Source organism: Carassius auratus, chromosome 20 (genome assembly GCF_003368295.1).
Source record: "Carassius auratus strain Wakin chromosome 20, ASM336829v1, whole genome shotgun sequence".
NCBI lineage: Eukaryota > Metazoa > Chordata > Actinopteri > Cypriniformes > Cyprinidae > Carassius > Carassius auratus.
In genome coordinates this window covers 19956640-20067167 of record NC_039262.1, presented here as the reverse complement: position 1 = coordinate 20067167, position 110528 = coordinate 19956640, and the positions used below count along the sequence as shown (strand labels likewise).

At 37.4% G+C, this 110528-nt stretch overlaps 5 protein-coding genes across 11 annotated transcripts; 4 read left to right on the top strand and 1 right to left on the bottom strand.

The window, feature by feature from the left end:
- Window positions 1–1038: 1038 nt before the first annotated feature.
- Window positions 1039–4662, bottom strand: LOC113121136 (transmembrane emp24 domain-containing protein 5). Its single transcript, XM_026291386.1, has 4 exons — window positions 4377–4662; window positions 3422–3519; window positions 3131–3311; window positions 1039–1876 (listed from the first exon to the last, which is right to left on the bottom strand). Exons 1-4 carry the CDS (start codon window positions 4554–4556, stop codon window positions 1658–1660), a joined length of 678 nt encoding a protein of 225 aa, XP_026147171.1. The 5' UTR covers window positions 4557–4662; the 3' UTR covers window positions 1039–1657.
- A 1119-nt stretch (window positions 4663–5781) lies between these two features.
- Window positions 5782–53870, top strand: LOC113121135 (SUN domain-containing ossification factor-like). 4 transcript variants are annotated; one of them, XM_026291383.1, is made up of 24 exons: window positions 5782–6055; window positions 27738–27846; window positions 28695–28820; window positions 29942–30333; window positions 30846–30956; window positions 31266–31434; window positions 33337–33442; window positions 34477–34604; window positions 34699–34766; window positions 35715–35822; window positions 37753–37858; window positions 39220–39240; window positions 39515–39570; window positions 41536–41627; window positions 41787–41852; window positions 42431–42514; window positions 43761–43845; window positions 45339–46571; window positions 46652–46739; window positions 47774–47878; window positions 47965–48113; window positions 48506–48597; window positions 49946–49998; window positions 51419–53870. In XM_026291383.1, the coding sequence occupies exons 1-24, from the start codon at window positions 6003–6005 to the stop codon at window positions 51911–51913; spliced, it is 4095 nt and encodes a 1364-aa protein (XP_026147168.1). In that variant the 5' UTR covers window positions 5782–6002; the 3' UTR covers window positions 51914–53870. The 4 variants fall into 4 exon arrangements, with proteins under 4 accessions (XP_026147168.1, XP_026147167.1, XP_026147170.1 ...); XM_026291382.1 differs by having other exon boundaries at window positions 5783–6055; window positions 49943–49998; XM_026291385.1 differs by lacking the exon at window positions 30846–30956 and having other exon boundaries at window positions 5783–6055; window positions 49943–49998.
- Window positions 53871–56366: 2496 nt separating this feature from the next.
- On the top strand, window positions 56367–65281 carry LOC113121134 (secernin-2). 3 transcript variants are annotated; one of them, XM_026291380.1, is made up of 8 exons: window positions 56367–56473; window positions 57788–57950; window positions 58104–58285; window positions 58370–58569; window positions 60715–60930; window positions 63264–63429; window positions 63502–63670; window positions 64027–64179. In XM_026291380.1, exons 2-8 carry the CDS (start codon window positions 57789–57791, stop codon window positions 64177–64179), a joined length of 1248 nt encoding a protein of 415 aa, XP_026147165.1. In that variant the 5' UTR covers window positions 56367–56473; window position 57788. The 3 variants fall into 3 exon arrangements, with proteins under 3 accessions (XP_026147165.1, XP_026147166.1, XP_026147164.1); XM_026291381.1 differs by lacking the exon at window positions 56367–56473 and adding an exon at window positions 64279–65281 and having other exon boundaries at window positions 57789–57950; window positions 64027–64185; XM_026291379.1 differs by lacking the exon at window positions 56367–56473 and adding an exon at window positions 64279–65281 and having other exon boundaries at window positions 57789–57950; window positions 64027–64189.
- Window positions 65282–69549: 4268 nt separating this feature from the next.
- On the top strand, window positions 69550–81571 carry LOC113121132 (histone H2A deubiquitinase MYSM1-like). Its single transcript, XM_026291375.1, has 20 exons — window positions 69550–69692; window positions 70392–70464; window positions 71350–71420; window positions 71546–71611; window positions 72085–72157; window positions 72238–72336; window positions 73408–73849; window positions 73924–74134; window positions 74617–74747; window positions 74841–74944; window positions 75073–75150; window positions 75353–75438; window positions 75543–75600; window positions 78534–78584; window positions 78674–78748; window positions 78863–79051; window positions 79130–79262; window positions 79347–79452; window positions 80598–80655; window positions 80867–81571. Exons 1-20 carry the CDS (start codon window positions 69631–69633, stop codon window positions 81164–81166), a joined length of 2466 nt encoding a protein of 821 aa, XP_026147160.1. The 5' UTR covers window positions 69550–69630; the 3' UTR covers window positions 81167–81571.
- A 151-nt stretch (window positions 81572–81722) lies between these two features.
- On the top strand, window positions 81723–94579 carry LOC113121133 (metalloendopeptidase OMA1, mitochondrial-like). Of its 2 annotated transcripts, XM_026291376.1 has the most exons (9): window positions 81723–82754; window positions 82842–82916; window positions 83231–83316; window positions 83590–83763; window positions 84823–84930; window positions 86598–86726; window positions 88025–88099; window positions 89477–89626; window positions 93489–94579. In XM_026291376.1, the coding sequence occupies exons 2-9, from the start codon at window positions 82853–82855 to the stop codon at window positions 93750–93752; spliced, it is 1050 nt and encodes a 349-aa protein (XP_026147161.1). In that variant the 5' UTR covers window positions 81723–82754; window positions 82842–82852; the 3' UTR covers window positions 93753–94579. The 2 variants fall into 2 exon arrangements, with proteins under 2 accessions (XP_026147161.1, XP_026147162.1); XM_026291377.1 differs by lacking the exon at window positions 81723–82754 and having other exon boundaries at window positions 82804–82916; window positions 83088–83316.
- Window positions 94580–110528: the final 15949 nt, after the last annotated feature.

Sequence of the window (110528 nt, the reverse complement as noted above, 5' to 3'; positions counted from 1 at the left end):
GCAACCTCCAAAAACTGTGTGGGGGATACAAGTTAAAAGATTAAACACTTCGTCTTGAGACATTGAAAGAGACATATACCTTAACTGAAAGGTAGACGAGTTGAAAACTGCAGCTGGCAGTGCTAAAAATCTCCAGAAGGTGGCGACATGAGATTAGAAATTCACAAAATTCACTTCAAGTTTTCATTGGGCAATTAAAAAAACACATTTCAGAAAATCAAAGAAATCCGCGTGCATTCATAAATCTCAAGCACAAAAGAGAGCGATTTGATCAAAAAGAGCAGTGAACTTCGTTTATTAGCAGCAGGACCAGAGACTCTCTGTGGAAGATGGCTGGTGTAGGAACAACACAGAAATAGCTCAAGCATCACTAGATCTGAGAGCAACTGCACACTGCAACAACACGACTGCCATTAAAATACTGCACTTTAAATCACGCACATTCAGCAGGGAAGAGGAACCCGGCCTCTGAATGAGTTCTGATGCACTCTGAAGCCCAGGCCACTGTCATTGATGGATGAGGGATTGAGCTGCTGCTGTTATTACTAGTGCTGCTAAATCCTCCAGAGATTTACAGAGCTGGGAGTCATATCCAGCCTCAGCATAGCTCATGTGTGAATACAAGGTTAGGGTCTTTTAAAAAATAATCTTTTGAAAGTCTGATTCAAAGCAAATATCAAATTCTCTTTGCATTCATCTTGATTTCATACCATTTTTCTGCAAAAAAAAAAACAAAACAAAACAAAAAAAACTTGATGTGTAATCAAGAAAAAACAATGAGTTTTCTTTAAACCCTGAATACATGAGTGTAAGTTATGCTTTAAAATGTGTTTTTAAAGGTGAAATGTTTTTATTGTTTTTTTAAACAAATATCATGAATTATTATTAATATCATTAAATTTTTAAGGACTCAGAACACATGAGATTTTACAATCTAAGCTACAGTTGATATAGCAGTTATAACAACTGACATTATATCAGGCCAGTCAACATTTCGACTTCAAGCCCCTCCCCCACCAAGAAGTGAATTTAAAATAATTTTAGTTATGAATTGCATTTTTTATGCATTTTGAAATAAATAGACCCAGACAAAAAATGTAAATTACAATTAAAAATTGTTAAGAAAAGGGACACAGCATCAATGTATTGGGTGCGTCTCTACATAAAATTATCAGTAACAGATGGGTAAAGCAAACAGAAAATGGGCGTAGGTGTGGTTAACATATGAATAAACACTCAATATTTTAATCAGACAAGATTCGGCTCATAAACGCTTTACAATAGCGCCATTTCAAAATTCTTTGCTGGTTTGTTACAAAAATACGAAAGGTGCCACATATCAGTGTATTCTTATCAGTCCCTGGAAAAATTCAGTAACTAAACATCACACAAAACACAAAACTAGTCTAATAATCTAGATTTAACACGGGTTAGATCGGTCACACAGCAGCAGCTTAGAGATCAACTTCCAGCTCTCATTTTATCGGCTTAGTCAAGTAGAAAATGATTGTCTTGAGACATGAAAAGGTGTGGAGGAGGAGAGACTCCAGCTATTATCAGTCCAAGGACACTTAATGGGAGTAAACGGAGGAGTTAAGGACAGACAGACAGAGGGGTGTGTGTGTTTGTGTTTTTCAGTCAGTAGCAGTAGAGGCAGCTATGTACGTGTCTTTTTCTTGTCATCAAAGAGGCTGCGCAGCAAGTACACCTGGACCCCGGATACAATCACCATGACAATAAGGTTGGTACATGACCACAGGTTGACCCGCTCATAGTTGCTATCTTGCAGGTTGCGGTCGCGGGCTTCGAAGGCTTTCAGCAAAGTCTGGATCTGAAGACTCTTTCCCAGTCGAGACTTCACGCTGTTGATGGTGTCCTTTAAAGAAACACACACTCACGAATGTGAATATTTGCACCAACACTGAATTTTTATTTAGAAAGTAGGCTAATATGCTCACCAACGTTGCATTTATGAAAATACAGTAAAGAGTTTACATTTTCGATGTACACAAAAGGCCTATTTCTCTCAAATATTGTTCACAAATCTGTCTAAATCTGTGTTAGTGAGCACTTCTCCTTTGCCGAGATAATCCATCCTCCTCACAGGTGTTGCATATCAAGATGCTGATTAGACAGCATGATTATTGCACAGGTGTGCCTTAGGCGCTATATAGGACCCTAAACATATGAGCTGTTCCCACAGTTCCTTTATGTTAGTTCAGAGAGTGTTTGTGTGTTTTGGAGGATAAAAGAAGAAAAATTGTGTTTTCAATCAGTTTTCTCAACAAATAAACCTCAAATAACTTTGTGTCTTCAGGATTAAAAGGAAAAATAACCAACGGCCGAGACAAAACGTCTCACACAAACTTCTACGAAATCGATAATATCTCCACTCTGAAACAATGGCAGGTAAACAAAGTCAGCTCAGAACTTTGACCCAACAGGAACACACAAGTTCCTGCACAGATGTGATTATAATTGGAAAACTTCCCTTTGCTTCCTGAAATAACTTTTTAACGTCAAATCAGTTTATAAACACTTCTTTCAAGAAAAACAGTCAAGTACTTGGCTAGCGGTCCCCGGCCCTTTACTATCAGCCCATTTCACAGCTTCTAATTTATATTCCCTGGGGGACTTAAAAAATAGGTATATAATATGTTTATCCAAAATCAGCCCATTTCACAGAAACTCAGGGTCACATTCACACCTCCTGTAGTTGGCATGCCTTGTCAGGTTATCTATAATGCTTTGGTTCAAACAAAGGTCTTCTTAACCTATTGTAAAAATGTTATCATTTAAAATAACAGGTTCCTTTTTTAATATATTTTAAAATGTAGTTTAGTCCTGTGGCATATTTCAGCAGCCATTACTCCAGATTATTTCTTGCTATTATCAGTGTTGAAAACAGCTGTGCTGCCTGATATTGTTGTGGAAACTATGATTAATATCTGTTTCAGTATTTTTTGATGCACAGAAAGTATGCAGTAGAACAGCTTTTTTCCTTTTGTTTTTACATGATAAATGTCTTTACTGTCACTTTTGATTAAAACTATGAATAATTTATTTCTTTCGTTTAGTCAAACAAACAAACAAAAAAAATAACGCTGACTGAGACAGGTGTTCTTCATACCATGATATCCTCCAGCTTCATGTCCAGAAGGTCTGCTCCCTGTACGTACGCTTTCCAGTCTTCCAATTCCTCGCCGTCCCCCATATTGTCCAGAATCAACTCAAAGAAAATGACCTTCTCAGAAACTGCACTGAATGTATTATCAAAACAGAACATGTAGTCTCCCTCTTCTGTTTCCACTCTGAAGTAGAAAAAGTCACATAATAAAAATGAAGAAAGGTCAAGCACAGACAATCAGGAAGTTACTGGCTCAGTGTATATGATCAAACTGTGATTGTGGGTAAAACATACGTATGAACCCCATCAGACTTTCTGTGGTCAGTGGCTATAATGTGACCGCTGGGCGACTGTAAGTAGAAGTCCACATCTAGACTCGCTCCATCCAGAACCTGCACACAGACACAGATTTATATGAATGATGAATCAATAGAAGGATCTGCTGATTCTGTCCTCACAGCATGAAGCTCTGAGCTTACTGTGGGCATCAATCACAGTCCTCTTGGTACTTCTCCTTCTCCCAGAATGACCTTTAGCTCCACTGTGTCACTTCTTCAACTTCAGGAGTGTGTCACAACTTCAAGTTTAATTTTCATAATCCAGCATAGTGTATTGCATAAGATCATGCATGAAAAATAATTATTGCAGTTTGTTTTGCAACCAGCTAATCAGCAAAAAATGGGGCCAAATATGAAGAAAAACCTTTTTACAAAAATGAATACAAGAATATTAATATAACAATTAAATGTTTTATGTTGATTTTAAGTTGTTTTAACTTAATGTGTAATGTATAAAATCTAATTTTATATGATCTATTTTCAACTTTTAACATAACACGTATGTAGGGAGTATCCAACAAAATGATGAAGTTATAACAATTAAATGTTTTATCTATATTTATCTACATTGTTCATTGCTGTTTTGCTTTGTAGAAAAATAGTAGTCACTCACTTTCACTTCAAACGTTAACATTAAAAAATAACTTTTCATTCATGTTTTAATTTATTTTGCTTACTTTAAACATTAACAAATGCATTTCACACGATTTATACAACTTTGAATTAAAGTTAAAACTCAATGTAGAATTTATTTTTATTTTTATTTCATATTATCTATTTTCAACTTTTAATTGATTCTACAACACGTATGTATGCAGTATCCAACTAAATGAAGTTATATCGTCTTGCAGTGTATCCAGTATGACCAGCACACAGGCTGGATCAGAGGGAGATCTCCAGATGTGTGTCACCTGGTACTCGATCTCCAGCGAAGCGTCTTTCTTCATGGTCTGGAAGAAGCACTCTCTGCGTCCGGCGGGGAGACTGAAGGTAAAGTCACCGTCCAGAGACTGAGAGAACGCGCTGATCACACACACACACAGCGACAGACACGCCACACACACTCTCAGCACCTCCATACTCCACCGCATCTCCCTAGACTTACACAACTTTAGAAACAACCGATGAAAGTTCTTCTGAAAACTTCAGGAGCTGCTCGGGACAGCTCAGCAAACGAGTTGGAAAATGCTATGACTTGAGGACCCCGCCTCACAAACCTAGAAATTGTTACCAATCGTTTTTTAATCTGCCAGCACAGGTACATCCTATATTTATAAGAAATTAATAAATTATATAAAATGTAGGGAACACGTGTTTTACGAGAATGCATTCAATATTTAAATGCATGTACAACGTACACTGGCATTTAACGCGACGTCCTGAACTGCTGCATTGTGGGAAATGTAGTCTTCTATGCAGTATGTATTTCTGCAATGTATTGAATGAACTATATAGTTCAGTAGCGATGAGAAATCCAGAATCATTTCCGCGAATCGTTTATTTCCCAAGAACGGTTCATTTAAAAGAATTGGTTCATTTCTCATTTTTATTCAGAGAATAGTAATTTTCCTTATGCATAATGATGATACAATAATTTATATTCCCTGGGGGACTTAAAAAAATAGGTATATAATATGTTCATCCAATTAATTCAAAAGATTCGACTCGACAAATGATTCGCTTACAAACATGATTCGTTTTTACTGCATCACAGAAGTTGACCAACTGATCAAGTGTATCGGTTCAGCTTTAACTGAGGAATGTTTGAACCAAAAATAAATAAATAAAAAGCCAAGATGATGTGACAAAATATATATTTGTTGATTAGTGTTATTACATAGAGAAAGATAATATATACGCGCGCGCGCACACACACACACACACACACACATATAATTATAGTAGTGCCAGAAGCATTGCGTCTGAAACTTTCTATGGGTGGCGCACAATATACTAATACACGTTTTCCTCAAAACCTAAAATGAAGTTATTAAAAACAAAGCATACATTTTTTATAAAAAAGAGTTAGGCTTGTAATTTCACTGTTAAACTGATATTGAAGCGTTTATAAAGTCTCATGTAGATGACTGCCATGTGTTAAACCCCACAAGAAATAAACACGAAAGTAATTAAATATAACAAAGCAGCTCTGTTATTCTCTCAAATGAATGTTCTAGCAATAGTTCAAATCTTATCTTTGAGGTGACGCGTCTGATGACAAAACTTCCAACTCATCTAGACCTTGAGGAGTGGGCGGGGTTAAAGTAATACTCGATTCCTATTGGCTGAAATCGCTGAAGCTGTAAGCGCTGAGCAGCCGAAGCAACAGCAGCAGAAGCAGAAGGGAAGCAGTCCGGCTGCCAGCGCTCCTCAGCGGGGGGTTAAGAGAGAAACTAGTTCGTCCAGGACTACCAAACACACCCCCTTACCCTCATACAGTTGTAAACAATTAGCATTATTAGCTAGTCTTGGCCTCTGTCGTCAGTATTAGAGGTGAATAGATAAAAAGCGAGGATGTTGGTCCCCGCGGGAAGATAATGAAGAAGCTGCGCGTGTTGTTGCTGTGCGCCGTTTTAGCTCTCCTGTGCTGGTGAGTCAACATATTTTATTTGCTGAAATGCTATTATAACGTCTCTACATGTCAAGTTGTTACATAAATCACTGACACTTTGACAACAACATAATTTACCACTGTGTTTGTAATGATAGCGTCATGCTAGATGCTAACGTTAGTTCAGTAGCCTCAAGAGGTGGGATGTATTTTTTAAGCTTCCTGTCTAAAGACCTCATATAATATGAGCCAAATACTTTTTATATCATTTATTATTGTGGAATTACTTGCATATTGTAAAGAAATGTGCTGACAGCCTGTTGAAAGGAGTACTGAACCACCAGCTGTCCAGTATGAATGTAAATTGTGGATAGATGGCACACAATGTACAGAAAACAGGGTCCACCATGTATTGTTAGGCTTCCCTATTATGTATGTGAGCATTTAACAATTGTAATAGTATTTTATGCTTGTTTTTTATTTTTTTTAAGGCTTTGTTGAACTTTGTCATCAGCTTATATAGTTTAATTTAGTGGCAGCACTTTTTATGTCCATTGTCATGAATTATGGTCAGTTTTTTGTTTTTCAAGCTTAGTATTTAGGTAAAGCCTCATAGTAACTCGTTCAGACTTTGAACCTCTTGGATTATATGTATTTAAAAGTAACGGGCTGCTGTCCAGTTTGCTGAACTGCTCGAGTCTAAATCTTTTGCCCTGATCTCGATAGCAAACTCTGGTACTTTGGAAATGTTTAATGCATTTGAATATGTGCATATCAGTGATAAACTGTGCTGGCTCTGATGTGGCATCCACCGTGGACAGGTGGTGGATCAGGGTTGGTCATATTTTGACTAAGCACACAGGGTGCTGATGCAGGTCACAGTACCTGGTGTGATACACAAGTACACAATTACCCCCTGTGCCTGCTGCCGGACATCCTATCAGATTGATGATTTTAATAACGGGTTCGGCTTCTGCACAACAGTTGATATGCTAGAAATCTGAGACAGAAAGATGATGTTCGCTTTTGGTTTTAGCATTGTTACCTTCTAAGTAAAGGTAAATAGAAAAAAAAATGTGAGGATGTCTTTATACCTAATGGCTGAGGAAAAAAAAAAGACATGGTGAGTTGCATAAGAATTGCATCACATATGCACAAATGCACAGCTTGTAAATACCTGTTGTTTTTATTTGGCACACTTTGTAAGCTTTTATTACTTCATTATTTTTTTCATGTTTGCATGGCTTTCAGAAAAGGGCAACCTGGTAAGAATCTAAAATGCATGTAAAAAAAAAAAAAAAACCCACGTAAACATTTTATTTACATAATTTTGCAAGTTTTACTAAAAAAGTAAGCATTACACATCAGAACAGCAAGGGTTTCACAACATAATATGAAAAGTAAAATAGCTTAAATTACATGAAAGTTCATGTAGTTTTCTTTAGAATAACATGGACAGATGGAGCGTGCACAGGACCAGAGATTTTTGGGCAGAATTATTTTGTTAGAGCTTTACTTGCGCATACAAATTTGATCATTCCTGAGAAAGACCGATATCTTAATTTTTTACATTTACGGTTCTTACATGGAAGTGTGTAAGCAAACAAGCTGTTTTATTTAATGCCTTGAATGCAGAATATTGTAGACAAGCCATATTAGTCCAAAATCAACGCTCACTCGCTGATTATGTTGTCGCTTATTTCAGCATCTTCCGACGAAATGTCAGACTTCACCAATCATTTTAATGTTAATTTTCTTTATGACTTATTTAAATTATGAAACGGCTGCATGAACTGAAAACTGATTAGGTAAACTGTAAAACTCAGCACTAAATAATTGTTACAACATGCAGTGCTGCGGTTCTTGCGAGAATGGGTTCTGTCTTCAGGGTACATTGGAACCGGTTGGATGAGGAACAAGCCAAGTCATTTGACTTCAAATCACATATGATAGAAGCAAACACTTGATATGCATGGATCAGTGATTTCCCATTCTACATACACTCTTTCTAAAATGTTACTAGCATCAATCAATAAAGCTAGCAGACACGATACCATGAAAGACCAACAAACAAAGCACAGGGGCTGACACACCAGCTGCTTTCCTAATTCAATCCTTCTTATCTAATACTCGATTATATAACGCCATTGCTTACTGCTCAGTCCTCAGACTGACAGTATTATCCTGCTAAATCATTATCAGCCTCATACTGCTATATGTGCCACGCAGATCCAGCAGCAACAATGAGACACAGTTATTAAAGGTATAGGCTAAACAATAACATAAGCTTCAATATTATTAGGAATGGCATTCATCAAAAATTAACAATGATATAATCACACATTATGTGATTCTGGCTGCTAAAAATGACTATAATAAAGATTACCTTTAGGCAAACATTATGATGACGAAGGTAAAAGTCAAAATAGAAGAAATTATCATGCAAATAAATATTCAGTTTTGATGAAAACAAATAGCGTGGAACAGGGATGACGTCTTTTTGCTGGCCAAAACCAAGAAATGAGGTAGTGTTTTAGGCATTGTCCTGCAGTCAGTGGGTTTTTTTTTTTTTTTTTTTTAACAGAAATGCTTGAAATAAGGTCTGTAGTCAACACAACCTCGAGATAATTTAATGTTTTATTCAGAGATGCGAACAGGTAAGGGTGAAAAAGGTGAGAACATTCGGATCAGGCGCAATATTATTATCTTATGTCCAAAAACCGTTATTTCTCTCTCTCTCACACACACACACGCACACACACACACACAAATAAATTAACATCTTGTTGCAACATTTTACAGAAATCCAGATTGAATATATTTGGTCAAAATCGCATGTTATTAAAGATTAAGTGCTATGTATGCAGGCTATTTAAGACAATATTGGCTGATTAGATGGCAGTGTTGACCTAACATGCAAATCGTTTGTCCTCTCTCTTCACCTTTCCCACATCTCAGATCTCCAATACGTACAGTATTACCCTTTTTAGGGATAGTTTTGAAGTAAAGGGTGAAGAAAATACTATACAAAACTTACCGAAACAACAGTTCTTTATTTAACATTTGGCTTTTTTTCAAAAAAATTTTGGTCACAGAGCATTGTTTTTTTCTTCAAATATCCCAAAAGCCAATGGAAAAACATTTTGTTTTTGTTGTTGAGGGGAGCAGTCGATGCTAACTTAGCCTTTAAAAACATGTCATCACTGCAGCGCTCTATTACAGTCAACACTTGCGAGTTGAAATGTCAGCCCACACTTACATGCTGAGAAGAGTGAACACAAAGGTTCCCTACAGAGAAGAGGTCAACATGCAATATGCTGACGTTTCTATGTTTTAAACAGCAGTTGAATCATCGGTTCACTAATCAATGACTGAAAGTCAGAAAGCTAGTACAAGGTTACAATGGAAGAGCTTTTATGTCTTTACCCACCTTAGGTCTTGGGAATGGGCAGTTTAGAGTGGGACATGCTTAGCAGGTCAGTTTTTTTGTTGTTGTTGTCACGACTAATAATGAACAAACCAATTAGTACAGCTTATAATTCTGAAAAAGAAAAAACTCTCAAGAGAAGTTGAGGTTTTTAAATTCATCCCCATTTAAATCATTGCAGCTCACATGGACATATTTGGTTTTTGCAATGCAGTGTGTTGAGCATTTAAAGACTTCACAAAGTTAAACTTTTTTTTATATAAGCATTCGTAATAGTTCTGTGAAAGGTAACAGTTGTTTATGTCTCACAAAGAATTCGAGGCCTGTTCGTTTAGTTGCTGGAGGCATGCAGGAAGATGTCACAGCAACATCAGCCTATGCAACATTCTCAGCTATTATAAGTACAGATGAAGGAAATAGACAGGAGGAGGAATAAGGAAGAGAAAAAAATAAGCAGCACAGGAGAAGAGCCTCTGGTTGTGGGTCTGATTTGTGTGCCAAAGCAGCTCCATGTCCTGTCCATAACTGCAGGCTGTGCGTTTCTCTCACTATTTTAACTTAATTCCCTCTAAACTCTTTCTGATGGTTTTAGTTTTATTAATTTTTTTACCCATTGAAAACAATCACTCTTGTGGCAACATAAAGATAGAAGCAGACTAAAGAGAGCAGGACAGGAGAAACACATGTGGAGTGCTCTCGCTAGTCTCCTTTCTGAATTCAAAGTTCTGCACCACTTTGTTCCATTAAAAAAAAAAAAAACACTCTGGAAATGTATTCAACCCAACTGTCTTCTATGGACAAATGCTACACGCTTTCCTAAAAAAGCTGATATATCAAACAAAATAATAATTTCTCACATGACTCAATCCTGCATTTCTAAAACTAGATTAAAAAAACTGAATATCCTTATAAAAGTCCTAAAAGTCACCATGTGCTCAAGGTTAGTTATTCACATAAAACATGTCCAAACCATGTCTATATAATGGCTTTCTAAACCTTTCTTTTACACCTTTCGTCACTCTAAGGCTGCCTTTAGCCTACACTTGGGAGTAACATGCAACCTGTATCAAGATGTTGTCCAAATACACATTGAAAAGACAAGTGTAAATGCGCTTCAGAAAGGAATGTTATCCGAACAGCGTGTCCTGGTCCAGAGATAGTCGAGGACAATATGTGATCGGATCTTGGTGCAATATAAATGCAGTCCAGTCATTGTGTCTGCATTCGCTGGTTGATGTGACATAAAACCCCACCCCCTCTCTCCCGAACTGTCCCGAGGCTGTGGAGCGCTAGTGAGACTCGTAGACTTAGATTTTTGATTTGTAAAATGTCCTGTGACTGAAAATACTTTTCAAAAGAAAACCGACCACACACTGTACAGTATTGTTCCTCTATGCCCCACTTTCTGAAACGCTTCGATTTTTACAAGGCTCATCGGTCTGAAAAGCAAGGTGTGCTCTGATTAGCCAGCTATCCAGTGCTTTGTTTTTGGGCGAATACTTCAAGTGTGTGACGGAAATGTTACGCCCCTTAACATACTGTGATGTTGTGTCCCGTTGCGATGAGACAAAACCAATAAAACCTATTACAAACAAGGCATTTGTTGCATCCAGTGGGGACATAATTACTGATTATAATGACTTATACTGTCTTTTTACACGTTGTGTTTTGATCCTGACACAAAAACATAAAACCATGTCTGCATTTATGGTCAAAGAAACGACAAACAACCAGCATTACTCTACACTGCTGAAAACTCAAGTTTGAATCATCATATTTAAATTCTTTAAATATGATTACGTACTTCGTACTTACAGTCTGTGAGTCAGAAGAGCAAAGCGACTGTCCTTGGCAAAGTTGGAATTGCCCCATTTTATAGAAGGCACCTTTGTGCACAGCCGGTGTAGGATCCGGAAACAGTTCTCCGTAAAATGCATTGCACACATCTGAATATTTAGGTTGAATTGTTGAACTCTCCACAGAGAAAGGAAAACTTGAAATTGCATCATATGATCCCTTTAATATAGACCCAGATTACAGATATTAACCAGCCGTACATATGCATGTCTGTGTTGTTGAGCCTTACAGCTCAAGCTATAATACTGCTTTTCTTAATCTTTCACTACATATGATGAAATGCACTTTAAAATAAAATATCAATGTTAGGGTTGTGTGATGTCTACCAAATTGGCATCGGAAGATGTCTACAGTGAAACATCACGATGGACGATCACATTGGGGGGCTGGGTTAGGGGTGCACCTCGGTTAAGACTATAGAATACCTTAAAGTGACTTTGGCCTGAGGCGTGAAACAAATAATGCGTTCTATGGAGCAACTAAAAGGTTAGCCGCTTGCTAGCGGTAGCCTGTTGCATTACAGTACATGAAAGTTCACTGACCACATACACAGGGAAATGTCTGATAGGACGATGGCAAAGGATTTGCAGATCCTGAGTAGCAATGACAAACATCTAATCTTGTCAAATGTGTTGTAACTACAGCTGCTCCATAGTATTAAGTCCTAATGATCTTGATTAGCAAAAGTGAAAGAAAAATGAGAGCGCACAATCAAATGCGGTTTCAATAGCGGTTCTCTGATGCTCGTAATTTAAAAACAGCAGCCTATACTTACCTAACGATATAACTGCAAGGAAAAGTATTTAATTTTTTATTTTTTTTAATCCTCATCTCGTAGGCTATTTCTTCCTATTTAGGTTTCCGTAGTACACTTGGAAGGCATCGTCTATTGGCCCAACCTTAATCCATTGTATAAAATTTAATTTTAACAATGATTATAAGGCCTAGGCCCAGAGTATGTGATTTTTGCATATGCGTGGTTACAGTTTTTTGTAAATTTAGAATACATTTCAGTATGAAAGTTATAAGTAAATCATGATTTGTTTGTGAATAAATTGCATTTGTTTGCAGATTTCCTGTACGAAAATCTGTGCATATACACATTTTAAGTGGCTCAAAACACCATAATATGGTCTTGTAGGTGGTTGTCCAGTTATAAGTGGCTACTAGGGTGTTCTGTGTGGTTGCTAGGTGGGTAATGGGGTGTTCTGGGTGGTTATTAGATGATTGCTCATTGGCCAAAAGTGTCCAGCCCAAAGTCTCTGTGATTATTCTGATCCCATATGTCCCTTCCATTCTTCAGTTTAAGTCTATACACTACTATAAGGTTTTTTGGGAGCTCTCAGTTGAGTTTGCTCAGTGAGGGACCTCATTTCCTCATGCACAGACAATCGAGCAGTCATGCTTTCAGTCAGGTGTGTGTTTATATGCATATGCAAGTTAAAAAGCCAATTGTGCCGTCTCTGCACAAGTCCATGTCTATCCCATGGGAGTTGTAATAGTGGTCTTGTCTTTAGGCCCTAGTTGTCATATAAGCCTAACTGTTTTTAGCATGTGGATGGGTAAGAAATAACTGTGTGCTGACCGCCTGACTCAGGTGGAGAAAGGATGACTCTGAACATACCTCAGGCTGATAGGATGGGGGTTGGTGGGTGCGTGAGATATGCAAGGACAAAGGTCCCGTCCTGTGTCAAAGTTTATTTTTTTTTTTTTTTTTATTTTTTTAGGAAAAATAGAGGTTTTTCTTTTGGACACGGATTTCTTATCTTCATTCAAGGAGGCACCTCTTTGTTTTGCTCATCTGGTATTTTCACTGGAACATTTTCTGGTTCCTCAGAATTTCTCAGTCCTAGAATTTCAAGAGAAAATCGCCAATCCCTGAGCACCAGCATCCTGAGCAACTTTTCTTGAGCACCAGCATCCTGTTTGTGTTGTGCCATAGGTTCTGCTTGATTAATGATGAAGGAACCATTCATAATGAATTGTGAAAGCATATTATGTTGATTCAGTAAATCGCTAATTTAAACTAGGGCTGAATGATTAATTGCATTTGCGATATCGCGATATGGAAAAGTGCATTTCACGTGACAAACGAGAGTAAAGATGAGTGTTCCTGTGGCTCAGTGGTAGATCATTGCGTTAGTAGCGCAAAAGGTCGTGGGTTCAATTCCCAGGGAACACACAAACTTTAGAAAAAAATCCGTAGATTTCTAACAAGCTACGCAATTTTGCGTTTATTATCGAAGGTGATTTATCTGTAATAATGAATGCGATATTACGTAGTTTGTCAATACTCTACAGCTCTGTCTATTAAATGCCGCTCCATTTGAAAGCAGGTGATGGCAATTTAGCTGTAATCACAGAACCAGATTTACTGACTAGATGCACATGATTATATTGTATCACCAAGCCCTACCTGACTGCACTGTTAGTTGCTTTGAATAAAAACATCTGCCAACTGCACTAATTTAAACAAATGTGTGATTGACTAGAATTGAAGATCGATCCATGGATGACATCAAAGTACTGCGAGAGAAAGCATGAGTGTGAACGTACTTCAAAATGGCACGTAGCTGTGTTATGGTGCATTTCGTTACTGACGATTTCAACCTTAAAATAATATATATAAAATAAGGCAATATATATTCTTATTTATTTAAAGTCTTTATAAAGCAGTGGTTCTCAAAGTGTGGGGCATACGAGTATTGGAGGGGGCTTTTGGGCCATCAGCAGAAAAAGAAAATAAATAAAACCCTGAACAACCTAGACGTAACTTGGGAGATGGATCGGTGTTTGAAAAGGAAGAGAAAAGCCATAGATGATGTCGCACAGACACAGGCAAGATGCTGGTCATTCAAAAGATAAATGCAAAAAATATGACGAGGCATATCTTGCTCTCGGCTTCTCTCATTTTTTCTATTCCGGACTCTACTGTACTCTACAGTACCGTACACTGGACCCGACAAAACGATTGTTGTATAGGGTAGTGGGTACTTGACTGGTAGTGGGTCACGACTCGTTGGTTGGGGGACCCTTTCTCTAAGGCATTTTACATTACACAAGTATTCAGAGCAAAAAGTTATTTTCTGAACTTTGCATTTTTATTAGTAGTAGTAGTAGAATTACACTAAATATTATTATTATTATTATTATTATTATTATTATTATATAACAGATTGCTACGTTATGTTATATTTCAAGTTCAGCATTGAGCTAAACATAATGTGACAGAACTTTAATTTGCTTTCAGTTTCAGCAATGCTGAATGAGGTTTTATTAATATATTTACTTAACATTCCTAAGTAAAACAGCCCTGTTTGCTGTTGTAAACATGCCATTTTCTCCATGATGTCACGTACACTTATTTTCCATTTACTGATTCTCACTTCCTTGTCTTGTTGGTGCTCATGGCCAACTATGAGTTGTGTGTTCTTTAATGTTCTTAATGCCTTAATGTTTTGAATATTTTTGTAGCTATCTTTTTTTAGCATTTTCCTGATAAATAACACATTTTTTTATTGTAACACAGCTGGCAAAGAAGACACTGTGCATTGTGTAAAATGTGTGTAATTTCATTCAGATTTTACTGATTCATTGATGAAAAATGTCAGGAAAAACACTCTAAATTAGAATAAAACAAAGCAGTCCTGTATCAAATGAATTAATTTGCTTTAGATCTTTGGCTCAAGAGGCGGAGAAGGAAAATTGGGTTATATTTAATTAAACTGTGTTTTCATGGACGTGGACAAACACATTTAGCTGGCACTCAAGACTGGATCTCTTTTATTCTGCCTTCACTCATTTGGTTTTCTTTTCCAGAGCCAGATAGGTCTATTATTGTATCTTCTCTCTCAGTCTTTGTATCTCTCTTTTCTGTCTCTCCGCCTGTGTAAGCAGTTAGATTAGATCCTGTCAAGCGCAGGGAATGTCTGAACTCATCGCTTGGGAAACAAGCGGATGAGTGGACCGAGCCAGACAGAGGCTGTCCCCAAAACATCCCTGGAACCATGTCAACTTTAATACCAATGTTTCCTTCTCTTCTGTAAATAAAAACCCAGCACCTGCTCTGTAATCAAATCATAGGAAGAGAGAACAAAACAGGGTATTTTTGGTAAGCAGAAGCAATGAAACAAAAGTTTGTTTAGTTTTCCAGATTTGACAGAGCTTTGTGGGATACTCTAGTGTTTTGGTGCATGAAGAGTGATTTTTGCAGTCCTCTGTTGGAGACAAAACAGCAACATATTATATGTAATATATAAATGGCACATTAGCCATGGTCTGTGGGTCTGGACAATGGATTTTTTGGATCTACAATTTTACACCTTTTTATTATATATGCACCATAAGTTAGGTATAAAAAAGTGCAATATTTTGGACTCAGTGGACTGAGCTTCTATCGGTCATAGCCTTGTATACTGGTTTTGACCAGTCTAGCTACTTCTAGGTTTATGATGGTTGTGGTAGTCTTCCTATAGCCCATCCCCCATTCATTTAAGCAAAGGGCACATTGTTTGTTTCTATCCTACACATACAGGATTTTCCACACCCTCCTCAGATTGTCTATAGTTTATTTTGTACTAATCGTAAAGAAAGCAGAAAAACCAGCCCATGACGAGTTGCAGGCTTTAAACACGTTTACATTTTTTACACCCTCTACAATTCAGTAAGCAAATAGGCATCAACATTATGAATTATTGAGACCTGCTGAAAGGTTGTTAAATGTGTGTGGCTAGCGTTATAAGTCCATTAAAGAATACATGCACAGAGGACCAGTGGTTGTTCAGTCTTGAAATGTTTTAGTATCTGTATATTGGTTTGCCAAGCTCTAGCCAGTAGTAGACAACATTTAAAGTTGTCTCACATCCTCTTTCATTAACTCAAACTCTTTTCCTCTGACTGATGGTCTTCTTGCAGATAAACTGTATTCCAAATTCCGACACTCCCTAAAGCCCTTGATCCTGCTTTTAGCTTTCTGTTTTCTTTCCTAATAGTTGTTCCTAAATCCTGCAGCAAATACTTAATTCTCTTTGGATTCTTTCCAAGTAATTATTTTAATAAATTGACTCCCTTAGAGAGTTGTAACATTCATATTTTCAATAAAATTGTTAGTCGGTTAATTAAGTTGTATTTGATTTAATTAAATTAAATTGCATTTGTTTACACTGTAAACATTTAGGCCTTATACTCCGCCCTCAGTAGGCTGCTCATAGTGTGCAGAATATGTTCAGTGAGTTTCTGTCAAAACCTGGCGTCATTTAACCAGGATTTAGTTTAGTTTACAAACAAATGACTGGTTTAACCCTTTGAGTGGTACAGTCCCACATAAGGGTTTCTTATTTCCCGTGCCCATGGGATTACAGTCTCACATGTGAGATTTTAAACGTTTGGTGACGTCACATAATGGCCAAATTCAAACTGTGCTTTTGTGATTTTAGCTGGCACATACATACACACAAGTACTAGTAAAACAATACATTTTAGAGTTTGAAAAAAATATGCGCGTCTATAGAAGCAACAATAACAATCCATTCAAATTTAATTTGCCAATGGGTTTCATTTATATAAGATACATGGTGTACGTAACTATAAAATTCACTCTATTTTTCACCCACTACTTGTAAATTCAACTGACAGGACTCTCTGAACTGAAACTTTTCCGTTTTTGAATACACCGTTGTTGTGTAAATGTAGCCTAAACTAGGTGCATCCTCAGGGACCATCAATTTTCTCCTTGCTTACTGGCTCTTTGTGAAAGCATATAAAAATTCTACAAAACTGTATATATCTACATGTAATAAACAATAGTAAGTGTGACGACGTATGTTAAAGTCAGTTAATTTTTAAATGCACTAAAACCTGCTTTTCTGACAAACCTGAACTTTTCTGTTTCTGTTAAGTGTCCCATTTGGGACAGGGCCATATTGCCTGATCACAACGTCACATTTCTATGGTCTGTATTCCTATAGTGAGTCTAATGTCAACATGTTGAGCTGTGGTGTTGATTTTCCTCTTGCCAAGTTATGAAACGTAGATCAGATCCTGTGTGCTGATCAAGGATGTGGCAGGACAAAAATAGATATTTGATATTTGGGAGAAAGAAGGACAATGGTTAAATGACACTGCTGAGATATTGTATTCTGTTTAATGTCAAAGTGCATTGTGAATTTGTTTGCTAATTTTTTTGTAGTATGTTTCTAACAAAAGATGATTGTTGAATGTTTTTTTAAGAAGCAAATAAGGGACAGAATAACTTCAACATGAACATGAAAAGGCATGATGGTCAGGTGTCTTTGTCATCGGCTCTAGACTCATTCTTCCAACTGGTCGGTCCCACTTCCTCAGTTGGTTTTACGAGCACATAATGTGGTTATTTCTTTGGTTTTTTTTTTTTTTAGTTTAGTTTTTTTTTTTTTTTTTTTTTTTTGGCACGCTGATTGACTTTTAAAGTAGTTTATTGTTATGTGGTAACAAAAGTGTTCAACATTCAGTCCGTTCTTTTTCATCAGTGTTATTTATTATAAAATTTTTGTGAATGGGACTTCCTCTTTTGCTGTGTTAATAAGCTGAGCTTCTTGCCCTTTCACTTGAATTCACAATCTTGGTCTCACGTTTTACAAGAAAAGATAGTTGCCTGTTTTGCTTCTAATACACCTTTCACTTTTTAAGACTAAAACCAAAGATGGATTCATTGTTATTCTTAATTAAAAAGGACATCAACAATAAAACAGTAGGCTGTAATGAGAAAGCTTACATAAAGTTTATTAACAAAAATGTAGAAAACGAGGCATGGCGTACACCACATGCTGTATTTATTATATACCAACTAATTAATTGCAGAATGTTTAGGAAACACTGAGGAATCAAATAAATAATTAAAAAAAATATATATAAAAAAGGCCTCCATAGTGTAACGTGAGCTGAAAAGCAAAGTTAACAAGCTTTTTAAAACAAAAGTAAAACTAATCTGGTTGTCGGTGACAGGACTTGCACAATAATACCGACATGTTCACCTTCTCTGGTTTATGAAGTGGTCTTTTATTTTACATTAGTGTGAAAACCAAATCATCCGTCTGATATAATTTTCCTCCAATATTAGCATAATTTTTGCCAAACGCCGCGTGTACCTTCGTGCTCGTGGTGATTATAAACCAGGCTCTACACCTGAAGTGATCGGTGATATCTGACTCCTACTACAATGTGCCGCATCCCTGCAACACTCACTGAATGGAGCATGCAGACCATGCTTTCGCATAAATGCAACCATGTAAATTTTTTACTCGCACATTCTCAAAAAAAAAAAAAAAAAAACCCCGCAAATTCAGCCATTTTGGTTGCAGTCTAGAGCCATGGTTATTGTCATGCCATTGGTGTTGGGCTTATCCTGAAGCTTATTTGGAGATGGGATATAGATACTGTGCTCTTGTGTTGTCACACCATATTTCTGGCATCAACTAAGGGTTCATCTTATTGGAAAAAATTTAACATGAAAACCTGTATGCTTTGCAACAAAGCACAGAAACCCTGGCCAATCTCAAAAGAACATAGTTCACTGATTCTGCTGTGCTGACTCGGCTGCCCTGAGCATTGCTTGTTAAGGACGTCAGGCATTTCATTAGCATCAGTGGCTTTAACATTCTGAGGTGAGCTACCAAAATCATCTGTAACAAACTCATCACTTCAGTGTATTTTTGAGTTGGACTAATCAGGTGCTTTGATTTGTAAAGCAGACCTCATTTGATGCAGATCTCCTTGTTGTGAATTGTTCATACCATGTGAGTGGAAGACGCGATGCTGCAGTGACTGTACATGCATGATGAGATTCAGTGTTTTTATCTGGGCCTGAATAAGCCTTTGCTTTGTTACGTGTCTCCTGAAACGGTCAGGTTGCGTTAGCTGCATGAATGCATAAAACGTATTATTCACTCTGCCTTCTAGTAACTTCAGCCTATATTTCACTTACTGTGCTTCTCTGTTTAATCTGATTATTACAGGCATTTAATTTTTTTTTTTTTTTTTAAATACACTAACTCAATTCTCATTTCTACCCAATAAAATATTCTATAGCTTGGCATAACTGGAAAAATGAATATGCATATTCAAACGTACAAAATTCCCATGCAGTTGTAAGGTATTACGTTTTATTAACTTTTTAATATTAACTTTTCAGGCCAGCCTTCTTCCTAGAAATAAAGCAGTCTTGATTCTTTGTTGATTTAGCTTAATGTAATAATTGTTTTTATAATATCTGTGCAATCTCTAGTCCTCATCTGTTAGCCTGTTCAACTAGAATACATGAACCCTCTTACACTGATTCCCGCACATACATCAAACAGCATGTCAGTCATTTCAGTGAAGTTTATCATCACCTCAGACTTGAGCCTCCGATGCCTCTGGGACTGTGATTGTGTCACAGTGCCTGTATATTGATAGCCTATATTGATGACTTCATTACATTCAGCTTCATTCTATTCTCGAGAAATTGAGTGAGAATGGGAAAGATTATGTTATGATGCATGGGTATAAAATAAATCCTCAGACTTTTAAAGACTTCATTTCCAGCCCTGTCAGCTCAAGAGAGCTCAGGCGTCTTCTGCTCTAGCATTTGCTCTGTGGCAACATGTTTTCGTCTCGCCACAGCATTGGCTTACTTTGTGGGAGAGCTCTGGCTGCGTGCCCCACAAGCCTGTTCTTCTGTTCCTCCCCCAGCCACGTCGCTCTGTGCACATCTGAATCGGTTGAATCTCTAAATTCCCTCACCTCTGTTCATTTATTTTTTATCATTTCACCATTTACTGTCATCCAGACCATCCCTCCCTTGTTTACAAGAGACTGTGTGTGTACTGCTAAAAAAAATCTGAAATATCTGTGGCTGTGATTTAGCATCACGGTGTTGAGATTGATTATTGAGATTATTAGTCTCTTTGCATTCTGGGCTTGGAGTATGTGCCTGTGTATTTTATGTGGCAGGGCACACTGCAAAAATTAGCATTTGTACTGACATTTAGTGTCCAGTCACCCTGTTTTCACTCCGTGAACCAGATGCTGTTTAGACTTTTTTATTTTTTTCCTTTTAATGTGCCAGATGCCCCGTTCCTGTGCCACATAGGCAAGTCAAAGTCCACTTAACAAATGCAAAACAAACAGATATGGATTAATCTTCCTCATCAAGCATTTGTGCATTCAAAATGCAGTCATTTGTTGTATAACATTTGAACTATAAAATTGCATGAAAAATAACCTTTGAAACTCACCTGCTGATGTGATCGATTTATTACCGTTGACCTCATCCGGTCATGCCATCATTAAAAATATTCTTGTTTGCCATAACCTGACCGACCCTGTCAATTTAGGACCGTATATTTTCAAATATTTTTTATTTTTTTGCTTTTAGTCCGACCGACTTGCCGGTTGTAAATTTGCGTTAAGACCGACCAATTTTTTTTTACTCTTCAAACAACTAATACAAAAGCAATAAAATAATATTAATTATATTTTAGTAAATATTGTAATTATATAAATTGCCTAGGCCTACACACAAATGAAGGCTACGTTCTTTAAAAAAAAAACGCAGTGACATCATCTATGTTTACACGGATGTCACACTGTGGCCTGTGCGTTCACGTCGTCTCCTCTCATTCACTGTCAGAGTTAACAGTTCGCGCTGGGTAATGATGGTTGCGGCTGCAGTAAACAAAATGTTTGCCAACACTGTTCAAAGTCATACGGGTTCGGGCACCATAATACATAAAAAAAAAAAATGCATTAAAACAGCTTGACATCGCTTTAACTTGGCACTAAGTTCTGGAAAAACTGTGCCCAGATCTTCTCCCATCCCTTCTCCTGTCTAGTCTAAAACCGTGACCATGTCGACTGTCACTTTATGTTCGAAAATCGATTTGAACAACCTTCTCTCGGAGCGCGTCCAGGTTTTTTTTTTTTTTTTTTTTTGGAACACTCGTCACACAGCAACTGCAGCTTTTACAGACATTTAATTCTAATCACAGAACCGGCTTTACTAAAGAGACACGCATGACGATCGCATTATATATATATAGATGTAATAGATTGGTTTTATGTGGGATTTTGCAGGAGGGAGCAGGACCAGATAAGATGTATTTCTGCATGAGCAGGCGGACGCAGGACAGAATTTTGTGGGAGCGGGACTGAAAAATTTGTACCGCGCAGGTCTCTAATTTCTGTGCTAGTCATCTATTGGGTATCAGGACATGTAAAGAACTTTTTGTGTGTGTGTGTGTGTGCACGCATCCCTGATCTGTTTTCATTTAAAAAATGTTGTCAATTGTAATGTAATTGTCAAGATATTCAAATGGGTGATAAATTAGTTTGCTGGTTTGTGAGGATTATTCAAAATTTTACTTTAAAACACTTGGATTCTACTTCTCCTTTATCAACCAATATTCACTTATTTAACCAGACCAAAATCACAAGATGTGTCATGAGACTTTCTCTTGCTGCCTAATTTTAGATGCATTCAAACGAGTTTAGCCTGGAGGCACAATGTTAGAAAGCCCTTTTCAGACAGTAGCCACAGTTTACAGCAGCGTCCATTTACAGCCACTCCCTCGCGGAGAACTGTGACAAACACCCGACAGCACACAGGAAGTTTTTCCATTTCAAAACTCACTTAATGAGTCTGCCTTTGTTCATGTAGGATCATGTAGATCACTTTAACTATTTCATCACTTCATGTGTCATTGTGATTTCAGGGTTCCGTACAGAGGCGACACACCTCTAAATAGCCAAAAGATATTTTCCACTATCACTTTTATGACTTTTTTCACCACAGATGTTGCATTGTCAGCTCTCTGCTGTTTACTTTAGAGTGCAAAAATTGTGCTACCAGAAAAGATTGCTCGTGCCTTTGCCAGAAGGCATTGCAGTGCATTGATGTTACTTATGATACTTTTATTTTTATATTCCTGATATCAAGAAAAATGCCTATATTCAACAGTCTGGATTCAAGCATCAATTTAGAGCAATATATTTAGGACAATAGATTTCTGTTCAAACCTTTCCTAATGAGAACTTGTGAATGAGACAAATACTTTTTCCTTACTTAGTTTTATAACCATGTTAGACGAATTTACAAAAACTTTTTTATCTTGGATAAATAGTGGCTGTATAAACACTTCCATCAACCATAAAAAGCAACCACAGTATTTGCATGAGCATTCATGAGTAATTATTTATGTGCACTTTGCACAGGTGCGCTCAGTTTCTCTTGTATTTACACCAGTCAGTTTTGACTATGCCATGAATTCGCTTTCGTTCTCTCTTTAATGAATGATGGTGCTAAAAATACATTAAAAGTGTGCTTTAGCTCTTTTAATGGCATTCCCTGGTAGTGATGATGTGAAGTTTAATGGCATTGTTGTTTAGGATTGTTGTACAGTTGTGGCTCCTGGTCTGTTCTAGCATGCAGAATAGGGCTAAAGCTAACAGGAAATGTTTAGGGGATTTTGCTGGGTGCCTGGCTTTTCTAAACCTACTCATCCAAACAGGCTGAGAGAATAAGCACCGCCACAAAACTAAGCGATCTGTCGCATCAAATGGAGCACCAGCTAATTGATTGCCATTATTTATTGTCTAGTGTCCAGTCACCCATTTTCTGTCCTGGTGCATACTTTGTCATGAACTGCCTTGCTATTTCCCTCACTTGTCTGTACAAATGTACCGATGAGATGGTCCACAATAACTGCTGGTTTGTGATATATCGATTGTTTGCATTGCATCTCAGACTGAGTGTTTCTCCCATGATTTTCTTATTTGTCGTCTTACGTGAATGGTATGTGAGGTGATTGAGACATTACCCAACAGATCAACCTTCACTTGCAAGTCTGCGACCATGAACTGGTTCAGATAAACATGATTGCTACTGAAACCATCAGCTTAATAAATACACTGATGGTAACCCACTGGGGCTGTTTATGTAAATATGTAGCTGCACTGAGACCAGCTGATTCCTATTTGTGATTAACACTTCAAGAGTTCCAGTTTCAGCTGACTTTCTGAGAAGGGTGTGAAACTGATCTTCTGGTTCATTGAAAGAAAAATGTGTTTTTACATGAACTAGTTTGGAATCTTTTCCCATATCTTGTCCTAAGGGTGATATTTGTTTGATCTAATGGAAAATAAAGCAAGAAGTCAGTCAACGAAATTGCTGATTTGTGAGTGACTCTTCTGTAAGGACAAAAACTAGCCTGATTAAAAAAAAAAAAAGTGTGCGATATTTTTAAAATAGGGATGCACAGATAGGATTTTTTTTTTTTTAAACAAGCGACTATTGGCTGACTCTGATACCAAAACCAATGTTGGTCAATTACATAAAGCAGGGCTTAAAAATGAAAAAAAATAAATAAAATAACGTTAAAATATATTTAGTTTACTCTGTTCACAGATGCAGGTGTGTGATGTGACCTTAAGTGAATTTGTGTTCTACACTATCTTGCTATTTTTGCTTCATTCATTTTGTACAGATTTTGTTTTGTTTTAGCAAGTTTTTTTTATTATTTTATATATTAAGTATTTTATATATTAAGTATTTTGCCCAGAGAAAAACACTGGATTCTGCAACAGACATGAAACTCATTGTCACCATGCAGCTAATTAATAAACCAAAACCCTTAAAAAAAACCTAGTTTAAATATGGTAAGATTATTGTATTTGTTAAAATGTTTTTTTTTTTTTTTGAAGGCTGCATTTTTTTATCAATTCAATTATTTCAGTGATGCAATGCTATCAGCTTTTCAGTATCATTACTGCAGTGTTCATTGTCACATGATCCTCAAGGAATCATTCTAATATGCTGACTTGCTGCTCAAATGTTATTTATTATTATTATTAATGTCAAAACCATTATAAATTTTCAGGAGTTTTTGATGAATAGAACCGTGTCTTAGTTCTTAGTGTCTGCTCGATCGCTGCTGCTGTGCTTCCCTGTAAGTGCTCTCATAAATAAGAGCTAAGTGTGAGATGATATTCTCCCACTGAGTTCCCTTAAGCTTCCTGTCCAAGGACAGAGCAACAGTAGCTCTGATATGCTTGTGGGCCACATGGCCTCCTGTGTTGCGCTGCTTCCCAACAATGGAAATATCTAAATTAGAACATTTATTTCCCCCTTAGTTATGTAACATCAGAAAACAAAAATATTTTAAACTGGAGAGAGCATGCCTAGACGTTTGAGCTGCTGCTTTTTTTATTTAATGACTCTTCTCTTTTTGTGAAGAGAATATAAACCTCATATTTTTCTCTTTGTACTTGAAGTGTTTGACTTGTTTTCTTGTCATGACATGTCTGATGGTTTTTGCTGTGGTGTAAAAAGATGTTTGGCTTCAAGGACAGGATTCAAAATAGGCATCATGAAGTATATGCATCTTCTCCACGCAGGCCTACAAATGAGTGTTGTGTGATATGGAGGAATCTAAGTTTTTAATGTTAGTAGGTTTTGATCTCAGACATCTGTCTGCGGTGTTATTTTTTACATGATTCCACTCTGATGAATCACTCCTGACCTACATTTGAGTTTTTTTTTTTTTTTTTTTTTTTACAACTTCCTGTTCCATCTCTCTTCTTATTCTCATTCAGTGCTGCTTTTTACATGATTTTTCAACAAAAGAGCAATAATATGCAGGTGCTATGTTAATATATTATTATAGTGTTATATTTTAATTTCACAATGAAACATGCAGTATTTTGTCCAAGCAATAATAAAAGGACACATTTCATTTATAATTTGTCTTAAACCTCATTTTGTAAAAACAAAAAACAAAAAAACAAAACAAACTGTGAATCTAATCGAATCCTGAAATCAAAGTCGTGAATTGAATTGTGTGTTGAGTGAATCATTACATCCCTACCTAGTTACAAGGTGTGATAATGAGAAGAGTCCAATCAGAGGAATCACTTGCCAGTGGTTAATGTCTGATGTAGAATGAAGGTTTGACTGTACAAGCCGAGGTGCTGACAGTGTGCTAACATGAGCTTGCATGTGTACAGGTTCTCCTGACTCCTAAATCTAGTCAAGGTGACGCTCTCAAGTTACTCTGCTACCATCTGAAATGAGAGTGAGACCGAGAGTGTGTATGATGACAAGCCCCAGCTGTTGTTCATTCTCAAAGTCATCTGACAGCTTTCTTTGGAGATCAAATGCATAGTACAAGATCGGTGCCATGATTTTACCTTCCACGTGGATCTTTGTTGGTGGTTAAATTAAACTGGTAGAATAAGGAGGAGATGACTATATGAGCGTGTTTACATGCAGTTCTTAAGCCGATTATGCATAATAAGCTGAAAATGCAATTGGTCATGTAAATGTGGTGACCCGTTTTCTTTTATCGGCGTGGTGTCATAAACAGCTTAAGCATAAACCGGTTGCAACAGGTTTTTTGCCTCTTTCTCCGATTTCGCACAGCATGTAAACGCAATAACACACTTTCTGTCAGCTTATTGAAGTGCGCATGTGTGATGCTTGACAGGAACGCATGGTTAGTGCAGATTTAAGCACATCTAGACCGAGCAAACATCTTGCAGTAAAGAAAGAAGGAAATATATCACAAAAACAGACTTTTTCACGACTCAGAAAATTGTAAAAATGTGTTCTCCCCTCGTGCAGCAGAAGTGGTTTAGTGCTGCATTTATAACTGCATGAAAGGATTCTATACGAGCTGTGAGTTTCCCGACATGTTGCAAGCTTAATTTAACATCACAACTGTCAAATTTATGGAATACTCAGTCAGATATGCAAATTATTATATTTTGACGTCACTACAGGGAAATAAGCTGATTTATGAAGTCATGTTAAAGCAGCTTACTTGCATTGTCAAGTTAACTGATGTGCATGAAAACGGGGAAATCTGGTTCTCTTAAACTGATATTTCTGAGTTATCAGCTTAATGGTGTGCTTGTAAACGTCCTCTGATTAATTTATCAGTTTGATGTATAGTGTCATAATTTCCAAAAATGGCATGTTTTCGGTGCTGAATGGACAGTGTGAGCATTGCAAGGTGGCATAAACTAGGGTAAATGCAGCTGAAAGATAAACACAGAATAGAATAGTAGGGCCCTGTAAAATACATTTTTTGTCAAATTCTGTTTCCCCCAATTACTGTATTAATTTTTCTGGTTTCTGTGTTTTATGATTTATTAAAACAAATTATCAGCAAACTGTGGCAATCAAACAAATTCATAAAACATCAATAATTTCCAAATCAAACAAATTCAATAAAACAAGTTTTGAGGTTAACAGTCTCCTATAAATTAAAGCATGTAAAAATCTTGATTTGTGTGATATTCCTTTTTTATTAAGTTGTACTACTGTTATTTTTATTACTTTAAAAAGAATGCATTTAACTGTGCAAGTGTTATATATTTGTCAATTTCTAGAGGTTGTTTCGGCAGTTTGGAATTTGACCAAATTCTGTGACATTTCGTGCTATACAGGAAGTGTTGTTTTCTCCTCATCACAGAAATCACAGGCCTTTTTTGTGTGTCTCTACGATTGTGTTTTGCCACGTAAAATCTGTGTAATGATTAACTGTCAGTTTCATTCATAGTGGATTTCTCAGCCTAGTGAAGAGTATGGAGATAGTGCAAATGCAGTCATTGTAGTAGAACTAAACTTGAATTAAATTCTTGAGCACATGCTCTGATTCATTGAGCCTTGTTGCTTGTGTAGAGCATGCAAGTTCGAATCCTGCTGATAATTAAAAAAAAAATTAATCAAAGTTGCTATTACAAATTTTGAGAATGATGTGTTTATAAAAGTATAAAGCATAAAAGGCCTGAGTTGTTGACTCCCAGCACACTAAAAGCTTATCATTGAAATCAACGTTATAGAATTACAATGGTATATCCTGGTTCAGAATCTGCAATCATGACACCTCTTCTTCCAATTAATTAATTGTTCGGACCCTAAACCAATCAAATTACCAAAATAGTCTGGAAATCTGTGGCTTTTTTCACATCACTAATCCGAACATACGTTTCTCACCCCTGTTGACCTGACTGAAGTCATAACAGGTATGAAATCTTTGCCAATGAGACCCTATTTCTCAACTAAGCTTGTACAGCATTACACTGTGTTAGTCTGTAAAACAGTGAGAATGATGGGAACATGCCGTTATGTTTGAGTGAAACCATTTCCACGAGAGCTCTGATGTAATTAGCTTTAGTCAGAATAACTTTCACCATGCTGGAGGATTTACTGTTAACAGTACACAACAGAAAAAAGGACATAATCATCTCAGCCGTGCACATCTTATCTGCTTTAGTGGAGCATGTATGTGAGAACAGTGTCATCATGAGCTCTTACCACATTGAGAGAGCGTGTTAAGAGAGTTTTTATATCACATGCTATATTTGGTACATGTAGCTCATTTCCATGTTCAGGAATCTTACGTTTGTCTCTGTGTGTTACAGGCACTCTGGTCATCATGTTTATTGCTCAGAAGAGTTCGCCTCTGGCCCAGGACTCCCTGCACAGGATGACAGCTGTTACACAGCGCAGGAACCAGGGGCTGACGACAAGGTAACGAAAAATAATGACTCCACGCTAAATGCCTCAATGACTTGCTAGCAGTTGAACTCTTCTCCTATTAGGTCGTTGAGTGTTTGTGCTTTACACCAGTGAAATCTAACTCTGAATTGTGAAATGAGAATCATATACATTTGACCTTTAGAGAAGAGAGATTCTTTGGCTGTTGTGTGGGTTTGAGTAGCCCTTGAAGTTGTGCAATAGTTCCTCATTCAAAGTGCAGCACGCTAATCTATAAAGGGACTTAAAGACAGTGGCCCCAACAAAAGACCCTCCTTCTCTTGTGTAACCTATAGATTTAAGGCTGTGTGGTTCTTCTGGTTGTCTAATATTTCGAAGTGGCTGACTGATTAATCCCTGTTTGTTAGCTTGTGCTAGCATGCTTTATGTAAAGTTACAGAAGCATACGAATTTTCAGCAAAAGTGTGAATCTGTAAACTTACCCTTTTTTGCATTTCAGCACATTTTTTCCCCTCGGGCAGTCACAAAAGTGTTTCCTCTTTGCTCCTGCCAAACTTGAATGATAGCTGTTTGCCCTTGAAAAACGTCTCTTCTACCCTCGTAGAAACGCAGCCAGTTCTGTCAGCTTATCTGTTGTTAAAAGAGTCTCTCATCAATCATGTCATTCCAAACCACTCTGAGGAGCACAAAAAGATTTTCTGCACAATGATCACATTGCTCTCAATGAAACCGCAAAAGTACATGTGACCAGAGCCGTTCAAGTTCCAAAAAGAACAAAACAAATGGCACAAAATTGTTTGTCAGAAACTGACCATGCAACCCTTTCTTGCTAATTTATTTAGATGTTTTACTCATAAGTAACATTGTTTTTTCTCTTTTAGGTTGAAGAGGAAAGGGCGACACACACTCAGTCATTGTACGACGTGGGTCTGGAGACAGAGAGAGCTGCACTGAAGGAAACATCATTGCACACACAAGACGCCCTGCACGAAGAGAAGCACAAACAGGTTCCAGTGCAATCTAACCATCATATCGGTTTTCTTTTATTACATATCTCAACTTCAGATGCAACCCACACATTTGACATCTTACATTTATTTCAGTTGACTTTGACTATACTCTTTGCATAAAAGCAATAAACCTTTGTTTCATTATGAACAACATCATGGAGTAATCAGTGGCCACCTGATTTTGGTTCCAGAAGTATTCTTTCTGTAGAAATATTTAAAATATGCATGTGTATACAAATATTAAAGTAGATTGAGAACTTGGGGAGACGGACTCATTCTCAGTTCTTCAAGTGGGCACTGACAAGCTCTGTTGGTGCAATTTTCTTGACACAATTCTCTGATTGGAGATTTTATTTATTTATTTATTTTTTTGCATAATCATGGGTATTAAAATTTTTCACCATGATCTCTGTTAAACATGATTATTTAAAGTGAAAATTCATCCAAAAATAAAAGAAACTATCATCAATTACCTTCATTCAGATTCTGAAGAAAAAATTATAAAAAAAAATATAAATATATATTTGTTTTATAAAATACAAGAGCTTTCTGACCCTGCATAGACAACAACGTAACTAAAAAATTTTAAGGACCAAAAACATGCAAGGACACTGTTAAAATAGTGTTATAATGTTAACAATGTCTTTACTATGTTTCTGGGCCTTGAAGATGTAGTTGTGGTGCTGTCTATGCAGGGACAGAAAGCTCTCGGATTTCATCAAAAATATCTTTATTTATCTTTATTATCATTTTTGTTCTAAAGATTAACGAAGGTCTTACAAGTTTGCAACAAAATGAGGGTGACTAATTAATGAAAGATTTGTAATTTTTGGGTGAACTGTCTCTTTAAAAAAATAATTTGAAATAATGCAGACTAATAGCCTTAACAAAAGCATATACTGTCCATTAACAACCTTGTAGCTCACATTGGGTCTGTCTTTAACTGTTTTCAGTTAAAAATCAACTTCCTTATGGAGAGAAAGAATAAGATTTACTGCCAGAATCAGACTCTATTGTTGTGATCTTCCAGCTTATGTCTGCAACCAAATCATAGTCGAGCTCTTGTTTCTTCTGTTGCTTCATTGTGAATCTCTTTATCTGTCTTTCTGTTATTGTAGACTGAGAATTTGGAAGAAGTGTTTGATGAGCCACAGATTCAGCTTGAGTCTGCTCCCCCTGAGCTAGAACAACAACAACAACAACAACAACAACAGCAGGAGCAGCAGCAACCAGAACCCCAGAGCACCCAACAATCAGACCAACAACAGTCGACTCAAGTACCAATACTTACAGAGCCTCAATCAGCACCGCCACTCTCCCAGCCCCAGCCAGAACCTGAAACTCCACAGGCCACTGCCACAGAGGACCAGGCTGCCCACGCCTCCGCTGCTCCAACCCCCCCACAGACTGTCCCGCACGGAGAAGACCCGTCTGCACCTCCTGCTGAACTCCAGAAGAGCCCAGAGTCAGCCTCACCTACCTCAGTCACCTCCTCCGAGAGCTCCTCCAGGTGAGTACAAGCACAGCCGTTTGGGAGAGAAGAGGGTGGGAAATTTAAAGGTTTGTCATTTCATTTTGTTTAATTTTTTCATTCAATTTGATTTTCATTTCTGTGATCCATTTCTGCATCCACACGTTTATAAACTGAATCAGTAAAGCATACAATCGTCACTTCATGGACTTCATATGGCACCTACTTTGGACGTTTTTCAACTGCATCACAGTGGATCTCACCTTCTTTAGTAATCCGCTATGACTTGTTTTCACCGGACTTGACACCGGAGCGTTTTCGAATCTTCCATTTCGACAAGGATGCAAAAAATTCAATATCACTTTACGATTTAAAATGTAGTATACCAGTACTTTGAGAACCTCTAGAATCCTGGACAAATGTTCAGTCCATACGTGATCCAGATTACTTTCTCTCTTATCCTTTCTATCCCACTCTATTAGTACTCCTCTCCCATTCCTCTCCATTTTCCTTTCTCTTGGTGTAAACCCCATTTGATTTCTTTCCTTCAGTGGACTAGACGTTCCGCGTCCTGATGCCCCTGTAAAGAACTCTAGTGCCAGTCAGTGTGAGGTGGGCCCTGTGCCCCCCTTCAGCCAGTCCCTTGACACCAAGCTCACCAGGTGAGTAAAGAGCAACAGGTAAACCGCAGGTTACATGGTAATTACGGTAACTCCAGCACTCGTGTTGCATCAGGTGACTCGGTAACCAATGGTCAAGCAAGTAACGGAGCTGCTTCAGTCACATCAGGCCACGTCTTCTCTTGCTCTGTTTTTCATTTCTCATTTCATCATTTCATTTTTGGCAGTTTGGTTTACCACTTAATTTTTTCCCCAATGCCATGATGCACAGTGTTTATCGCTTTTTCTGCTTGTCATTTGAATGACTTTGTATATGACTTTGACACTGCTGTGTTTTCTTGCTCTTAATAGTGTTGTGGAGGAACATGCGGAGAATCAAGCAGAGAACCAGTCTGACACATTGGGAGAAGAGAGTACAGAGACCAGTGTTGACCCGACGGCCTCTCTGCTCCCGAGTGAGCTGGACCTCACAGAGCTGGGGCAGACAGCCAGCATCCCTCCACCTACAAAAAGCCAGCAGGTACACACACATTATTTGTCAGACTAATCTAACATGGCTAATTAATTCTAACAGTGAGGGAGAAAGCAAATACACACAAGAGGCATTGCATTACGTAAACCCCATTAAACATGGTAAAATCACTTTAATACAAATGACTAATGGCATTATGCTTTTAAAAAATGGAGTCAAATGTTCAATAAACTGTTAACTGTAATAATAAAAAATATATATAAAATAAAATAGAATTTTCTGTTTCAGGTGTATATAGAACACTATATGTGCTGAAAAATACTATGAAGTGTTCAAATATAAATTAAAGAGTTTAAAAGGTAAATAAAACCCAGTAATATTACAGTAATTTAATATCATTTTTTATAAGTGTAGTTTATTCTTGTGATTGCATACTATTATGTATCAGTTTGAGGGCTTGCATTTTACTTTCTTATTTGGTAGCACTGGTGAAGATAGGAGCACCAACAAAAATGTATGATCACCAACTGAATATTAAGGAGCATCACAACTGCCAATTGAGCGGAAGGTCTGGGAACATCCTGATGAACATCCTGATGAAAAATTTAAATATAAGTACATTAACAAGATGTTAATTTGCTATATTACAGGCTGTATCTGTATCTGTATCTATAGTCATCTAAAATTAGACACAACCACAGCATTTTACTCATGATCCAAACAAAGATGCTGCATACATGAGCAGTTTCGGATGTAAATTGGATTTGACTGAATTTTATGCTACATATCAGCACGAAACAAAAATAGCAGTCAGGCTGAATGTAAATTCACTCGCTGACAGCAGGTGACGCCTATGGAAAAGCATTGTAGCATTTTCTTGGTTACCGCTGTAAACAAAGCAGCGCTGCACTGCTTTGCTTTCTTATTTTATATATGCAATATACAGAGACAAGAAGAGTAGAAAATATCATTTAAACTTCTCAAGACTTCAATTTCAAGCCCTGAAATATTGTATAGTTTTGTTTTTCCTAAGCGTACACCAACAAAAAGAGCATGATGACAATAACCGCTACATTTTCCTACTCCGTAGTTTTCCTTCCTTACCTTTTCCCCTGTTATTTACAGCGTGAAAGGGTTTGTATTCGATTACCAGTGAGGCTCTCCACACCCTGCTGTTAGAGATCTGCAGAGCTAACACATCCCCTCCTCTCTCGTAATGCTGCCCTGACACATACACCCTAAATGGAGAAGATGCAAATGGAAGAGAAAGCATAAGAGTGGAGGAGAGGAAGAAGAGCGAGTTAGCCTGAGAGAGTACATCAGCATGTTTGTTTTCCACAGGACAGCCTTGTAAATGTTTAATCAACCAAGTGCTCACTCAGCACTGCTATTTAGGCATTGACACACTCCCAGAGAGGAGTGGAGATGAGGGAGACAAGAAAAAGGGAAAGGGATGAAGAGATAGAGGGAAAGACTGCCCTTTTGTGTAAAATGTATAATGTCAAAGTCTATAAGTCTCCTATTTGATCAAAAATGCAGTTAAAAATGTTAATGTTTATTATATTAATGATAAAATGCATTCCTTTGATGCAGGATCATTCTAATATGTGACTCAAGAAATTGAAACCGGTGCTGTTCAATATTTTGTGGAATTCTTGATGGATTTATTTTTTGACGGATTCAAACAGTTCATAATTGTATAATAATATTATTATTATTATTATATATTATACATATAATATTTGATGTTTTATTTACAGTTATGTTGATTCTGGACCAATACCAGGTTCACGTTTGCTGTAACTACTCAGGATAATGCTGCTAAAATAGAAAACACAGAATTTACAAAATGGCATTGTACAGTTTAAAAACCAAGGAAGGTTGGGTTGTGGTTTGTTCACTGTAATAAAAAAAATGTGAAAGGTTCTTTTTTTGTTTGTTTTTTTTCAGGCGGTGGACCATGAGGGAGCAGCAGACCCTCCTGTACCCAGTAAAGAGGACATCCCCACTTTTGATGAGTGGAAGAAGAAAGTGATGGAAGTAGAGGAGAAGAAAAGTAAGAGATGGCTTTGGGTCATGTGCGCAGACTCACAGAGCTGCGTGTTCATCAGTGAATCATCACATACCAGGCTGCCTCTGTGCTGCTTCTGCATCCGTACACACTCACACACACTTCTGCTTGATTTCACAGAGCTCTCCCTTTCTTTTGATGTCTTTCTATCATGAATTTCTGTTTCCCTCCTTTGCATGTTCTTGCTTATAATGATAGTTTTTTTTTTTTTGCTTGCTCACATTTGTCGGTTCAGTGGCGAGCACAGTGACTGTTGCGTAATCCAGTATACACACAAGTAAGCTGCTGTAATGGATTGCTTCAGTACACTGCAACAAAAGCTCATGCTCATTTGCTCATCATGCTCAAGCTAAACAATTAAACTCTTGCTTTAGTGCATCAGGGTTTCACATCTCTGGGTGTGTTTGTGTGCACATTCAAATCACAATGTCAACGAATTAAAAACCACTGGCTAACAGTATGTTATCGACCCTTGTGATCATTAATTAGCGGGTGCAGTACACAATAAAACTAGAGAGCTCTTAAAGAGCAACTCTTCAACTACATAGTGTTTGGGTTCAAGTGAGGATTATGCTTCACAGTATCACACAACTGAAATTTGATCAGTTTCTTTAATATTTTGGGTCAGGATTGGTGCTTTTCATAGCCCAGGCTGCTTGTCCTAGAATGTTCTCGAAAAACAAATTTGTTAAATCAAATAGAGAAAACTAAATTATTGTCTGCAGCTGCTGCAAAGACATGATGAAGTTGCATTTTCAGGTTGTTTTTGTCATCAGCACAGTGTTAATGAATAGCTTTTTTTTTTCCCCTAAAGGTTTTCACGTAAGGTCATGACAGATAGTGAATGCTTGCATGCTATTTGCATACATGAAGATAAGTCGTTCTTTTGTTTTTATTGCTGTAATTGACAGGTCAACATACCAGCCTGCACTCTGTATGACACTCATACTCACATACTAGGCTAAAGAGTAAAACATTTTGACTGGAGAGCTGTATGTAACCTGTTATGTTGGTTTCAGGTCAGTCTCTGCACACTTCATCAAACGGCAGCCCTCATCCAGTCAAAAAGGTCCAGAAGAATTTCAAGAATAACTACGCTTCTGTCGAATGTGGGGCCAAAATCCTCTCGGCCAACAATGAGGCCAAGGTACATATGGGGCAGATAGAAAGATGGAAGGAATTTCACCAGGGGCATAAATGGGACAATCATTTGTGTGCTTGCCTGTGTGTTTTGTTTTCAGAGCACATCTGCCATCCTGATGGAGAACATGGATCTGTATATGCTGAACCCCTGCAGTACCAAAATCTGGTGAGTCACTGCAGATAAAGAGAAAAAAACAGACTGCAGCAGCTGCTTAGAGACAATGAAGAAATGCTTTTTACACTCGCTGTTCTCTTATTTGTGTAAATGATAGCTGACTTATTAAAAAAGATACAAGTACTATTAGTACGTTGAGATGTCTTGATGTGTGGTGCTAAGCTCATCTATTTTTAAACAGCATTTGAATTATTTTATAATTATTTAGCCTCTTAATAATTGTCTCTGATGTTAGCCCACTGGTTATTTATGATTTTATTGTCTCCCCAATTTGACATTTGTTATCTTGCATCAGTAACAAGCCTCCATAAGCTATCATTATGTTATTTTAGAGAAGATTGTTAAAATTTTAAACTGTTTTCATAATGTATGTGTTGATATATATGATAAATGAAAAAAAAAAAAAAAAATGGGGAAACTAGATCAAGTAAAATAAACCCTGGGTATGATTTGAGATTGATTTTGATTTGTGCTTATGTGAAAGGACCGAGAAATCAGATTTTGATGAATAATTGTGTTTTTTGAGATAATAATCTTGATTATAACTATAATTGAGCAATACTAATTACATGTAATATAAATATTATTGCACTGGAAGACCATCTAAAATGAACAAGTGTAGGCAAAACAAGTGGTTTCAAAACCTTAAAAAAGAAATAGTGACGAGACATGGCATAATAAATAAATATATATATATATATATATATATATATATATATATATATATATATATATATATATATATATATATATATATATATATATATAAAATACAATCTAATAATAATATAAATAAATTAAATTGCACGTTGATTTCTCGCTTTGCCGTTTGTTTCAGTATTAGTAGTTTTTGTTTCAGCAAATGTTACTTGATGTTAAATGAATTTCCCCTTTGGTTCTTCTGTCTTTCCTCTATCTCTATCAAATCTTCAAATACAGGTTTGTTATTGAGCTCTGTGAGCCAATCCAGGTGAAGCAGCTGGATATTGCAAACTTTGAGTTGTTCTCCTCTACACCCAAAGATTTCCTTGTGTCTATAAGTGACAGGTAACATCTCTCACATAGACGTACACTGTGTTCCCACTCCTAACCAGGCACAATGCCATATGAGTTTTTGTCTCGACCAACCACAGCACATTTCACAGACTGCAGTCAAATCTCATTTGTCCAAAATCCTGTGTCACATTAAACACTGAATATGTTGTGGTTGGTTTTGATTGTGTCATTCCAAATTTTTTTGGTGTGAACAGACAAATTGCATGTCTTTAAAATCGTACTGGTTGGGAGACTGCGTTATACAGTATTGTTCAAAATAATAGCAGTACAATGTGACTAACCAGAATAATCAAGGTTTTTTGTATATTTTTTTATTGCTACGTGGCAAACAAGTTACCAGTAGGTTCAGTAGATTCTCAGAAAACAAATGAGACCCAGCATTCATGATATGCACGCTCTTAAGGCTGTGCAATTGGGCAATTAGTTGAATTAGTTGAAAGGGGTGTGTTCAAAAAAATAGCAGTGTGGCATTCAATCACTGAGGTCATCAATTTTGTGAAGAAACAGGTGTGAATCAGGTGGCCCCTATTTAAGGATGAAGCCAACACTTGTTGAACATGCATTTGAAAGCTGAGGAAAATGGGTCGTTCAAGACATTGTTCAGAAGAACAGCGTACTTTGATTAAAAAGTTGATTAGAGAGGGGAAAACCTATAAAGAGGTGCAAAAAATGATAGGCTGTTCAGCTAAAATGATCTCCAATGCCTTAAAATGGAGAGCAAAACCAGAGAGACGTGGAAGAAAACGGAAGACAACCATCAAAATGGATAGAAGAATAACCAGAATGGCAAAGGCTCAGCCAATGATCACCTCCAGGATGATCAAAGACAGTCTGGAGTTACCTGTAAGTACTGTGACAGTTAGAAGACGTCTGTGTGAAGCTAATCTATTTTCAAGAATCCCCCGCAAAGTCCCTCTGTTAAAAAAAAGGCATGTGCAGAAGAGGTTACAATTTGCCAAAGAACACATCAACTGGCCTAAAGAGAAATGGAGGAACATTTTGTGGACTGATGAGAGTAAAATTGTTCTTTTTGGGTCCAAGGGCCACAGGCAGTTTGTGAGACGACCCCCAAACTCTGAATTCAAGCCACAGTACACAGTGAAGACAGTGAAGCATGGAGGTGCAAGCATCATGATATGGGCATGTTTCTCCTACTATGGTGTTGGGCCTATTTATCGCATACCAGGGATCATGGATCAGTTTGCATATGTTAAAATACTTGAAGAGGTCATGTTGCCCTATGCTGAAGAGGACATGCCCTTGAAATGGTTGTTTCAACAAGACAATGACCCAAAACACACTAGTAAACGGGCAAAGTCTTGGTTCCAAACCAACAAAATTAATGTTATGGAGTGGCCAGCCCAATCTCCAGACCTTAATCCAATTAAGAACTTGTGGGGTGATATCAAAAATGCTGTTTCTGAAGCAAAACCAAGAAATGTGAATGAATTGTGGAATGTTGTTAAAGAATCATGGAGTGGAATAACAGCTGAGAGGTGCCACAAGTTGGTTGACTCCATGCCACACAGATGTCAAGCAGTTTTAAAAAACTGTGGTCATACAACTAAATATTAGTTTAGTGATTCACAGGATTGCTAAATCCCAGAAAAAAAAAATGTTTGTACAAAATAGTTTTGAGTTTGTACAGTCAAAGGTAGACACTGCTATTTTTTTGAACACACCCCTTTCAACTAATTGCCCAATTGCACAGCCTTAAGAGCGTGGATATCATGAATGCTGGGTCTTGTTTGTTTTCTGACAATCTACTGAACCTACTGGTAACTTGTTTGCCACGTAGCAATAAAAAATATACTAAAAACCTTGATTATTCTGGTTAGTCACATTGTACTGCTATTATTTTGAACAATACTGTATAAACACCAACTTAAAATTTTCTTTAAAATTTGTTTCTCAAATTCAGGTATCCGACCAATAAGTGGATCAAGCTGGGCACCTTTCACGCCCGTGATGAACGAACAGTACAGAGCTTTCCTCTGGACGAGCAACTTTATGCCAAATATGTAAAGGTAAAAGGGGTGCCAGTCGCTACAGTTTAATAAAATGAATTGTTCTTTCCAAAGCTACGTGATAGTGAAATTTCCTTGAGAGTGGAGATTCTAGAAGGGCGTGTTTCGTTATCGTACAACTTAGTTGCAAAGCTGTGCACAGTACAGTGTGATGTTTTTTCATAATGTCCCACTAAGAAAAGCAAGTTTTGTGATAGTAGATAGTAGCTAGTAGATACCATGCTTTTAGTTTGCAAGAGCAGAATATATAATCTTTGTGAATTTAGAATTTCCTTAGAACATCGAAAAAAAAAAAAAAAAAAAAAATATATATATATATATATATATATATATATATATATATATATATATATATATATATATATATATATATATATATATATATAAAAGAAATATGGAAAAAGGATTGTTTGTGGGGCAGAATGCATCACAGTATTAAGTATAAATAGTATCAAAGTATTAAACACAAGAGCATGATGTCAGTGATATGTGCTCTGACATAAGTGTGTGTATCTATAAACTGTAATGTCTGAAACATGAGCAACTTAAAAGGGATCACACATGATGTTTCTGTCACCTATGATCTAAATAACATGGGATTATATTTACAAAGTGTGTTTTTAAGGTTTTTAAGGTTTTTGAATAAGAGGCTGAGAAAGGGGGACAGTCAGGACATATGAGGAAAGCCATGTCCTTCCTTCAGGCCTGAGAGTCTCATGACTGTATATATGTGTACGATGCTAAAAAAACACTCATAACCTTCTATTGATTTGCATATAAAGTTGATGTATCTATATATATATCAGTGTATTAAGAGATGAGTGCTTGGGTAGAAACACATTGAATAGAATTCACATTCACTTTAACATTTGCTAAGACATTTTTATTTTAACAAACAGCTAAATAAATTAGCATTTCCGGTGAAACAGTTAAGTACAGTGTGTGCTTTACATTTGATCAGATTTGTCCTCTTCACTCATTCTGATTTGTAAGTTGATTATATAATTACCTGTAGCATATGTCAGGAGGTGCCATTGATCTAATGGAGGATTCCCACAATACTTTGCCATTACTGAGCCGCCATAAACCTGTTCTGTCATGCTCTGCTTGACTTTTGTGATGTTTATTATGTCAGTGTTTTTGTTTACTTGTTTTCCCCTGCTGTATTTCCAACTTTGTGCTCCTGCTCACAGCCTTTGCCTCAGCTGGCTTCCTCCTGCATTTATACTTCTGCTCAAATCATGAAAACAGAGCAGACAAGAACCGTTCGAAATGCTCGACTTGCTACAGCAGTAATCAAGTCTTTTATACTGACTTTCCTCTCTGTTTTTCTTTGTTTCTGCTTTCTCCTCCTGCATCAGATGTTCATCAAATACATAAAGGTTAGCGCTCTTCTCTCTTAGATCTTGTCAGTGCTGCTTTGGGTTGCAGGCTCACATACTTTAAAACAGTGACATACATGTTTTCTCACACTCACACTGGAAACGTCACGCTTTACAAATACATCAGCACTTCATTCTTGTTAAGTTTTGTTTGACATTATTGGGACAATGTTTAAGCGGACATTATTATATTTTGTAAGAAGGTAAAATAAGCATTGGTTTTGTTGTAAGACCATGTTTGAGTGTGACCTTTTTTTTTTTTTTTTTTTTTTAGGTTGAGCTGCTCTCCCACTTTGGCTCTGAACACTTCTGTCCACTCAGCCTGATCAGGTGTGTTTGATTAATGTTACTGGAATAGAATTGGGACAATTCCAATACTGTGTGTAACATGACTGAAACCTATGTGAATTCCCAGATGCACATAAGCTTGATGTTTTTTCATTCAAAGTGCGGTGAAGGTATGTGTTGCATACTCCGTATGACCACAAAGAGCTCTGTAATGTGTATTAGAACAAAAGTGTCGTCTTCTGTTGTCAATATTCATATTGCTCACTAGCTGAAGAACACTTGGTGTGTCTGTGTAATAGCACAGATATTTAAATTATATGTTAATACTCAGTTGAGTTTTTACAGTATGTACAAGTACACTACAGTTCCAAAAGTGAGAAGACAATACATTTATTTTGAGTTTTTGAATGATTTTGAAGTCACTGTTAGCTTTTATACTCTTTGCATTGATTTGATCAAAAATACAGTAATACTGTGAAATATGTTTTGGAATTTTAAATTCTTATTTAAATCTATTATTGATATGGTAAAGCTGGTCTTTATCAACAGTCATTACTCCAGTCTTCAGTGTCACATGATCCTTCAGAAATCATTCTAATCTGCAGATTTGCTGCTTAAGAAACATTGATAATGGTTTGCTGCTTAATAGTTCTGTGTAAACCATGATACATTTATATTTTTTGATGCATTTAAAGTTTAAAGAACCGTATTTATTTTTACAGTTGAAATATGTTATATTTTTACTAACAGTTTTCATCATTGTGCCTTTGCTAAATAAAAGTATTTTCTCTCTTTCAACAAAAAGTTGGAATGACCACAAACATTTGAATGGTAGTATGTTATGTACAATAGGTGTTTGCATACTTGCATGAAGTATGTTTCTGGTCTAATGCATGCCATTAAAGGAATGTTTTTGGTATGCATCATGAAATGAAGTATTTTTTCCTTCATAAAAAAAAAAAAAAATAATATATATATATATATATATATATACACAAAAAATGGTTATACAGAAAGATGCAAAAAAATAATGTCATGAGCTTTCAGAAACCAATGCATACTGCACAGCAGCATAATGCAGTAATGATAAAAACAGGTCACTTCTGATTTAACAATTGTGTACTTGCATTGCCCTTTTCACTGACTGTGAGAAAGGACACATGATTTTATAAAAGTTTCAAAAGGCAAGTTCTTGAATTGAGTTGATCTCTATCCTGCCTCAGGCTCATCTCAGGTCCGTTTGCATTGGCAGGAGATTTAATCTTGGTTGGAGGCCCATAAAGAGGCTGTTCTGGCTACACTCTATGAGAGACATATTGTCCCACTGTAAGGAAATTACTGTACTGTACTATACTGTGAGAGGCAAGCAAAACACTACAGCCAGATACAGAGATGAAAAATAAAAATAAAAGTCCTTTCCACACTTGTCCAAACATTTTGTTAGCTTTTTAGTTCTGATCTTAACAGATCCAAATTGAGAACCACAAGTAGTTACTTTCTGGTCATTGTGCAATTTTACAAGCCACATGAAACAAATTGTATTATAAGGCATCATGTGGCAACCCTTGTGAATGCGTACTAATCTGCCGAGTGACATTTATTCCGAAATCCTACTTCCCTCTGATCTCTAAAACTGCTCATTTTACTGGATGTCTGTTTCCTCCTCTGTACGTGGCCCCTTGAGGATTGAACGGGGGCTATAAAACATGTTTTAAAAGACCCCCACTAACCTGGGCAAAGGGCAGAGTGATTATATTTGTTTGGTAGAAGTCCGAGATAAGTTATGCTGTTGATCAAAGTGGGCTTTGTTAATATTTCTTATTCTTAAGCCTTAAAGTCTCTTATCTTTCCAAGGGCTGTTTGTTCTTCACGTTAATACAGGAACATGGTGTTATTTTTAGCAACAGGCTCTCCCATGCTGTTTTTAATCCTTATCCTCTTTCTAACTCTTTTACTTGCAAGTATCTAATGTTTTGTGTTGCTCATGTGTATCTTTGTGTGTACCAGGGTGTTTGGCACCAGTATGGTGGAGGAGTATGATGAGATCGCTGACTCTCAGTACACATCAGAGAGAGCCGAGTACCTGGATGAAGACTATGGTGAGATCATCTCTCTAAATGATTGCTCACAGAGAGCTTAAATAGTACAGTATTAATAGATAGATAGATATACTGTATGGCAGAATTAAATCATTTAATTTAGACACAAGCCTGTATTTGTTGTGTATGTCCATTTGGCTAATGCTGTCTTTTTAACAGATTACCCACCCGGCTACCTGCCATCAGAGGACAAGACGTCGAAGAATCTGCTGGGCTCTGCTACAAGTATGTGCTGTTCCTCCATATTCTGCTTTTGCTTTTGATTTCATGCATATATATGTGTGTGTGTGTGTGTGTGTGTGTGTGTACCTTAAAATGATATTGTTATGCATAAAGGTAATTGTTTAATGCAGTTAAACATCACCAAAGCTCAATAAGTGGAATATAATACTTTTTTTTTTAATGCAGATTTGCAACACATTAACTATGGAGAATTTATGCGGTTAATAATAAACAGTCCTTGAACAAATGCACTTCTGTTGGCAGTAATGCCAATTAATGTCAGAAAACATACAGAATTTAATGATGATCAGACGAAATTGGTAGAACGAACCAAATTACATTTTCCAAAGATTAAAGTGTTCTACTAGTTTTACCTCGCAACATGTATATAGACAGATTGGCTTTAATAATTCAAATGTTCATCATTTTTGGCCAATGATCATTATATTTTAAGAGCATTGTGTTTGGCTTGGTGAATTGTAGAAAACAAATCAGCCTGTGTGTTGGCACTGTGTGACATTTACCCCTGTTCCATGCATATAAATGTTACATTTTTAGTGTTTTCCTCTGGATTCTTTTAGACGCCATCCTGAACATGGTAAACAACATCGCAGCAAATGTGCTAGGAGGGAAACCAGAACTAGAGGACGGAGCTGAAATGGAAGGTACGGACCTGATCTCTGCCTCGAGCTTGGATATTAAAACCACCCAGTCCTGAGTCTGTACTCTGAGTCTCTGCTTGGCAGCTGTTTGTGACTAGTGAGGGCTTTCACCATGCCAACAGTGCTGGAACTGTGAGGCCTGGCAGTGAAAGCACGTCTTTGATGGGTTCTGTAGCTGCGCTTGCCAGCATCGAACTCTCCCAGGGTGTGTGTGTGTGTGTGTGTGTGTCTCCCAGAAAGGGCTGCTACAAAATGCTGTTCAAACAGGCATTTGGCTTTCCTAAAAGCAGCAGTGAATTTTAAAAACACCCTGCTTCTCTGTATCATGACCATAGACAGTATAAACTAGGAGGCTAAAAGAAAGAAGTTTAACAAGATATTTTTGCTGTGGCCCTTGAGAGATTGCTTTCGAGTGGATGGCTGAAAGTTTAAATTAAGTTTGGAAAAGGAAAGCACGCTATGGGCCATTTTGTTTCTTGATAAAAATGGTGATTGATCGCTAATATATTACCAAAATACACACTACAGTTTATTGATATAAAATAACACAAAATTGAATCACCTGATCAAATTTTTACCAACAAAATGAATGAACGATTCCCACTGAGTGAACATACTGGCAGTGTTAGTATTTTCAGACTAACATCCTCCTGTACATTTTGACAATTTAGAAGTCATTTTTTTTAGCCAGTGAAAATGATATTTTAATAGCTTTTAGAAGGTTGTTCAATTGAAAAATGCACAGTTGGTCTTTATAATCTGACACCTGCCTTTTAGAAAACTAGATGGGTGACAATGAAGTCCCATATTTAACATTCTTGAAAAGTGTCCTCCTAATCTTTTGGATGTTTTCTACTGCACTCATGGCTTATAGTTTTACAAACTCACATAATAGAGAGTAACTCTAGATAATGTAATCTTCACTGTCACAGAGACTGACTCAGTATGTGACAAGAATTCAGAAAATGCCATTGTGGCACAATGACTGACATTCCAAAGCTTTTTTTATGTCCTTGTTGTTCTGGATAAATTGAAACCATTTCTAGCATTATATAATTAAGGCTCTCGAGATCATCACCTGTTGCTACTTAAGGGCACTTTTGTGTTTTTTGTGTTTAATCTTGGATGCTTTTCTCTGAACAATAGCCCTCTTTGTGTTGTGGAAAGGCAGTATGGAAACCAATGTTCATTCATATTCTCTTTTTCCTTTTCTCACTGTCAAATTTGCTTTTTTTCTCATCTTACTCAGGAAATGTTTCCTCTGGGACAGAAAACGTCACCCAGACATTAGCAGAAACCACACTCACTCCAGAACCTACTGAACAGCCCTCTACGTGAGTCTCATTCGTACACACACACCCAAAATGCCTTCTCAATACTGATCCCCAAGCTAGTAAGCGTATTCCAGCACAGACTGGTTTGAACTGTTTGCTCACATATCAAATCAACCACCGAATCCTTTCTCTAATACAGTAGGAGCTTCTAAAACTTTAATTAACTTTAATTAACTCTGAGCAAAACCAGGCTCAGAGTCAGACTCAATCTGCTGAATTATGCAGTGTGCATTTAAACATGCTAAGAATAATCCTGTTGGTAGCTAAAATCTTGTTCAAATTAGCCAAAAATATTTAGTTCAGTGAGTAGTATTTAGTTCTCTCATTTAATGAACCTCACACCCTTTCAGCAAATTCACCTTTTTTTTTTCTTTTTTTTACAAACACATTCTTGATTGAACTTTTTTTTATTAATATTAATTGCAAAATCTTGCCCTACTTGGCATTGTTTAAGAGAGAAATAGCTTTGATTTGTGAACAGATGGTTCTTTTCACTAAAATCAGTTGGTCTGCTTTATAAAATTACTTTTAACAATTCAGTATTTTATTATTATTCTGTTATCACTGAATGTTTTCATGCATATATTCTTCTAAAAGATTTATCATTTTTTTTAGGTTTATTTAGGTTTATTTTTAGTTATGTTTCAGTAATTTTATTTGGTTTATCACTGTCATTCATTTTTAATGTCTTTTGAAATATTTCTGTATAGCTGTAATTTATTTTACGTTAGTTTTAGTTTTTGCAATTTTAGTGCTCCAAATTGAATTTTTAGTTGTCAAGCCAGCTTTTGTAATACAGTGATGGCCAAAATTATCAGAAGACTAGTATTTTCACCAGCTGGAAAATGGTTTTAAGTCAGTTATTTCTAATGTTTACTGTAGTGTGTCAGTAGGAAATATCAGTTCACATTCCCAAACATTAATTTTGCCATTAATTGTAATAATCCGGTGAGATTTTTGTTTGCACAAGGAGTCTGAGAGCAGCCAGTGCTTTACACAGAGATCTGATCTTACCATTATCCAGTCTGTCTGGAATAACATGAAGAAACAGAACAAAACGGAGACTAAATCCAGAAGAACTGTGACAACGTCTCCAAGACACTTCAAGAAACCTACCCGCAAAGCTACCTGAAAAACAAATGTACAAGTGCACCTAGGACAAAAGCTGCTTTAAATGCAAAGGATGGTCACACCAAATATTGATTTTATTTAGTTAACTGATATAAACAATCTTTTATCAAAACTCTCTTGAAGCTTCTTGGAGACGTTTCCACAGTTCATAAAATTACAGAATTTTTCATCTTTGGATGAAATGTATCTTTAAAAAATTAACATACAAGGAATTGAGCTGTGACTGGCATTTCAGTTCTGCAGTAACCTGAGGAGCTCACATCCTGAGTGGTCCTGCTCATAACTAACAAACGTTGTGCAACCTTGGTTTAAAATGAAATGAGAGATTTGAGTACTAACGTTGTTGGTCTTCATATCTCCAGGCTGGATGTCCTTGAGCTGGATCCCACTCTAGTGAAGGAGGACTTAGATGTTCCTGTTCCTGAGGCTCCTTCAGAACCTCCACCTGAGGAGAGCCGTATCGTCATCCTCATCGAGGAGGAAGAAGAGGCCACCCAGCCAACGGTGACCCTGCTGGAGGAGGAGCAAGAGGAGGAGAAAAGTACAGAGGAGTTGTGGGAGCAGGAGAGCGCCACATACTGCGGCCACCTCTCCACTTTGTCCTGTTTGGGCTCTTTGCACGAACACTTCTACGGCTACTGTTCAGCAGCATTAGCACTAGAGCGCCAGCGTAGAGACCGGCGCCACATGGCACAGCACACACACACTGACACAGACACTCAAACCACCCCTCAGCAGTCCCTCCCTGACACCACCCCAACCCAAGAGCCCCCTGTTCCCTCTGAGAAACTTCCAGAAACAGAGCAACCCTCTCAGGCACAAGCCGAGAGGATTTCCCCTACTGAAACGGTGGCTTCTCTCCCTCAGTCCTCCAGTGAGGAAACTGCAGTCCCAGAGCAGGAACCCCCACCTGAGACAATTCTTTTAGAGCCCAGTCGTACCTCCACCCTTCCCCCACACAGCTTCTCCCACACCCCCACCCAAAACATCCCAGAGTCCCTGCCCACGGGAGAGCCAGTGGACCAGCATCCGCAGTACCTGGTGGACATCCCAGAAACCAGTACGCCTGTCAGCAGCACCAACAGCCTCCTCTCTCCCAGTGCTGCCTCCTCTCCGCTCTCCTCCACCACCACCACTGAACCCCACAGCCCAGAGACAGACCCTCCCAAACTGGAGCTCCCCATCGCCACCAAAGAGCAGACGGTTCAGCCGTTGCCCACCCACACTCGCCCCGCTGATATCCCACCTCCTACTGAACTTCCGGTCCCGCTTCCAGAGGCCTCAGATATCGGCAGGACTGCAGGGGTTGAAGATCCTCACCACAGTGCTGTGGCCACCCAACCAGAGCTTTCTGAAGCCCCTCTGTCTCAACAAGAGGAGACTGTTGACGACATTCTGCTCCCACACCGCACCGCCGGAGAGTTTTACGCAGAGCAGCAACATTCGGCGGAAATGGGCCAAGGGAATGGAAACGGGAATCAGGTGCACGGATCCAACCAGAAGGAATCAGTGTTCATGAGATTGAATAACAGGATTAAAGCGCTAGAAATGAACATGTCCCTCAGCAGCAGATACCTGGAGGAGCTCAGCCAGAGGTAAAAACACACAGATACACAAACCGAAAATGATCATAGTGGGGCATGTTGTTTGACTGACCCCTTCTGCTGTCTCTCAGGTATCGTAAACAGATGGAGGAGATGCAGCGGGCTTTCAACAAGACCATCATCAAACTGCAGAACACCTCCAGAATCGCAGAAGAGCAGGTCATTATCAGTCACACAGAACATTAGGAATTTGAGCTGGGCTTTTTTAATAAACTTTGATACTGCAACATGCTTGGACCCCAAAATGTGTTTGGACACGACATTTGAAAAGTGTGACTACAGTGGCACTTTATTAAATAAATGATCATATTTCAATAGGAAAATACACTACCATTCAATATGTTGGGGTCAGTTAGGGTTATCTTATATCTTATGCTCACCAAGGCTCAAAAATACAGTCACACACACACACACACACACACACACACACATATACTTTCTTCTGTATTTAACTGCATTTTTGACTAAACTGAATTCCTGTAATATTAAAGCTGATTTTTCAGCATTCATTGTGCCTGTCTTCACTGTCACATGATCTTTGAGAAATCATTCAAATTAAGCTAATTTGCTAAAGGAACATTTATTATTACAATTATTAGTGGTATAATTTACACATCCCAAATCATACACATCCCAAACATTTGAACAGCAGTGTCAACACTGAAGTGAAAACAAGTCACACTTTTTTTCAAACAATAGTTTGGCTGGTCCTGCGACTTATAGTCAGGTGCAACTTATTTATCAAAGTTAATTTGACATGAACCAAGAGAAATGAGCTAAGACAAATGAACCAAGAGACAACATTACCGTCTCCAGCCGCGAGAGGGCGCTCTAATGCTGCTGAGTGCTCCTGTAGTCTACACTGAAGACATAGAGTGCCCTCTCGTGGATGTAGATGGTAATGTTTTCTCTTGGTTCTAAATAAATGTGACTTATAGTCCAGTGCGACTTATGTTTTTTTCCTCATCATGACGTATTTTTGGACTGATGCGACTTATACTCGGGTGCGACTTATAGTCCGAAAAATACGGTACTTGTTTTTTTTTCTTCTCATTTTCTGTTCTTTTCCTATTCTTTTAACTTCAAAATAAAATGTTCTTGGACAAATGTTCAAGTTCTGGCCAAGAAAACGGACAACTTTGGGTGCAACTGTAGCATGTATGATAACGGTTTCCAACTGTGTGTGTATTTAGGACCATAAACAGACCGAGTCTATACAGATGTTACAGAGCCAGCTGGAGAATGCCACCAGGATCCTGCTGAACCTGTCTGACACTGTTGCTCAGCTACAGCGAGAGGTTGGCATTTCTCACCTCATTCCTAACCCATCTAATGTTTGGCCCACCCAATAATCTATATTCATAAGGTTCACTGTGTGTTGTAGGTGTCTGACAGTCAGAGTTACCTGGTGCTGTCTCTGATCCTGTGTCTGATGCTGGGTCTGCTGCTCTGTATGCAGTGCTGCAGGAGCTTGCCCAGTCACAACACCAGCTCAAGCATTCCCATGAGCAACCACTACCCCAGCCCTAAGAGGTATAACACAGACACCAAATGTGCAGAATTCATAACGCAATACATGAACACAATGGCTTCTCAGGATTGCAGCAAGGAGTTCTCTAGAGGCCCTGCAGTCAGTCAGTCAAACAGCTTGAAAGAGTTGACTCAAACTAAAAAAAGCATGGGCTTAAGACTGATTGATGAGTGTTTTGATGAGCGGAGCTATCTTGCTGAGCAAGCACAGGAGTTGGAAGTTAACCTTTTGTGACAATAATGTAACTGCATACACTACCTTTTAAAAATTGTTCATTTATGTTACACAATTTGGTATTTTGAGATTTTTCATCAATCAGGCATCAGGACGTTCACATCTTTATTAGGAAACTTGAGTAGAATATATTTAGGATTAATATCTCTCTCATTCTCAGGTGTTTTTCCTCATATGATGATATGAGTCTGAAACGGAGAGTTTCTTGTCCTCTCGTTCGTTCAAAGTCATTTCAACTGCCCACGTCAGAGGGTAAGAGTGACCTTTGACACCGAAGAGAGTTATGATGCCAGAGCGCTCTCTCTCTCTCTCTCTCTCTCTCTCTCTCTCTCTCTCTCTCTCTCTCGCGCTCTCTTTCTCTCTCTCTCTCTTTTTCTCTAACTCCTCCCCTTCTCTGATGTAATTCACATTGTTTTACTCTGCTCTGGTTCTTCACATCCTGTGTCTTTTTTCAGCCAGACTCAAATCCACCATATTCCTTTCTCACAGCATGAAAACCCAAGATACTGCCCACTAACGTCACACCTTCTTACGTTGTGTGCTTTCATTTTGGCTGCTGCTCTCAGAAGAATTAGTCATTTAGTGTTAAATAGCACACGGATCACATTACAGCTTGATCTAGTTTTGGGTCCAGCTGTCACTAGTTCCTAAGTGTCTGGCGATAATTCAGTATCAGCGTGACCTTTACTGGAGCACAGTGTGATTTTGTAATTGAATGTCAACAGTGTCTTAAATGATCAGATATGGGATGTATTAACCAAAAAACGATTTCTTTTACAAGCCAAAAACTAAATTAAAACTCGTTAATTGAGTGTAATTTTCTTTTCTTTTTTTTAAATCAGTGTATTGATTCTCAAAGTAAAGGAATGACTTGTTATATTGACAATCATATTTAGATATATTTAAAAGTATAATAAAATTGATATGTAATACAGTAAGTACTATAATATTTATAATATTTTCAGTCATTTTATTTGTAAGTGATGCGTGCAGTAATTATATGAAAATCTGAAATCAAATGACAACTCTAATATGTAAGAACAATTCAGAAAAACGAATATGAAAAACTGAGCTGTCTTCACTACTTTAAATGCCATATCCTCCCTGTGCTTGTTCCATTTTTTCCAATCACATTTTGCTGCAGCATTGTGTGTGTGTGTGTGTGTGTGTGGAGTGTGTTCATAAGGCATAAGGTTGGATATTTTTAGCACATGATGCTTTTGGCTGGCACATGTTGGACATTTGCAAGTAGTAGCAGTGGAAAAAGTGGTACATTTAATGAATTACTAAGTATTGCATATACAGATATGCAAAACAAACTTGACTTTCAAATGCATGCAAATGACAGCATTATGCTAACAACTGATGCTGCAGCCATGGTTACCACATGCAGACTTTGTTGACAATGAAACGAGAGTGAAATAGGACTCCACAAGGCAGATTACAATTGAATAAGTTGCATCCATGAAGAACAGCAGAAAACCTTTACTTTAACGTGTGTGTGTGTAACCTGTGCTACTACTTGCAAGTGCTTTCATGCTTGTGTTATCGTTTGCCATACCATTCCGTTAACCTGCCCCCTCTCTCCCCTCTTTAGTAGGTCCTGATGACTTGTACATTGTAGAACCTCTAAGGTTTTCTCCAGAGAAAAAGGTATGGAGTTTGTTTGGGCCGCTGTGTGTTCATGACAGTAGTGGGACTGAGGCGGGCTTTCAAAACCACTCACTGCTGGTTTAGCAGCTCTTAGTTTTTTCCAGTTTTCAGTTAGATTATCAATCTGCAAGAACTGTATTAATTACATAAAAACTTAAACAGAAATGCTTCAGTAAACATGAAGAGCAGTGAGTGTTTTGGAACGCAGCTCTTTCCAGTTAGTCTGTCTGACCGGACGTGAAGTTAACCGTTTCTCTGCTGACTGAGGATTCAGATTCCATTGAACATAAATCTATACTCAACAAAACTCCCAAACATTTTTAATATCACATTGATATTATGTTATCATAATTTATCCTACAATTTTAGCTCTTTTTTTTCATCCAGTCACTAATTGCATTGATTCAATTTCCATCTACCTTAAATACAAAACAGTCACTGTTCGTTTCTAGTTTAATCTGTTAATGATGAAAAGGTAGTCAGTCTGTAACAGTCACATTTAATAAGTCATTTAACTCATTCAAAGCCACACATGACACTGATTTGGGTCATTTTGACCAGTTTATTTAGAAGAACCACTTCATAAGATTCTTTCAAGGTTTAGCTTGTTTCCCAAAGAATAACTTTGTTTTCAAAACTTTATGCTGGGATCTAATAGTAAAGGCCTGTTCAGACCAATACTGATAAATTTGGTATGATTTTTACATGTAGTTTGTCTGTTCATACCAATGCAAAAAAAAAAGCGGAAGACTGCTGAATAAAAATGCTAATTCACTCTCTGTCATTAACTGATGCTCATAAAAAAGCAGAAATACCCCGGTACACAACTTTGCTACAGTCAAACAGTATTTACATGTTTTTAAACAGCCATTCAGATTCTCTTCAGTGTTAATCCAGCAACACCAAATACGAGAGGACAGAGACAGAAGCTGGTTTGAGATTCTTCCTCTGCCATTCAACTGTCAGTGTTATTTTAATATCGTCTCTATATTATTATAGTTTTTGAGTTTTTATATTTTTCTGTTTTCACCTTAATTTTTAATTTAAAAAGTAATTATTGTTTTTTTTTTAAGTTGACAATGTCCTGTGATGGAGGATTGATTAGAACACATTGTAACTGAACAGATGCATTACCAGATGTTCATTCAAATGCTCCAAACATTTATGTTGGTGTGAACAGGCCTCAACTTTCTCTGCCCTCACGTGGATCTTCACATGATCATAGTGATTGTATTGTTGTGTCATCACTCGTTTTCTGTTTCTCTATTCTTAGTGTCTGATTAAGTGTTTGCCGCTATATATACATATATATATGTTTATACTCACTCAGCACAAAGACGGTTACTGTGGCTTTAGGTGTTTAAATAACTCTCAGAATGCATCATTTAGACATGAAGTCATTCCTCCCTGTGTCTTTCAGAAGAAACGCTGCAAGACAAAAGGAGTGGAGACGCTCCAGGCCTCCATCCCCTCAGTGACGGGTGTTAATGGTGAGCTCAGATGCAACGGTGAAACATCATCATCTTCTCTTCTATTCCTGCCGTCAACGTGCAACGGCTACGCATCCACCTGCTCATCCAGGGACTGTGTGTCAGAGGGCAGCTCCGAGAGCTCTGCTTCAACACTGTCTGAGGAGTCCTTCAGCAGCGCCCCCTCCATGAACGGACACGACCCCACCCTGTGCAACAGCGAGCCACCGCCGCCGCCGACCCTCTCTCCGGCCAAGAGCAAGATAGAGAAGAGGTCTCTGAAACGCCGCAAGTCCAAGAACGCTGAGCAGCAGGAGGCCCGGCGCGTGGGGGAGATCCTGTCACTTCCTGTGACCGTCATGCCCACGCTGGAGGAGCTCATGAAGGGAAAGGCGGAGCTGGGCGTGGCCACATTCGGAAGGACAGCTGTAACGGGACGAGTTTGAGTTTTCACGCCACCTTTTTTTCTTTTTCTCATTCCAACATTGCGAAGTTTCATTATGAGCGCTGATCCTGACGCCGTCTTCACTACATCCTGGTTCTCTGAACTTTGGTTATGTGCCTTTTTTTTTTTTTTCATTCAGGATCATTTTCATTATTCCCTTTAATTTTTTTTATACTTCTGGGCAAGTTCTAACTGACAAACATGAACAAGTATTGACTTGGTTTGATGTTGCAGAGGTGACCAGGAGTTTAGGCTGATTTACAGGTGGCAGACTTACAACATTCAGCGTGTTTCTTTACACTAACATGACCCTCAGGTCTCCAGTTGCTCTTTCACAGTCTCTTTAAGGCTAACTCACTCTTTTTTCCCTTCCTGGTTGGATATGGTATTCTTGTACATGTGAGAGTTTGTGTGACATCATGCCAGTCGTTGTCTGTGGTTGGTTTGTGGGACCAGTGATGTCACACAGCAAAGGGCTTCAATCCAGTGAACAGAGCGGAATGAAAAACAGATCCAGTCCATGTTATTTCTGTCATTTTGTCTTTTAGAGCCAAATTAAGGTGTGTTTTTTTTTTTTTTTTTTTTTTTTTTCTTCTCTACCATTCGAATCACAATCTAATTTGACCAATGAGTCCAGGCTGGGCCTGAACATTCTCTCTCACACACACACACACCCACACACACTCATATATCAACATGTTCATATTGTGCATCTCAAGCATGTTTACAGCTCATTTTCTTCATTCTTCAGTGGATCCTTGATAAAAAAAGAAAAATAAAAAATAAAAGACATTTTTACATGCTTTATATATAAACACACGGGGAGTTTGTAGGGGACATTCTGTTATTTTAGTGGTAATTATTTATGTATTTATTTATTTAAATGTGATCCGGGCTCTATGAGATCAAGGTCATGTGATATATGAGATACAGTGCCCCCCCCCCCATATAAGAGATTTAATACAGATACACACAAATGGTACGGAACACATCTTCCTGTTCTCTAAAGTTGAATTCAAGAAAGCTGGATTCTGCTTTTGACTTGTTAAACTTTATTTTGCATTCGTATCAATTGTTATTGCTCATAACGTGATCATAGAGATGTTGTACATCTGATTGGCTCAGCTTCTGGCTGGGATTTACTCTGGATCTGTTCGGACTAACTTTGGGTAACTGGATTCGATGTAAATCATGAAAACGTCTGGTCTGTCCTGTCCGTCACGTTCATGTGAAGTTTGTGTGTGTTTGTGTGTATCCCGCATCTTCTCTTCACACACTTCATGTCCATCTTAACACACTTTCTGTGTGTGTGTGTGTTCGCTTCTTTCTTAGTTGTTTTTAATGCATCCAAGAGACCATTTGACATCCCAGTGGAGTTTCTCTGTGTCAGATCTGTGTGTTGTGTAAGACTGTAAGTGTTTTCTTTCACGCAGATGATCCCTTCATTAACCTTTAATCAGACTCTGGGGTTTAGAGAATGTGAATTCACATCACGATTTCAATAAAAGGGAAAGATTGGGATTGGCGTGCGATGGACCATCTCTGTGATTTCCATGCTACATGTTTCACTTTAAAATGTTTCACTACCTTTCTCCTTTTTGAATGGGAACTGATATATGCTTGTGGAGTTTGTCGATGTATGTTGATGATTCTTTCCAGTACACCAGTGAGTAGAGACCGCTGAGTGTGTGTCTCCTGTGCACTTTGGAGAGCTCCACATGCCTTTGTTTTCTACACCACACCTTGTACAAGTGCTTTTTGGCCCCAGGCGTTCCCTGGTACAGCGCCCTCTCGGGACGTATGCCTGATTTATTTAAACGTCCGCTACGTGAAATCTCATCATCTGTGAGGACGAACTGCACAGTATTTGATTATATTTTGTTTTTCCAATTGTAACTACAGCAGTGTAGTGCCATTAGAAACTGTGAATTTATAAATAAAACACTTTGTTGTCTTTATTCAGTGTTTTATTACTTTCACACTATAATACAAGCATTACAGCCCATGAAAGCAGCTGAAAGCATGCATTAAGAGCTGGGGATGAAAACTCTTTGAATTTGAAAATCGGGGTCAATTTTACTTATTTTGTCTTCTGGGAAACATGTAACTATTTTCTGTAGCTTCTGAAAGGCAGTAATAAATGTGACACTGGAGCACAAAACCAGTTTTATGTCACTGGGGGTATATTTGTAGCAATAGCCACAAAAAAAAAAAACATTGTATGGGTCAAAATTATTGATTTTTCTTTTATGCCCAAAATACTTAGGATATTACGTAAAGATCATGTTCTATGAAGATATTTTGTAAATTTCCTACTGTAAATATATTAAAACTTTTTTATTAGTAATATGCATTGCTAAGAACTCCATTTGGATACCTTTAAAGGTGATTTTTCTCAATATTTAGATTTTTTGCACCCTCAGATTCAAACATTGTCCGATCCTAACAAACCATATATCTTTCAGATAATCTATAAACCTCAATTTCGAAAAATCGACCCCAATGACTGGTTTTGTGGTCCAGGGTCACAAATGGAAATTTATGATATTTAAGCAAAACAAGAAAAAAAAAAGTATTCTGTTCAAAAGTTTTACATTAATGGGTTACATGTATTAAAACCAAGTATAAATCTAACCAGTTTAATGTTTTTAAGCATTTTACATTTATTCCAAAATAATAACAAAAACATATAAAAACATGTATTCATAGTTTTGTGGATTACTACAGGTGATGGTCATATATTTGAATATCATTAAAAAGTTGATTTATTTAAATAATTCAAAAACCAACCACAGACAATGACTGGCAAAAGTGAAAAGTGAATATTATATTCATTCATTACACACAGACTGATTTATTTCAAATCTTTATTTCTTTTAATTTTGATGATTATAACTGACAACTAAGGAAAATCCCCAATTCAATATCTCAGAAAATTAGAATATTGTGAAAAGGTTCAGTATTGAAGACACCTGGTGTCACACTCTGATCAGCTAATTAACTCAAAACACCTGAAAAGGCCTTTGAATGGTCTCTCAGTTTAGTTCTGTAGGCTACACAATCATGGGGAAGACTACTGACTTGAGAGTTGTCCAAAAGACGACCATTGACACCTTGCACAAGGAGGGCAAGGCACAAAATGTCATTGCAAAAGAGGCTGGCTGTTCTCAGAGCTCTGTGTCCAAGCACATTGATAGAGAGGCAAAGGGAAAAGGAAAAGATGTAGTAGAAAAAAGTGTACAAGCAATAGGGATAACCACACCCTGGAGTGGATTGTGAAACAAAACCAATTCAAAAATGCGGGGGATATCACAAAGAGTGGACTGCAGCTGGAGTCAGTGCTTCAAGAACCACTACACACAGACGTATGCAAGACATGGGTTTCAGCTGTTGCATTCCTTTTGTCAAGCCACTCTTGAACAACAGACAGCATCAGAAGCATCTCACTTCAAAAAGGAATGGACTGCTGTTGAGTTGTCCAAAGTTATGTTCTCTGATGTAAGTAAATCTTGCATTTCCTTTGGAAATCAGGGTCCCAGAGTCTGGAGGAAGAGAGGAGAGGTCAGGTGTAAAGTTTCCACAGTGATGGTTTGGGATGCCATGTCATCTGCTGGTGTTGGTCCACTTTGTTTTCTGAGGTCTGCAGTATACCAGGAAGTTTTAGAGCACTTCATGCTTCCTGCTGCTGACCAACTTTATGGAGATGCAGATTTCATTTTCCAACAGGACTTGGCACCTGCACACCATGCCAAAGCTACCAGTACCTGGTTTAATGACCACGGTAACTGGCCAGCAAAATCGCCTGACCTTAACCCTATGGGTTATTGTGAAGAGTAAGATGCGATATGCAGAAGAGCTGAAGGCCACTATCAGAGCAACCTGGGCTCTCATAACACCTGAGCAGTGCCACAGACTGATCGACTCAATGAGTCCATGCCACGCCGCACTGCTGCAGTAATTCAGACAAAAGGAGCCCAAACTAAGTATTGAGTGCTGTAAATGCTCATACTTTTCATGTTCATACTTTTCAGTTGGGCAAGATATCTAAAAATCCTTTTGTATTGGCCTTAAGTTATATTCAAATATTCTGAGTTACTGAATTTGGGGTTTCCTTAGCTGTCAGTTATAATCATCAAAATTAAAAGAAATAAACATTTGAAATATATCAGTCTGTGTGTAATTAATTTATATAAGTTTAACTTTTTGAATGGAATTCGTGAAATAAACCTTTCGATGATAATCTAATTATATGACCAGCACCTTATGTCCTTATAGAGTCCTCTTCAAAATACTGTCAAAACACTTTGCTGTAGTAATATTTCTGGTTAATGTGTAAACAATATCAGTTCAGTGGAGTCTAGCAATTTTATTTTGAAGTTTGTCCAGTAGCAGGTTGATCATTCGCATCCTTGTTCTCTTCCCTGCCTCACACAGATCAAGTTTACAAAGACAGGAGTCGCTGTGTTCAGAGGACTTTTATTTTGAAGTGTGTGCCGCAGCAGGTTCATCAGTCTCAGCTCTGCCTCTCTCATGCTCACTGACCGATCTGGAGCTTATTAAGGTAACAATAACTTCATCAAATACACTCGAACATGCGCTAGAAGGTTAGAGTACCACCATTTAAAGCCAAATTAAGCATGCACGTGGATGTCACGCGTTAATTTTGATGCATGAGTTTTATTGCATGTCTAATCTATATTGATGATCCGTTATCAGACACACAGGCCATCAATAGACCATCAGATCTTAAAATCATCTGTTCTAAAACACTGCATTCAGATCTTAAAAGCAGCTTTTGGTTGGGTTGCGCATCTGAAGATCGGTGAAATGGAGGTCAGGCGATAAGAGACTTAACACTACAGTAACGTTAATCCCGGACACTCCTGTCACAAACCTGCACGAGACGCTTACGGGGCTATAGTTCTAGTAATATTTGCTTTTATGTGTTGCATTTAAATAAACGCGTATTACCATTATATCTGTTGTTATTGTAATGAAGCAGTTTGACGCCAGAAACGAACAAAATGTTTCAAAGTTTTTTTTATTTATTATTATTTTTTTAATACGCAGTCATCATTATTGGAGAAACCACTGAAGATGACCCTTGACCACAAGTCTGCAGACTCAACCAATCAATCAATCAATCAATCAATTCCTTTCATTCTAAATAAAATGCACATTTTTAAGTAAATTCTGTTAGTGCTCCTGCAACATTTTCTTATGTATTATTCTTGAATATTTAAATGATATGGTTTAATTATTTGAAATATTCATATTTAGAATTTGGATTTTTGGCGGTGTTTAAATTCCAAAATTAAAATGAATCGAGGCTTTGAATTAAACAACATTTGTGACCCTGGAACGCAAAAAAAAGAGATGTATACATCACCTGAAAGCTCAATAAATAAGCTTTCCGTTGATGGAATAATATGACAACATTTGGCCGAGATACAATTATTTGAAAATCTATAATCTGAGAGAGCGAAAACAATAAAATTACGGAGAAAATTGTGTTTAAAGATGTCCAAATTAAGTCCCTAGCAATGCATATAACTAATCAAAAAATTAAGTTTTGATAGGTTCACATTAGGAAATCAACAAAATATCTTAATGAAACTTGATCTTATGTTCCATTGATCCTAATGATTTTTGTCATAAAAGAAAAATAAATCAATAAGTTTGACCCATATTGTAGTCTATTGCCACAAATATACCGCATCTACTTAAGACTGTTTTTTTTGGTCCAAGATCACAAGCCAACACATGTCATATTTTCAGTCCTTTTTCCATGCTATTCCTTCCATTGCGCATAGGTATGTTATTGTCATTTGAATATGATCCACCGCATTGATCCTTATGCATTGATTTGATATAGGATGGCTGAACCGCCTCTGTCATGTGACTGTTTTGTATCTCTGCCTCCGGGTTCAAAAGAGGATTATGTGATATTTGGTAAGAACTCTGACCGGCCGAGAGATGAGGTGCAGGAGGTGGTGTTTTACCCTGCATCCTCACACGCTCCCGGATCTATGGTGGAGGTGAACTGACCTTTTCATTATGTTTCATCAAATGCATAATATTATATACTTTCTATTAAAAAATACGAATTTTTAAATAGAAAGTATATAATCAAAATCTGCCGTTGTGGCCAAACCATAGATGATTTACCGGTGATTCTCTTTTCCATGTAGTGCACATATATTTCCATTCCTCAAGCGGAGCACACTCATGCGGTGGTGCTGAGCAGACCCGCTTGGCTCTGGGGGGCTGAGATGGGGGCTAATGAACATGGGGTGTGTATTGGGAATGAGGCCGTCTGGACCAAGGAGCCTGTGGATCCAGAAGAAGCACTGCTGGGAATGGACCTGGTTCGGTGAGCTTGAAACAAGCAAACCTCTTAATCTTCCTGCTTTCTAGAATTGAAATTGATCAGCTGATGTGTGTTGTGTGTGTTGAGGCTGGGTCTGGAGCGCGGGGACAGCGCACGGGCCGCTCTGAATGTGATCACAGGTCTGCTGGAGCAGCACGGTCAGGGTGGAGCCTGCAGGGAGACCCCCGAACCCTTCAGCTACCATAATACCTTCTTACTCGTGGACCGACAGGAAGCCTGGGTCCTAGAGACTGCTGGGAAACTCTGGGCTGCACAGAAAGTCACAGGTGAGGAAAGATGATTCATGGGCAGTGGTGAATGCGTTTTTTTGTGTGTGTTTCACTCAGGATCTGTCTGAAAAGATCCAAAACGAAGGACATTTATGTTTTATCCTGGTAAACACTTAAAAGTTAATATTACAACAAAAGTTAATAAGTGAATATGGTAAATGATAAATTTGGACTCTTAAAGAAGACACCTAAAAGATTATTGCTCAAGTGGAGGAACAAAAAAGGAAAAATAAAAAATAATAGAAGTTTAAGTTTATTATTGTGGAAAATACACACACAAAAAAAAGTTTTTTAAAATGTTATATAAAATATATTTTACAAAACTTGTTTTTTGTTCACAAAGCAAGTGCCGAAACCTTTTCCAAGTTTCTAAGTCTTGTACTTTGTTTGATAAAGTACATTTAACTTAAAAATTATCATATATAAGATAATTTGAGAAACATCTTATTCTTTTTTTTCATACAATGAAAGTCATTGTTAACCAAAAGAGCTTTGTTACCATCCAATCTTCTAAATGAATCATTGGTTCTAGGGCTGGGACAAACGATTATTTTTTAAACGATTATTCTAGCGATTATTTTTCCGATGCATCGATTAATCTAACGATTAATTTTTCCAGACCGATTCGATTTCGATTATCTCCCCATTAATTGACTACTAATAATTTATACATGTTGATTTACATATCTGAATGAAAAAAAACACAAATTCCTTAACATTGCAATATATGTTTATTGCTCTTAAAATTACAAAATAAAAGACTGACTAAGAATGCATTAGTTTGCACTTGTATAGAGATAGCATTCAATAAAACTTTGAAGCCTTGAAAACACATAGCTTACTGAAACAAGCTTACTGAACACATAGGGCCTAGCTTACTGAAAAAAGTTCTTATTTCAGATGAAAATAACAACAACTTGATGTCTAGCATTCAATAAAAAAGGTCACCCAAAATACTTGTTTGGAGCAATAGAATAAAAAAATAAAAAAAAAAAATAAAAAATTAACAGTGGGAGCCAGCAGCCTGTCATGGAGAAAAAAAATAAAAAATCTCCGAATGCTCCACGTGAAACTTTGGTGTCTCGCCCTTTTACTATCGTGTTTGATGATTTTGATTAATATGCACAAGGGAGAGAGAGAGCAAGAAGTGCTCATGTTGTTTGAAGACTGTGAGTGCGCGCGCAGCCGGGGCTCTCTCTCGTACGCGCCCTGATCACTCACCGATCAAATAAGGCTTTGACAGCCGCCAAAAAATCAATGCAGAAAAACCCCTGGATTGGTTATATAATATTGGACAGAATGTTGATACGGCCATCGCGTATATTCAGCACACATAAGGTAAACATTTTGCAAACGTTTTTTAGAGAAATAAAAATAGGTCGACGAATCGTTGCGCATATTTTGCGTCTACGTATTTTTTGCGTCAACGTCATCGATGACCTCGACGCGTTGTCCCAGCCCTAATTGGTTCACCAGATGTTCAAAAAACGGTTTCATTCAGAATCTAAACAACAATGGGTTGCTCTGAGATGCACAACAGTTCTGCTGTAGCTTTGAAGGTCATATGTTCTATCATGCATAATTGTGCAATACATAATATTGTGTTTCGAATATAACACAATATCAACTTCTTATTTTCTAAACTGCTGTATAAAATCACATTGAAACTTGTGATATTCGGGACAAAATCGACACTTGTGTAATACTCCTCTCCCAGTTCGTGTGACATAGCTTATCGTATTATCATATTTGTCAACAATCAACTATATGAAGTATAAGATGATGTATGGGGGCGGGGCCAGTGCGTTAAAATATTTTAATCATGATCGTTTTTTAATAACTAATCAATTAACAGTTAATTAGTAAACTGACAGCCCAAATAGATGTAATAAAAATTTTAAAACAAAGTGAAGTTAAAACAAAATGTGTAATATTAGAATCTAAATGCATAATTATTTATATGAATGTACTAATATATTTGCTTAGTAATGTTACTTTGTTTTAAAATCAGAAATATTTGTAATTATATATCTACGAACAATAGCTGTATCAGGGTAACACATCTAATGTATTGATATAAGAGTCTTGTATCTAAAAAAAATCCATCTTTAAAAATAAAGCGTAGGTTATTTCTCTATTCAGAGGGAGTCAAGAACATCTCTAACCAGCTGACGATAGGCACAGAGATCTGTGTGGAGCACGCGGAGCTGCGCGCTGTGGCTCAGGCTCAGGGCTGGTGGAGCGGAGAGGGGGACTTCAGCTTCTCTGCTGTCTTCAGCCCGGACGACCCCCCCGCCAGGATGGAGATGGCCAAGAAGCGCTACATGGGCGGCACAGCCCTGCTCCAGCAGCACAACGGTACGTTTGCTTTTAGTCTCAGCCTCAGACGTCTCGCCTGTGGACCGTTGGTTGAACATCTGATGCATATGCCAATAGCATATTGTTAAATTGGGTCAGGGTATAACTGGCAAACTGGGACAGCCATTCAAGTCATTCTAATGGAGGAATAGAGTTACCTTTTTATATGTCCCTCATACATTTAGTTAGTTAGCTAGATATTTCAACAAAGACTGACTTAAACTATGCCAACTCTCACGCATTCACCGTGAGACACAGGTACGCTCTCATGCCACACATCCATTTTCTCACGCACAGAAAAATCGCGAAGCAAAGAGGACACGGAGACCGACAGACTAGACAGAGCGGGTTACTTAAGATATAAAAAAAATCTCAGCTCTCTCTGTTAATGAAGGTTATTATTATTATTTTTTTAATTTGTATGAAATAAATTTAACCCAATATAAAATTTTGTGGGTTGGCGAGGGAGGGGGTGGGTTGAATTTGCTGTACCTGCACCCCTTCTTAAAAAAAGTGATGTTTATATTATTGTTGTTGTTGTTTATATTGTTGTTTATATTGTTATTGTGCATTTAATTTATAAGGCCTACACTTGAATAACAACTGAATGTGTTTTAAGTGTCCCAGTTTTCCAGTAAAGGTGTCCGAGTTTGACAGTAGCGCCTTGAAAAATGTGGTTTGGGGTCATTGTGTGTTTGTGGAAGAGTCATCCATCCTGTGTTTAATGTTTCTTTCTTTTTTATTGTCTATAGTATAGCAGACTTCCTACGCTATTTAGAATAGTATCATATGAGCGGCTAAGACATTTGGATCATAATAAAAAAGTATGCAGAATATAAATTATCAGAAAGTGTCCCACTTTACCAGTATTCACCCTGTGTGAAATATTTAAGGTTCGCGGCATAGAATCTCTAAAATGCGTTCGAGAGTTTTACACTGTTAGTCTGTTAATGGGGCGACATTTCCACATCCCGAAACATGACGATGAACGAAACAAACTGTGATTGTTTGTTTTACGTGTCGCTCAAATGGGCTCATGGGCGGGCCTTCCAGTCCTTCAGTCGTCAGTCTGGAGGTCTGGCTACGCGAGACTAGTTTGCTTTACTCTGCCATCATGACTGAGGAGTAGGGTTGTGTTTACAACAGGGAACTTCATGGTATTTTCAGGTTTCTGAAATGTGTTTTTCAAGAATTCTGGTTGCAGTAAGATGCAGAGTTATATTCTTACTCTTGCTATCCAGAGTGTTGTTATTTTGAAGAGTGGATTTATTCAAATATGTTGAATACTGCCATCTGCTGTTTAGACACTACATGTAGATTTATTGCTTTTTTTATTATTAGTAAAAGTAGGTCAACTAAAACGTTTTTATCATGACTTTTTTTTATTATGACATTATGATTTAACGGTACTTAAAATATTTAGTCATTTTAAATTTCTAATAATTTACTGTAATAATACTACTACTAATAATAATACTACTGTGTTTTGAATGTGTATGTAGTGCTTGTATCGAATCATGTAATTATTTGAGATAACGACTTTGTTTTTCCTGTAGCCCAAAATATTACTACTTATTAAAATCTTGTGTTATAGATTTTTTTTTTGGGGGGGGGATTATAATATATTTCTATTATAATATTCTAATGCATTATAATTATTACAGTATGTGACTTTATACCTTATATATTATTGTAGAGTACAATTATTAAAATTTATTTTTGTGTTATTATTAAAATTAATATAGGGTTGTTTTTCTTTTGGGGTATTCAATGCATGACTTTTTTGCCATTATTTTTTTTATTAAATCCATAATTGCAAAATTACAGATGTTACTCTGACTTGCCAGTTTTAGTTTTCAAAATTTCTAAATCTTTCTGAATATTGGTGAATCGTGAAAGAAAACGTGTCATGATTTCCACAGAGACTGTTTTCAGCATTTATAATACTTATAAATGTTTCTTGAGCAGCAGATCAGCATATCATAATGATTAGAAAGATCATGTGACACTGAAGACTGGATGAATGGTGCTGAAAAGTCAGCTTTGTCATCAAAGGAATAAAATAAATTGTAATATATTACTGTGATCAAATAAATGCAGCCTTGATAAGCACAAGGGACGTGTGTCAAAAACGTAATCTTCCTGACTCCAAACTTTTCAAATGGTCATCTAAGCTATTTGCAATATAGCAGACCTTATATGCCAGTTTATACCTGAAATTATGACATTTGATCATATGTTGTTGTAATGTCTGAAGAAAGTAGTCTATGTAAAATTAACTGTGTCATATGTACCTTCCAACACTTTTTTTTTTTTTTTTTTCCTCTCCACAGGCTCGGTGACGGCTGAGGTGATGATGAGCATCCTGAGGGACAAGGCCAGCGGGATCTGTATGGATTCGGAGGGCTTCTGTACTACAGGCAGCATGGTGTCCATCCTCCCGCGCAACCCAGACATGCCCTGCGTTCACTTCTTCACTGCCACACCTGACCCCTCCAGGTGCGACCCTGAAAGATCAGCTCAGACCTACATTGCCAGAGCACTCGTCACACTTTGATCCTTCTCTTTCAGGTCTGTATTCAAGCCTTTTATCTTCTCGGAGAGCGTGAGGTCCGTCAGCATGGTGATGTCCCCTCAGTACGGCCCAGACGATCCTGTTAGGACACAGCCTCGATTCCAGCACCAGGTGGACCGGAAACACGAGCTGTACAAAGCCCACGAGACGGCACTGACCAGTCCTGTGAGTCTGAGAAAACGGAGAACAAAGGCTTTTTATTGATAAAATGCTTTTTGGTTTGTTTACATATGTTTTGAACATTAATTATAAAGCCTATTGTATCACACTGGATACACGAATTTCTAAAGCCTCTAAATGATTACATTTTATTTGTACATCATGGGCGTAGGTTTGGTCTTAGCTTTGGTGGGGACATGGGGACACCTTTGGCTATATTGCCTTGCTGTAAGCCATATTTTTGCTAAAAAGGGCGAACAAGTGGACATTCTTTTGTAATTATCAAATATTATGCCACTGCAGCCCTCACTGAGATTGACTGACACTAAATCTGCAATATTCCCTGTGTGTGTGTGTGTCAGGATGCTGGAGTCTCTCTACAGGAGACCATGAGATACCTGGAGTCTCAGTGTCTTGAGGAGATCGAGGCCATGCTGAGGGGGGAGATACAGGGCCAGGAACTCGGGGATCTGTTCTTCGACTGCGTGGATGCCGAGATCAAATTCTACCAGTGAAACAGAGTAGGTAAAACAGAGAAATGTCAGCGTATCTCACACATCTGGCCTGTGACTTCCACTGTCTGACATTTCCTGTAACTTGTGGCTGTTTTGCAGTTGTGGTTGTGAATGTCACTAGTGCTTGCTGATCTGCCTGGAGAGAGAGAGAGAGAGAGAGTCCAGAGCGCACAGGTTCCTGTCTGCTCAAATCCTGCTCTCCTAGTCCCCCTGATGCCATGCCAAACTAATTGTGATGTCCATGCCACACTAACTGTAAAAAAAAAAAACACACTAGATGTTCATGTGAGTAGATCACCATAATCATGTGTAATTGTCGCACAGGGCGGTCATAAACGCATCACATTTACCATATTGCTATAGTTTACTAAGGTGTGTATGTACTGTGGGTAGATGTGTGAGAGAAGAGATGTTAGTGAAAAGAGAGGGGCTCAGCTACCAGCCTGACCCTCTGAGGAGAAACATAATAAAATATCAGTGATTAAAATGTCTGGCATCTTTTATTGAAAAATGGCAAGTTCATGCCTCCTCTTGGATGTTTGAAATGGAAGTGGAGGAAAGCACAGAAGACGTCCCAACTGCTTTAACCAGGTTTATGCGTGCAAATAAAATATGTAAGTTGTCCATTTGGTGTTTATTGCAGTTTAGCTTTGTATTGTTATGCTAGTTCTATTCAAGCTACCTTATACATACTAAAATTCATTAAATGACCTGTGGTATTCCATGTGGTAAAAATTAAAAATAACACACAAATCTAGTGTGGTTAATGATGTGGTATTGTGTTGTTGTTTTGGGATGTTTTACCACAGCAGATTTTTTGTACTGTATGTAATATACTGTATCTGTGATATTCTTGTGGTTTTACTGTCATTATCTCTGCAGTAATCATGTAATAATCCTCTGGTCCTTTTGTTATATTTTTATGGTGCTCCTGTTATAATTTTGCAGGTTTTTTATGGTAACACTTAATATGCTATGATGTTCTTGCAAGAAAACCATAGTTTGACTGTCATAAACCTGTGGTTTTACTAGTATACTTGTCATAATTTTAAAAATGTTACACATGCAAAAATGACACACCATAAACATCTGCCATATTCAATTTCAACATTTATTCACCGTGTAACGACATAATCTATGTACCCTACAAACTAGGGTATATGACACAATAAAACAGAGCATGTAATGTAAATTCATAATATTTAAATATTTTAATTTACATATTTAAAGCTGCAGTACGTAACTTTTATCTTGTGTCCACATTAGGAAAAGCACATCTCACTTTTCCTGCAAAATAAAAAAAGGAACGTGGATAATATACGTGAATAAATAAATGACACGTATGAAACAACATCTCTTAACAGGTATTTAACATTTCAAATCCTATTTAATTTCAGATAAACCATTCATGTATTAATGAGAAATATAAATAGTATTATAAATATTCAATATACATTATGATGTATGTGTATATATGAAATATATAAAAAATTCCATATAAACAGTCAAATACAAGTCAGGGAATGATCACCCCTGCTGGCCGGACTAAAACTAGCTCCAGCAGTAAACTACATATTCACAAATGGTCTCCCACCAGTGTACTGACCAGGCTCTGGCTTGCTTAGCTTTAGTGAGGAACCAGACTCTGCTTACTGTAACAAGTAACACTTGTACTTACTGTACTGTAACAGCACCCTTTTGAATGCTAAAGTGATAAATGGGACACCCTACGGTCTCGTGGACTTAACGGACACGTGCATGTGGTGGCCATTGCAAGTCTGTAAGACCGCAAGTGCACATGAAGTGTTCCATTTGGGACAGGGTCTAAGACTTTTGCACCCATTTAAGTCAGGGATTGATCACCCCCTGCTGGCTGGACTTAAACTAACTATAACAGCAAACAATGAGGTCAAATTCATGATAAAGGTGGGGAATTAATGACAACAGAATGCCAGTTTAATGCCTCATTTGAACAACGCTCCTTTTTACAGGTGCCAGCCTGACGCTTTATCACAAGGTTCATTTTTTACATTCTGAAATTCAATTTGTTATATTAAGACTTTTTCACCCATACAAGTAGGAGATGGCTGGAGACTCAGAGGTGAGTATAGAAGATTACTGGGGAATCAGAGGTGAGTATAGGACATCGCTGGAGATTCAGAGGTGAGTATAAGCCATTTCTGGAGACTCAGAGACGAGCATAGGACATTGCTGGAGGCTCAGAGGTGAGTATAAGTCATTGCTGGAGACTCAGAGACAAGTATAAGAGATCGCTGGAGTCTCAGAGGTGAACATAAATGATTGCTGGACATTCAGAGGTGATTATAAGCCATTGCTGGAGACTCAGAGAAAAGTATAGGAGATCACTGGAGCCTGAGACGTGAGTATAAGTCATTGTTATAGACTCAGAGGTGAGTATAGGACATCGCTCGTGTCTCAGAGGTGAGTATAGGACATTGCTGGGGTCTTAGAGACTCCGTGGTTAGTATAGGAGATCGCTGGAGACTCAGAGGTGAGTATAGGACATCGCTGGGGTCTTAGAGACTCTGTGGTTAGTATAGGAGATCGCTGGAGACTCAGAGGTGAGTATAGGACATCGCTGGGGTCTTAGAGACTCTGTGGTTAGTATAGGAGATCGCTGGAGACTCAGAGGTGAGTATAGGACATCGCTGGGGTCTTAGAGACTCTGTGGTTAGTATAGGAGATCGCTGGAGACTCAGAGGTGAGTATAGGAGATCGCTGGAGTCTCAAAGGTTAGTATAGGAGATCATTGGAGACTCAGAGGTGAGTATAGGAGATCACTGGAGTCTGAGACGTGAGTATAAGTCATTGTTATAGACTCAGAAGTGAGTATAGGACATCGCTCGGGTCTCAGAGGTGAGTATAGGACATAGCTGGGGTCTTAGAGACTCCGTGGTTAGTATAGGAGATCGCTGGAGACTCAGAGGTGAGTATAGGAGATCGCTGGAGTCTCAGAGGTTAGTATAGGAGATCATTGGAGACTCAGAGGTGAGTATAGGAGATCGCTGGAGTCTCAGAGGTGAGTATAGGACTTGGAAAGTAAGGAAAATCCCTGGGGTCTTAGAGTCTCAGAGTTGAGTATAGGAGATTGCTGGGGAATTAGAGGTGAGTATAAGCCATTGCTGGAGACTCAGCGACAAGTATAGGAGATCACTGGAGTCTTAGAGGTGAGTATAATTCATTGTTATAGACTCAGAGGTGAGTATAGGACATCGCTCGGGTCTCGGAGGTGAGTATAGGACATCGCTGGGGTCTTAGAGACTCTGTGGTTAGTATAGGAGATCGCTGGAGACTCAGAGGTGAGTATAGGAGATCGCTGGAGTCTCAAAGGTTAGTATAGGAGATTATTGGAGACTCAGAGGTGAGTATAGGAGATCACTGGAGTCTGAGACGTGAGTATAAGTCATTGTTATAGACTCAGAAGTGAGTATAGGACATCGCTCGGGTCTCAGAGGTGAGTATAGGACATAGCTGGGGTCTTAGAGACTCCGTGGTTAGTATAGGAGATCGCTGGAGACTCAGAGGTGAGTATAGGAGATCGCTGGAGTCTCAGAGGTTAGTATAGGAGATCATTGGAGACTCAGAGGTGAGTATAGGAGATCGCTGGAGTCTCAGAGGTGAGTATAGGACTTGGAAAGTAAGGAAAATCCCTGGGGTCTTAGAGTCTCAGAGTTGAGTATAGGAGATTGCTGGGGAATTAGAGGTGAGTATAAGCCATTGCTGGAGACTCAGCGACAAGTATAGGAGATCACTGGAGTCTTAGAGGTGAGTATAATTCATTGTTATAGACTCAGAGGTGAGTATAGGACATCGCTCGGGTCTCGGAGGTGAGTATAGGACATCGCTGGGGTCTTAGAGACTCCGATGTTAGTATAGGAGATCGCTGGAGACTCAGAGGTGAGTATAGGAGATTGCTGGAGTCTCAGAGATGAATATAGGAGATCGCTGGAGTCTCAGAGGTGAGTATAGAAGATTACTGGGTAATCAAAGGTGAGTATAGGACATCGCTGGAGGCTCAGAGGAGAGTATAGGAGATCGCTGGAGTCTCAGAGGTGAGTATAGGACTTGGAGAGTAAAGAAAATTGCTGGGGTCTTGGAGACTCAGAGGTGAGTATAGGAGATCGCTGGAGTCTCAGAGGTGAGTATAGGACTTGGAGAGTAAAGAAAATTTCTGGGGTCTTAGAGACTCAGAGGGGAGTATAGGAGATCGCTGGGGTCTCAGAGACTCAGAGGTTAGTATAGGAGAACGCTGGAGACTCAGAGGTGAGCCGAGGAGATTCCTGCAGACTTAGAGGTGAGTATAAGTCATTGCTGGAGACTCAGAGGTGAGTATAGGACATCGCCGTGGTCTTAGAGACTCAGAGGTTAGTATAGGAGGTCACTGGAGTCTCAGAGGCGAGTATAGGATATCACTGGAGTCTCAGAGGTGAGTATAGGAGATCGCTGGAGACTCAGAGGTGAGTATAGGACTTGGAGAGTAAAGAAAATCGCTGGAGACTTGAAGCATGAAGGTGATCGCTGGAGACTTGAGGAAGGAAGGTATTAGAGATCCCTTGAGACTCAGAGGTTAGTATAGGAGATCAGTGGAGACTTGAAGGAGAGTATTAGAGATCACTGGAGACTCCGAGGTTGGTATAGGACATCAGTGGAGACTTGAAGGAGAGTATTAGAGATCACTGGAGCCTCAGAGGTTAGTATAGGAGATCAGTGGAGACTTGAAGGAGAGTATTAGAGATCACTGGAGCCTCAGAGGTTAGTATAGGAGATCAGTGGAGACTTGAAGGAGAGTATTAGAGATCACTGGAGACTCCGAGGTTAGTATAGGAGATCAGTGGAGACTTGAAGGAGAGTATTAGAGATCACTGGAGCCTCAGAGGTTAGTATAGGAGATCAGTGGAATCTTGAAGGAGAGTACAGGAAATCTCTGGAGACACATAAGTGAGTATAGGTGATCAGTGGAGACTTGGAATGAAACAGGTAAGACTTTGATGAAGGTAAAAACCGACAGACCTGTACTGCATTAGTGGAAAGTCGTTCTAGCGATTAATGCTGAGAAAAGACTTGACTGAACTAGGAAGGGCACATCCTCACTTAGGATGCTTCCTAATATAAATTGGTGCATATTTTAAGCACAAACGCCCAGTAATCACCTTCTGTCGGAAATTACATATAAATTTGTGTTATATTGCGGTCTCAGCAGTGTATTTTAGTCTAGAATTCAGTGAAACACTCTGCAGTAGCGTCCTCCTGCCAGTGAGTGGCGCTGTGACAAACATACTCCTCCCGCTCTCTCTCTCTCTCTCTCTCTCTCTCTCTCTCTCTCTCTCTCTCTCTCTCTCTCTCTCTCTCTCTCTCTCTCACACTCTCTCTCACACTCTCTCTCTCACTCACACACACACACACACACACACACACCCAACCGCCGCAAACATGGCAGACGAGCTGACGGATGTTGTTGACATCGAGGGAGATGAATGTGATGAAAGAGTCGGGTAGGAGATTATTCCTTAATTTCCCGCTGTCTGGGAAATATTATGCACTTCTGCTTTGATTCATTTCAGTTCATGGATGAGCAGAAGTGAGACAAGCAATAGAAAAACGACCGACATGATTCATAGGAATATATGAACCGAGTTTGATATACTGTAACAGTGGAGCTTCAGTTAATTGCTAACAAGACATTAAAGTTAATAATGTAAACTAACATGTGGAACGTTGTATTCATTTTTTAATATTGTGTTGACGATGTAAATCCAGTAATTTTCGCACGGATCCTGGAAACGGTTTACATAATGTTATGTTTGTTTACATAAAGTTTATAATAACGAGTAAATAATAGCTGCTTGCAATTAACTCTATATCAAAGGCCTAGTGCATGTCGTTAATTAATATTACTCAGTACTTAAATATACAGTTACACTTTTATCAAGGACACTGTAAAATAAACCGAAAATCACTAACTTACAGGGATTACAAATGTAGATATGTTACATTATCAGAAGTGCATCCAAGCACAGCAGTCCCACATGAAGATTAACACACATTTTGTAAAGAATCAAACAAAAATATGGGCTTTAATCTATGGCTTTAATCATCTGTAATCAAGTACTCCATAGTTGTCTTTTGTAAATTAATTGCTGTAATACTTCTATATTAAATATCTTAATTTTTTTTGTCTGCTCTCTTAAAAGGGACCTGAACAGTGCTGAGATTCTCCAGGATCAATATTTACAGTCTGCTTGGAAGACAAACAGCAGTATACTGGTAAAGTACAATGGATTTTAAGGGTTAGCTTATCCTTAAATGATAACTGACACTATGTGTAAAGATAAGGGGTGTCCCCGACTAAGGATTTTCATAGTTGAATCAGAATTTTCGAATCTTGCTGATATTTGATTGATAGTCGAATTATATGTTTTTGGGATGGGGCAAAATACATTATTAAGAGTCAAGTCAGACATTCGACAGTGATTATTACATTAACACACAGGAGAAATGTGTAACGGATGCCATTTCTGGTAAATAATGTTTTTGAATACAAGATAGTTAACATTAAACGTCAGTGAAAACCCAAGAATTCACAAATCCTTTTACAATAGTGCGCTAATTTTAATGTTGTATAACTATATGACAGTAGGTATTAATGTTCTGCATCTCTGTTTAGAGCTGTGCGCACTGATAAATAAATGGTATTTCACTCATTATTAAGCTCATAGAATACACTTCATTATTTATACAACATAGCGCTAATATTACGACTTATATGCTACCAGCAACTAAACTCTGTTTTAATATAATAGTGTTCTCATTATAATTGTTATGTATATTACAGTCCCAGACTCCCTCCCAGTCATAGTCCATAATATTCTGCATTGTTGTTTGTCCTTTTCAGATTCTTATTTACAGCATTATTTTAATGGACTGTGTATGAACTTATTGGGAGAAAACCAGTAGTTCTATGTGAAATCAGATGTTTGAGCGTCCCAATATAGCCAAAATGGCGTGATCATACCACCCGGTGAATATTCAACTGTGAGACTGGTAGTCGATTCAGGCTCCTCCTATCGAATCTTCGACTGTTCGGGGTCACCCCTAGTAAAGATACTCTGAAAATGGATATAACATGTTGTTTTTATTGTGTGTGTTCAGCCGTGGACGCTGGACAGCTCCATCAGCGATGAGAACAGAGAGGCCATCGAGAGCATGCTGCTGGAGGAACAGTATCCTTCACTCTTCTCACGTCACTCTGATCAATTATTATTTTCTTCATCTTTGGTTTTCACATCCCATAATGCACAATGGATGTGATCATTCATCAACAGCATTGCTTTTCTTAAAAGAAAAGGTATTATTTTGCCAGTAAAAAGGCACCAAAGGTGGCATGGACCAATGAAAAGACTAAAGTAAAAAAGTGAGCTTCCTTCTTTTATTCCTTTATGTTCATGAATATGTAAACAACTACATAACTGTTCAAAAGCTTGATGTATGTAAGATCTTTTTAAATACTATCAATCCAGCAAGAACACACAAAGATGATTGTAAAGACTTTACAATTGTTACAGATGTTTTCTTTGTGAAAATTCAGCTTTGCTTGTCACAGGAATAAATTACAAAATAATATGAATTAAAATGTAAAAGTATTATTTTAATTCTAATAATACTACACAATATGTCTGTTTTGCATCAAATAGTTTTATTTAATTTAATTTTGAACATAAGAGGCTTCTTTAAAAAAAACTAATAATAATTAAATAAATCTTACAGACCCCTAACTTTTCAATGTTTGTGTATGTGTATGTGTGTGTGTGTATATATATATATATATATATATATATATATATATATATATATATATATAGTAATTAATTCAGAACATCTTTGTAGGGCATTGGTGAAGAGTTCTGGAGCTCAGACTCGTTGGGTTGAAGAGGAGAAAGATCTCTTTGAGAAAGGACTGGTATGTTTTCTGAACACATAGAAAACAGCGCTCTCTCTCATTTATGGAGTTAAATGTTATTTTTTTAATATGGTTTCTAGGCTCAGTTTGGCCACAGGTGGACGAAGATCGCCAAACTAATCGGCACTAGGACAGTTCTGCAGGTGAAGAGCTACGCTAGGCAATACTTCAAAAATAAGGTATGTATTTAGCCCATTTCCACATCACCATACGCTTTTGGTACAGATGTTTGTAGTGCTTTAATTAATTAATATATAAGTGAATAATTATAAATAAAGACATACAAGGTGGTATTTTTTTAATCAAAATAAATAAATATTTATTGTATTACGTTTGTGTGTTTGTTTATTTAATTTTTAAATAAATAATAAAAATATATCGCCACCCCTTCATTTGTTCATAATTTTTGGGGGTTACTAATGAACAGTTGACTACATGAACTAATTTTGCATGTTATGATATTTTCGATCGTAATTATAATATATATTTTAAGATACTTATTGTGGGTCTACCATTATTGCCTTCCTGTCACATGACAATAAAATGACTTCCTTCACGTTGGTTGTTCCATTGTGACTTGACTGATTTGACTAAATTTGACAAAAACCATAAATTCGTGTTTTAGTAATAAATAATAAGTTACATAGTAAAAAAAGGAATAGTACTAATAAAAAATTACAATAGCATTCTTAAGTTCAGGGTTGGTAATAATTTTTTTTTTTAAATGTTTGTGGATGAAATCTCTTCTGCTCACTGAACTTGCTGAATATACATTAATATTGAGAAAAAGTATTACAATTTAAACCGTTTCCTGTTTCAATATATTTCAAAGTGTCTGCGATTACAATTTTGAAAGATTTTTAGCATCTGTTATTCCAGACTTTAGAGTCACATGATTCTTCAGAAATCACTCTTATATGCAAATTTTCTGCTCCAAAAAAAAAGATTCTTATCAGTGTTATATTATAATAATTTTTGACAACTACTTTATAAAATCAAATCTGCCTGACCCGATACTATTGAGCAGAATAGCAGTTTAATAATATTTCCTGTTTTTCAACAAGCCTGATCAAAAATATCAATATGAATTCCTTCAGAAATATAAAACATGTTGATACCACATTGTATGTAGAAAATGTATTCTTAATATTTTTTTGAACATTGTATTCAAATAAAATGATCTTCTTTCAGTAAGCATCCTTTTATCAGTGGTACAAGTAGTAATTTTTTCCCCCGTGTCTGAACTTTAGTGTAAAACAGACATACCTGTCAAAGTGCCCTCCTCTAATGTGACCTCAGACACCACGATGGTCTCCTCGATCCAGCCTGACGTCTCAGCCCTGACCAATGCTGTGCGCATCGAGCAACTCTCTGATGATGAAGATGTTGACATCACTGATGACTTCAGTGACGATGGGCTTCAGTCAGAAAACCAGCCAGAGCCCCCAGACTCCCCAGAGTGCAACCACAAACAAGAACTCGGTCCACTGCCACCTCCATCAGACGTACTGTCAGAATCAGGAGGCACAGCTGAAGATGGACCCACTGATCCAAGCACAAATGGAAACGCTGCCATTATTCCTCATAATGGGATTGATTCGGAACCTGAGGAGGAAAGTGGGACGCGCTTCTCTAAATCAGGCAGCCCAAGCAAACACAGCCCGTCTGGGGAGGAGAGCATTGAGAGAGCAGGTACACCCCAGCACTTCATTTAATCGCTCTAACTGTAGCAGACCATTACGTGTTAATGTATTCTTGTGCTCCAGAGAAGACTGGATCATGTGGAAGTCCTGAGGAGGAGGTGGAGGAAGACCAGGAGCAGGAGGAGGAGCTCAGAGCTCCTGATCAGGAGGTTGTACTGGACCTAAACACCATCACAGAGGAGGAGAAGCAAGCCATGCCTGAATTCTTCGAGGGACGTCCATCAAAAACACCAGAGAGATATCTAAAAATCCGCAATTACATCCTGGACCAATGGTGAGATGTTGTTCTGTGCACTTCTGAGGAACATTTTCAAGTTATAGTCATAGTACATATACTGAAAATAGTGTTTAAAAAGAAAAATAATTTTTATATTTTTAAAACTACATATTATGGTTTAAATATTTATATATGAATGTAAAAATACTATTTTTTACACTTTTTAATTATATATATATATATATATATATATATATATATATATATATATATATTTCAGAACAGTTGTGCTTGCTGCTTAAAATATTTATAGAAACTGATTTTATTTTTTCAGGATCCTTTGATGAATACAATAAAATAAAATAAAAATACTGTAATTTTTCATAAATGTAGAGCATCCTTGCTGAATGAAAGTTCCAATTCCTTTCAAAAGAAAAATCTTACTGACCATAAACTTTTGAACAGTAATGTATACTTTAAAAACTTGATCTTCTCTTGAAAACTTCTGGAAAAAATGACCTTCTCTCATGTCTCTTCAGGGGAAGAAGTAAACCCAAGTACCTTAACAAGACATCAGTGCGTCCAGGCTTGAAGAATTGTGGGGATGTGAACTGCATCGGTCGGATACACACCTACCTGGAGCTCATCGGAGCTATTAACTTCAACTGTGGTAATGCTTACTGCTCAGTCAGTTTTATGTACTCCGTTTTCATGAGTACAGTTTCCCTCCCTAAACTCTCTTTCTTTCTCCCCTCCTCTGCAGATCAGGCCATCTATAACCGTCCACAGCTGGTTGATCGATCTCGGCTAAAAGAAAACAAAGACAGTCTGGAGGCGTATCATCTCGCCCAGAGACTGCAGTCTATGGTGCTCACTGTTACTGTTCTCATCATCATTATCTGTGGATGTTTATCCATTACAACTGTTTTCATTTATCTGCTCATTTAATGATTCTTCTAATGTATTTGGTGGTATGTGTGTGTGTGTGTTTGCAGCGCACAAGGAAGCGGCGCATTCGGGACCTGTGGGGGAATTGGTGTGATGTTAAAGAACTAGAGGGTCAGACGTATGAGGTATTGAATCAAAATCTGCAGTTCTTCTTAGAACTGAAATATAATCTACAGAGAACTACTCCAGGACCTGACCTGATACATTTTTTTTTAAATGCTATAGTAATGTATGTATTTTCAATGCTTTTTCTTTTTAAGAAAATACTTTTTGTTTGTGCTTTCTTATCATTGAGCCCTGATTTGTTTTTGGATTTTTGTCATCCAGCATCTGAGCGCAGAGGAGCTGGCCATCAGAAGAGAGGAAATGAAGAAGAAAGGACCTAAACCATCTAAACTCCCCAAACAGAGAGGGTAAACACATGCTCACTAACAAAACTGAAACCTTTATCATTAATAGCTAATTGTTTGTTTAATGTCACCATCTTGAATTAATTGCATCACTTTGTCGTCTGCAGCTCTCTGTTTGATCCATTCCAGCTCATTCCATGCAAAGCTTTTGGAGAGGAAACAGAGGTAATTTTTTTTTTTTTTTTTTATAACGTCTTTGATCAGTATTTTACTGCATAAAAATGTGAAAAAAGTACAATTAATAAAAAAATATATATGCCGTATTTTCCGGACTATAAGTCACACTTTTTTTCATAGTTTGGCTGGTCCTGCGACTTATTTATCAAAATTAATTTGACATGAACCAAGAGAAATTAACCAAGAGAAAACATTACCATCTACAGCCGCGAGAGGGCGCTCTGTGCTGCTCAGTGCTACTGTAGTCTACACTGAACACATAGAGCGCCCTCTCGCGGCTGGAGACGGTAATGTTTTCTCTTGGTTCTTGGTTCTAAACTAAGGCTGGGATAAATGATTATTTTTTAAACGATTAATCTAGCGATTATTTTTTCGATGCTTCGATTAATCTAACGATTCATTTTTTCAGACCGATTCGATTTCAATTATCTCCCCATTAATTGCCTACTAACAATTTATACATGTTGATTTACATATCTGAATGAAAAAAACATGAATACCTTAACATTGCAATATATGTTTATTGCTCTTAAAATTACAAAATAAAAGACTGACTAAGAATGCATTAGTTTGCACTTGTATAGAGATAGCATTCAATAAAACCTTGAAGCCTTGAAAACACATAGCTTACTGAAACAAGCTTACTGAACACATAGCGCATAGTTTACTGAAAAAAGTTATTCTTTCAGATGAAAATAACACCAACTTGATGTATAGCATTTAATAAAAAAGGTCATTCAAAATACTTGTTTAGAGCAATTGAAAGAATACAGTAACCAGTGTAAACTTGAGGGCTTTAAGCTAATACAGAGAGTGCTTTCACAAAAAATAAATAAATAAAAATTAACAGTGGGAGCCAGCAGCCTGTCATGGAGAGAAAAAAAATCTCTGAATGCTCCACGTGAAACTTTGCTATTCCGCCCTTTTTCTGTCGTGTCTAATGAGTTTGGTTAATATGCATGAGGGAGAGAAAGAGAGAGGGAGAGAGAGAGAGCAAGACAGCGCTCATGTACTTTGAAGACTGTGAGTGCGCGAGCGCACGTGAAACTTTGGTGTTTCGCCCTTTTTGTATCGTGTTTAATGATTTTGATCAATATGCACAAGGGAGAGAGAGAGCAAGTGTTGTTTGAAGACTGTGAGTGCGCGCGCAGCCGGGGCTCTCTCTTGTACGTGCCCTGTCAGGCAAGCAGTCATTCTATTCTACATCACTCACCGATCAAATAAGGCTTTGACAGCCGGCAAAAAAAAGATCAATGCAGAAAAACCCCTGGATTGGTTATATAACGTTGGACAGAATGTTGATCCGGCCATCGCGTATATTCAGCGCACATAAGGTAAACGGTTTGCAAGCGTTTTTTTGAGAAATAAAAACAGGTCGACGAATCGATGCGCATATTTTGCGTCGACGTATTTTTTGCATCGACGTCATCAATGACCTTGACGCGTTGTCCCAGCCCTAATATATATATATATATATATATATATATATATATATATATATATATATATATATATATATATATATATATATATATATATATATATATATATATAAATAAAACATGATTAATCATGCCCCCTCACCTTAAAGACTGGGATACAGATTTTCAAACACTAGCCATCATACACACTTGATGACTTTGTATGTGGTTGCTGATTAAAAACAGGGCATCATCAGATGGCTGGCTATGACTAAAGGCAGCTAGTGTTGACTTCTCTAGATTAAAAATCTGGGTAAAAGTCAATTCAAGCGTGAAGTGCCACCTAAATGCTTGGTACTAGTGTAATTCCTCTTCATAATTTGTTCATCAGGGTTATTATAGTTAACTAAAAAAAAAAATGTAGTTGACAATTTATTTAAACTTTCTAATTTTCATTTAGTTTCATTTGATGTAGAGATGGGACATTTGACGTTCTGAGGCTCTGAAGCTTGTTTTACTCGATTGAAGCAGACTGGTTTGAAAGTTGTATATCAAACCTCCATGATCATGTGACCGATGACGTTTGAGGCTTCAGACGTCACAATAAACACCTAAAGCGGGGCAACTGATTCAAATCTTCGGCGCGTTGTAAGGAGACGTGAAATGCTTGGTGTTTCCTCCCTGCTTCATTGTAACATAATAACACTTTCATGTGTGGACAATGATTCTCAGAATGAAGGCACAGGTGCCATTGCTTAGTATTGCTTTTGTGTTGAAACTGGAATCAACAAGATGTGTGAATCATTTGAAAGCGACTGCTATAATTGCAGCCGTCCACGAGATGTCACTGGTAGTGTCTTTGAGGCTTCGAAGCTTTTTTCAGTACAATCAGGAAAAACCTCTAAAGCCTAATAAGGCTCTATCTGCGTTATCTCTAATTTGATGAAGTAAAAAAACTAAAACAGTTTATATATATATATATATATATATATATATATATATATATATATATATATATATATATATATATATATATATATAAAACAAATTCCTAAAACTTTAATTATCTTTAAAATGAAAATGGATAAAGCTAAACTAATTCAAAATATAGTATCTCATTCTCAGTCATAACTAGGGTGACCATATGTGCCATTTTTACAGGTCCCATCTTCGATATTGTTTAAAATATCCAGGTTTTGTCTGTCTGCATTTACATCCACAAGAGCTCCACCTTGTGCTTCCGTATCGCTCTCGTGGTTCTTTGATGTCACACAATGATCGATCTACACAGTGCTGCTATAAGCCAAACGAACACACTAATATGATACGCATATTTGCATCACTTCTCTGTAGAACCCACCTTCTTAATCATGCACAGTGCTTGCACGTTATTATTGGTCAAACTACTTTTTGATCATTACCTTGAACGAAAACGAAACCAAAACCTGAACATTTTAGGCAATATAGAATTCTGTTGAATTCTGTTACGTCTCGTTTCAGGAACCATACAAAGTGATTGTTTTTGCTGAGGCTCTTGTTGTCATGGATATAGTAAGTATGACAGAGTGTTGCTTTCCACATTTGCATTTTTCCTTCATTCCTCAGTATTATGTTGTACTAATAATTGAATCATTTCTCAGCATGCTCATGTATCCATGGGAGAGGTGATTGGCCTTTTAGGAGGAACATATGAAGAGGAAGAGAAGGTGTTAAAGGTCAGTTAATTCATTTATTCTTTCAACAGAGACTGAATGAGTTCAGTCAGTTTAGGATCACTGTGACATAAATGCCTGTTGAGTTGTTTGTAATGTTTGCTGCTGTTTGTGCAGATCTGTGCAGCAGAGCCATGTAACAGCTTGAGCACAGGTCTGCAGTGTGAGATGGACCCTGTCTCTCAGACTCAGGCCTCAGAGCTGCTCGGGGTCAAAGGTCACAGTGTGGTGGGATGGTACCACTCTCATCCAGCCTTCGACCCCAACCCCTCCCTCAGAGACATTGACACTCAGGCTAAATACCAGGTAATGCATGACTGTATTGTATTGTAGTTGGTTGTTTTTTGTTAGGTGTCACATCCTCTCTATCCGTTTCTATGGCAGAGTTATTTCTCTCGAGGGGGTGCGCCGTTCATCGGGATGATTGTCAGCCCGTATAACTCAAGTAACCCGTCTCCCCTGTCTCAGACCACCTGTCTGCTGGTCCAGGAGGAGACCGGACCCTCTGGACCTCAGAGTATGTTACAGCAGCACCTAGTGTAAATAATAAAACAGGCCCAGCTACAGCTGAACTTGAATCCATTTGTGGTTTGTGTTTCAGGGTTTCCATACCGATTTAACATCCAGTATTCACCTGGGCTTCCTGACTGGTCAGAAGTGATGAGAAGAGCAGAATGGGTGGTGTTCAAGTACAGGATGTCTCACGGGTGAGCTGTGTGTTTTTGACTGTAAGAGGGAAGCAAGAATACATGAACATATTACAAAGTTACAAAACACTGCACATTATTCACATTTCCATTTACTAGCCCAGACATTATAGTAATATTAAATAAACAATACTTATTATTCAGAATATTTGAATGTAGAGTATTTCTAACATTGTTTATTAGTATTTGTATTAGTACCGTATTTTCCGGACTATAAGTCGCATTTTTTTTTATAGTTTGGCTGGTCCTGCGACTTATAGTCAGGTGCGACTTATTTATCAAAATTAATTTGACATGAACCAAGAGAAATTAAAAGAGAGAAAACATTACAATCTACAGCCACGAGAGGGCGCTCTATGCTGCTCAGTGCTCCTGGAACACATAGAGCGCCCTCTCGCGGCTGGGGACGCTAATGTTTTCTCTTGGTTCTAAATAAATGCGACTTATAGTCCTGTGCGACTTATATATGTTTTTTTCCTTATCATGACGTATTTTTGGACTGATGTGACTTATACTCAGGTGCGACTTATAGTCCGAAAAATACGGTAATTATTTTACATAACTTTCAGCCTTAATAAAGCTTGCTACTATTCAGAGAAATAAAAGACCAAATAGCATTCAAAAGTTTGGAGTCAGTAAGATTACACTTTGTTTTTTGTTTTTTTGAGAGACATAAAAAAATAATTTGATTCTGCAAGGATACATTAATTTGATCAAAAGTGACAGTAAAGACATTTATATTGTAATAAATTATTTCTATTTCAAGTAAATGCTGTTCTTTTCAACTTAATTTATAATTTAAATTAATGCAATAATCCTAATAAAGTACAACAAAAATATTTAGCAACTGTTTTCAACATTGGAAATAGTAAGAAATCATCATCCTGATAAGCAAATTAGAATGGTTTCTCAGGGATCATGTGACACTGTAGACTAGAGTAATGATCACAGGAAGAATAGATTGTATTTGAAAATGTATTAAAATTTTGAAGTCAAAATTTTTAATCATAATGTTTCTCTATGCTTTATGCTTTAAAATTCATTATTAATTTTTACAGTGAAGAAAACTGACCATGTTAAAAACATCATCCATCAGTGCTGTGCTATTTCTATAAATATTTGGTAATATTTCTCTCCTCTGTCAGGAGTGTACCAATGGACAGGCTCTTCCGCAGACACTCTTCTCTGACTTGCCTGGAAAAGGTAATTCGTCGGAAATTTGATATTCAGTGTTTTCTTTGAGGTAACTGGTAGGATGCAGGATATCCGCAAAAACTAATTCTAATGGTTCACGGTGAATTTATTTGCATTTATTTGACATCTTAGTCGAATGAGTTCTGCTAAATAATTACATTTATAAAATTATAAATTGTATTCATTATAATTAACTATTATTTGTTTCATCTGTTTGTAGATGCTTACATCAATCCGGAAGACTTTGGAGCAGGTCTCAGAGATTGACATAGAGACTTTCCTGGTACAGATAGAAACCTTGTTTAATACACATTTTGTCCCTGAGACCGTCTCTTCCTCCTCTCATCTTCATGAAACAGTAACACAGCCTCAGTTACTGTCATTCATCTCCTCTGAACTAATCAACAGCAGCGATGCCACGGATGAGATGTGTGTTACGCAGTCTGACAGCCCAGATGAACTGTACGCTACAAGACCTGTCAGCCATGTTAAAAGCTGTGAAGATATCAGCCCTGTGTAAATACTTCTACTGCGGAGGACATATGCATCATTCATACATTGTACAAAATTGCGTAACATTGCACTCAGGTAGATTTTAATTATATAAAAATCTAGTTTTCATAAAAATCTAGTTTTCATAAAAGTCGAGTTTAAACAAAAAAAAAGTAACACTTAATACATGTTGTACACTATAGTTTGATGACATTTTTTAATTCCGTTTGATCGCAGTGTTCAAGAAAGTGTTTGTTTACTGTTTATAAATAAACGTATTCTGAAAAAGATTAACTGAAATTGGAGTAACACAATTTGAGTAAAAATGAAATGATAACTGACAAAAGCTGTCCTTTTTACTGTTAAAGTTTGATCATGTTAGCACTGAAAAATATCAACTGCAAATAAACACAGATATACATTTGGGGTTTTACACAAGATGTTGTTAAAATCTGAACAGACACATTGAAGTGCAGAATTAACGAAGCAACGTATTGCGTATTCTCTACTGAAAGCGAGTATAAAGATTGAAAGGTTTAATGGAAGTTACTGTAGTGTTAAAATTCGTGAATTGTGACAATCGATAATTGAAGTGCATTGCTGTTGGCAAGGGGAGTGTTTTAACTGTAGCAGTGAAGTACATGGAGGAGAGTTTCGAGATCATCTTTACAGTGAAGAATATCTCAAAACAGATGATTACATTTTAAATACCTAATATCTGTAATTAAGGCATTGTAGCAATAAAATTATATCAAAGGTGAAAGTTGTAGCGATCAAGTGAAAGTACCACTCGATCATCACACTGACTTGCTATCCACCTTTTTCCTGGGGTAAAAATGTGTACCGCCATTTGTAAATTCTATGGGTCTAGCTTCTGGTCTCATTTGCGTCCAACTATTTTTAGCCCTACAAAACAGTTCATTTTTCTGCTTGATACTGAAAATTGAGGTGTCCTATTATATTATTTTAATCTGTTATCTTAATTAAAACACACTGGTTTGTACAGCAAATAGTTTTACAGTTTAGGCTACCTATAGCATCTAATGAAATATCTCCGTTACATATGTAACCTTGGATCCCTGAATAGGGAACAAGATGCTGCGATGATGTCATCACTTTGGGAACACCTCTGGTGTGACGAATGTCTGAAGCCCTTATACCATTGCGCTAATTTATTGGCCAAATTTCGCTTAGCACCGCATTGAGTGTATGTTCATATATGCGTGCTGTGCGCTATTTCATCAGATTTTACACGAGGACGAAGGAAGCACTATTGAAGGTACGGAACGGCCAGCATCACAGCATCTTGTTCCCTATTCAGGGAACCAAGGTTCCATACATAAACCGAGATGTTCCCTTTCAGAGGTACACTTCAATGCTGCGTCATTGCTTTGGGAACGCTATTCAGTTGTTAAGTGATGATGTAAAAAGCACTTTTAAAAAGCCTCAACTCGCTTCACTTGAGAATATGACCTCAGCAGCCATTTATGAGCTCTGTTTATTCATATTAATAATTTAGGCTAAAGACTTTGAAATTTACAGGGTATACTACAGTGTTTTTTTTTTTTTCCCTTCTTCATTGTCTGGCTATCTGTGACTTCGGTATGGAGTTAAAGGTTAGGATTATAACTTTTTCACTAGTATTATATCACATTGTGAGTGTATATTAGCACCTTTTGTCATTTTGTTGTGGTATCTGATAGAGCGCTTGGACATGGAAGAGGTGCTACATGAGGTCAGACTTAACAAGCGAGGGCGCCCTCTCGCGGCTGGAGACGGTAATGTTTTCTCTTGGTTCTTGGTTCTAAATAAATGCGACTTATAGTCCAGTGCGACTTATATGTTTTTTTTCCTCATCATGACGTATTTTTGAACTGATGCGACTTATACTTAGGTGCGACTTATAGTCCGAAAAATACGGTAATGTGTATCTCTCTCTCTGTCTCTAGGAGTATTAGAAAATAGTGGTTGGCTCTGCCGCCCAATAAAAAGCAACTGTTTCGAGAATGGACATGGTGTCGATGCTGGCACTTTGTGGGAGCTGGGGCAGGACTGCTGTTCTTCATCTCCCTCTTTTTATGCACTCATCTAGATGAATCTCCAGATACAGGCAGGACCCGACTGCTGGTGTTCAGCAGGGAGAGCTTCATGGAACTGGCTCCGGTCACTGCGGAAGCGGTACGACTGCGGTCATGCAGTTTCTGGTCATGTCCACACTTGTTCAGTCTCTTTTCAGTTATTTTATTTATTTTGTGGTAGCAGTCAGTTCAGTGCATATGAATTTATGATCAATAACGATATTTCACGAACAACACCTTGAGCTGGTCCAAAATGATATATTATATTTTATATTTATTTATTTATTATGAAAATCAAATGTGATGTTTCATTTCACAAGTCGTTAAATTCCATTTTATTTCATGGACTCTTGCTCCTCTTTCTCTCTCTCAGTATATGGAGGAGTTTAAGGATTCTCTGATCGCTCCATCAGATCCCAGACATCAGGCGGTGGAGTCATTGGTTCGCATTCTGGCCGAGAGAAACCAGGACATTGCTGGGATCTCCTCTGTCCCCTGGACGGTCCACGTGGTGGACGGCCCAACAATCAATGCTTTTGTTCTGCCTGTGAGTCAGATCTGGTAACAACCAAAGGATTTCTTGAATAAATAAACCAAATATATCTTTTTTTTTTTTTTTTAAAGCATTTAAATTTTTTTAAGATGCAACTCTGACTGCGAAGAAATCATCAATCTAAGGGTTTGCTTATATTTAGATGACTTGCTTCTTCATTATCCAATCTATTGTATGTTGAGCATTATATACATACACAAATAAAATAAAAATACACAGGAAAGGTAATATTACATATACTCGATATACACAACTGTTCAAATTTTGGGGTCAATAAGATTTTTTTTTAACTATATTTATTTAGCATTGACAAAATAAACCTAATTGAAACTAAACTGACGTGACAGTAAATAATTTTTTTTATGTTACAACATATTTATATTACAAAAAATGCTACTCTTTAAATTAAAAGGGTATGACAATTTACATGAAAATATTAAACAACACAGCTGTTTATAACAGTTATAAGAAGAAATGTTTATTGAACAAGAAAGCACCAGAATATTATCATGATTTCTAAAAGATCATGTGACACTAAAGACTAGGAATGAATGCTGAAAATTCAGCTTTGCCACCATAGAAATAAATGAGGTTTTAAAATATAATAAAATAGAACATTTTCATTTCTATTTAATTTCTATTTACTAGTAATTAGTAACTGTAATACTATTTTACAATATTTCAGTTTTTACTTTTTTTGATCAAATAAATGCAGCCTTTGTTAGCATAAGGCTTGAACAGTAGTATGTTTATGTCCCTATTTCATCAAAATCTTTGTAAAAGAAAGATAAAAATAGATAATTTGTAATCTATTATTTCATTCTTGAATTTCCTGTTTGTGAAATGACACACAGTTTTTTGATATTTTCTCTTATTAGCTATGTGTATGAACTTTTCTTCATACAGTTTAGTACTCATGTAGAGAGAGAAGTATGTTGTAAATTCCCTGCAAATGATTAAAAAAAATCTTGAAACTGATTACTAGAGGAGGAAATGATTGTGATTTCACAGCAGGAATGATTGTGTGTGTGTGTGTGTGTGTGTGTGTGTCAGAATGGAAAGGTCTTCATCTTCGCAGGAATGCTGGAGGCTGTAGCAGACATCCATCAGCTGCTCTTTATACTGGGACATGAGATGGCTCACACTCTGATTGGTCACGCAGTAAGTCCCGCCCACACTGTCATAACTTTGCACAGACACCCAAATTGACATCATTTTTGTCATTTTATCAGGATCTATTTGAATCCGATAATGAATTATGCTAAAAGTAAACTATCCAAGAGCTTAGTGTTACATTTCTGTAATCTCTCCCTTAGGGTCATTCTGATTTAAATGTAAATGTATATCAGTATTACATGGTTTGCTACCCATTGTCTGATGGTTGTAGGGTCTTCACACTGCCTCTGGCCTTTATAGTTTGGATCAAACTAAATTTGTACTTCCTTTGTGTCCCTCAGCTTTTTTTCTGGAAGTGAAAACCCCTTCATTAGGTTCTAGGGCTCGCTTTATCTCTCTTTTACATGTGTCATGTTTTACTTTGATCCCTTCTCTTGGTTTAAATGAAGAGAAGGAGGCGTCCTGTCTCAGAGGCACTATAACGCTGTTAAAGATTCGGTTTAAAGAGATGTTTTAGGTTCAGAGCTGTTGCGTCACACTGTGGGTCTGGTTACGGTGAAGAAGCTTAATGCTGATATCAGGACTAATATGGCGTAGTTGTGAAAGACTAAATTGATTTAGTTCACTTTTATGTGGCACTACAAAGTCCCTTTAAAGCCATGAAACACACTGTTAGACTCATGAGTGCTCCCTTTGTTATTTCAAACCGCAACAAGCTAGCAGATGCTGGAACAGATTTCAAACCTGCGTGCACACTGTCTCAAAAAAGAAAAAAAGATGAAAAACTATCTTACGATTGAGACTAAACACTGGAGTAATGGATGCTAAAAAAATTTGCTTTGTCATCACAGAAAATGTGGTACATTTTAAAACATGAAAATGTAAAATTCAAATTGTAATAATTGTTCACAATATTTCAGTTTTTGATCTGGTAAATGCAGCCTTGGTGAGCATAAGGGACGTTCAAAAACATAAAATCCTATTAATGGTGGTATATAATATGTGAAACACAAAATATAGTCATATATATTTGGTTTGATATATTTTACGAGTTATTCAAGTCTTTTGAATGCAGTAGCTTTGTGTAAGGACCATCCAAAATGTTTGTTGATAGAAACTGAAAATCATATGGAAATGCATATATATTTGGTAAACATCTCCCAAGATATGGAGGACCAAACCTGCAGGAATGAAAAATAAAAACATTATTATTTATTACTATTTATTTACTATTATACAGTTATTATTAGCTATAAGCTATTGTAATAGGTTAAATGATTATATAACAGTATGATTCCCATTATCACTAGCGATCCATAAACTCAGAATGCTCCTTCAACACCTTTTATTATCATATACAACTGTATAACCATGTAGCTGACATAATTACCCAACAAATCTGCTTTGCGGCATGCACCCAGCCACTCGTGAACATGTGTTTTGGCATATCTGTTGCCCTTCTTTCAATACAATGTGTATCCCAATTACAATTCAGTATGATTCATTATGTCTCTCTTTGCTAAATTGCTTGTTTCTTTTTGTTTGTCTTTCTACATTGTTTTTCTAATTGGGCATGCTGTCAAAGAATGGGCTGCTAAGCAAGATTACAAAAAAAGGTTCTTAACACCAATATACAAATAAATTAGCATAGTAGATAAATGACAAAATCGACAAAAACGGATGCACATAATGAATTTCTCTCTCTTTCTCAGGCAGAGCAGGCCAGTTTGGCTCAGGTGGTGGAGCTGTTGTCTCTCATCCTGTTAACGGCGATCTGGGCGATCTGTCCCAGGGACAGTTTAGCCATGCTGGGCCAGTGGATTCAGAGCAAACTAGTGCAGGTGACAGCTGACCTCACGATCTCTCTCCTTCTCTTTTCTTCAATTGATTCCTAATCTGCCTCCTTCCCAATGACCAATGACATGTTCCCACACATGGTTAATTAAGCCATTTAATTTTCCCAGTCTGTTGGAAATAAAACATTTTTGAAAGTAAATATCACATCCATTAAACAAAAAAAAGCATTTTAAATAGTTTATTTTATAATATTTTATTTTGCACATATATAATAATTTTTTTTTTGAATATGTGGTTTTTTTTTAAAGATAACTCTTGCTCACCAAGGCTGCATTTATTTGATAAAAAAACAGTAAAACGGTAATATTACAATTTAATGCAAATGTTTTGTGTTGTAATATATTTTAAAATGTTAAATGTTTATTTCTGTGATGGCAAAGCTGAATTTTCCATACATTAGTGTCATTCTGTCATGTAGTAATAATATCAAGGAACATTTCTTCTTCTTATCAATGTTGTGCTGCCTAATGTTTTGTGGGAACATGATTCTTTAATAGAAAAATAAGTATTCGGATAAAATATGTATTTTTTATTTTTATAAATTCTATTTATTGCCTTTAATGTCAAAATATAAAGTGTCCTTGCTGATTAAAAGTATGAATTTGTTTTTTTATTATTAATTGTACTAACTGATAATGTTTTATTACATTTTGTTTGCTCAGAATTAAGACACTGGTGGGACTCTGTTTAGGTTGGGTTTGTCCATTAGTGATGCAAATACTCCTTTAACATTGATTCTAAAATCCCTTAAAGACCCTTTAAACGTGAATTATACTCCTCTACTCGAGCTCAAAGAAACCTTCTCAAGTACTCTCTCGCCACCATTGTAAAACAATAACACTATCTCAGAGGAGATCTTATTTGGGTTTCTAAGGACTTCAATTTGAGGTTAGTTAGAATTCAGCTACATTTATTTGCCTTCTAAATGGATATCGAATTTGCATTTTCTCAATCACTGTGAGGCGTGAAACAAAGGTCCACTTTAAATTGAATTGTACTTTATGGTGTTTTTCTTCTAAGATACCGTGTACTACTCTCTTGCTCTCCTTTTAATGTGGATATTTTCAGCCCTTTTTTCTCCCCGTTTTTCATTGTCTTTTCCCATTACTTTTAAAATAAATTACATTTTAATGGTTAAGATTTTTATCTTCTAGTCATTTTGTTCTCCAAATATGGTTCACTTCATTCTGTCCATTTTTCTCTGTTTACTCAATATAGCTTCCGTGTGCTCTGTCAGAATAGCTCATTTAACTGCATATCTTCTCTCATTTTCTCTGTCTAGTTTTTATTTAACCGGCCCTTCAGTCGTAAGCTGGAGGCAGAGGCGGACCAGGTTGGCCTGCGACTGGCTGCCAAGGTACTGCAGAAATTACATTTTTATCAGGGTTCAATTCCAAAGGAACACATTGATAAAATGTCTACATAAAATGCACTATTAGTCCAGTTTCAGGGTGTAAGCAGCTTTTACATAATATACATTTATATATACGTTTCATAATTTGCAGTTCATGGATAATAATATGTTTTTGTAAAACATTGTGTGTCTGGGTTGATGAAAATTCCATTAATTGTCACAATTAACACTTTCTGTTCAGAAAATCAGGCTGTTTATAGCTTAGTGTTGTTTTATTTCAGATTATTTTAATTTCTGATAACACATTTTTAATAACTGTTATAGATATGGTTTGCAATTTAGGATTTGTTTAATGTATATTATGTAAATTCAATTAGTATTTGATTGTAAATGCGCAAAATTATTGTTAAATCTTTTAGAGCACCTTGGATTCAACATAATTCCTTAATAAAATTACATTGCATAATTAATTTGTTATTTTTACTGGGCATGTAGGATAGATATAATCATTACATTTAGGACAGCTTCTTATTAAAATAGATATTTCTTATTTAATTTGGTTTGTGCTGCTGTCAGATAAATCATGAGAAAACAACTTTTGTTATGTCGCGATCATGAGCAGATTAAATCGTGATAATGAGAAAACAGCTTTAGGGAATGTCAAGATCATGAGAGAAAACAGAGAAAGAAACATTATAATAATAAAAACTTGTCTAAAATGACAAATAAATTAACTTTTGAAGGCATCACATATTTTAGAATAATTTCACTCTAAATAAAAGCTGTATAGCTAATAATTAATAACTTTAAAACCGTTAAAACCATGAAAAACTAAATGCAATTCCATGCTGCAGAACCTGTTTTTATCAGTTATTTAAAGTCACAGTAACCTACATGACCTCTAGATGGCACTGTGTCTTTACAAACAGCTTGACGGAAGCGTTTCTCTCTCTATGTGGCAGTGATCTGATTCACGGTGTATTGCTCTTCCTGTCAGCATGTCTCCTGATCCCATGCTTGGCATCATTATAGAGAAACAGTAAATTCCCTTCTATCTTTTGTAGTAGTAATAAAGGGCCGCCTGCTGCTGCTCATAAACGGGAGCGGATCCGGCCTGCCACAGTCGGCGCGGTGAAGGACACTGGCACGTTGCTGCGGTAACGATGCAAGGCTTGCTAGACTAGTCATGAGTCATGCTGTCCGTGAGCCAGCCAGCTCTGGGCTCCAGCTAATGACGTGTCCAGAGCTTCGAGCACTCGTGGGGTTGTGTGTGTGTGTGTCATCTCTCTGTTTGCTTCCTTTGATGATGGTGGAGCTCTAACATGCCTGGAAACCATCTCTGTATGTGTGTTTTTTGAGATTTGTGTGTGTTTCTGTCAGGCGTGTGCTGACGTGAGGGCGGGCCCAGTCTTTTGGCAGCAGATGGAGATCTATGATCAGTTGAGAGGCGAACCCACCATCCCCGAGTGGCTGTCCACACACCCTTCCCACCTAAACCGTGTCAGACAGTTGGACCGCCTCGTCCCTGAGGTAAAGCACATGAAAGCAAATACATGCATCATTAGATATCTTTCCACACAAACGTGAACCATAACATGTAGCAGCTGAGAAGGTAACAACCATTTCAAATGGTTAAGGAATTGATCTAAAAGAAAGAACCATCAAAGCCATGGCTTAGTGTATTTTAGCCATGCTAAACTTTGGTGCCAATGCATCATTTCCCATTTGAAATCCCAGTTCCATTTTCCTGTCCTTCCTTGCAACATGCTGTTGCACTGCGGCCTTCTTGAGTTCAATTCCCAGCTCGCTGACTTTTCCCAAACCTGTCCCTCTCTTTCTCTCCCATGTCACTTCCTGTCCACTTACTGTCCAAAAACATACACAAACAAAACCAATTAACTGATATATAACACCCCCTATCTTTCAAATTAAAACTCCTAATTGAGATTGTAGATAGTGTCAATGGTCTATTTGAGAGTTAGGTGACGGTAATGCACTTATAAGTCTGCGATCTGCCATAAAGCAGAAGAAGACGACGCATCAGGGACCTACTGTTGAGGACGCACTCTGGACAGTTCGGACATTGCGGTGAAAATCGGAGGTAAAAAAATGATATAGATACTGTTCAGTTTCTTTGCACAGAGCGATCATTTTGTGTCTTTACACATCAGTGTATTGACACGAGACGCAGGGTTTAATTTGGTTTTGTTTGTGTATGTTTTTTTTACTCTCAAAGTCGTAATTCCCATCCACTGACATTATAGGACTGACAGACTGCAATGGTTTGAGTTAAAATCTTAGTTTGTGTTCTTCTGAAGAAACAAAGTCACCTACATCTTGGATGCCCTGGGGGTACGCAGATACAATTTTGGGGTGAACTATCCCTTTAAGGCAGCTTTAATTGCATTTCTGGTAACTTTGTGACTTAACTGTCTATGACATTGCATGCATGTTGTTTATTTTGCGCTTTAATATGAATTGATACAGACTACAGTGCGCACTATGAAGAGCATGCGCTGCAAGCATAGTACCGTTTCTGTGCTCGTTTGACTCATAGCTGGTGCTGAGGTGAAGCAGGAATACATGTCTGAAACGTCTAGCATTTGATGTGGTCGTAAAGACATTCTGTGACTGAATAAATGCACTTCTTGTCAAGAGAAAAAGTGACAGAAACAGCTGTTGAGAGTGAGATAGCCATCCATAGCTCTGCCGCTGCACTGATTGCTTTAAATATGTTTAACATGTCAAACTGAAAAAATGTATCATGCTAGTTTTGACAGGACTACTTGTTATATGATGAAATATTATTACAATTTAAAATAGCTCTAACTGCAAAACGAAATTCTTCTCTGGGATGTAAATCTGAATTTTCAGCATTTCTCCAGTCACATGACCCTTCAGAAATCATTATAATATGCTGATTTGCAGGAAACATTTATTGTTATTATCAATGCAGAAAATAATTGTGCTGCTTAATATTTTTGAAAACTGTGTATTTTTCTTTTTTCAAGATTGTTTGAGAAGTAAAAAGTTGAAAAGAACAGCATTTACTTGAAACATTTTAAAAGTGTTCAAGGTCACTTTTGATCAATTCCATCTATTCTCGCTGAATTAAAAATGTGTTAAGGTGTACTGAATGTGTGTAACTGTAGTGTTTATGCAAGTATCTTGTGATGTTAGGCAGCAGATGGACAATTATAAATCGATTTCACGCTTTTAAGAGCCTTCAGCAACAACAACAACAAAAAAGATCAGGCACTGGAAAAAAAACTACAATAAATGATGAAATATGTGCAATTTTCAATATGTTACTTGCAAACAAATTCCCTCAGAATTCACAACTTCAGTGGTCAGCAGAGAAAGCCATGCATATGGTGCAGTTACTGAATCTACCAGCAGGGACTAACTGGATGATACTAACCAGCTATCCCTTGACCACCTGCTTTGAACAAAGAGCTCAGGTTAACATACTGCTTATAGAGCGAACTGTAGACTGTAGAGCAATGTGGACAGCCATCTACTGGAACATCTCTCTCCCTGTCACCAGTGGCTACACGAAATGGCTGTGTAATATACGAAGCAAAGCTATGGCGGAAAGATGCGCGAATGTATGAATTTTAGTGGCATGCAGGGGTCTTACATAACCTTGAGCTTGAACTCTTTAACAGTCCTGCCGTGTTTTTATCAAATCAGTCTGAGTCTGGATATCTTTAATGTAGAAGATATCCTGTGTTCATTCATCCCTCCCTTCAATGACTATTCCAAACCATCCATTTAGATTTTTGATCACTTTCCATCGTTCCATTAATCCATTTCTTTGATAACTGTTCCAGTTCATGAATATTCTTTTCGGGCTTGGCGATATAGCTGAAAAATGTAGCAATGATATGTTTCATATTATTTGGTATCGATATTTATTGACATTTATTATAACCTTTTTTAAAACTAAATGTTTAAATAATAATAATATAAAAATTAATAATTAAATTCAACCACTGTATTTTTTATTTACCCAATTCAAGACAAAATAATGCAGCCCAATACATTTGTTATTTAATGCTATTAAAATAAAAGTCTTTACAAAACGTGCGCAATGTCTAAATTAACATATATAAAAAAATATATAATTTCGTAAGTTGCATAAACAATCATGAACAAAACAGCATCATGTATTTATACATAGATTAATTCCAAAGTGCCGATAACACAGATTGCATTTAAAAACATGAGATGCAGTGAAATGGAATAACCGTGTTTTCTATAAGTTTAAACTCTTTTAACTTTACATGGCTTTCTAAGCATCTCTTGCATGAGACGCAAGTGCAACGGTCATAATAGTCTGTCCCAAAATGCACCTTATATGCGTTCTTTGTGAATGGCTTGGCTTTGGTTCTAACTTAACAAATAACTTCTCCGCATTGAGCTTCTACATTTCTCTAATATTTTGAATGAATATCGCAGCAGCGGCACGTCTTGTGGGTTCAACTGGACAGACTAACAAAAACAATGAAGTATGACAGACACTTGCATCATCATTACGCATATCGTGCAGCTCCTGATGAGGCCCCCCCATGACGAACATTCAAATTCAAATTTGTATTTTAAATTCATCAAATATTATTTTTTTATTTACAGTCTCATCTTCACAGGCAGGTACAGCACTCAGCATGTGTTCATGTGTGCTGTCTCCTTGTCATTCATAGCACGCGCCTATATCGTGCGCTATATCGAACATTTTTTCGATTAAGGTTTACCGTTGATAATTACAGATACAGTTTTATCGCCCAAGGCTACATTCATTCATATTTTATGAATGAGTAATTATTCCAATCCATCCAGATTTCATGTCACTATTTCCATCCATCATCCCAGATTTCATTTTACTATTTCTAGATTTCAAATAACTATTTCCATCCCTTCTTCCAGATTTCTTTTAGCTATTTTCATCCATAATCCATCCAGATTTCATGTCATTATAGCCATCCATCCATCCAGATTTCATAATGCTATTTCTATCCATCCATCCAGATTTTATATCACTATTTCTATCTATCATCCATCCATCCATCCATCCAGATTTTGTATTGCTATTTCCATCTATCATCCATGTAGATTTAATGTCACAGTTTTCATCGATCATCCATTCATCCAGATTTCATATCACTATTTACATGCATCCCCATTTCATTTGGCTATTTCCGTCCATCATCCATGTCGATTTCATGTAACTGTTTTCATCCATCCATCCATCCAGATTTCATATCACTATTTCCATCCATCCATCAATTCTTAAAAAGCAGTGTCACCTGGGTAAAGAGGAAGAGACGGAGGGTTCATAGGTCACACTTAAATACATCTGCATAAATCTGTGTCATTCTCTGTGTTGTTATAGGCTTTGGAGCTCCGTGCACGCTGTGACTGTCCTGCCCTCCCCAAAGCTGACCCCCGTGTCATTTTCCACCAGTCTGTTGAATTGCTTCTGGACAATGCCAAAAAACAAGAAAAGATTGCACAAGAAGAAAAGAATGAGAAACGGAGAGCTGAAGTCATGTTGCCGCTCCCTCAGTCCCCTCCTGTCCCGACTCCGGGGTCTCAGCCTCAGTTGGGAGGATTGCAGGCCACATCCGCTCTGCCACAAACTCTGCTTAGTAAATAAGACTTGATTGAACATGACTGACAGGGACAAATCCAAGCTTTCCTTTTCACTTCTCTTTTTCCAGTCCAGTAGCTCTGAACAAGGACTGAGACGATTGTCAGATAGAACCAGACAGTTTTTTTGATCCATTTGATTAGCTGTCACTTTGATACTTACGTCAGTTAGTCTAGTGAAATGTTTTGAGTGAGGGTATGTACATTATTTGTGTGTGATGCTTGAGTTTATGCTCCTCCTTCAAGCATCCGTGGAGGTGCAGTCATGTTAATAATGGAGCAATCGTCCGCGCTGATGGCCTCGTGGGCAGCGTGGTGGCATACAGCACCATTGTGCTTTGGGTGTCACGAGTTCGAGTCCTGGATCGCGTACCTTTCCCGATCCCATCCCCCTCCTCTCACCCACTTCGCTTCCTGTTGACCTATACTATCCCATCCAAATAAAGGCATAAAATGCCATAAATCTTTAAAAATAATAATAATAGAGCAATTGTAAATGGGTTTTTGATTGGTTTTTATGATGTTATTAGCATAAGACCTCTGTGAAGTTATGTGCATTATGGTGTAGAGTACATTATTCATCAAACATCTGCCTCTGCTTTAATGTCCCCTATAGGTTCCAGGTTGTAATGTTAGTGCTGCATTGCAGCTAATGTCACTGTGTTTGGAGCTTTGGACACACTACATTATCAAGAGGATTTATAAGGCAGCTGGTGCTAAATGAGCCCAATGCTTGTGTTCTTGTGTTAGGTTTATTTTAAATGCACTTTGTATGAATACTATGAATGTAGACATATTTTGACTGTAATTACATACAAGATAAATTAATTTCCCGGTCTTGGGTCTCCAGGTTTTTTTATTTTTTAAGCGCAGTCACACACAAAAAAAAAAAATTATGTATGATGGAAGTCATATAGAAGTCTCTTTCAGACCAACCAGCTTTTAATTGGTCAACGTGGCAAATTTGCACGAGGGAAACAACTTTTTGCATGAGGAATTATTTCATCCTTTTACAAAATTCCCAATCATGCAGAAATCTGTTGAAATTGCTTGAGGTTACAGCACTTTACAGAATGTTTCAAAGGGACTGATTCTCGGTTTAATCATACATTTTTATATAATTTCTGGACAATAAGTTACATACCTATTTAGGTTTAACAATGCAGGGATCTGCAACCCTGAAGAGCTCCTGTTTTGCAGACTTCATTTCCAACTCTGCTCCAACACACCTGCCTGTTATTAACAAGTAACCCCGAACACCTTGATTGGGTTTGGAGCTGAAATCTGTTGGACTATAGCTCTTCAGGAGCAGGGCTGGAGACCCCTGACAATATGTGACTTATTTAATGTATTTAACAAGAATAAAGGAATTTAGGAACTGATTGGGCCAAATCTGAATGAGATTTTGCAGTGGATTATGGAAAGCTACACCTCACCTGAAACACCACTGGGATATACTTCAGTAGAGGTGTTTTGACCTGGAACCTGAAGGTTAGTTCATGTCAGGAGAATTACAATGAATATTGATTGCAATGCTTCATTCTCACGTATATACTATTTTCTGCTTTTGCTGTATCTTTGTTAAAGAACATAATCAACATGAAATTAGTGTATTTACTACTGACAAGATTAAAAAAAAATACTAGGTTATTTACAACAGTAGTTTAAAACTATTCTGTGCAAATGCTGATTTTGTGTATACGTTGCAGCATTATCTGATTTACATGATTTATTTAGTGAATAGGCCACAGAGCAACCTAGACTATGCATGCAAATAAATGCAATCATCTTCAGTCATCTTTATCTGATTATACAGGTAGGATTCAGACTATTTCATTTGTACCTACTTTTAAATGCAGAACATAATACATCCAAGCAAGCTGACATAAAGCCAGCCAATCTGCTGCTGGCACTTCCTCCCCTAGAGGACACTTTTTATAGAGTTATGTGCCCGTAAAGTGCAACATGTTTCTGTCTGTCAGACAAATGTAACGCTGCACTCTGGGTCTCTAACGAGGGAAAATGGAGGAGGAGAAAAGCACCACATGGGAAGAGAAGAGTGATGCATTTGCTCTTACTGGGCGGATTTTTGAACAGATGGCTGTATTTGTCCTCTCATCCACCCACCAGCGTTTTCCATACGGACTGAGGAAGACCCATCTCTGAGAGATGCCACTTTGGTGTTGATGTTTGTAGGTCTCTGTATGTGTCTACATTGTATTGACTCTGGGCTGGTTATAGTTCATTTTCACAGCAGAAGAACAAATGAGACCACACAAAGAGTTTGTGAGTTTGCCATGAGAAACGATTCTGGTCATACACCATAACCAAGTGTTGTGTAGGTGTTGATCAGAAATACCAAAATGTTCTTTCTTTACCACAGGTAACTTCACAGGTAAAATCATAATCCAGTAATTGTTTTTGGAACACTATATTTGGTTTCTAGCTCATCAAAGGTAGTTAATCAGCTAGACTCCCAACTGGTGGGGACCTGGTTGAACTGGGTGGTAGACAATATTGGGCTATATTGAGCTCTCTGACCATCAACAAACAAGCTTCTATTTTTTATAAAATAACTTGACCACCTTAATCTGGTTTTCTAAAAACTTTTCTAAAACTGCAGATCAGAACAAATAAGCTATCCCATTCTATGAATCATGAACTTGTCAGTTGGAAATTCTTGACAATGGTTTAAACTTGCAATAACCCATTTGCCACATTAAGGTTGTCTGACCTGGATATTCAAGAAGGACCCTTGACCAAAGGAGCTTTCGCACCAGAAAAACTCGCTTTTTGGCATGTTTGCACTGCAGGAACTAGGAACATATTAAGTGAGGGAAATTAGCCCCTACTTAATAAAACTCCTACAGAATAGTGTATACAGATATAGGAACTACCAGTGATGCAAGTGTTTGTTGATTGGCCAAATACACACAAAACACCGGCTACCCTGCATTTTTAAAAGGCTGTGGAAATATGTCTACAGCGATAACGGCATTTAGATACCTGTTGTCTGCAGCGTTGTGTTCTTTTCTCAGCCTTGATGATATGTAACCATGCAAGTTGTCACAGGAGATTTTAGTGAGATTTTCATGCTCTTTAAATCACACAAATTGTGCATTAACAGTTTGGTAAGGGTTAGAGCTAAACTTAGAAGAACAATGGCCTTCCAAGTCTGTAGTTAAAGAGTCTTGGTCTACTACCTAATCCTGTTAGAAGACCATTTTGGACAAGCTTCTTGACCACCAACAAGCCAGCTACCATGTTGCATAAAACAGCCTGACCACTGGTATGACGGTGTTTTCCAGCAGGATGCCTGACCAAAGTCTACTTCAGTACCTCAGCTAGTTGACTGACCATTATGAGCTTCTTGACCAACATGGACAAGCAATATACTAGCTGCTACATTAAACTATCTGACCTGGTATTTCCAGAAGCACCCTCAGTTTGGATGACCTCCAACAAAAGCTACTAATGTATGTACTGTAACGATACAAAACATCTTGAACATAAAACAGGTTATTCCATCAGGACCTTTGTCCCCACAAAGATCTACTATCTTGGCCTGCTTCCCACTTACAGGTATTCTGGCTGGCTAACCATCTAAACCAGTCTGGATCAACTAGAAACCTAGAATCTTCAGGCTTTCACCATTTTCCTAAATTTTGGGAAAACACTGCAGTACCGCTCCCACACAACTGCTGTTAACGTGGAAGTTCATGCCACCATCAGTGGAAATGAGAGCAGAAAACATGTTTTGATCAAAACGCAGTCCGAAACAGCAATCTATGACTCATACCGCATGTGGTTAACATAATTACCCACAACTTTGCCTCCCTCCAGGCCCAATTCAGTTTTCTGAGTGTATGCTTATGCATGCTACTTTCTGCTCATAAGTAGGACACATCTGTAGTTTAGCTGCTGTTTTGACAGATATTATCTCTAGTTCTTAACTTACTTTACTTAATCTTACATTATGAACGAATGTGCTGAAGTGTCCTTCAATGGTAAAACAACATGTAGAGCATCTGCTTGCCCAGTTTTGGTGCAGCAGCGTCTGTTTGGGTTACCTGTGTTTGCAAATGTCTCACCATGGCCTCTGAGGCAGAATTCTGACCCACTTAGTAAAAATACATCTTCTAAAAACCCTCCCTTGATAGAGGAGCCCTTTGAAGGTGTGGTTAGAAAGTGTGCCTGTTTAAATTCAGCAGCTGTTGCTATGGTTTTGCGATCTAAACCTTCAGCCTATGTTCAAATTAGATGCAAACTCAATGGGATGTAGGATGAGTGTTTAAACCCTCAAAACAAACGTAGAGAGTGACCTGCAGGGAAATATGCTGCATTTACCTTCTTTTGTATTGCTTTATCTGATATTTTTTTGGCAATGATTATTGATATGCACACCCCTGAAGGTGTTTTTTTTTTTTTTGCACAGGGTTGTGTGAGCGTCACTGGATTTAATCTAGAATAATCCAGAATCACTGTGCAATATTGTCAGTATAACCACCAGGGGGCACCATTTGGACCTCGAGCCGTATGCTGCTCTGACAGTCTCTGAGACTAGAATCTCTAAATCTGAATGTTCCATTTTTGCTACGTATAATAAACGTCCATCTATAATACGTCTTATCAGACTCCAAAACTGCACAGCTGACAACCATTATCATTTTTTTAAAAGATATCTACTATCTCACATGAGCACATTCACACAGTCCCCATACTATTACAGATAAGGGCATGAAATTTAAGTGTGTTTAGCCATTGTTCAGAGATTAATGATGCTATGCCAGAGTTAACCATTTTTTAAATAGAATATGTCTGAGGTTTTTCATGATGCGACGTGGAAAATCTGTTTCTAGTACGTCGGTGGCTGTTCAGAAAGATTTGTCTGTGGCTTTTCTTTGCATGGCCACAGGAAGAACCCTCAGTGCGTTACTGCAGGAAAGGTCAGTAATTTAAATATTTAAACTAAGATAGTACTGTGTATCATAAGCTTCAAACAAGAAAAGAGGTCACAACACGTTATTTTACACAAAATAATGTTTAATTTACATTCAAAGATTAATTTATCCAAATTTGTCTGGTTTTCAATGTTGTTAAGGTCTGAAATTTACAGTTTACAGTTTGCACTGTAAAGAAAATTGTTCAATGTTAAATGACTAAGAAATGGTATCAGATCGAATAGAAACGATGTTGCCCATCCACAAATTACAGTTAGAAATATAGAACTCATTTCACAGACTATTCTTTTAAAACTGGAGTGATGTTGGTAAGCGAAAGATAAGCCAGGAGAGGTCAAAGATGGAGTGTGTGACCAAATGCACAACATAAGATTGGCCCCTCTGTATTAACTGTGGCCCATCTTGTGCCCCCCAGTTGAAAAAATCCAGAATCGCAGCTGAGTGGAACACCACTGGACAGTCTATTTTCTTCCTTATTTTGTTTGTGTGACTTTCCATCTGTGTTCAGCAGAGCGGTGATGCGGTGCAGCAAACTTCAGAGCATACTGGTCCTACAGGGCAGTGTTATGAAGGGCATCTGAGAACACACAAACATTGGCCATCACAGACAGACACAGGTCACTGATGCATGTTTACAGCCCAGAACACATCATTTCTCCTGCAGCCATCACACTGAGAACACGCAGCAGAGCCAGAGCACCAAAAGCTCCTCACATAGTACTGTTGATTTATTTATTTTTATTATTTGGCATGTTAAAGACTCCCAACGCTAACCTGTATCGATGTCTATTATCATGCTAGTGTATTCATAGAAGTTGTGCTTTATTTTGTTTTGCTTTATGATTATTTCTCCTATATGATGATCCAATGTAATCCAACTGTCCTTAAGTCCATGTCTGTTACGACATTATACACACTGCATGATTTTAGCAATCATATACAGTAAGATCATTACAAATTACACTGTGCGACATGGATCTAATAAACTTGGGTACGATAGTAAGTCAGTACAATGATGACACCTATTAACTTACTATTGAAAGAATAAATGTCATTAGGCTGTGCTTGTGGTGAGCAAAAGAATCATGACGAAGCACAGTTTGGCAGTTGTGTTTTTAAGTGTTTTAAGTAAAAAAAACACAAAGTTGTGAAAGAGGTTTTAAGTTTTGCGATTTTTCGTGTTGATCTACAAACCATTTCATGTAGCATTTTTACTTGCTGTTCAGTAAACAGCTTCGCAAGAGTGTGACAACGGCCGTCTTTGACTGTACCAAATAGGACCACCGTTTAGGATCCACGATCACAGAAATCTCCATGATTGTTTCATGATGCAAATCTATCTCCTGGGACAGCCAAAAGTCGTGCAAAGTGTCTCATGTTTTAGCTTTGAGGCCATTTATATTTTAATGTATATCTAAAAGTTGGCCAAATGTGCACAATTTCCATGGTTTCTATTCTAGGAAAATGGACCGAAATGGCAAAATCAAGCTTTTGGTTCATTATCATTTCTCATGTATGACATATTTATATAACCTAAAAATTTTGCCTTAATCCATGTCTGTACACATTTACAGTTTACAGACTTTTCTCTTCCAGGTAAATAGACCAACATGTCTTGCTTGCTTTTATATATATATATATTATATGTTATATAACCATTTAAGTAAGACCTAAGATTTAATTTAAGACCCTCTCTGTTAGCTTTGAGGCTATTAAAATAACATGTACTCCGAAAAGTTGACAAAATATATGCAAATTTTTTTTGTCTTTCTCTTTGTTGTTTTGATGTTTTGATGTTCTTTTTGTTTATAACATGGGCCTATTTCAGACCCATTGGAATCAAAAACTGGTTAAACCTATGTCTGTTAGCGTTGAGGTTATAGAAATGCTAATGTACTCCGCTGATGGAAATTTACAGAATACATACAAATCTTCAATTCACAACCTTTTTTTTTTTTTTTAGGTAATGGATAGAAATGACGAAATCATCATCTGCTAAGGTGTGTGCACACCAAACTGTGTCCAATAAAATGCTACCTAGAGTGAGAATACCTCCCCTCTCTCAAGGCTCGACTGGAACAAGGAACTGATCTTGTGAAGAATGGGAATGACAACTGATATCTCCTCAGGTATAATAAACCTTGCTACCTGCTACTGGCTACCAAGAGTTAACTGCTAATCACAGTTTAACAGTATGTCTAAGGCGGCGATTTTTGTGTACAAAAATCTAGTCATTTTAGTAGAAAGCCACGAAACTGGGAATTGGGAGCTTTACTTTATGCATGTAGCTACACTACTGCCCACATAGCAAATGTCTTCTGGCTCAGGTCCGGGCCACACAATGACTTTTCCCTCAGCCCAAGTACCGCAAAGAATGACTGCCCTGAAGTGGCCCAGAACTGGATTAAAGACTCAGGCCACACATGGGCCATAAGCGGCCCGAATCTCAGCCAGTTAATCATCCTAAGCTGGTCCTGATCTGGGCCAAAACAGGTTTTATTATTGGTGCCAATTCTCAGCCTTAAGTAAACCAGAATGCCCAAATCTGAGCCACACCTGAACCTTAAGCCCAGACCCAACCCAGACAGCAACTGGACCACACTCCTCCCATCAACAATCGGCCCTCGTGTTGTTTGCCGGATCCCCGTCATGCCGTCATTTCCACACATGGCCCAGCTCTGGCTGAAAGGGTACATGCCATTGCCGAAAGGAGGACAGCTGTGCCACTTTGAGCCCACATGTAGCCCAAGTCCGTTTGCTATGTGGGTGACAATATTCAGTATAATGGACATTGTTGTGCACTCCTTGATTTGCTCATGTGACCTTTTAAGCTAAAGCTTCATGGTCTTCAAATGTGACAAACATATGTGAAGCGAACCTCGTCCTGGATCTTTCTTTTGATCTTTTCAGATCACTTCACTCTCCCTCTCTATGGGGCAGTTTGTTTCTGAAACACGCTCTGCGTATGGATTTTATACACACTCTCTTCAAGTGCTGTCTGCTCTCTCTGTATCGAATAATAATTATTCTCCAGTCATGCCTCCATTCAGGGCTCAGTAATCACCTCCTGCTTTCATTTGCACACTTTGCTTATTTCTCCCACCCTTCTTCTGTGTTCCACGCTTGAAAACATCCCTGAACTGAAGAAATAAAGCCTGATAAAGTGTGACTGCATTTTGGTGGCTCAAGGGGCACCAAACTCCTTACCGTCAATGGCACCGGGACGAGGGATTTACATATGAATACATTTGAATAATTTCACATTAACCTTCTGAACGCTCGTGCTTTTGTTGTTTCCGAACACATATTCTAATGGTGACATTACAATTCAAAGCCTTGTAGAACAACCACAACGATCGGTGATGTCAAATCCCGTCCTGACGCCGCTGTCGGGCTTTGCTGTACAGATGTCAGAGATGTCATATGTCGGTCTGATGAAATTTGGTTATTTTTGGAGGCGTTTCAGAGCGAAGCCATATGCTGGTTCAGTCTGTATATGTCTTGGCTCTGACCACAGGAGAGGAAATGTACATCTCTGCATTCGTTTCATCTTTAATTGCAGCGTAAAGCTTTGCTCATTAATCCACAATGAGTGCAAGAGACTTTTCTCCTGCTGCTCGACTGCTTCAAAAATCCTTGCCTCTGTGTCTAATTACCACGCCACACACACACACACACACACATACAGAGCACAACAAACTGGGCCAGCATACACACACACACACTCAGCAGTGTGTCTGCTTCCTTCCTGATCACCCTGGAGTTCAGAAAACAACTCGTTTAACAAATTATTGATCATTTATTTCCACATCAATCTTAAATCAGTTGTTTATTGGTATCTTTAGGCTCTAAAATAGCACCTAGCTAGCTAAGCTAGTGGATCAATTAGTTCCCCGAGCGATCAGAATTCAGAAATCAGTATGCGAGAGATGAGAGAGGAAACTGCTGTCTCAGGGCCTGTTAGTAGCTAATGGCAGTTTTAATGTGTTGATTGGTTGTTTCTCAAATGAAGGACACGCTTAACTGAGGTGAAGGCATCTGCTTGGTTCTTGATTTTGTGGTCCACTTTGGTAATGTCATTTAAAGGGACAGTTCACCCTATTCTGTAATCTTTTACTCTCCCTTTGTTGTTTCAAACCCACCTTTAAGCGGTTGCTTGGTGAAAATATTTCTAGTTGCAAGGATTCTCATTTGCACTGTTTAGTGAATACTCACTTCAACTTTTTTTACAAAACACCAGAAACAATGCCATCTGGAATCAAATCTGGTTAAACATGCCATATTTGAATATAAGCAAATGCTTGAATATAGAATATATGAATATATATCACTGCATGAATAATGTTATACATTACATAATTAAGCAATATCACAAGCAAGTGTTCTGTTATTACCGAATATCCTCAGGATTGCAAATGTAATATTTATATTAATTACAGGTTTTCTTTTCTTTTCCTTAATTTAGAAGATTGACAGCAAATTCACTTTATTTATATGGAAAGAGAAAAGAGCAAGCAGAATATTCTTTTAAATTTCACATGATCTGTTACACAAAGTAAACAATGTTATATTGTTGCAAATTAAATGAAAGCATTAATGATAAATAAAATTATCGTATGGAAGATTAACAATTATAATAATTTTGAAATTGCAATTTAGTACATTTATTGAATATATTTTTTGTATTATTAAATATAAATTATAATTAAGTACTTCATGTGTTTTAAGTTACACCACAAAATAAATATACGTTGAAGCATGACAGTTTTAGCAACACCAACTAAGTGTGATTTTAAGTTTTGAAATACACAAGTGCACATTTAAAATCAAGCGTATTTCCTTTTCACATGAGAATCCTTTACTGCTGTCATTGTTCATGCTAAACTAACGAGGAATCAGCTGATTGCAACTGAGAAACTGCCAGAAGCAGTTATGTTTGGATTGCATTTGAATAAGGGCGTCTTTACAGTACACTATCATATTTCTTTATATTCCCTAAAGCACAGATTTACCATTCAAAGATGGCATCAAGATGTGTTAGTACTGGAGTCAGATTTAGCTTGATTCCTTTTCATTCTTAATGTAAATCGCTTTAGCTGACAGGACCATCTTACATCTTATCTGTGTCTGAAATGCATTTTGCAGTGATGTCCGTGGACGCAGTCATATGCTGCAGATGTGTGTGTTGTTCCCTGCCACCCTGTGTTGCAGTACCTGGTCTCGTTGCCATAGTTTCCATTATGCACAATGTGTTTGTGATGTGAAGGACAAAGCAATGATAAGTGCTGTTAGGGGCTCTCGCTTTCTCTCCCACTGTCCTCCACCCAACTCCTCATCTCTGAAATGTCAGTAAAACCTCAGAAAGCGGTCAAGAATGAGACGGACGCTGAAGTAGAAAGGTCTTCTTCAAGAGTTATAACTGCAGATCGTGCTGTTTATTGAGTACTTGTTCACGTGTACATGCTTAGGTGGGGGAAGTTTTAAAGGGGTAGTTTACAGAAAATAAATAAAAATCCAGTCGTCATTTATTTTTAGTTTTCATTCAAAACCGGTATGACTCACTTTTGTAGAGCACAATATGAACATTTTTAAAGATTACCATGGACACTATTATGGTCAGTTCACATTAAATGAAAGTGAAAGAGGGCTGGTGTTGTTAAGCTAAAAACTGAAAAAAAAAAACAGCGGTCCATACAACTTCTGCACTTAATGAACATTTTTAAACCATTTTTCTATTATGTACAGTAGTTAAAGTATAAACTATTTTTATGTATGTAGTTTTAGCCAACAATAACAGCACTTGTTGTTAGGGTGTCATGTTTGATTTAAAGTTACGGTTTGTCCAAAAATATAATAAAATTTAATAAAATAAAATAAAAATAAACTTAAGTTTACAAAAACTTGAAATTAGAAGTTTAACAAAACTATCTGAAATAAATAAGTTGGTTAGACTTAATAATAAGGCCCCATTAGTATTAACTAACAATGAGCAAATACATTTGTTACAGCATTTCTGATTCTTAATTAACATTAGTTAATAAAAACTGTTCTTCATTGGTTCATGTTAGCTCAGGTCCATTGAACAATAATAACAGATACAGAGACAGATTTTAATAATGTTTAAGTAAATGTTGAAATGAAGAAGTGCCTTTTGTTGCTAGTTCATGTTAACTAACATAGTTAACAAATGGAATCTTGTTGTGAAGTGTAATGAATGTTTAAGATAAATTATTAAAATAAATGAAAACTAGAGCAATATTTAAAAAGAATAGGCTACTAAAGAACACTAAAGCTTAAGCTATAATTCAAACAAAAACATAAAAAAACAAATTAGCTATATTAATATATATTATAATAAATACAATGATATATAAATTGTACTAAAATATCACCAAGTGACATTAGGCATTATGGAAAGATTGTATGAAGCACTTTTTTGATACTTTTATAATGTTTTACTTTTCTTTCTTTTTTTTCTTTCTTTCTTTTTGTAATTTTAGAGCTCGGCAGTATAGAATTATTTTTTTTTTTAAATGAAATAATAATAATAATAGTTGTGAACAATTCTGTTCAAATTTTTAACTGCGAAAAAAGAAAGAAAGTCTGAACTGTCAGATAAAAGTTGCATTGTGGCCTATTTACATAGAAAAGAGTGACCATAACATTATTTTTTTCTCTAATCCTCAGAAAAAAAGAAAGAAAGTCATTAGCAGTTTAGAGAGTGACATTTTCATTTTAGGCTGAACTGTCCCTTTAAGAAAGAAGAGCCAATGCACATAAAAGCAGATTTTGTGGGCATTCAGACTTCAAATGGGTTGTAGAGATGCAGAGAGAGAACATAAAGCAGTGTGTGGTGTCAGAGAGAAGCTGACTCAGATTGCTGGCTCTGTGGCGGTTCACAGTGGGGTGTGTGAGCTGAATGATGTCCTAGTCAGCACCCCGAGGTCTTTCTCTCTCTCACACACAATCTGATACTGTAGAATTCATCCCAAGTTTTTCTAGGTCACTTCCTGCAGTTCTGGCACACCTTCTTTATCAGTCAGCTTATATTCACAGACACATCAAATCTTCTATATGCCCAGATCCACATGTCATCCATATTAGACCTATCTGTTTGCTGGGTCACACATCTTGAGACTACCTTTTTTGGTATCATTCCCCGCCAGCTTTCCTCTCCTAACTTGTTTCCTCCAAATAACCTTGTTCTATATGCCCCCGTCTCCAAATAGTTTGCCCCTGTCCTGTGAAAGTGCTGTGTGTGTGTGTTGGGAGTGAAGGGGTGTAATGAGTATGCCCCTCGACACATTGATTCTGCCTGATTGTCTGCCCCAGGCTCATCCAGGACCCATCATGAAAGGACAATTGTTTTTTATTACTGCGAGTCAGAGAGGAGCAGGGGTCAGAAACCTGGGTTGACCTTATAGTGTCTCCAGTGGGATATACTATTACAGCTGTGCACGTGCCGATATATCAGGGAATGTTAATGGAGGTCAACAGAATTTCAGATATTTGAGATATATTTTACTTAGCATATTTTATCTGGTATCTTCAGGGTTTTTAATCAGCTGTAACCAGCAAGACATACATGTTTTTAATAAAAAGATTGGTTAACAACCACATAAAAAAAAAAACTAACTATTAATGGAAATTAATCATTGTTTGCTGAATTTTTGATTGACATCTTCTTGACCTGGAAGTGATAGTGTCAGTGTTGTGCCAGTTTCAAGTTTCTTGAAAAATTACATTCTTTTTTTTATTGACACAAATGTAATTCCATAAAAAGCTTCCACTGCTGAACAAATAATTTAATAAAGTGTAACTGTGGCTTTATTTCTAGTGACTGCAACATTACATCTTACAAATCATGTGCATTTCTTGTGATTGCCACTTTTTGACATAATTGCAACTTTATATTTTATGTGACTTCGTATTTCAAAATGTGATCTCAGAATTATTTTGCTTGAGTAACTCTTTACTTATAAAGCCTTAATATATAACGCATTATAAAAGTAGTTTTAATGCATTCGTTAGGCCTTGTACTACACCTGCATTGTACAACCTCATGAATAATTGTAACCACAGTTAATACATTATAACACTTATCAGTTCATTATAAAACTATGCATTTTAAATTCAGTTAAAATTATTAACGACCAGATATAATGTATAACAACGCACATTATGAAAAATTATAATGCATTTTACCCTTTAATAACAATTTATAATGCATTATACTGTACATAAAGGCTTGAGGTAAAACATTACCTTTGTTTCTTGTAATTCTTGTAAATTTTAGTTAGTCTTGCAATTGCAACTTTATTATTGTGACAATATTTCACACCATTTAACCTTTGCATATCAAAATGTGACTTTTATGTCACCTGATTTTGTTATTAGCAATTGTAACTTTATCTCTCAATTGCAACTGTATTTCATGAAATGGTGACATTTCCACGTAATTACAACTTTATTATATTTACTCTCCATATCTCAAAATGCCAGTTTGTATCTCAAAAATGTGATTTTGTTTTCACTTGTAATTATGACTTCATATCATGTAATTGCAACATTATTTTACATAACTGCAACTATAATAAAGTGACTTCATATCTCAAAATGTGAATTTGTATCTCAGTTGTGATTTTGTTTCTTGTAATTGCAGCTTCATATCCCATAATTTTTCAAATGCAACTTTATTTCTTGTAATTAACTTTGTATGCAACAATCACAGTTTTTGTTTCTCACAGATCCTTAGTGTATCTCACATTGTGACTTTGCTTATTTATTATTTTATACTTTATCTCACAATAACTTTTTCTACTCTGAGGCAAAACCAAGCTTCAATTACATTACGTGCCATTTTATTATTAGTTGCCATTTTACTGGTGCTGATAAAAGCATCTCCTCCACAAAATGGCAGCTTTTTAAGATCTCAACAAACGTCTGAAAGAGGACTAGATGGCAGTCATGCAGCTCAGGATTCTTGGGCACTCTCTATGAGGTTAGTTCAACAAAAGACAAGGAGAAAATCAGCTATCCTTCTCTCATTTTGTAGCCATTGCTGCTATTAAAGTGCTCTTGTTGGCTGTTTCATTTCTAGCTTTATTCACTCCTCTGCAGTGGTCTGCAGTTGTTTAGGTCAGTCAAAACCACGCTGGAGATGATCTACTGTAGCAGTCATTCTCCTCAGTGTGTCTCTGCTTTTATCTGATCAATAAACAGGCTTCAGCCTTCCCTCTCTTTCTCTCTGCAAATGTTCTGAGGGATTTTTTTTGTTAAGAGACCTTGTGTTTCCAGTATTCTCCCTCTCTGTTTGCACTATTGGTTCATTAACTGATTTTTCCAGATGAGGTAAGTGTTATTCAGTGCAGTGAATGTGTTGTGAGGGCAGCTCTCGTGTTGTTCTTTATTCTGGTCAGGTTAATCGAACAGGAGGATGCTGGGTAATTCTACACTGCCCTTTTCATCATTTTTCACCATTCACTATGGAGAAGAACAGATAAGAGGACACATTCAGCATCGAGAGGAGGAATAATGTTAGTGCTTCAGATTCTAGAGAGCATTTAATTGGACAGAAAACCTGATAAAAGCTGAATGATTTCATCTAATCTGCTGATCTGTATTAGTATTGGTAGTTTGAACATATATATATCTTCTAAATGTGAACTCTTGCACATTTAAGTCTTTTTTTTGGAACAAACTAGCTTACTGATATGTTTATGGCTAACATTTTCATCCTAAAAGCCACAAAATTTCTAAATTCTTAGAGACAGTGACAATTGTTCAAAAAATGTGGGAACTCTAAATGTATTCTTGAACATATTACTGTAACTGTTACGAGTTCAATTTATCCTCAAATACACAGAAGGTGGTTAAACTGTCATGACCTGATTTTTCCAGGAGAGCAATCTTGTTTGTGCAGTAAGAAGAGGTGTTTAGAGAAACAGCAATACATTCATGACCTACTTGGTTCCTGCAGGCAAACATCTCTGAATCTTTATGTTCCACTTTTGACCTCTCATTACACCATAAACCAGAGCAGTGACCTCTCGTCCTCTGATAGGTAAACCTTTCCTTAACCCCAGGGTGAGAAAACAATAGCATGCTATTGTATGTATGTATCTATTATATGTTCACCGCATGCAGAGCTTTCTCACATGTGAGTGTGTGTGAACGAAGTCCACTGCAACTTCACCATACCAGCCAGTGGCAGGAAAATTCAGTTAATTTACCAACTGCAAATATTCATTATTATATGCGATGTGATGTATTATATTATATCTAATCTACAAATAATATAATCATGTAATAATGTTACAAATATTTGTTTTATTCAGGCCATTTACACAACACTGTTTTCAGCTAAAATGGAATTTTTTAAGCGTTTCGAATGTTTATTTTAGACGGCGACAATGTTTTGGGACTCCTTACCTGAATAAGCAAACTTTCGAAAATTGGTTTCAGAGTGCATGGTTTTGAAAATTATACAGTTATTGTTTCCATGTAAACTACAAAAATGGCAATTTTTGAAAACATTGATGTCATGCGCATGTTCAGTTGATATTCTTTACAAAGTGACATCGCCCTCTACTGGCCTGGAGTGCATACTACAGCATTTTTTGTTGTTTTTACTCTTCCGTATAAACTGGGATCATTTTGATAACGTTGTTGGCTATGCAAAACTTTTCAAAAACGCAAAGGAAAAACTTTTCTGTTTTTAGTACATTGTTGTTGTGTAAACATACCCTTAAACTTCATTGTTAGAATTTGATTTGAAACGTGTTTTATGTTGCCTAAGTTCATTTCCTAATAAAGTTCCCTGCAATATAGCTCTTTTATTTACTCACCAAAACCAATTTTTACTTGCATTTGGTTCTTAGCGTGTTCATTTTGGACCCTGTGTGTATAATACGTATTTTCCATAATAAGACCACATCTAATTCCTTCAGCAAATCTATATACATATAACTGCATATAAATCTCAGCTACTCCGAAGTTGGGAATTACAGGAAGCAGTGGTCAGAGGATTGGATGTCACGGCTCCTCGATAAGGCTGCTAGTTTGAATAGCGCAAATGGGATTTAGTGCATACTCTATATTCAGCATTTATCTCATTGGATTGTCCCTGCTTCAGTGGCCTGCTGTTCACACTATTAGGAATTAGTGTGAAACCCCACAACTGAACTTATCTGACGTCCTCACAGAACCCACAGCTAGATGCATCAGTCCTGGGATTTATCCTCTTTCATTTTTTTTCTCTTTCTATCACTATCTCGGTCCTGCTTTCTCTTTCTGTCTCCCTATTTAGGCGTCTTTCTCTCTTTCTCTCTCTTTTCCCTCCCAGTGTTAATCCATGACCACAGTGCAGTCGAGGCCCAATCCTTTATGTCATGTTGAGTCTCATTGTGAGGTTTTTACCGGGACTCCACAACGTTTAATAACTGTGGCTTAATAACTCCCGCAGATTGCTTTGGTTTGTGCTGCAATTTCTACAGAACCCCATTTAATCTCAGCTCTGCTTTTTCATCTTCTTCGTGTTCTTACTCTCTGTTGCATGTACACAGAAGTGTCATGTCCATTCAGACCGAGGCAAAATGGATTTTGAATGCACTTCCAAATTTTGTTTGTATTTTTGCAAATTAAATTGCATGCGGGGAAATCACACATTCATGAATGTTAACATTCAAGTTGAATGTTAACAGAGAAGTTTTTAAACATTTTGATGCCACAGACCCGCCGCTACTGCTACTGGTACACCATATTTTTTTTTTCTCTCTCTTATCGAATTGTCTTTTAAAAAACAACCGTATTAGTTCTGACAG

What these genes read in the sequence shown, in the direction of transcription:
- LOC113121136 (XM_026291386.1), bottom strand. Translation starts at nt 4,556, where the DNA reads ATGCGGTGGAGTATGGAGGTGCTGAGAGTGTGTGTGGCGTGTCTGTCG. An exon ending in CGCTGGAGATCGAGTACCAG is followed by an intron (nt 3,520 to 4,376) that starts GTGACACACATC and finishes GTCTGTGTGCAG; the next exon opens with GTTCTGGATGGAGCGAGTCT. An exon ending in TGAAGCTGGAGGATATCATG is followed by an intron (nt 1,877 to 3,130) that starts GTATGAAGAACA and finishes GTTTCTTTAAAG; the next exon opens with GACACCATCAACAGCGTGAA.
- LOC113121135 (XM_026291382.1), top strand. Translation starts at nt 6,003, where the DNA reads ATGAAGAAGCTGCGCGTGTTGTTGCTGTGCGCCGTTTTAGCTCTCCTG. An exon ending in CCCTGCAGTACCAAAATCTG is followed by an intron (nt 34,767 to 35,714) that starts GTGAGTCACTGC and finishes CTTCAAATACAG; the next exon opens with GTTTGTTATTGAGCTCTGTG. An exon ending in TTTATGCCAAATATGTAAAG is followed by an intron (nt 37,859 to 39,219) that starts GTAAAAGGGGTG and finishes CTCCTGCATCAG; the next exon opens with ATGTTCATCAAATACATAAA.
- LOC113121134 (XM_026291381.1), top strand. Translation starts at nt 57,789, where the DNA reads ATGGCTGAACCGCCTCTGTCATGTGACTGTTTTGTATCTCTGCCTCCG. An exon ending in CTGGGAATGGACCTGGTTCG is followed by an intron (nt 58,286 to 58,369) that starts GTGAGCTTGAAA and finishes GTGTGTGTTGAG; the next exon opens with GCTGGGTCTGGAGCGCGGGG. An exon ending in AGACGGCACTGACCAGTCCT is followed by an intron (nt 63,671 to 64,026) that starts GTGAGTCTGAGA and finishes TGTGTGTGTCAG; the next exon opens with GATGCTGGAGTCTCTCTACA.
- LOC113121132 (XM_026291375.1), top strand. Translation starts at nt 69,631, where the DNA reads ATGGCAGACGAGCTGACGGATGTTGTTGACATCGAGGGAGATGAATGT. An exon ending in AGCATGCTGCTGGAGGAACA is followed by an intron (nt 71,421 to 71,545) that starts GTATCCTTCACT and finishes TTAAAAGAAAAG; the next exon opens with GTATTATTTTGCCAGTAAAA. An exon ending in GGCAATACTTCAAAAATAAG is followed by an intron (nt 72,337 to 73,407) that starts GTATGTATTTAG and finishes TCTGAACTTTAG; the next exon opens with TGTAAAACAGACATACCTGT.
- LOC113121133 (XM_026291376.1), top strand. Translation starts at nt 82,853, where the DNA reads ATGGAAGAGGTGCTACATGAGGTCAGACTTAACAAGCGAGGGCGCCCT. An exon ending in CTCCGGTCACTGCGGAAGCG is followed by an intron (nt 83,317 to 83,589) that starts GTACGACTGCGG and finishes TCTCTCTCTCAG; the next exon opens with TATATGGAGGAGTTTAAGGA. An exon ending in TTCAGAGCAAACTAGTGCAG is followed by an intron (nt 86,727 to 88,024) that starts GTGACAGCTGAC and finishes TTCTCTGTCTAG; the next exon opens with TTTTTATTTAACCGGCCCTT.